Raw genomic sequence first — 144179 nt, forward strand, 5'->3', positions numbered from 1 at the left:
TGCATAGATGTTGGGTGTAATTACTTATATAGCAGAGTATTTCAGGAGCTAACTCACTCCCATTACAGCAGAAGTTAACAGAGTCTCATGGGCAACAGCTTATAAATGATAAACGTGGAGATTCATGTAAGATTAAACTAATCTACTTCATTCAGAACTACATGATTATAGAAAAGACCTTTATCTATCTGCTGGCTATATGGTGGTCAGAGAGAAAGAGAGCTAGAAGCATTCTGTGAAGAAGGAGGAGGAAGAGGAGGAGGAGGAAGTCATCCCCAGGAAGTTCCTGAGTACACTCCATCAAAAGAGGAGTCAAAGAGGCAGAGATCAACAGAAAAGAGGAGACCCTAACTGACTATCTGTACTCCCAATGCCCCTAGTGGTCATTAGAGATACTGGTGCAAAAAAGGTTGATGCCATCTGGAGTTGAATCTCCAACAATAGATTCATGGTAGAGCACACGCTCTACATGCATAAGATCTCTGGGATTTCTAAAAAATAAAAGAGTTGCAGGTAAGTGAGATTGGGAAAGACCTCAGCCAGACAGCTGCTGCCAGTCTGCGTGGAGAGTACCAGTCTGGCTGGACACAGATTGACTCAGTAGAAGGCAATTCCTTCTATCTTCAGTTTCTGACCAGCAGGGCAATACATTTTATCCTGCTGATACTCAGCTGCTCTAATCTCTCTGTGGAACTCTTTCCAATGGGTGTTTATTTCTTCCTGGATTAAAACTGCTGCTCTAATTTACCCTAGGGAACTGACCCAGTACATAACCATTTTATGATTGGGTGGGACAGCAATAAGGACCATTCGGGCGGAGTGTTTTTGCTCTGCTTTTCTGAATAGCTGCAGAAGCTTAAATATGGTGACGTGCAAAGTTATGTGGGGGTAAATCAACTCATTCGCACACTTACCCTGCTCGAGTCCACCCAGGAGAGACTTTCACCTGGATTTAAAGCCCACCAGAAAGCATTTTGCGTCTATGCAATGATAATTAGAGCTGGCACTTCTGCTTGCATCTTTCATTGTAGTGACAGCTGTACAAAATCCCTTTTGGATAGGCAGTTGAGGCTACATTTAGATTTTGTATTGCTGCTTTGTAATATGTTTCTGATACACTAATTCAGAAGTTATCAAACTGTGTTTCAGGGAATTCTGGAGTTCCTTGGAAGTTTATCAGAGGTTCCCCAATGAGAAGAGAAATGATGGTGTACTTCTTAGAAAAACAGCTTTCTCACCATTACAGATCTTCTTTGGCAATATGCAATTTCAGGAGAGTGTTGTTGTGTTCTGCGGGGTACCCAGGGGAATAATGAGGCCCAGCCAGACTCCACAGGAAGGTTTTGTGCAGCCCAGAACATGCTCCAGAATGTTCTATAGTGTTTGAAGATCTTCAGCAGACATTCAGGGATTTTGTGGCAGACAAGCCAATGTAGAAAGGGTTTCCTGAAGGCAAGGACTACTACTATAGTAATTAAACATTTTAAAATTCATTTATTTTTCAGAAAGAGATATACAATTAAAATAACACAAAAAGATCCATTATAAATAAGTTCAGAAATTATCAAATTTTCACATTACAAAAACAATAAGATAAATCTAGATTGTGTGTGTGTGTGTGTGGAGAGAGAGAGAGAGAGTCTAGATTTATCTTACTGTTTTTGTAGCAAATTTGATAATTTCTGAACTTATTTTTAATTGATCTTTTTGTGTTTTTTAAGTGTGTGTGTGTATGTTTATCCCACACACAACTTCATGTATTTTTTCTTTGTCCCATTTGAACCATAGACAAAACCAGATTTTAAACTGTATTAAAAATAGCCCACAGTCTTCCAGGTCTTTTATAGTCAATCCTACTTCTGTCAATAAAAATTAAAAATGGTAGCCATGTTATAGATATGACTCTGATTTATGGTTACCTTGACACATTCTGACAATTTGTACTGTACTAAAAGATCTCATTTCTTTTCAAATCAAATTCTAATAGGAGGATTTTTGTTCTCCAGTTCCTTACTGTAAGACATTTTGTGCCTACTAGTTGCACAATCAAGCATTTTACACTACCAACCAATTCCAAATCATCTAAATAATGGAATAAAATTACCTTTAAATCTAGTTGTAATTGAATATTGGTTATAGATCTCATTTATTGCAAAATACAGATTGTTTTTTTGAATGTACGGTAACATCTCTTTGAGATGTCTGTCAACCAGAAGAGCAATGTGGCAACAATTTTGGCTTTGTTGCCATCTGGCAGTTCAAATGAGACCCATAAACTGAATCTGTTTCACTCCCACTGAACAGTGTGGATTACTCCAGGGGCTATCAGGTCCCCAGATGTTGTTGGATCTGGAGCTGATGTGGAACACTGCCTTCCTTACTGCCTGCTCTAACTCTGTGCTATAAACAGCCCCAGAAGAGTGGCCCAACATCTGGAGGAAGCTTGCTCAAATGGAGGACTCTTCTGTTTGAACCATAAGGTGTTCTCCGCGAGGCACCTTGTGCTGTACTCTAGTGGAATGGATGGCTTATGACAAACTTTTCTGCATGTGTTGTGTAGTGGATGGGGCCGTTCCATTGGATAGGAAAGACAATGAATTGTGGTCCATGTCTCACAATATGGCTTCGGAGGGCAAGAGGGCAGATAGTGGCCACATGCTTTTGGTTGGCACAGCCTGGGGCCCTTACTGGAAGGCAGAGGTGGGAAAGGAAGGGACGCCTAGGGAACCAGGGAAGTTGGTTTGCTGGAAGTTTAAGAATGAATGAATGAATGAATCTTTATTACGGTCAATGACCCATAACAGAAACAGAACAATACAACTTGTTTGACAGAATACAAAAAAAGGGGAAGAAGAAGAAAAAATACTTTTAAACAAAATCATTCTAATACCATTTACTCAAACAATTTAGATCTAATCTTGACTGCTGCTGCACAAAATTTGGCCACATTAAGTGATATACATTCACTACAGTCTGCTAACATGAGTTTAATATTACTGATAAAATTTCTTACTCCCCCTGCGAGTGCAAGCATGAATGTTCCCACTGTGGGAAAGCCCACTCTGCAGTTAATTGCTTCTAGGTGGGTGCGGCATGCAACACACTGCCAAAAGGGGAAGCTTCTCCAATGCTGGTGCAACTGGAGGTGCTGTCTAAATTCCTTATATTTTTGAAAGTTTTAGAGATGGGTTCAGAATCCCTTATGTGCTCCCTAGGCCATTTTGTTTATCCAGAAACCTTAAATCAGTTGAGGGGCTAGAGGATGGGATTCGGGTGAAGATTTTCAACGAAGTCGAAGCCAGTAGAGTGGCTGGGCCTTTCTCGAACCCTCCTCTGTTCAGTCTTAGAATTTCCCCTTTGGGGTTGTTCCAAAGAAAGTACCTGGGGAGTTTCACCTGATTCAGCATTTATCCCACCGATGTGGGGACTTGGAGAATGACTTTATTGGCCCGGACCTTTGCTGAGTCAAGTAAGCTTCCTATGATGCGGCAGTATCCCTTGTGTGCCAGTGCGGGCCGGAGGCACTAATGGCTAAATGTGATATGATATCCACTTTCTGGCTACTACTTGTGCACCCAGAGGATTTTTATTTATTGTAAACCTCCCAGAGACATAAGTTTTGGGCAGTCTATAAATATGTTAATAAAATAAAATAAATAAATTTGCTGGGCGTTAGGTTCAATGGGGCTTATTTCTTTGATAAGGCCCTCCCCATGGGCTGCTCAGTTTCTTGTTCCACCTTCGAAAGTTTCAGCACTTCTCTGCAATGGTGTTTCACTCATGAGTTTTGTACTTTTTGGATGGTTTTCTATTTGTTGGCCCTCCCAACTCTTCAGTTTGTGAGTAAGCACTCTGCAAAGTGCAAAGGAGAGGAGATCTGGTCTTGTGGCAGCAAGCATGACTTGTCCCCTTAGCTAAGCAGGGTCCACCCTGGTTGCATATGGATGGGAGACTTGATTTGTGAGCAATGTAAGATATTCCCCTTCGGGGATGGAGCCGCTCTGGGAAGAGCCGGAGGTTCCAAGTTCCCTCTCTGGCATCTCCAAGATAGGGCTGAGAGAGACTCCTGCCTGCACCCTTGGAGGAGATGCTGCCAGTCTGTGTAGACAATACTGAGCTAGATAGACCAATGGTCTGTCTTGGTATTTGGCAGCTTCCTATGTTCCAATTGGCTCATGGCAGAGCGAGGAGTCCCTTTGGTGCCCAAGAATATGGAAAGGTCCACTTTACAATTTTGGGGGATTGAGCTGGATTCCCATCTTGGCATGTCTCATTTGCAAGAGACTAAAGGTGTTGTTTTGAGGGACCTTGTCTCCAGTTTCCTTTCCAGGAAGAAAGCAACACTTCGAGAATTTCAGGTCCTTGCAAGCCAGCTTAATTTCATTTGTAGAGTAGCGGCCCCAGGCAGAGCATTTTGTTATTGCAATTATCCACCCATGGCACAACTTAAATTGCTGCATCACAGAGCCCGGCTATTACCAGGGGTTTCATGAGGACATGGCCGTATGCTCGGAGTTTCTGGAACAGTATTGCAGAGTTGCATTATGGAGGGGCTCCATCTGTTGGGAGAAGAGCTTTCAAGTGCAAGAGACTCCGCTGGTTCCGCGGGCTTCAGCCTTTACTGGTGAAGACTGTGGTGCTGCTCACTGGCCTTCTGAGTGGGTCTCCTTGGGTGTACCAAGAAACCTGACTTTTTTGGAATTCTTTCCTATATTGATGGTGATATTGATGCAAGTGTTGGCCAAAAAAGCAGTGCTGTTTTTGTATGACAACCTTGTGGTTGTGAACACGTCAATAACCAGTCTTCTAAGTTACCAAGGATCATGCCTTTAGTGAGGAAATGTGTTCTTTTATGCCTGAAACGCAACATCTCTTTTAAGGCTCGTCATATCCCAGCATTGGATAACAACTTTGTGGATGAACATCAGAAGCTGCCATACACACACACACACACACACACACACACACACACACACACACACACATTTTGTTATATCTCACTCTTCCTCCAAGGAGCCCAGAGTGGTGTACTACATACTTAGGTTTCTCCTCACAACAACCCAGTGAAGTAGGTTAGGCTGAGAGAGAAGTGACTGGCCCAGAGTCACTCAGCAAGTATTATGGCTGAATGGGGATTTGAACTCGGATCTCCCCGGTCCTAGTCCAGCACTCTAACCACTATACCATGTTGGTTCTTATACTGAGTCAGACCATTGGTCCATCTAGCTCAGTATTGTCTAAACTGATTGGCAGCGACTTCTCCAAGGCTGCAGGCAGGGGACTCTTTCAGTCCTGTCTTGGAGATGCCAGGGAAGGGACTGGGAACCTTCTGCATGCAAGCATGCAGATGCTCTTCCCAGAGTGGCTCCATCCCGTAAGGGGAATATCTTACAGTGCTCACACATTTAGTCTTCCAGTCAAATGCAAACCAGGGCAGATCCTGTTTAGTTAAGGAGACAATTAATGCTTGCTACCACAAGACCTGTTCTGGTCCCTCTCACATTTTCAGTTTTCCAGATTCAGGGAACTTGCGCCCGAGGCAGATCTAGAACCTTTGCCTCTACCTCTGAGCATCTGATAAGTCAAATGAGTCTTCCCTCATTTTATCCTCACAACAACCCTATGAGGTAAAGTAGGCTGAGATACAAGTCCTTATTCAGACATTATGATATACATGCATACTGGTTTATGTATACACATCCATCTTTTTGTGTCTGGGCTGGTTCACACATCATGTGGAACCACTCTTAAACCTGGTCCCACACAAAATCTCCGAGCCTCAGGAGCAAGCACCCCCCTTCCCCTTCCCCATGGAAGTGCCTCCTTTGGTTTAGATTAGAATAAACCAAGATCTGTTGTTGTGATGTCCTAACCAGCCAAGCTTGGTTTATTCCAATTTACCTACACAAAATAAATAGCAACCCATAACCAAGGTGAGTCAGAAGTTCTCTTCAGGCATTCAAAAAAGAAAAAAAAAACCCACTATATTCATGTACAGTGTCAACCCTGCCCTGGTGCTGACATGCTCAGAAAGCCTCACACACCTCTAGCGCTTTTCATGAGTGAAGAAGCAAATGCTATAAGCATGATGGCAGTGGTTTCCATGATTGGAAGGCTGGGGTATGAATGTTATTTAACAATATTGTTATTAAAAATATGCAGGAGGAACATTCAGTTGTATTTGCAATAAGGAAACAATAACCAAAAAAGATTGATGATTATAATTATAAAAATGAACATTATACTTAGATGAATATTAAATGAAAATGAATATTATAATTGATTTCCAGAATTTGGCATGTTTTCTAACTGATCAGCCTTGCATTACCATTCTAGCCATATCTTCTTTGTTGGGCACACAACTGTCTTTGGAGCAATAATTAGGCATCTGAGAAGCATATCTAATTACAGTTCTCAGTCTTAAGCACTGTGTCCATTCTACGTGTGCAGAGGCAACACCACCATTCAGCTTTGATCTCTTTGCCAGCAACATTCTCTTTGCCTCTTCTGTTGCCATTGTTCATAAGCAGGAGTGTGTCCAAAGCTGATTGCAAGCTTCTTCAAGCAGAAAACTTGTTTTCTGAGTATCAGGGAAATGGGGTGTGCATTTATGGCCTGGCAATTACAACGAAAGAGATGACATAAATGGCATGCATTGGGTAACAACACAGTATAATTAGTTTGTTCAGAGGAGATCAGAGGTGTGATAGGAATTGGACAAAAAAGTGGCTTATATGATGAGGAAAATAATTTAGATCTGAAACCTGAAATCAAAAGCACAACTTAGACCATTCTTAACTTGTACTTTTCATTTCAATGGGACTACTTGGAGCAATTTTCCTCATCATGTCAGCCACTGTCCTTTAAGTCAGTGTCACTGTGGAACATAGACTGGAACAATATTTGTTTTAAGCTGCAATTAAGAATTTCAGTTTCACTCAAGTAAGTGAAATTACTCCAAATTTCATTTATCTATATTTAAATTATGCATGATTTGTTTTACTATTCAAACATATTTATATTTACAGCAATTCATACAAGGCGTGAAAGTGTGTGACATCATTCCCAACCAAATAAACCAGTGAGGTCAGCATTTAAAACGACATAACAATAACATCAATATGGTGATTGTACACACACGTCCTGATACGGCAACAAAGATGCACATCTGGGTCATGCAGAACTTGATACACACAACAGATACCTAGTGCTAGAACCTTCTCCTACTAACTGAGCGAAGAGTCTATGTTATGCTTGTTTTTAGACTGTGAACCTTTCTGGGAGAAAGAACCATCTTGTTTATTATTTATTTACTAGGTAAACCCCTTTGAGAACAATGTTGAAAAGTGGTATATTAATACATGTAGTAGTCATAGGAATAGAGGAAGCTGCCTTATACTGAGTCAGACCATTGGGCCATCTAGCTCAGTATTGTCTACACTGACTGGCAGTGGCAACAGGTCTCTAAGGTTTAAGGCAGGAGTCTCTCCCAGCCCTTCCTGGAGATGCAGCCAGGGACTGAATTTAGGATCTTCTGCATGCAAAGCAGATGCTCTACCATTCAGCCATGACCCCACCCCATTGGGGAGTAGTAGTGGTGGTGGTGGCGATGGCAGCAGCAGCAAGATCAGAGCTCAGATCTTTAATGCTAGAATGTAGGGCTATGCATAGAATTGAACAATAATTGAATCCTATTCAATACAGCCCTTACTGGTAACATTTCTAAGTATCAGTTTAGATGCAAAATTTCTAATACTGGCCCCATCTGACACAATATTTCCTGTATCATATTTGATTCAATTTCCATAATTGAATGGCTGTTTTTGTAATACTTTCCTGGGTTGCTGATGTCACAAAAATGGTCACTGAATCTGGTGATGTGCCATATATGGAAAATGCTGGTGGGAGGAGAGCCATTATGTGATGGACATCCCTGCTTCAAATCAATGCCTCTTTAGACTTGCAGCTACTCAAAGCATACTGCTGTTGGTGCCTCTGTTTTCCAGTCACATTGCTTGTGGGGAGAGACGTACAGGCCATTCATGAAAGCAGCCTAAGCCAGACTACGGCAGCCCAGCCTTGGTTAGGCTTTTCATGTGCCACGTCAGCATTGCTCCTGAGCCTGGTGCTGCCGCGCCGCTTAACCCTAATTTTTGCCCTGGCCTTTAGCCAGGGTTAAGGATGTGAGCACGGCCTTTAGCCAGGGTTAAGGATATAAGTGCGCCCTTAACCCCAGCAATAGGGTTGTGTATATGCTTGGGCTGCACGCAGCCCAAACTTACACAGAGTCAGTTGCCTAGAGCACCTGACTCTAGGGGTGTGCACAAAACTGGCTGGCCCAGATCGGTTCGAGTCCGGACTGGACCTGAACCAGACTGGGCCAGTTCAATTCCCACCCCCCCCATGGCAGTACTTAACCCCTCCGGGAGGCTTCTCTGAGGCCGGGGGGGGGGGTCTGCAGGGGTTCCCCTTCCTTCCACTGGCCTTCCTTATGATGAAAATCACCAGTTTGGCCATTCTTTGGCCCTTTCCAGGCCTTTCCCTCTCGCGCTGGCCATGTTGGAGGCCGCCACACATGTGCAATGGGCCTCTGCATGGCCTGGGTCATGACCCAGCCATGCAGGTGCCCATTATGCATGTGCGGTGGCCTCCAAAATGGCTGCCACAATGGGGAAAAGGCCAGGAATCTGCCGAAGAACACCTGAAGTGGGCAATTTTGGGGAGCAGGGATCCATTTTGTTTATCTTATTTATTTGTTATTTCTCTGTGTGAACCGCCCTGAGCCATTTTTGGAAGGGCAGTATAGAAATTGAATTATTATTATTATTATTATTAATAATAATAATAATAATAATAATAATAATAATAATAATAATAAAGGCCGGTGGGGGGAGGGGAACCTCAGCGGACACCCCCACCCCACCATGACCACAGAGCAGCCCCCTGGAGGGGGTAAGTACTAAAATAATTTGTTTAAACTCAAAATGGCTCAAGAACCCCCCAAACAGCTACGGGGGTGCCCAAACGTTCAAACTCAACCAGTTTGACATTGAACCCATTTGATGTAGAATTGGTTGGCACATCCCTACCTGACTCCTGGAGGATTACCCCAATGCACCATGGTCATCATGTGGTGCATTGTGGGATATCCAGTGGCTGGGGCATTTTGGAGATCTACGCTGCTCCCTCAGTGCAGATCATGTGGGAGCGTGATCCGGGTGTCTCACTAGCAAGGAATGATCATATGGGGGGAAGGTAAATTTGATGCAGCCTTCCCTCCTGACCACCCGTCTGCCTGGCAGTCATGTGCATAACCTTATATAATTGTATATGCTTTGATGCTTCTGTGCCTGTGCCTTTGGAGCAACTGCTTCCCCTAAAAAAAAGCTCTTTCCTACTCCTTTGGACTTGGATGCTTCTGCGCACAATTACTGTTCCATCAAGACCACCCACCTAAAAGGCCCTGCCTGCCTTCTTCAGGCACCCAGGCACATATCAGCTTGCACTTAGGGGGACAAAGCCCTCCCAGGCAGGCTTGTCTCCAAGCATCCAAGTAAAGAAAGAATCTAAGCAAAGCACAGGTGTGAAAGTGGGGGAAGGTTAGCCTGCCTTTGAGAAATCCTGGTCTCTCCTGTGAAACTGGGATGGCATCAAGCCCTAAGAAGGAACCACCATCAACTCTCTTCTGCATCATCATCAACTCCCTTCTGCACTCCCTGCAGAAATCTGTAATTTGAATTCTTTATTGGCATTTAGGAGAGCCCTAAAGACCTACCTGTTCGGCCTGGGCTTCCAAGATTTTAAAATTGTTTTAAAGGGTTTTTAATGTATCGGGTTTTTATAAGGTTTTGAATTGTTCTGTTTTTTAGCTTTATTGTATTTTAAATTTTTTATTCCCAATTATTGGTTGATTTTAACTGTTTTATATTTGTGAACCACCCTGAGCTATTCTGTATGGGCGGTCTAGAAATCGAACAAATAAATAAATAATAATAAATAAACTCTAAGAAAGGTCTACCACACCTGAATGTTTCATCACATTCTGATTTACAATAATATCTTTATAGATATTTCCATGATTTCCCATTATTTTCTACAGGCCATTATATCCTATGGGCTGATGCATTGAACTGATATGGATGTATTGAATGATACTATATGGGTTGGCCCAATTATCATTTCCACTTTCTGCAATTTGATAATTGATTGCATTATATTGGATTTGATCCAATAATTTCATCCATACACAGCCCTAGAAAAGAGTGCCTACTGCCAGACTGCAGCCTAACATCCAAAGGCATATAGGATTCTTCTCTGAGCAAGACTGCAAAGGAATCTCTATTGTCTCCGTGCTAGATATAGTCCCTTGGTTAACAGAGTATAAAAAACAACAGCAGTCATCTATTCCACTGCTTCAGCTAGGGCTACCAGTCTTGACTCCTGTTATTCCTTGATATTTTTTCCTCCATATTTTGTCCAATAGGTTTCACAATATCAAGCTACTAACATCTCCAAGATTGCTTTCAACAGCCACCTGATTGATGCTGATTTCTGGAGATCCCAGACAGTCTTGGAGGGTTTATGTGAAGGAACGAGGCCTAGTCCTCTTGGTTTTTGTAAATAAGCCCTTGTATTATAAATGAATTGTAAATTGCATTATTATTCACAAATCTCATTGTTATAGTAAATAGATGGTGATTGCAAGTCCTTGTATTTGAAAAAAAAAAGGCAGGGTCAAGAGTTCATGGATGCTGTACCTTAGTTTCATTTTGAGAATATCAGTTTGACAGTTTGGTTTTGGAGGGAAAGGAAGTTTTGAAAAATTGAGGGAACTTCAAGTTACAGTGATTGTTTTAAAAAACAGCTAGAGCAAAAATTGTGTATATATAGAAGGGATGTTCAGTGAGACATGTTAGTTGAAGTTGGAGTCTGAGTGAAACAAGAGTTGGAGTCAGCTGGAGTCTGGGAGAGTGAAAAGAGAAGAGTTCAGCCTGAAAACTTGGAGAAAGTTGAAAACTTGGAGAAAGACAGTCTGGAGAGAGACTACAGAACTGAAGAATTGCTGGCACAGAGCTGTTTATTCACTGGCAGAGTGATGGAATCTCTGCAGAGCTGAAATCACTAAGAACTAGAAAGAACAAAACCGTTTTTGACCACATTTTGTTTAGTCCTTTTGGTTGATTGTTTTGTTTTATATATACTAAACTTGTGAAGTAACTTTTAGTTGAACTAATTGCAAAGTGAAATTTCTTGTTTAGCTCTAAAGGAAAATTGTAGCTTTTGTTTCTCCACCCCACGCCTATAGGCCTTACCACTCTACCAAAGGTTGTTTTGTGGCTGAAGTTGAAAGGCTGTTGTAGTAGACTTGGCCTAAAGCACAGAAGTCTACTCGCTGGCCGTGGTTAAACTGGTAATTTTCAGGGAGATCTGTGTCTCATGGTATTATAGTAGGGTGAATCCTCCACAGTTGGCAATCCTGGTTTCAGTGTGGGAGCAGTGAGAAACACAGAGGGATCTCCCCCCACCCCCACCCCGAGGATACAGAAGAGCTGCAGAGATGAACCGTGCTCCCGGAGGACCCTAGTGACTTATCCTGTCCTAAGGGCCCTAGTATTCCAGCCAATAGCCTCTGGGCTCCTATTGCCTCTTTGTCCTGCTTAGAGCTGGTGTTCCTCACTAGCTTCTAATAGCATGTGGACAGAGCAATCCATCATTTATTTATTTATGCCCTACCCCCAGCACACTACCGCTCAGGAAAGCTAACAAAATCAGTAAAACAAATACACTCTTAAAAACAGTATGAAACTAGTAAAATAGAAACGAATTAAAAGCAAGCCTCACTTAAAATCAATTTTAAAATTACAAGTTAAAACGATGGAAGTTAAAACCCACCGGATATAATCTACAGCTAAAATGTTAATACACTTCTCTAAAGAGATCGGTCTTCAACAATTTCTTTAAGACTTAGTCTGGTAAGACTTAGCCTTGCTCCTGATCACTTGCATACTAGCATTGCTCCTGATCCTTTGCCTCTGGTCTCCCTGGCACTTTTAATCCCCCTGTTCCCGCAAACCAAAGTGCCTCCTACAGAAAATTCAAGCTCACCCTCTTCCCTCTGTGTCTACCAAAGGGCTCTAAATCTGTCTGGGCTGTTGCTGCTCACCCACTGATGCCATAACTTACGTATTCCCAGGTTGCTGGTTTCCTTCCTTGCCTTTGCCACTGCTGCTGGGATTTCTTACTTATTTATTAGGGCTATGCACAGCACTCATTATCAGGTTTGGGATTGATTTGGTCTTGGTAATGATCAAATTGTTCATTCATCATTGGTCGGCCCCTGGATTGCATTGAGTCGATATATTGGTCTCACCTCAGTGCGTCGGGGTGGAGGGGCTTACCTTTCTTGAAGACCCTACATTGCCTGAGGAAACCAGAAGGCAGTCACAGCATCGTGCCCCTCCATCTTCTTGTGTTAGAATGCATTAGGGCAGGAAGGAACTTCATAGGAACATAAGAACAGCCCTGCTGGATCAGGCCCAAGGCCCTATCTAGGCCTATTTAGTCCAGCATCCTGTTTCACACAGTGGCCCACCAGATGCCTCTGGGGAGGCCACAGGCAAGAGCTGAGGGCATGCCCTCTCTCCTTCTGTGAGAACATAAGAACAGCCCTGCTGGATTAGGCCCAAAGCCCATCTAGTCCAGCATCCTGTTTCACACAGTGGCCCGCCAGATGCTGCTGGAAGCCTACAGGCAGGAGTTGAGGGCATGCCCTCTCTCCAGCTGTTACTCCCCTGCAACTGGTACTCAGAGGCATCCTGCTCCTTTTGTGTCCTTTTCTTGGGGAAAATATGGTCAGGTGGTGCTATAGTTACAGGGTGTGGCCATCCTTCCCACCCCCACCCCCACCCCCAGTACTGTACCAGGAAAAGGATGCAATATGTGGTTTGAATTGCTGCCACCTTCTGGAGCTTTCCCAAACAGCAGGCTTTACCGCAAGTTTTCTGTGAAGCTTTACTGCGAGTTCGAAGGTTGCCACAAACAACTGATGCAAAAAGTGGATTTTGTTTTACCAGGCTACGCTCTAACATGCAATGAAAAACCCGAATTGCGTGTAGGATGCTCCCTAATAGCTCGCAGGGGCTTTGGGGAAAATCTTGCAGATATGTGAATGCACACCTCCATTCCAGAGAAGATGCAAGCTAAAAACCCTCTGTGAAAAACACCCTGGGCAACAGCTATCTTCAGGGAATGTTGGATCTTCAGGAAAGATAAGCCTTCCTCCCAACCTCCAATTGGTTCAATGCAATGCCAATATGATGTGGCACTGCACTGAATCTATTTTTGATATTGGAAACCTTAGAATTCAAAAGCTTGCTGACTACTTTTGTGGTATCTCATTGATCCCAATAAAAATATTGTCCTACTTTGGGTTTTTCCCCCCTAAGGGAGCAACATGGCTACCTACAGTTTTTGTGTGATTTACTTTTGTAATGGAATATGCCATTCATCTCTCCTGTGGCCTTATCCTCTCTCTGATTATTCACCTTACACTATACAGTTCAAGGTCAACTGAGGCAGAAGGTTGTATGATGGTAGGGATGAGTTGCCAATCTTCTGGAATTTCAAAGGGGACACGCCTCGAGGTTATAAAAACAAACAGCTTAGGTCAGATTTTCATTCCTGGATTATTCTGAGCTAGGCTGTGCCAGAGTTCATAAAGGCAGATAGTTCAGCTCAGACTTTTATTCTTGATTCGGGAATTAGACTTATCTGCGCATGCCATGGACCTGAACATTTTTTGGGGGGAAGTGATAGGTTAAAAGAGTATGGGGCTGAGAATATTGTTTTTATGGGATTCTAACATACAACACACAGTTTCAAAGTGCAGAAATAAATGTTGAATTCCACTAGTAATGAGTGCCTTGCTTTTCAGTTCATTAAGTTCTGTGGATAGGCTTTTTCACCTATTATTTAGCTACGATTTTTTGAAGTGCACTACACAGCAGAAAGCGACAAAGGTTATATCAGACAGGTGTACTTATCAGTGAGCTGAGACTGCCTGCAGCTCCCTGTTGAGTGTATCATCAGTGGCAAACCTAGGCTGGCTGTTGTGCAAGACGTGGAATAGCTCTGAGATCCTACGGCACAGAAGCTCCAGAAAATGGGGTTTCTGCAGCAGTCACTCTTTTGGGTTTTGCCAGCTACAGCAAGCCTGCTAGTTTCCAAACTGCAGTGGAAGGACCAGGAACCATAGGGATTGTCACAGTCTCTGAGGCTGATCCCATGAGCAACCAAGCCTGGGCTTGGCTGCCCATGAAACCCACTGGGATCCACATAGATCCTGGTGGTGCTAAATCCAGTGCTGAAGCCTGGCTCTTAACCGAGGTTAAGGGCACAATCGAGCCCTTAATCCGGCTCCTGGGATTGTGTGTCAGAGTGAGCTGCTTGCAGAGATGGGTGCCTAGAGTGCCTGTCCCTTAGGGGACAGTGTGGGTTGTACGATAACACGGCAGGAGTTGGGGGTAGCAGCTAGGAATGTACATGGACTCCCGTGCACCTCTTCCATGCACTCCCAGGAGGTGTGGTGGTGGTTGCTTTATGGTGTGGGGAGGGTGTCCTTACCTCCCTCACCACTGCCTACTTCATGCACGCACACGCGCGCCAGACACTTCCGGTACTACGCTGACCGGGGAGACAAGAAGGTACTCAGCTGCCCTGCATCAGCAGTTTTGGCATAGCGCTGGCAGGGGAAGTGTAGCGTGGGAGGTAAGGACACCCTTCCTGTGTCTTAAAGCAACCAGCCCCGCCTCTGAATCGGCTCGAACGCCGGCATATCGAACTGGTTCAGTGCTCCACAAAAGGAGCACGGAATCAGTCCCGTGCACATCCCTAGTAGCAGCTGCTACCTTCAATGTATAGCAAATCAGCATTTGTTGCTGCACAGCGCCTCCTTATCCAACCTGCCCTCTACTCTTCCCATTGAGGCTGCTGCCCAGCGCACATGTACCTGAGAGTAAGCCTCACTCAGCACAGTGGGGCTGCCTCCTGAGTGAAGATGCAGGTTGTGGGTGGTGTAAAAATATACTAAATAAATAAATCTGGGCTGTGAATCCATGCAGCTGAGCATTCTTGCCCTCCCACACTCCTTGTATTAGCAGAAAGGCCTTTCAGATGACCGGTGCCATGTTTCACGCTACCTCCGCATTGTCTGCCTCCATCTGTCTCCTGCTGCCACAAGACAAATGGAGATGACAGCTGCCACCAAGTACAGGGCAATGCCAAGAGTGGCAGGCACCCTTGTCTAGGAGCGAGACAGAGTTGCTGTTAACAAGCAGCTGCTGCTTTGCGGGAAGTGAAGGAGGCAGGAGAGGGCAGGGGTGTGTGATGTGTCAGTGCCTATTCATGTGATATATTGATGATGGCCCAAGTCATGTTGCAGCCTGATCAAAGGGCTCTCGCCACTCTGTGGCCATGACATCACATGGAGGGGAAGGGTTACATTAATATAGATGCCCCTGCTTTGATTTGAGAATGGAAATGATTGAGAGGTGCTTCCTTTCGAAAGCCAGGAAAAATCCTTCTGCCATCATCACAAAGACTTGCCTATAAAATGCCTTTGCTTTTCAGCAGGGGCTCTGGGGAGTATGTTCCCACCCCCAGTTGAAATTCTTAACCATGTATGGTCAGAAAGCAGATGGGTAGGCAGAACGATTCTGTCCAAGAATCCTCCCCAGAGTTACCTCTTTCATACAAGTAGAGGGGACCCTAGTTCCATGGCAGAGCGTCTGCTTGGCATCATGGGCGTCGCGCCCATTGGACAAACAGGGACAAATGTCCCTGGGCCCAGAGGATTAGAGGCCTCCCAAGGGTCCCCAAGCAGACCGGTCCGCCCCTGCCCTTGCCCCGCCCCTGCCACCCTTGTCCCGCCACCACTGTCCCTGCTCGTGTCCCACCACGCCTGCCCTTGCCCAGCTGCTGCTTATCTTTGCCCCTGTGCAATGGCGGGTGCTGTGGCTGGGGCAGGCCTCTCCTTTCCAGCTGGGTGGCATCTCTCTCTCTCTCTCTCTCTCTCTCTCTCTCTCTCTCTCTCTCTCTCTCTCTCTCTCACACACACACACACACACACACACACACACACACCAGCTGGCTGAACTGGGGGTGTGTGCAATTCCGACTATGGAAGTCGTATGCCCGTGTTGTCAGGGGCATGCAACATCAATAGTCGGAACTGAGCATGTGCACAGTTTGGCTGGCCAGCGAGAGAGGGAGAGGCATGCCAGCGAACCGGAGAGGAGAGGATCAGTCACAGTGCCTGCTGCCATCATGGGGACAAAGATAAGAAGCAGTGGCAGGGCAAGGGCAGGGGTGGTGGAACAAGGGCAGTGGTGGCGAGATGTTTGTTACCCCGCTCCTTGAGTCTGATGTCAGACACAGGGGGCGTGGCTTGGGGAGTGCATGCGCTTTGAGATAGAGGGGGTGCCCCTATAAAGATTTTGTCCCTGGGCCCCCAGGGGTCTTGCTAAGCCCCTGGTTGGCATGCAGAAGGGCCCGGGTTCATTTCCTGGCATCTTCAGGTGCTTTTTCACAAAGGGCTTTTAGTTCGCATTTTCTCTGGAATGGAGGTTGTGTATTCACATATTGGCCAGATTTACCCCGAACTCCCTGCAAGCTATCGGGGAGCACTTCACACACAATTCGGGTTTTTCATTGTGTGTTAAAGTGTAGCCCGATCTAGATCCAGGGTTAAAAAAAAAATCCACTTTTTGCATCATTTTTGGAGAGCAATTTCGAACTCGCAGTAAAGCCTTGCTGTAAACTCGCGGTAAAGACTGCTGTATGAAAAACACCCAGGTAGGGCTGGGAAAGACTCCTGCCTGAAACCTTAGAGAGCTGCTGCCAGCCAGCAATACAGAGCTTGATGGACCAATGGTCTGACTCAGTATAAGGCAACTTGGGTTAGGGTGGTATAAAAATGCCCTGAGACCTTGGGTTAGGGCGGTATAAAAATGCACTAAATAAATAAATAAATAAATAAATAAATAAATAAATAAACTTCCTATATTGCTAGGCAAGTGCCAAGTTTTATTCCACCTGACACCAATTCACACATTCTTACAAACCTGCCTGTTTTATGATCCACACACCATAGTAGGATTACATGGTTGGTTTCAATTTAACTATTCTGCCTTAACTGATCATTGTATTTAAAACAACAACAACAACAACAACAACAACAACAACAGATTAAAGGCTGTTTGACAGATACAAACAGCCCATAACCTGATTTTTTAAAAAAAATAAAAATAAAAAATTATCATGATCACCAATAGAAAGCTATTTTCACTGCTACATAAACAGTGGCTTTCAACTGATCAAACAATTGTCATCTGGTTACTAATGGACCTTTAACTCAGTTATTCAATTAATCTACCTGAACTATATTTACACATTACAACAACCTCAGTAGAGGTACCTTTTTGAGATATTGAGGGAAGCATAAGGTATGTCACAACTTAGCTAACAAAACAACCTTTTAAAGCAAATTATCCTCCTTTGGAAGAAAAGGCCATCCATAACCATTTCCTTTCTATCCCACGTTATGGTATCACATTGGAAGCAAAAGATTTTGGTAAAATGAATGAGCAAGCCGATAGAGGCTGTTCTCACATGCAGGCAAAACTGGGCTAACGAAGCCAAGTCTGGTCTTGCCTGCATGTAAGAACCGCTGGGATAGGGCACGATCCCAGCAGTGCCTTGGTGGCAAACTCGCCAAGCCACCCACCCGCTTAATGGGGTTATGAGAGTGAGTGCTCTCTTGATCCCATTTTGCTGATCATCTGCCAGCCCTGGCTGCTTGCAGGAGCTCCACATAATTGTGTAGTGCATCATGGGAGTTCCAGGGGCCTCCCAGACCCCAAACATCCTGGCTGCCGGTAGCAGCCAGTGAATGTCTGGATGAGCAATCCACTTCCCCTGCAAGAAGACCAAGATAGTCTGAGGGGGAGGTAAGAGGTTTGAGGCTTCCTCCTCTGCAGTGTGGAGCCCTTTCTCCATGATCATGAGAAAGGGCTCATACACTGCTAAAATTTTCCCCACTGCAACTGAAAACAGTCCCAGAGCGAAAACAGACTGAAAACAGTCATTGTTCTCCGCCAATTAAATCTTTCGATAATCTATCAGTTAAGCCAAGTAATGCTTATAGACCTAATAACACCACATTGCAGAACCTATGAGACAACAACAGGTTGCTTGGTAGATAGGCACACTTGTCTGGGATTACTGACTGTAATCTGTCTGGGATTACTAGTACAGTAGCACCCAAGGTCATATTACAGTGAGAATCCTGTTCCAGCAGAGTCTTATGGGTAAGGGAGTTCCAACACAAAAGGGGAGGAGGTTCCAAGAAGGGCCAAAGAGGTAAACTACGAACTAAAAGCTTGATAAAAGAAAACAAAATGTGAACAAAAATGTAGAAAGAAATAACACCAAAGGCTATAATGCTGAACACACATCATAAGCAGCAATTCCCATGTAACTCAGTGAGACTCATTTCTGAGTAAACATCTTTTGGGTGGCATTGTACATCTCATCAATGCTAATGGTTTGGGAGAATTAAGCATGTGTTTACTTCTCCCACTGAAAACAATGGGACCCACAAGCATTTGAATTTGGCTGAGAATGTGTCCTTTCAGCTTAAATCTCTGACACAGAAGTTATCCCATGTATGCTGACTTGAGCTATTTTGAAAAATGCTGTAATGCACATGTGACAATCAAATATCCAATGGCAGATGAATGGGGGGCTAATGGATGTATTGATATGGTCACAGAGGGTCCCCCCGCTCCCGGCAATGGGATCATAAGCTACGCAGGGATGGGAATCATGGCATACTAAAAGGTTCACAATTTGCTTTTATGCTGTCTTCCTTTCCTATCTGCACTATTTGTTTCCAATCACAATTTTGGAGGAAGTTTTTTTGTGTGTACAAAAGCATTTCTTTGACCTCATCCTAAAATAAAATAGCAATACATTTTATCCAACCTCTTGTTTTCAGGTTTGCAGATGGGCAATGTGCATCAATGTGCTGCACATCAATATACTGCACATCATTGCACATCAATGTGCAACACCAGCATGAACATACATGGAAGATAATGCCATTGAAGAACAATGAGTAGCAGGGAGAGGACTGATCAGCTCCACATGTCGAAGCGTGACACGTACATGTCCATATGCTCAAACATGTGTAGGTAGATCCCAAATTAAATATACAGGACTTCCTAAGGTCCTGGGCTGCGTGTACAGGAGGCTATGTGCATTCATGTGTACACACAGTACACCAGAAAAGTGGATGTGGGGAAGGGCCAGCCAGCACAACCCTACTCAAACTCTGCCATTTGTACTGAAATGAACCCCTAGAGAGGCCTCCTCCAGCCAAGATGAGATGAGTGGTCCCCAGCCCACTCTCCCACACTCTCATTGGTATTTCTCACACTTGATACCATCCTTTTAATAAGGGATGTATGACTGGCTGCAAGATTTCAGTTCAGAGTTTTGCTGAGTGGTGTGATGTATGTATGTATATGTATTTCACATATTTCTATACCGCCCAAAACTTGCATCTCTGGGTGGTTAACAATTAAAATAATGTAAACATTAAAATAATTTTAAACCCAACATTAAAATATCAAAACCATAAATCTGATTAATAATCTGGGTGAATAAATGTGTCTTTAGTGCCTTTTCAAAAGTTGCCAGAGATGAGGAGGCTCTTATTTCAACAGGGAATGAATTCCAAAGTCCAGGGGCAGCAACGGAGAAGGCCTGTTCCTGGATGAGTTGATGGCAACCATAGACAAATCTCTCCAGATGATCTTAACAGGCTGTGGGGGTCATGGCGAAGAAGACCTTCTCTTAAATACCCAGGGCCTAAGCTGTTTCGGGCTTTATAGATAATAACCAGCACCTTGTATTTTGCCCAGAAATGTATTGGCAGCCCGTGTAGTTCTTTCAACACAGGAGTAATATGGCCTCTCCTAGATGACCCAGATACCAACCTGGCTGCCGCATTCTGTACCAATTGCAGTTTCTGGATGACGTACAAAGGCAGCCCCACATAGAGCGCATTGCAGTAATCCAGCCTAGAAGTTACTAGCATATGTACCACAGTTTTGAGGTCATTCATCTCAAGAAATGGACACAGCTGGCATATCAGCTGAAGCTGATTAAAAGCATCTCTGGCCACTGCCTCAACCTGGGACACCAGGGAGAGGTTAGGATCCAGAAGCTCCCCCAGAATGTGTAGCTGTTCCTTCTGGGGAAGTACACAGAACAAGAGGTTCACCCAGGTAATTTTAGAGCTTGGACCTAAAGGCCTTTGGAAGTTCCCCTCCCCTGCAAATCATCATGCTTGGCCGGGCGACCACACCACCCAGGTCAGACTAAAGAGGATTTGGGGGGGCCCAGCGGCTCTGGACACCCTGGACTTTGGCCCAGAAGTCTAGGGGTAAGAGCACCTCTGCACAGAACCAGCAGATCAAAATTGTCTCCTGAGTTCCGACCCCGCACAATAAGTACCTCTGAATTATCTGGATTCAGCCTCAATTTGTTATCCCTCATCCAGCCCATTACTGCCTCCAGGCAGGCATTTAGGGAGGTTATGCCTTCTGATGATGTTGACATGGGGAAATAGATTCGGGTATCATCAGCATTTTGATAATAACCTGCACCAAATCTCCTGATGATCTCTCCTAGTGGTTTCATGCAGACTTTAAACAACATTGGAGACAATATGGAGCCTTGAGGGACACCATACGAAAGTTCAGATTGTGAAGAACAACAGTCTCCAAGAGACACCATCTGGGATCTGCCTGTGAGGTAGGAGCAGAACCACTGCAAAGCAGTGCCTCCCATTCCCAATCCCTTCAGACATTCCAGAAGGATACTATGGTCAATAGTATTGAAAGCCTCCGAGAGATCCAAAAGGACCAACAAAATCACACACCCTCTGTCAATTCCCAATTGGAGATCATCCATTAGGCCGACCAAGGCAGTCTCCACCCCATAGCCCACCCGAAAGCCAGTTTGAACTGGGGCTAGATAATCAGTTTCCTCCAAGACCACCTGGAGCTGGGAGGCCACCACCTTCTCAATCACCTTGCCCTGCCATGGAAGGTTGGAGACAGGCCTGTAGTTGCTTAACTCTGAGGGATCCAAGGCAGGTTTCTTCAGAGGCGGTCTAATGATTGCCTCCTTAAGACAAGGAGGCATCCTGCTCTCCCTCAGAGAAGCATTTATAATCTCTACCAGGCCCTCTACAACAGCCTCCCTGCCAGATAGTATAAGCCATGTCAGTCAAGGATTAAGAGGGCAGGTGGTAGGCCGCACCATTCTGAGTAACCTGTCCACAGCCTCAGGAGTCACAAACTGAAATTGATCCAGGGTCATCACATAAGAGGAGATGTTGGACACCTCCGCATCAGACTCTTAACAATTGTGGAGTTTGAATCTAAGTCAGCCCAAATATGAGAGATTTTGTCCACAAAAAACTCATTAAAAATGTCACAGCAAGTAATTGTTGGTTCCAAGTACTGATTAAAGTGGGGAGGGGTGCACACTAGCCCCTTTACAACCCTGAACAACTCCACCAGACATGAACTTGTGGATGCGATATGGGAGGAAAAGAAATTGCTTCTTTGCTGCACGTATTGCCTGAGCATAGATCTTCAAATGAGCTCTATGCAATAATCTGTTGGATTATTACTAGAGTTATAGTTATTACTATAACTAGAGTCTTTCTTCACTTGCGCTCTAATCATCTACCTCGCTGTTTCAGCCCCTGTAGTTCTTCCATATACCAAGGGGCCAGTTTCGAAGTGGGTTGGAGAGGATGCTTAGGAGTGATTGTGTCCACTGCCCTGCTGAGCTGATTATTCCAATTCTCCACCAGAGTGTCGGAAGAGTCACCAGCAGAGCCAATACTAGATCCCTCCAAGGCTTCTTGGAATCCTATTGGATCCAATAACCTTCATGGGCAGACCATCCTAATGGGCCCCTTGCCCCTGCAGAGATGGGACATGGTTGTGAGTCCAACCTTAACCAGACGGTGGTCTGTCCATGACAATGGGAAAATCACAGGAGTCTCCACCCACGGAGCACCACCCTGTTCAGAGTGAAAGACCAGATCAAGCGTGAAAGACCAGCAATATGCGTTGGTCCCAAGACCACTTGGGATAGGCCCATAGTTGTCACGGCTGCTATGAACTCATGGATTCATGATGTACCAGATTTACTAAAAAATCTGTTAATAATAAATCAATAACTGACAATAAACAATGGCTGACATGATGCACAGTTCTAAGCTCTCCGTTAGAACTTGCAGTGCTGCTGCTGCAGACCGAGAAGCAGCAGCACTGCTGCAGCAAACCAGTGGTAGTACTACTAGCATTATCGCAGTTTCTCCCTACAGTAATGCATTACCATAGCAATCCTGCCAGTTCTCTGCAGTGGTGCTGCTGCTTCTAGGTCTGCAGGAGCAGTGGCACTGCAGGCTATAATGGAGATCTTACACCTGCACACATCATACTCAATAATGATAATAATAGTAAAAAGAGTCATCCTTTGGGGGGGGGGAGGATTGGGGTCACATGCTAGCAGCAGTGCAGCGATTCCTGCCTGGTCTCCCTGCCCTCACCACTGCCAGGCCTGGAGTGCAGCTTCTGCAGCAGCAACTGCACTCTGACGCAGCTAGACCCAGAGAGGGATGCAACCCAGCTGGAGCTGCCACTGCACACAGACAACCAGGGCATGCTGCAGAGGTCCGGCTGGACTGGAGTGCAGCTGTGGAGGCAGAAGCCACACTCCAGGGCGAGACTCCAGGCAGGGATTTCCATGTCACCACTACTTGATTCCCCCAGGGTCCTACTTCTCCGCGGCACCACTTCGCCTTTCTGGGGCCTGCATCTCTGCACGGCTGCTTTGCCTCACCGGGGCCCTGCACCCCACATTTGTCCTGGGCCCCACACCTTCCTAGGGACAACCCTAATACATTAATAATACTAATAATAGTAATAATAATAGTAATGATAATGAAACAGAGCCATCCCAGGTCCTTGGGAAGGGCTCGATGTCTGCATAAAACAAACCAGTCAATAACATCTGTCTGACTGTGTAAACAACAACAACAATAATAATAAGGCATTATTATCCCATATTAATGCTGAAAATCAACAAGGTCCTTGGTTGGCTTATTTGACTTGCTAAGCTCAATATGTCAGAGCTGCAGTCCTACACATGCTTACTTGGGAGTAGTCCCACTGCACTGAATGGGATTTGCTTCTGAGTAAACATGCATAGGGATTGCACAGCACACTTGTGTGCAGTGACTATTATGCTTAACATGACGTTAGACACATTAATTGATACATAGTTTAGTGATAAATCTCTTTATTTAGCAGGGGGAGAGTAACTGGCCCTATCCACCCCCAGCACAGTACTTCCAGTGACTGTTGCTGGTGTGTGTCTTAAGTTTCTTTTTAGAATGTGAGCCCTTTGGGGACAGGGATCCATCTTATTTGTTATTTCTCTTTGTAAACCGCCCTGAGCCATTTTTGGAAGGGCGGTATAGAAATTGTATTATTATTATTATTATTATTATTATTATTATTATTATTATTATTATTATTATAGTTGTCTTTGGGGTTATGCATTTTGTTCTGTCCACATCATATAGCTGAAAGAAAGAAAGAAAGAAAGAAAGAAAGAAAGAAAGAAAGAAAGAAAGAAAGCTCATTCCATTCCCTTGCAGTTCCCAAACGTTTCTGAATAGAGGCAGAAGAGCAACGACGACTGCTAGGACCGTCTGTCTGTTTACAGCCTCGCAAGCTTTTCTAACAATAAGCAGGCAGCCCTGGGGGACCCGACTGCCTCCATCTGGGATTTCCCGGGCGCAGAGAAGAAGACCCGCTGCCAACCCAGCCCTGTCGTCGCTCTCCGCAAGAGAGAGGCAGAACCGGCGAAGCCTTCGAGGGATCTGCCCGTGGCTCCTCCCTCCGCGCCCCCGCCCTCGTGTACCTCTGGCGATAAGTCGCCCCTTTCTCCTCGTCCCCCCGCCTCTCTTTGCCGGACTCCGGGGGTTGGGGGTTGGCCGAGCCCTATAAATGGCCCTGAAGAGTCGCACCATCGAGGCCGCCCTTTCTGGTGCCGAACCCAGCCAGAGAAGCCAAAGCACACACTGTTGCGACTGAGACTATGAGCCATGCACCGTGGGGATATGCCAAGGAAAACGGTGAGTGAGTGGGGGCCTTCCACCCCCCGCGAGGAGCTTTGTGGTATCCCACTGTGCCCGCCGCCGACCCCAGGCCCCCTGCTATGAGCCCCACGAAGCGGGAGGGGATGGAGGCTGGTAGGACACCATCATAGCTCCTCCATCCCATGATCGTCCCCAAGAAGAGCAGCCTTCTATTCTTTGTTAAAGTGAGCAGTCCGTTCTCGTACTGGCAGCTGCCTGCAGGCGGCCGCCTATTTCATAAGCGGCTGCCCAGCGTGCCTGACGCCAGATCCACAAACCTGCATGTTCTCTTCTTGACTGACTTTTCTTTTGTGTTATGTGTTAAAATTGGGTGTGCATTTGATAAGGGAGAGGTTTTGCTGGCATAGCATCCACAAAGGGTATTGTGTTGAAGACTAACATGTTTATGGTGGCATCATTGTTTACATGATATAGCTTGTTTTTCTTCCAAGTTGCCCAGTCACTGCTGTGTATATGGTTCTATATACCCCCACAACAACCCTGTGAGGTAGGTTAGACTGTCCCAGAGTCACCCAGTGAGTTTCATGGCTTAATGGGGATTTGAACTCAGGTCTTCTAGGTCCTAGTTTCACATCCTAACCACTACACCATGCTAACACCATTGCTTTTAGGACTCGGCAAACCTAACCTTTTCCTGGTAGCAACCATATCTTTGGCTTAATTTGGTAGGGATAGTACAGCAGTGAGTTTCTCTTTTTTAACTTTTTATTTATTTATACTTGTTTATATTTTTCTTTCGGTTTCCTATCCAGGAGCTGGATAGACCCGAACCAGTTTGGCTTCAGCAAGGATGCTGCAATTTGTGGCGTCAGACAACAAATACATCACCCTTAACAAAGCTTTCCAGTAGCAGGTGCTGGGAAAAAAACCTTTGCCTGAGTCCCTAGAGAGCCACTGGAAAAGGGCAACCCCAAAATAATCAGAGGGCTGGAACACTTTTCTGAAACGAAAGGCTACAGTTTGGGGGACTTTAGCGGGGGGAGAGGTGATTAAGGGTAGGACATGATAGAGGACTATAAAATTATAAGTGGTGTGCCTAACATTTGTTATTATTATTAAAGATATTCACACGCTGCTGTTCAACTTTGAGAAAAGTTCTCAAAGTGGTTTGTATAGCAAAAGGAACAAAAGGATCCTTTCCCCAAAAGGGTTCGCAACTGAAAAGTGAATAGAGAGATGTTTTTCTCCCATAACATGAGAACCCTGAGTCATTCAAGAAACTGATGGCAGAAAAATCATGACAGACAAAAGGAAGTTCTTCTTTACAAGGAGCATAATTAATCTGTGGAATGCACTACCACAAGATGGTGACAGACACTAGCTTAGATTGGTTTTAAAAGGATTAGACAAATGCAAGTTTATTGAATGGCTTTTCATCGTGATGGCTACATGGCACCTCCAGGTTCCAAGGCAGGAAGCCTCAGAATACCAGTTGCAGGGTAGTAATAACAAGAGAGACCAGTTGCGTTCATGTCCTGCTTCTGGGCTTCCCAGAGGTGCCTAGTTGGCCACTGCGGAAAACAGAATGCTAGACTGGATCAGATTTCGTCTGATCAGCAAGGCTGTTCTTATGTTGTTATGTTCTTATGGGGTATCACTAAAAATAGTTCCCCAGAGCATGTGCAGATGCATGAGCAAGGGGCCATTTATGTCCACTGAAATCTAAGCAACTGGGTTTTCCAATCTGACAAAATGGCTTTAAGGAAAGCTTGAGCTGTGACATCTCTAATTCTAGAAACCGTTGCCTAGAATTTCTGCATGTATGCTATATTAGCAGGGAACAGAATTCATCATATTCTCTGCTATTTACATGAATGGGGGTTGTATAAATAATGCATAATATTAAGGAAGTCCCTAGACCTGATAGCACACCCTTCTATCCAGAAACCAGACTGACTTCTCCCACCTAGAAGTATTAAGCAGCCTAAAAATGATGAACTCTTAAAAATATTTACCCGAAAAAGATTCAAGTAAGTCTTCTGGGGGCAGGAGACAGGTTTTTGTGTGTGTGTGAAGCACTCTTTTCTTTTACACCTAAGGGCACAGTCCATTCAAATACTCCATTGTTTGCTGCTGTCTGACAGCCAGTACTAGGTCAACATGGAAGCAATTTGTCCTGCGATGTTTGGAGATGTTTGGAAACCTTTGCGTCTTTTCAGAACATGACTCCCCTGGGTTCTTTCTCTTAGGGCCTGACCGCTGGCATGAAACCTACCCATTTGCCAAAGGGAGTAATCAGTCACCTATTGCGATCCTTACCAAGGATGTCTACAAAGATCCCATTCTACTGCCTTGGTTTACCGGTTATGATCCAGGTGCATCTAAGCATATCATAAACACTGGGAAAATGTGCCGAATTACGTTTGATGACACTTTTGATCGCTCAGGTAAGTTTGGGTTTAATCAGCCCTTTTTGTTAAGAGTGTTTCGGTTTTGTTGGCTCTGTCAGCGGCCTGAGGGGAATGAGCGGCCATGGTGGTGGCAGCAGCAAGGAAGGGCCCAGTCAACCGCTGCTGCTGCTCCTCTGCGGTAAAGCAGGAGCAGGGCTCGGATGAGGGTGGGGAGGTCTCTGGGGATAGGGGGCTGCAGCTTGGCCAATAGGCACCAGCAACGCTGCAGCTGTGACCAAGAGGGGTGAGGGGGATGGAGTAAAGTGATGGAGGAGTGATCAAGAGGAGTGAGGGGGATGGAAGCAATGGGATGGAGGAGGAGGAGCAGGAGTGTGGCTCAGGTGAGGGTGGGGAGATCTCTGAGGTGAGCTGGGCTGTGGCAGGGGGTGAAGGGAGCAATCAAGTACTAGTGCGCAGATGCTCTGCACGGGTAAAGCTAGTCATCTAATTAAACTATGTGATATTGTTATGAAAATGGTGCCATTCCAAAGCTTTTGGTCCAAAATATCTTTTTAAGGCAGGTAAGAATAGCACACAATGACATGCTGCTCATGCAGCAAAGACAGGATAGACGTATTCCTAGTCAGTGTATGGCCCTGTGTCCTATGCACACTTGCAGATCCTTTGCAGATCCTATGCAGAAGTGTGACTGCCCACTACTCCAAGGCTGCATGGAAATGCAGAGAACAAACGTTAGCCCTAGAAGTCTGACCATGTCTTTGACAATGATATTGTAGGTACATAGGTACTGGTAAGAGTTTTTTGTGTGAGAGAGCATCTAGAGTATCTTGGGCTAAGCTAGGGATGGGCAGACCTGGCCCTCCAGGTGTTCTTGAACTACAACTCCCATCACCCCCAGCCACAATAAATTGGAGGGCCAGGTTTGCCCACCTCTGGGCAATCAATCTTCCTCAGGGAATTTTACTCTTCTCTTCCAACAGACAAAACAAAAAGACTAGAACATAGGAACACAGGAAGCTGCCATATACTGAGTCAGACTATTGGTCCATCTAACTCAATATTGTCTACTGGCAGAGGCTTCTCCAAGGTTGCAGGCAGGAATCTCTCTCAGCCCTATCTTGGAGGGAGGGAACTTGGAACCTTCTGCTCTTCCCAGAGCAACTCCATCCCCTAAGGGGAATTTCTTACAGTGCTCACACTTCTAGTCTCCCTTCATACGCAACCAGGGAGGACCCTGCTTAGCTAAGGGGACAAATCATGCTGTATTTGAAGAAGAATTCAACTTGAAATGTCTTGGATGTTCCCAATGCATTTGTATAAGCAGTTATGGATTTGGGTTGGTGCAGCCTACTCTGCTTTCTGTTTAATGGGCACTGCTTTGAATTCCAGTCCAATAAAACTGTGCTGGAAGCTTTTCCTATATCCTGTTTCTGAGCCAAATTTTGCACATATGCTATTTTCGGATCTGACACAAATATTCAGGCATCTTGAATATTTTGCATTCAGGTCCACATGCCTGAATACAAATGGTTAAAACAGAACTGGCGGCAAGGTACTGTTTCCTCCAACAGGGGTACATTTCAGACACAAGCCTTTGGTATTCAAAACCAGAATGTAAGCTCAAAGGTATGTAGTGCCGATCTAACTTTAGTAAGGCTCCTGTCGGCTGGTGCTTTTTTTTTTTTTTTAAAGAACTACATAATTAGGCCTGTAACATTTCTGCACAATGAAACCTAAAGCCAAAGGGAAATTAAAAATATTTTGAATGATAGTGGTCAGGATTGGTCCCCATGCCAACACAATGGCCAGAGATCTGTGATATTGAGGACATTCACACAATCAAAAACTGTGTTCTACACTTTGGCATCCCAACGTTCAGTTTTCAGGAAACAAGTAGGAGGAAAAACTGGGTAGAAGTGATGGTGTGGGACTGAGGTTTTCCTCCTTCCTTGCTTCCACAAAATCACTTCTACCCAGGCTTTCCTCCTACCTTGCTACCACACAACTGAAAATTGGGAGCACACACAGTTCCTGGTTGCATATGAATGGAAGACTACATGTGTGAACAGTGTAAACATTCCCCTTAGGGGATGGGGCATTTCTGGGAAGAGCACATGCATGCATAATTTTCCAAGTACCCTCCCTAGCATCTCCAAGATAGTGCTGAGAGAGACTCCTGCCTGCAACCTTGGAGAAGCCGCTGCCAGTCTGTGTAGACAATACTGAACAAGATGGACCAATCGTCTGACTCAGTATATGGCAGCTTCCTATGTTCTTAAGTTGGTTTAAATGCATGTGCAACCCATGTATCTAAATCTCAGTTTCTAATATACTGTTGCAAAAGCTTATGGATCTCACCATGGTGAAATCTGAGCATTCTGGAGGTCAACTTGAGATCCATGAGTTCCATGCTCCAAATGCAATATTAGTAAAGCTATGGAGCCAGCACTGTTCAGTCATGCTACTGGGACCAGACCAAGTATTACATTACTAAGTGTTGAACTATATGTCTTGAATTTGCAGACCGCTTCAGGTATGATAACCCTCCTCCATGTATGCTAGTTTAGTGCCAATAACTGAAGCCACAGTCCCGAACACATGGATGTTGAAATATGTCTCATTGATTTCAGTGGAATTTTATTCCAAGATGCCCTTCTCCCTTTGGGGAAAAAGATATGAAGACTCACTATCCTTTTTTCCCATTGGTGGGGAAGCAGATGGGAGGCGAAATTTTAAGCAGACAAATTCTTGAGCAAGGAAAAGACGCTCCTTTCTTCACTCCTAATGGCAGCCCCTAAGGGTGCTTTTCAGTTAAGAAAAATGTTGGGTGATTGATACATAGAGTTCCCATGTAAAGTGTACTTTGGGACCTTAATGTCACAGCCTAGAATGAGTTAAATGGCTTTTATGTGGTGGTTTTTTTTAAAAAAATCATACCTGTTAAGTTACTCAAGGGATGCTTTGGGTAATTGCTTTCAGTGGGATGAAAGCAATTCAGATGTTTAAAGATTAGAACCTTGCATGTTCGCAACAACAGATCTCTTTGCAATGTTTTTGTGATGTTGCTGCAGCGCTGATGTAACATTCACGTTGTGGGATGTTCTCTCACTGTAGCTACTGTTGTGCCCTATCTTTGGCACATGTGTTGGAGTAGCAAGCCCTAGGATTTGGCTGTTTAAAATACAACGTTCATCCTTGCGGGGATTCTTCTGTTCCAGTATGGAAGCCAGGATTGTGTCTTTTGTCTCACTGGATCTTTGTGTCCTCATTTGTCATATGGTCATGACAGCACTGATCCATCCTTCATATAGCTCGCTCAGACCTTTACATAACTGCATTTTGTTGATGGTGATTTATTTTTGTATTGGTGCATCTGCACACCAATCAGAATGAGAAGAATTGCACAGCTGAAATGGAGGGACGGGAAGGCATCCCTGTGCCAACTAAAGAAAGGAGAGTCAACGCTAAGCCTTCCGCCCCGTGCTTAACACATCTTTTATCCTTGGGTATTCCAGCACATACAATATCAATCACTGACAAGAGACCAGCAGTCCTTTGGCACAAATGGATTTAAGATCTGTGTTAGCATTAACTTTGAAATTCCATGCTGTTGCTGGAGCTCACAGGCCTTGAGTGTTATTCAAACAAAGGTCCTCCGGGATTGCCATGGTACATGGGGTTATCAGCTTTCTACCTCTGGAGACATGGGCTCTTTTCCTTTTTTAGGCTGCAAATAAAGACGAGGTTGGTATCCCAAGAGGCCTAGGGTTAGAACAGTGGGGCAGGGCATTATAAGTCAGGAATGAAGTCTGCTTGCACAATGCCGTATCAGAATGTTAACCCAGCACCTGGGCCCTCTTTGCAGATGACATCAACCCCTTCTCTGTATGCAGGAAGAGCCTTCTATCCACCAGCAGTTGTTTTCACATATGAAAAGTAGCATTGCATTCAAGGGAAAATGTCCTCCTTGAAAAAGCAAGCCATAGAGGCTGTTCTCACGTGCAGCCTAACTGGGTTAGGTTGTGCGTGAGAACTGCTGAAGTCGGGCCTAGCATTGCCTAGCTCGGCTTCTTAGCCCGGCTGCTAGCTGAGGTTTAGGGAGCGAGTACTTATTTGGGGGGAAGGTAAGCTTAACCAGCCTTCCTGCCCGCCACCCCGCCTGCGAGTCATGTGAACAACCTCATATAATTACACATTGTCAAAACCACATAGCTGACCTTATTGACCATAATGACAAAGAATGTGCCAAAACAGTCTGCTGAATTAATGCTTATTTATTTCTGGACCCATTAAAGGTAAAGTGTGCCGTCAAGTCAGTGTCGACTCCTGGCAACCACAAAGCCCTGTGGTTGTCTTTGGTAGGAGGGGTTTTTCCATTGCCATCTCCCACGCAGTATGAGATGATGCCTTTCAGTATCTTTCCTATATCGCTGCTGCCCGATATAGGTGTTTCCCATAGTCTGGGAAACATACCAGCGGGGATTCGAACCGGCAGCCTCTGGCTTGTTAATAAAGTCATTTCCCCACTGCGCCATTAGGTAGCTACTTCTGGACCCATTAATACATTATTATTGACATGTACTATACTGTATCATAAAACATTGCAAAGCTATCATTTTGTTTCTTGTGGAGGAGTGGGTCTCACTACTCTCTCTCTCTCTCTCTCTCTCTCTCTCTCTCTCTCTCTCTCTCTCTCTCTCCCCTATCTATCTATCTATCTATCTATCTATCTATCTATCTATCTATCATATTTATATACCCCAGCTTCACATATACACTGATGTGGTCTGAGCTGTCAGTGACTAACCAGGAGAGAGATCTTGAGGTCATGCTGGACAGCTCATTGAAAGCATTGACTCAGTGTGCGGCAGCTGAGAAAAAGGCCAATTCCATGCTAGAGCTCATTAGGAAGGGGACTGAAAATAAAAATGCTAATATTATAGTGCCCTTATACAAATTGATGGTGCAGCCACATCTGGAGTTTTGGCTACCTGTGGCCTCAGAGGCACTATGCCTTCGATACTAGTTGCAGGGGAACAGTGGCAGGAGAGGGGGCCTGCCCTCGTCTCTGGCTTGAGGGCTTCCCAGAGGCATCTGGTGGGCCACTGTGTGAATCAGGATGCTGGACTAGATAGGTCTTTGGTCTGATCCAGCAGAGCTGTTCTTATGTTCTTATACTGGCTGATATCTCTTTCTCTAGGTGATGTACATAATCCTCTGGATTATCACCTGTCATTATAAGTCTCTCAACAGGTGAGGCTTTTCAGACTTACTGGCTTCTGCTTTGGCTCCTCTAAACCCTTCCAGTTCTCCCCCCAGCAATGCGGGCCACCAACAGCTTGCGTTGTTGTGTGGGAGGGGAGTGCTGGAAGGGTTTAGAGGAGTCGAAGCAGAAGCCAATAAGGTGTCCTCTCGCCACCACCCCAGCTGTCCTTAGAAGTCTTTTAAAGGCAGGATTCTGCTTTGCTTGTAAAGGGGAATCCTCACTGGATTCCTCTTCACAAGACTAGCCCTTGAACTGGGTTGAAACGATTCGACTGAACTGATTGGACCGGCAGCCGGTTCAACTGAACCGGCTCGTGGACTGGTGGCTTGGTTTGAATTAGAACTGAATCGCCAAACCTGGTTCTGTGCACTCCCCAATTGCCTGAGGTGACACTTCACCTCACCTCATGGAAAGGCCACCCCTGCTACAGCTGGTATGATAGAGAAGCATTGCTCTAAAGCAGCTGGGGCAGGTTCTGCTGGGAGTGGAGAGAACTGTGCTCCCTCCCTCCCTGTTCCCTGTGCTCTTCCTTGCAGCTGCTAATTGTCCCACAGGGCAAACATACAGATACCATAAGACGGAAACAGCAACTTTGGGTGGAGGGATTTTCAGGGGGAAAATAGTTAATCAGGGTGTAAGGTAAAGTGTGCCATCACTTTTGACTCCCTGTGGTTTTCTTTGGTAGAATACAGGAGGGGTTTACCATTGCCTCCTCCCACACAGTATGAGATGATGCCCACACAGTATGGATGATGACATCCATCTTATTTATTTATTATTTCTGCATGTAAACCGCCCTGAGCCATTTTTTGAAGGGCAGTATAGAAATTTAATTATTATTATTATCTTGTTTACACAGTCAGACAGGTGTTATTGACTGGTTTGTTTTATCCAGACATCGAGTCCTTCCCAAGGACCTGGGATGCCAGAATTTTATTGTCAATTGTTATAGATATCGTCGCAGAATATAGGCTGTTCCCAGTAATGTTGCTTTTTGTAATTGGCTGATGGTGATTTCTGTGGCCCCTATCGTGTTGAGGTGCTCTTCAAGGTCTTTTGGAACTGCACCCAGGGCGCCAATGACCATTGGGATTATTTTGGTCTTTTCCTGCCACAGCCTTTCAATTTCAATTTGTAGATCTTTGTATTTGGTGATTTTTTCTATTTCTTTTTCTTCTATTCTGCTATCCCCTGGTATTGCTATGTCGATTATTTTCACTTGTTTTTCTTCTCCTGGTGTATTGTGTGGCAGATGTTTGTCTGTTTGTAGTCGGAAGTCCCATAATATTTTTAAATCTTCATTTTCTACAACTTTTTCAATTTTATGGTCCCACCAATTCTTGGCTACAGGTAGCTTGTATTTTTTGCAGATGTTCCAGTGTATAATCCCTGCTACTTTGTCATGCCTTTGTTTGTAGTCAGTCTGTGCGATCTTTTGACAACAGCTGATTAGGTGGTCCACGGTTTCATCTGCTTCTTTACAAAGGCGGCACTTGCTGTTTGTGGTGGATTTTTCGACTTTTGCTCTTATTGCATTTGTTCTTAGTGCCTGTTCTTGTGCAGCCAGTATTAAACCGTCTGTTTCTTTCTTCAAGTTGCCATTCTTAAGCCATTGCCAGGTCTTGGTGATGTCTGATTTTCCACTTATATTGTGCAAATATTGACCATGTAGTGGGTTCTTTTTCCATTTTTCTGCTCGGTTCTTGACTTGTTCTTTCTTGTAGGCCTGCTTTGTTTCATTGGTGTTGAATAGTTTCGCGTTATTGACCATTTGAAGTGCATCTTCTTCGCTGTCCTTGATATATTCTTCAAGGCCTCTTTTCTCCTCCTCTACTGTTTGATGGACTTGCAGCATTCCTCTTCCACCTGAGCTGCGAGGGAGGTAGAGCCTATCTACATCACTGCGGGGGTGCAGAGCATGACTGATGGTCATTATTTTCCTGGTCTTACGATCTAGTGTCTCTATTATTACTATTATTATTATTTTAGCATCTTCCGATATCGCTGCTGCCTGATATAGTACCAGTGGGGATTTGAACCGGCAACCTTCTGCTTGTTAGTCAAGCATTTCTCCACTGCGCCACTTAAGGTGACTTGTAGCAAGCGTGAAATGGGCCCTGGGGCAGGAAGTGAAGATGGGCCTCTGGGCCCCCTACCTTCTTCTCTATCGCCCCCATCTTTGATGCAGAAGAACTAAATGGACATAGTGAAAAATAACATTGTCAGTATGCTTTCTATTTTGCTATGCAAATATGGTTGCCACGGCACGGGGGGAGTGAAAAGCAGGCGTTTTCCCAGCCAGTGGGCCCCGTCCCCATATCCCCCCCCCGTTCAATTATAGCTGCTGCACCCCTGGGTTTAATCCTGCCCCCTATTCAACACCACAGTCCTCGGTGCATTTGGGCTTCCTGAAGGTTGTTATTAAAACAACCTGTGAGAGATCTGCTAATGAATTTCCCAGCATTGCATCTAGTAGTGTCCTGAGTGTAATTAGGGAGAACTGAAATGTTAATTTTATAGGTTTGTTGGACTGTTCTATGAGCTGTTATATATCAAGATGGGAATCTAACTAGTCCATTTTATTAACAAAGAAACTACACAATGTGGAAGAGCAAAATGTTGTTCCACACACCACATGACCCCATACTCTATGGTCCTCTAACAAAAACTTTCTTGTCACAAAAACACTAGTATACTTGTTCCCTTTCTCCCTCACTATCTGCTGGTCCTGCTATGCATACAGCTGAGTGAAGTGAATCACATCAGGTAGTGAATTTGGAGGAGCAGTAGTTTAGAGCCATCACCCCTACTTACTTACCTCTGCTGTGGCTGGCAGCACCACAGAGCTAGAGGTGGTACCAATCCAGCCCAACTCTATGAACAGCACCATTCTAACCCAACTCTATGATCAGAAATCCCTCCTTATCTCTCTGCTTCCTCTCCCATCTTCTCCTCTCTTTAAACAGTTGGTTCAGAATGCGGCAGCCAGGTTGGTCTCTGGGTCATCTCGGAGAGACCACATTACTCCTTTGCTGATGGAGTTACACTGGCTGCCGATAGGTTTCTGGGCAAAGTACAAAGTGCTAGTTATAACTTATAAAGCCCTAAAAGGCTTAGGTCTTTAAGAGAGCGTCTTCTTTGCTACGAATCCCACTGCCCATTGAGGTCATCTGAGGAGGTCCGTCTCCAGTTACCGCCAGCTCGTTTGGTGGTCTGTTTGGCCTATGGCTGCAATAAAAGAACTAACTAACTTTGGTGGTCACACAGAGACAGGCCTTCTCGGCTGCTGCCCCAAGATGGTGGAATGCGCTCCCTGCTGAGTTACGATCCTTCCCATCTCTGGCTATTTTTAAAAAACATTTGAAAACCCCTTTTTTTACCCAAGCTTTCTCAGGTTTTTAATTATAAATACTGTTTGTTTCATTTTATGCCTTTTAAATTATTGTATTGTTTTAACTTTTATATGTGTTGTTATATGTTGAACTGTTTTAACTTTTATATGTGTTTTAATTGTTGTTAGCCGCCCAGAGATGTAGGTTTGGGCGGGGTATAAATAAATAAAATAAAAATAAATAAACAAATAAATAAAAAACGGAGCAAAGGAGAAGAGGTACTGCAGCCACTGAGCCCTTCGCCTGAGCCAAATGCTGCTGCTGTCACCACAGCTGGGTGGCTGCAAGGCTGCCTGTTGCTGCTGCAGCTACTAAGCAGTACTCTGTCTTGCAGCCTGTGCGGCACACAGGAACAGCAGCCAGGTAAGGGCAGGGGACGAATGTGCTTGGGGAGCCATGGGAGGCAGCATTTGGTATGATTTGCAGAAAAAGTAGCCGCTCCCTACTTTCAGAAAAAGTAGCTTAAAACCAGCATTTTAAAAACCTGGACATATGCCGAGATAAACTAGAATTCGCAAGGCAAAGCCCGACTTGCATGTGGAGTGGGTCCAAGGATCTTGAAGAGACTTTGGGGTAGGTTTGGCTGGTGTGTGAACACACACACACTCTCCCGAAGGAGATTCGGGGTAGAAGCCCTGTCTGTAAAGCCTCCAGGACCAGGAGGCATTAAACCACATGGAGAGGAGATTGGAAGTTTTTGGAATGTCAGGCTGCACCAGAGGTTTTCTTACCCCTGGAATTCCAGGGCCTCCGTACCCCCTGCCCCCCCGACCTCTTTAGTTACTGTGCTGGGTGGCCGAGCGTGACTGCAACCTGCACCGGGCGGCCGAACATGACCTCAGCTTTAGAGACGGGGGGTGAGGGTGGGGAAAGAAACATGTGGGATGGGAATATGTTAATTTGCATGTTAAAATGTTTCTGCGAATGCATATTTGCACAAATAGCTATATAATTAATTCCCGTAGACATGCCGCTTGGGATGCGTGGAGATGCGTGCCGGAACTCTCGTGAGAGTGGCAGCACCACTCGTGAGAGTTCCAGGCTGGGATGGAGCCCGGGCACAGAGGAGGCAGCTGGCCAGCGGGCAAAGCCACGCTGGCCTGAGGAGGCGGCCGGTGGGACGAGGTGGTGGAGAACTAGGGGTGCAGATGCTCTGTGCCCGGTCAGCTAGTATCTTTTTAATATTCTCACATTCTTGTGAGTTTAGTTGCTGTTTGCACCCTCAAGAAGCCATGTGTTAAAAATACTGTGCGTGTCACTGTGTGTGTAGGGAACGGCGCTTTACTTGCAGTGGGGAGTGTGTGTGTGTGTGTGTGTCTCCAAAGGCTTTTAGACCCAGGCTCCAAGATTACCTCGGTGCACCTCTTGTCTGCACTAATAACTTTCTCTCTCTCCCTGGACTTTTGGGAGGAAAATGATGTATGAATATGTTCAGGCTGTGGTCCTGTAGCACAACGAGAGGCAGCGAAATATGGTCGTTCGTTACTAGGGTTGTGTGAATGAGGCATGCTGCGGATCTGAGGCTGTCAGTGTTTCACTTGGTCAATTCGACCGGTCAGTTTGAATCAGAATGGCCACTCAAATGCACAACCCTGTCTGTATTTACTGAGTGTCCTGGAGACAGGGGAGACCATTGCTGCCACCACTGGAAAGGCTAACATTGCCAAGAAACCCTGTGCCATTTCCAGGCCTGCAGGAAGAAGAAAATAACTCTCTTCCCAGAGTCCTTTTGACCAGGGAAGCCACTGAAGCCACTACATCTTTGTCAACAGTAGCAGCTGAAAGATGAAAAAACGAATGCCCCCCCCCCCCCCCACGTATGTGTGTTCTATGGGAGGGAATCTGAACCGAATCAGACTCGGGTGGTGGCTCCGTTTGGGTTAAACCTACTTCAGTTTGGCCCTGATTCAGTCCCTGAAGTTTTTCACAGCCTTAGTAGTTACTATTCATGAGATCTGATGATGATGTAAAATAAATATGTGAATGAGTAGTATACACTGAGAGAAGCTCTGGCCCATTTGAGATGGGAGGGGATGTTCAGCTTCCTAACTGTGTGGGCTGCTATTTGCATAAAACAGCTCCCCCTTGTGGCTCCGGTGATTTCTCACCACTCAGATTTTGGGTTTCACTGGTGTGGTTGAAATTGTTTCAGCAACAGAGGGAATCCTTCACGCAAATAGCTTACTACTTACGGTTTATCCCATACCTCATCACATACATTCTCTTTGTGTTTGAGACATAAGATATTTCAGCAATTAGGAGTGTTAGGGAGGAGGGAAAACATGCGCACACACTTGCAGTTTTCGATTTCTCTGGGTCATGAGAATAGCTTTAATATGGAGCTAAGATGGACCATACTGTCTCAATAAATTAGATTTTTATGTAATTAAAAGTGTGTAGAGAAAGGAGTTGTCGTCTGATTAGAGAAAGGAGTAATAGTGTTTAACTATACTGTTATGATGTTGGTGTAAGTTATGAGACCATAATTATTAATTATTTATCTCTTTAAAAAGAAGAAACTTCAAAAGTCTTTCTTATGATGTGAAAGGTCTGTTTATGCACCACAGTTGCCTTTCTTGCCATTATCGTTCATTATTTGTTTTAGTCCAAAGACAGGGTTGTGTGTGCATTTTTGGCCAAGGCCCAGCAGTACTTGATGCTAACAAATGACAGGTAACTAACTCGCAAGTAACAAGTGTGAGTTACTACAGTTCTCAAGCAAGACTGCCTGCCTGTTCCTGGTTGTAATCTACAGTACTTTGGTCTCAAGCCTCATATTCAGTGAGTCCTAAAACTGGCAAAATACAGTGACCAAGCATTTCTGGTTATGGGTGTTTGAGAGCCAGCCTGAAGGCGTTATATATAAATTAATAAAAATGCATAGTATAAGCCCTTGGACTGTATCACTTCACAATGCAGATGGGCATTCCCATGGGAAAGCTGACCTGTCAGGGAGAAGGTCACCAGCATCCTAGCCAAGTCCAGCCTCAGGGTGGGCAACAGAGAGCAGGCCAAAGGCCCATGGTCCTCACAAGGGCCCACACACTGCTGATCCCTGAAGCCTCCTCTGTGCCCAGAGCCCTCATGGAGTAGCGATGGAGCCACTCTCAAGAGGTCCACAAAGGCAGATGGGGAGGTCCATGTAAGATATTTTGCTGAGGGCCCCATGAAAACCTGCAGTTGTCTCTAAACCTAGGTTAGCCTTCCCCTGAATGTTCTAGTTTTCCATGTGCAAGATTTTTTGTACAGTATATGGGGAAACAGTCCTGACTGTATTTTTCAGTGGCATAGTCTGAGAAAACTATAACTTTACCTGTGCACATGGGATCCAGCTAGGGAAAGGAGGGAGATGCCATGATTCCCTTGCAACCTCATTCCCAATCTTCCTTGATGTGTTTTATTAAAATGTCCTTTTTGTTGACGTTTTTCAGATTAATAAAACCAAGCCATAACCTGTTGCTTTCCATCACAGGTTACAGTGGCAGAAAGTCAAATTAGTCAAAAATTACAATCCCAGAGCAAAAAAGAAAATTTCTTCCTCATGTATACAGCCCCTCTGAGTCACTTTAAAACAGGCTGTGTTTAATGTATTTTTATGTATTTTATGTCTGTATTAATGTATTTTTAAATGTATTAATACATTTAATTTTATGTATTTTTAGAACTTCAAAAAGCATTTAAAACACCATGGCAAATGGCCAGGGCAATAAAAACATAACACACTGAAAGCTGAAAGTATTGCAGTCCTTTCCATATCCAGTGGTGCAGACCCTGTTGAAAATCAGAGTGAACATTTGTCCCACCAGATGGTACCAATCACCCCTGCTGGCCCATGCACTATCTGTGTTTAGGAATAGTAGTGCTGTTACTGTACTCAGTTCCTTTAGAAAGGCAAGTGGCCATCCTGGATCGTTAGATGCCCTCTCTGAAATTATCTGTATTTCCAAGGTATCCTTGGCACCCTTAAATAAAAGGTTCAGACTACAGACAAGTTTGTCCCTTGTTTTGGCATAGAAAAGCTTTCTGTTAACACAGGCTATTCCTTGCAGTTCTAAGGGGCGGACCACTTCAGGGAATCTACAGGCTGCGCCAGCTTAACATTCACTGTGGTTCTACAGATGACAAAGGCTCAGAGCATGTTGTGGACGCACAAAGGTATGCAGGAGAGGTGAGTATTTGTACTGGAGATGGTGTGAAATGTTCCCTTACTTCTCTTCTTCCCAAAGCAGAAATCCAGGCTCAGTTTCCAGGGAAATACTGTCCTTAAATTCATTTCTACTTTCCCTCTCAGTTTTGAACCACTCTAAGGACACCATGAACTAGCAGTATTAATAAGCAGGTGGTATAATGAGGATATCTACAAAATAACATCCCAGCACGCTACTTCTTGGGAATTTAGCTTCATGGTGGCTTTGTATCCTCTACTCAGTGTAAAAGGGGGATTTTTTAATACTAGATTTTATCCAGTGCACAGAAACACTTGCCTTAGACCCCAGTGCTGTAGTAGTTTCTCATTCCTTCAACACCTGTAGCATTCAGCTGTGTCTGCAGTGCTCTCTGTCCTTATGGGACAAGGAGATGCAAATCACCCCTCCATGTTGTAATATCTTCCACACCTCTGCATATTATTGTGCTGTTCGCTGCATATTGGTAGCCCACAGGCAGATAAAAACAGCACAGTAGTAACTTGCAAGTCGCCATGTCAGGCTGGCAGCTTGTAGGGGCAGTGGCTTACATAAAGTGTAGCGCCCCACCAAAATCCAAGCGCCGGGTGTATGTGTGAACGTGTTCCATGCCCTTCCAAACCACGTCCCTGCTTCTACTGAGTTCCGAGAGGCTACATTGCTAGGAAGGATTGCATCATTGCTGTTTCAACGTGCCTCTCATTATTCTCTTGTTGCTGCAGTAATGACACAATCGTTAGTAGCAATGGAACCTCTCCGAGCTCAGTAGAAGCGAGGATGCAGTTTGGAGAGACACAGTAGAAGCACATGCCCCCCGCTCTTGGATAGGTGGGGCTCTGCACTATAGGTAAGCCAGTGTTCATTCTAATGGCCATTATAGGCTTGTTCTCATGACTGGGAGTAGGGTAAGAGAAGCTTCTGAACCTGTTTTGGGAACCGGGATTGGCCATGGTGAGAATTCTACAAGCAAGGTAGGAGAAGGGGAGACTGATCATCTGTGAACTGGGTATGGAGGTGGGAGGTGTGGGGAGAGCTATCCCCCCCCCCACTCTGGAACTGGGTACAAGTTCTGGGCTCACCACTGACTCTTGCCTCCCTACCCAGCTCCGAGATGCATATTTTCCCCTCCTCTGAACTTGCTTGTAGAATTGTCATGATGGCCAATCAGGAGCAAACCCAGCTCCTGAATCAGGGTCGGAAGTTTCTCTTACCCTATTCCTGGTCACAAGAACAAACCTTATAAGTAATGAGGAACATTCCAGGGAAGGGAAGTCAGCATCTAACTTGGGTGATAAAGTTGTACCAGTTCCTTGCTGATCATCATTTCCCCCCAGTATTTTATCTATCGGGAGCCTTTGATTTTGCATTTTAAATAGCAAAGAGACTTCACCTTCAGTGAAGTTCTTTTGGCTCATTTTGTGAGTCATAAAGGCTATTCCAGTGCAGTCAGTGTCTTTGTGGATGAACAGATACAGTACTTCCTTTGGGTGAAGATGTTTAAATAAGGATTTGAAACGAGCCAAAAACTTTGGAGGTTTGCAGAAAATACTTTTTAAGAAATGTCCCTTTTGGAATACCTAGGTGTTCGACCTTATATTTGGCTTCTTAGAACTAATAACTATACCGGGCAACTCCATCCACAGAAAATAGCCAGCAGAGGAACAGGCTTATCAACCTTGACCACAAAGAGGTCTTGTAGTTTCCATTCTTGTAGTTTCCATTCTTAAAGCCCCATCAAGGTCAAGATGAGAGAGTGCCTTTCTCTACAAGATCCCCACTGCTCATTAATAACATAAGGAGGGCTCCATCTTTGGGTACCACAGGTTTATCTGGTGGCAACCTAGATCATACCTTCTCAGTTGTCACTCCTAGATTGTGGAACGTGTCCCCCATGGACATGAGAGGGTTATATTCCTTGGAGGTCTTCAGGAAAGCCTTAATGACCCATCTTTTTAGCCTGGCTTTCAATGATGTCTAGTTTTTAATTTTAATCTGGGTAAATGTTTTTTATTTTAATTGTTTTATTATGTCTTTTTTATTTAAATGTAAACTGCCCAGAGCCACTTTAGGGAAAGGTGGTACAGGCAAATCTCACTAATCACGGACTTGGCAAACGTGGTTCCGCGTATCTGTGGTTGGGTAATTACCACTCAACCTCTGTATATGCGATAAAATTCAGCAATTAAAGGGTTAAAACCCACATTTCCACTGGTCGGGGATGGGTGGAAATGACCTCCGAGGTTATTTCTACCTGCCATTTTGAGGACAGAAGCCATTTGTGGCTCATTTTTGTGGAAAGAAAGGGGGGGAAATCCTGTGATTTTGGACTTTTCAGGAGCCTTGCTGGACTGCTGGGAATACAAAGAGCACAGTAGGACACACACACCCCTACACACACATTTCCTCCACTTTCCATCCTTTTTGTCCCATTTTTCGCTGTCTCCGGATGGAAAATAAACCCACAATTCCCATTGCCCTAATGCTCTGTTATCTGCAGTTTCACTATCTGCCCCCCACCCTGCGGAATAGAACCTCCATGGGTAACAGGGTTCTCCTGTATATAAATCGAATGAATGGATGAATGAGATGAAGATCACTTGTTAATAGTACACAAGGATGCAGGACAGACTTTGGAAAATCTAAATGCGGGGGGTTGTGGGTTGTGTGGGTAGCCCCTTTAAACTTTCTGAAGGTGGCCCAGCCCCTTAGAGACCTTGAGGAGTGGGAGAGTGGAAGGGCATGGAGATCGAGAAGTCTGCCTAGTACTATGTTTTTGTGGCAGATTGCTGCCTCCCCATGTGTCCAATCTTTTTCATCCTACAAAGTTCTGGAAGAAGGATGAGCAAAAGACTTGTACCAATCTCCAGGGCTAGCATGCATGTCTATGTAATGGGTGCATGAATGTAATTAATTAGTTAATAATTAGAAACCACTGTTAGGATTATTCTTTCTTCATATTTGCATTTATGCTGAAAATACAGTTAAGATTTATGCATTTTGAGTGTATTTTATATGAATCAACAAGGTATATTATGTTATCTCTTCTAGACCATATCACTCCTGTCTTAAAAGATCTACACTGGTTGCCGATAAGTTTCCGGGCAAAATACAGGGTTTTGGTTATAACCTATAAAGCCCTAAAAAGCTTGGGCCCTGGGTATTTAAGAGAATGCCTTCTTCACTATGAACCACACCGCCCATTGAGATCATCAGGAGAAGCTCGTCTGCAGTTGCCACCGGCTTGTCTGGTGGCTACTCAGGGACGGGCCTTCTCCGTTGCTGCCCCGAGGCTTTGGAACACACTTCCTACTGAAATAAAAGCCTCCCCATCTCTTACAACTTTTAAAAAGGCAGTCAAGACGCATTTGTTCACCCAGGCTTTTAATTCGATATTGTTTTAATTGTGTTTTAAATAGTTTTAACATTTTAAATTTTAATTGTTGTGATGTTTTAATCTTTTTATTTGTTGTTTTTATTGTTTTGTTGTAAACTGCCCGGAGACTTGCGTTTTGGGTGGTATACAAATGTGTTAAATAAAATAAATTCAAGTACATTGGTCACTGTTCCTATGAGAGAGAGATTCCTGCCTGCAACCTTTGAGAAGGTGTCGCCACTTGGTGTAGTCATTACTGAGCTAGATGGTCTGACTCGGTAGAAGGCAGCTTCCTATGTTCCTCTGGTTATGGATTGATGCACTACTGTCAGAGTATCACATGATGGTACCTAAAATGTTTTCTTTGTTTTCAGATTCATTTGGTGCACTGGTATTCAAAGTATAGTAATTTTGGTGATGCTTTGAGGAAAACTGATGGTGTGGCTATTTTGGCCATTCTCTTACAAGTAAGCTTTGATCTATTATATCTGAGGCATCTTCTTTGTCTTCTGCCTAATCCTGAAAAAATAGTCCCTGTTGCATTACTCCTGCTTTCCCTGCATTGCATTAACATGTTCAAGTATGATGATTGCTTGAATTGAATAGTTTGGATTGCTTCGCTTATTATGCCAACACAACTCATTTAAAGTGCACGTATAGATACAGAACTGTCCAATTCCAGAAATCCTACCCAGTTGCCATAAGCGTTGAAAAACCTCCAGCTTCAAAAATGACATTACTGGAAGTAATTGTATTAGTTTACTACATGCGCTACTAAGCAGTAAGTACTTGGCAGGATCCAGACAAAGTTAGTCGGAAACTAGGTGCTATTGAAATATATTTATTTTTATTTATTTAGGATATTTATATACCACCCAGAATGACTGGGTCTTGTTAGTCATGATTAATTTAGTCAGTGGTGCTTAGTCATGACACTAACTTCATCTGGATCTGCCTACTGTAAGAAAAATATACAGATGTGATTCATTCATTCAGGGTAGGGTCTAGGTTATGAAAAGTGTCAGAAATGTGCTTTTGTTGGGGCCCCCATCTTCATCTTGTCCTCCCCAGATAGGCCATCCCATTAAAAAACTATTCCGAGCATTTTTCTCCCATGGGAGAAGCTCTGAGCAGTACTACCATCCCCAGATGCCCATGCATCCTCCCAGCAGCCATGTAGGCTTCGCAGGGTGCCCTGTGTCTGTTAGAGGTTGTTGATTTTTACCCACAATAGGTAAAACAGCAGAGCACTAAGGAATGAGCACACACTCCAGTTACAGGGTAGGTAGCAGAGGCTGGTTTGGATATTGCAGCTATTTAGAGAAAAGACATGGAGATCCTTGTGTGACTAAACACTAAACATTTATTGGTTAAATACACTTAGACAGGAAAGACCTATCTCTAATCTAAAGGACTACATAGTGGATAGGTAAGGAGAAAGAGAGATGTTTCCATCTGCTCTCTAGGAGGAAAGGAAGGATTGTGACTCAGCACAGGAAGTGCTGCAGAGTCAGTTCAGGGGTCATAGAGTAGGGACAGATAGGGAGACCCTGACTCACTGTCTCTACTCCCAATGCCCCTAGTGGTCATTAGGCCAGTTGGTGCAAAAGGTCGATGCACTGGAAGTTCATCTCCAACAGTGTCACTTCCTGACTCACTGAGAATCACTGCGCCACCCAGCTGCCCCCACACCAGTGCTGGGTGGCAATGGCGGCCCACTGGGGGCGACCGCGGCGGGAGGCACCTTTAAGGGTTAATGAATTCTGTGCTTACCTCCGCAGCCGCTGCACCTGAATACTGTTCAGAGAAGTGGCATGCCACCCAGCAGCCCCTGCGGCGGGGAATCACCGCCGCCACTCACCTGGCCGCTGGTGGCAGCTCAGCTCCATGTCAGCAAGGTGAGTGGCGGCGGCGATTCTCCGCCGCAGGAGCTGCTGGGCGGCACGCCACTTCTCTGAACAGCGTTCAGGTGCGGCGGCTGTGGAGGTAAGCACAGTATTCATATACCCTTAAAGGTGCCTCTCGCTGCCCCCCCCCCAGCGGTGCATTCACGGGCTGCCACTGCGGAGTGGTCAATTAAAGGAAACCCTCCACCTCACTACCCAGGGCACTTGCCCTGGATTCTGCTACCTCCTGTTGATGGGGGCAGGGACTTCAGACATCAGAAATCCAACTTTAACGAAGTGCATAGTCCTGAGACACCTGAAGTGCATTCTAGTCTCAGACAAATGCCAAGTCCTCTCCTCTCCTTAAATCACTGTTGCTTTCAGGCAGCAATCCTAAGTATGCTTACTTGAATGTAAACCTTACTGGGTACACTGTGGGTCATCCGAGTAAGCATGCATAGGATGGCGTTGTAAGGCAGTTTCCAGAGAGGATGGCCCCTGCTCAGAGCAGAGGGAACTGACCCAACGAGTAACCCTCTTCCTTTCTGGAATGCCCTCTACCTGTGCCTACCTGATGCTGTTGCTGCCGCTGCTCCATCCATCGCTGCCACTTGCATCTGATGTGGTTTCAGGCGCCCAACTGCATTGAGCCACGGCTGCTCATCAGTGGGACAAGCCAAGGATCTTCATGGCTCCTGCTGGTGTTGAAGGATATTCCTACCTGGGGGTCAGCAAAAGAGCCCTCATGGGCCAGATGTGGCCCCCAGGTCTTCTGTTGTGCAGGCCTGGATTACTGCAATGTGCTTTATGTGGGGCTGCCTTTGTATGTAGTCCGGAAACTGTAGTTGGTCCATAATGTGGCAGCCAGGTTGGTCTCTGGGTCATCTCGGAGAGACCATATCACTCCTATCTTAAAAGAGCTATACTAGTTGCCAAAAGGTTTCCGGGCAAAATACAAGGTTTGGTTATAACCTATAAAGCCCTAAACAGCTTGGGCCCTGGATATTTAAGAGTTGCAGTTGCCATTGGCTCGTCTGGTGGCTACTCAGGGACAGGCCTTCTCCATTGCTGCCCCGAGGCTTTGGAACACACTTCCTGCTGAAATAAGAGCCTCCCCATCTCTTACAACTTTTTAAAAGGCAGTCATATTTTCAAATTTGTTCACCCAGGTTTTTAATTCGATATTGTTTTAATTGTGTTTTTAATAGTTTTAACATTTAACATTTTAATTGTTGTAATGTTTTAATCTTTGTATTTGTTGTTTTTATTGTTTTGTTGTAAACCGCCCAGAGACTTGCATTTTGGGCGGTATACAAATGTGTTAAACAAACAAACAAACAATGATCCAGTGGTTTGTATGCGCACAATGGGGGCTTCCTGTGACTGCTTTTTCAGTAGCTCCATCTATGGACTTCCAAAATGCTTTTAGAATTCCAGGACACTCAACGAAATCAGAACTCCAGAACACTCAAAGAAATCAGATTTGTCATAATTAAATTATAGCAAACAAAATAAAACAAACAATCAAGCAAAAGCTAGGTTCTAAATGTTCTTCTCTGTCCTTTTTTAAAAAACCCAACAGGCATTGTTTGTGTTGTTTTTAATTGTACAAGATGTTCTTAGAATGTTGCTAATTGCATTGACAGATGGGGTAGTAGTTAAAGATCAATTTTGCATGTTGTGATTTATAACTTGGAGGGAAAAAATGTCTTCTACAGTTACTCATGTTGTGCTTTTATATTCCAGATAGGTAAAAATGCCAAGCCAGAGATGAAAAGAATTATTGAAGAATTCCCAGCTATTAGAACAAAGGTAACTAGACGAATGTTGTGTTGGATTAGTTAAGGCTAATGTAACCCTGGTTAAGGCAGAGGGTGGGAAGGAGTGCCTTGGAGCTGCACATGCTCAGGGCAAATTTAGATTATTGTAAATGGTACAAGTGGAGCCTGAGTGCCTGTATTTTCAAATGCAAATAACAGCAGCATTTGTGACAAAGGGGTAGGGGGACTTTAGCTCTGCTTTCCTGAGGCAATTGTTGGAACTGCTGGAACAAGTCCACAGCTTGGGCGTACTGCTGGACCCGGCTCTGCTCTTGGATGTTCAGGTGAAGGCGGTGGCCAGAGGTGCTTTTGCACAGCTTTGGCTAGTGCACCAGCTGCGTCCCTTTCTTAAGAAGGCAGACCTGGCCACAGTTACCCATGCCTTAGTCTCGTCACAGCTGGGTTACTGTAATGTGCTCTACGTGGGGCTGCCTTTGAAGAATATTCAGAAACTGTAGGTGGTGCAAAGTGCGGCAGCTAGGATTGTATCCTGAGCTGCCTGCTGGGATCATATTACACCCATTTTGAAAGAGCTACACTAGCTACCAATTTGTTTCCAGGTCCAATTCAAGGTGTTGGTTTTGACCTCTAAAGCCCTTAACAGTTTGGGCCCTGGAGGACCACTTGCTCCCAAGGGGTTCTGCCTGCCTGACAAGATTATTGAGGGGGCCCTGCTCTACGTGCCAACAGTGAGAGAGGCCCGGCTGTTGAACACACAGGACAGGGCCTTCTCAGTCATTGCCCCCAGGCTTTGGAATGCTCTCCTGGCTGGCATCTGCTCCTCAGCCTCCATTACAGTTTTTTTTAGAAACCAAGTACAAACATGGCTCTTCATCCAGCCTTTTATATGAGAGTACAGTTATTACTGCTGCAGCCTTGTTTTGTGTGTTACTGTTTTATTTAGGTTTTAACATTTCTAAATAGATATATATCATATTTATATTTAATATCTGTACTTTTTGTATTTTACTTGTGCATTGTTTTAATTATATTGTAAACTGCTTTGGGATTATTTTAATGAAAAGCGGTATAGAAATGGAACAAAAAATAAAATAAATAAAACTTTGGAAAAGATTGCTAGGAAGAGATTGAGATTTTAGTATTTCAAGAACAGCTGCATTCTGTATTTCTGCTCTTGAAGGAGACATTATACTTCAAAGAGTTTCTGCAATTAGTGCTTATTCATCTTCATATGAATTACTTGTTAGAAAAATTGTCTCTGAATCTAATACAAATTTACAGCACATGGGAGAGTGTCCTAGACGACTCTGATGTAATTTTTTTTTTTTGGTCAGTCTGTCATGTTGTTTCAAGATGGCTGCCACTCAAACTATAGATAACACCACTATGTAGTGCATGTGCTGATAGTTTGATATAAACCAAATTCACAGGATATGGGAGGGGGCCCTAAGGGCCCCCAATGGAGAATATGGGAAGATGGTCCAATGAAAATGTGGCACAATTAAGATTGCTTTAGCTAATTTAGGGTATATGGTTAGCTTTGTACCTTTCACCACCATCTTATAGAAACTATGGCCACCAAAAGTAAGTGTGTGCGTGTGCGTATGTGTGTGTGTGAAGTGTCTGATTTTAAATGACTGCCAGAGATGATAGTGGTTTGATTTGACCTATTGGTTACTTCACCTAGATCTTCTGTCTTCTGTCTTCAACTGGCTCTAACAGTGATGTGTCTATGTTTTCTTTTTAAGGGAAAAGAGGCTCCTTTCCAAAACTTTGATCCATCAATTCTTTTCCCTCAAAATCGAGGCTACTGGACCTATCAAGGGTCCTTCACTACACCTCCTTGTGAAGAATGTGTTACCTGGATTCTTCTGAAAGAGCCCATGATTGTCAGTGAAGGCCAGGTAAAATTTAGAAATTAACCCATCCATCATGGCAATCTTTCTTATATATCTATTTCATACGCACGATCAACATAGATGCTGAAGGCCTTGCTTTTGTTAAACAGAAACTGCATGGATGATTCAGTGCTGATGAAATCTGGGGCATGTTTAAAGCAAAAGAAACAGTAACCTCAAGTTAAAATTCAGTTACTGCTTTTAATCATTAACCAAAGAATCAAGTTCGGTTTTTGTATAAATAATGGTATATAATAATGTTCATAAGCAGATAATGGATTCAAAGTAGAAATGAGGTTTAATGTGAACTGGTTGATTTCAGTGGAAATTACTTCCAAGTAAGTGAACCTCTGCGTACAATCCAGAGAAACTGTTAAGCAAAGATACAGGAGCACAGAACCTGTCATCTGCCAAATCAGTCCAGTCCAGAGAAGCACAACATCTCTTTGAGACCTTTTTTGGTTGAAAAAGCAGTATATAAATATGAGAAACATAACTATTGTGCAAGAGCGCTCTCGCACAAACATAAACATTGCACAAATGCAGCTGTGTGATAATATAGTCATTAGACCTGTGCCAAATTGGATCAGTAAAATTGGACATGGCCTGATTTTATCGAAATCAGAGGAGTTCGGAGAGAGTCTGAACATGAACTTATCCAGCCCAGTTTGGATCAGACTTGTCCTACCTCCTTCATAAAAAAATTGGAGCTTTCCAGAGCTCCAAATGACATCGAGAGTCTGCTTTCTTTTTTGTGATTGTGGCTGCCCCCGCCCCCATCTTCTGCCCTATCTGCCTGTTGGCCCGTGCATAAATCTCATATTTTAAAAAGTTTTAAAGCCGGCTTCTCACTCAAAGGCAGCCAATTTCCAGGTTTCTCCTGCAATTCTCTAGGTTACATCATTTCCCCTTAGATTCTTTGATATTGCATCACTTCCCCTGTGACTCTCTGGTGTTAAGTAACATTTCTTCTGGGTTCACAGTGAGTATCCACGGTTACTTAAAAAAAACTTTTTAAGGGTTTGTCCGATACCAATCCTGACCTTGATCCCAACCCCAACATGCAGAAGGCTCCAAAGGACCCAGAACTAACATTTGCAGAGTCGGATTAGATCAGGTTGGACCCGATCCCAACTTTTGCTTTTGTGCACAGGCCTAATAGCCGTTATTCCCAATGGTGGTATTTCCAACAGTAGTATTGCACAACTGTATTTGCACAATGTTTGCATTTGTGCAAAATTGCTCTTGCGCAACTGCGCACACATCCCGTTACAACACACAACAACAACAAATGAATGAATGGATGGATGGATGGATGGATGGATGGATAAATAAATAAAAATTATAAAAATTGCAAAAATTGCTGCACAGGGAAGTATGAAATGAGGAGTTTTAGCCAAGATGCTAGCTGGACCAGTAGGTGCTCTGTGAGCAGCTCTGACCCACTGTGTTCCAAACATACAGATAAGAGCTGACCTTCAGATTACATTAATCAGTAGTACTACTTAGGAGTTACTCTAAAGGACTACTTGATTTCAAAAGGACTTTCACTGAACAATTTAGTCAGATATCAGCATCTCTATGAATTTCAATAATATTTTTAAGTTATGTAAATTAAATAAGTAGCAATTGAGGATCAGTCTTAGCAGCTGAGGGTGACTGATCAATATTGTCTTTTAGATCAGTGAAAGATGGGAGGTGTGTAGCAGAGGATTTTTTTTAGCTATCTAGCATGGAAATGGTCAAATATACCTGCTTACATCTGTGCAGCACACACAGAAAGCTGGGTTGTGCACATGCTTTATTTAGAACTATGCTAAAGCTGTTGATGTTAGCAAGCTAAAATGGAAATGTTTCAGCTGACAAATCCCCCCATTTTCCTCACTCTCTAATGTGTTTATAATGGCAAGAAAGTAATTTGGGATGCAGCAGCTAAGTGCAAGCTCATGTTTTCAGTTTCAGTCATCACACATCTGTTCACATGTTGTTTCCATTCTTCTGCCCCCGCCCATTAGTAGACTTTGGCAAGGGCATTAATAGTTCATCGAGTACCCGGGAGCAATGCAAAGCACGGCAGTCTTCTGAAGCACAGTGTGAAAAATCCATCAGAAAAGCACCACATTTATCAAATCAACATTAGGATGCTGTTTCCAATTTACAAATGTAAGGAGTGCAGCGAATAACCTTCATATGAGGATATTTTTCCAAACAGAAAAATTAGTTATTGCTACTGGTGACGCAGCAGGGAAATGACTTGCCTAGCGAGCAAGAGGTTGCTGGTTCGAATCCTCGCTGGTATGTATAGGAAACACCTATATCGGGCAGCAGCAATATAGGAAGGTACTGAAAGGCATCATCTCACACTGTGCAGGAGGAGGCAATGGTAAACCCCTCCTGTATTCTACCAAAGAAAACCACAGGGCCCCATGGTCGCCAGGAGTTGACACCGACTCGAGGGCACAACTTTACTTTACTGGTCTGATTACAAACATATGATCAAATCCTAAACACATTTGCTTTGGAACACAGTGGCTGATACAGTTGCACAAGAGCCGTTAGACTCCCGATTGCCCCCCATGCTCCGGAAGGTCTTTGCAGAAGCAGAAACGCAATAAGGCTGTTCTCACGAGCAGCCAAGCCTGGACTGCCAGGATTCTGGTGCTGCCATACCACCAAACCTGGCTCCATAGCCTGGCTGTTAGCCAGCATTAAGGACGCAAGTGCCATGGTCATGTGACCACTCGGGCTGCCTCCCGGGACAGTCTCTTGTGCCGCACAGCTGGTGGGAAGGGCATGGAGATCGTCTGTGGGGAAGGTAAGTTTTGCACAGCCACCTCGCCTTCCCCCTGCCTTTGGTATGTGAATACCCTTAACAAGTTTTCAGCAACATCTTTCCATTTTTGCAAGCCCTTCCGGAGCATGGGGAACCCTGCAGAGTCTAAAGGCTCTTGGGCAACTGTGATTGTGCAGGGAAACAAGGGGAGTTGCTCATGGGTTCCTGTCTGTCTTATTTATTTGATTGATTGATTGATTGATTGATTGATTGATTGATTGATTTCTATACTGCCCTTCCAAAAATGGCTCAGGGTGGTTTACACAGAGAAATAATAAATAAATAAGATGGATCCCTGTCCCCAAAGGGCTCACAATCTAAAAAGAAACCATAGGATAGACACCAGCAACAGTCACTGGAGGTACTGTGCTGGGGAGTGGCTAGGGCCAGTTACTCTCCCCTTGCTAAATAAAAGAGACTCGCCACGTTAAAATGTTCCTCTTTGCCAAGTTAGCAGGGGATCATTCCCCTGCAACCCTTCGAAGTGTGAGCTTTTCATTAGTTAAGATGTCAGCCACTGGATATATTCTGATAGTTAGATGTATTGTTAATGCAGCCAAGGTTCATTCTGATTCAGATATCTAACCAGGCACTGGGTTGGTCCTTATTGATGTGTTTCTTGTATTTCTCTATAGATTTTAAAGTTGCGTAGCCTTTCTAGCAACACTGCAGATGAACCCCATTGTCCCTTGGTGGACAACTGGCGGCCTCTTCAGCCTCTCAATACCAGGATGGTGAGAACTCAATGTCAATAGAATCTTTGCAGAAGTCTACGATCTTCAGCTGTGAAGATTTCCTACTCATACTGTGTACTATCTATTGTTCTTCATTTGGATCTATGCTGATGAGCCAGAAATCCTGAGCGATGAAACAGGACAGGTCACTAAATGAATTTAATTTCTAGAGGAGAAAAATCACTCTGGCAAATTTTTATTAAAACATGGGATCTCTGTGCATAGGTTAACCTTAGCATTTGTAGGAATAATTGTATGGAGGAATAAGGTCACCCTTCATTTATTCAAATATCAAGAATCAATCTTTCTTTCTTTCTTTCTTTCTCTCTCTCTCTTTCTTTTTTTCTTTCTTTCTTCTCTCTCTCTTTTTTTCTTTCTTTCTTTCTTTCTTTCTTTCTTTCTTTCTTTCTTTCTTTCTTTCTTTCTTCTCTCTCTCTCTCTCTCTCTCTCTCTCTCTCTCTCTCTCACACACACACACACACACACACACACACTCACACTCACACCAGTTAGTTGTTTTCAGTTTAAAACAGCCAGATTGTGGTGTCTTTTATACCCTTGTAAATGAGGGACATTCAAGGAGAACAGCAGGCTGGATGTGTTTCTTTAAAATATTCATATATAAACATGTCATCTGTAGACATAATTGAAATGTACCATTCAATAATCAAGTTGAGATTTTTTAAAAAAAAAAAATTAGCCTCACAGACTAACACTGCATCTGTTTTATTGTCAAAACTGAAAAAGACAATCATTTAAACACAATTCTGTAAATTGTACAATGGTTCTTCGACTTTCAGACTTCATTTCATGTTGTATTATTTGAATTACAAATCTTTTGATTTGTAATTTGAATATTTTGAATATTCAAGATTTTGTTCAATATACTGCACAGGTATACTGGTGAATCCAGAGCAAATGGCTATCTGTTGGGGAGGGGTGGGAATGCATGGAGCAGCCCCCCTCCACTGCAGCTCTGGAGAGCCTTGCAGCAGTGCAGGTGTCTCTACAATAAAAATATTGGGTTTAAAAAAACCACCCAAAACATAAAAACCCTGGCCAAAGGTTCTGTTAACTCCCCTTCACAACAGAAAGGGGGCAATGCTGGTTTGCTTTTTAAAGAATTATCCTGATATTTGTCATGCATTTTATTCTCATGACATTTGCTCCTTCACTGAGTATGCTGGGATCTGCTTAGCATTTAAATAATAGTTCTGCAATTGTAGTTTTAAAATATCAATTCTATTTCAAAAGCATTTTCAGAACTTTTAATGAAAATAACATAATTGGTATTTTTAGCGCCTTAAGTTGTTAATATCTACAAAGTATTTTCTGGGGCCTGTTTTTCTTGGCTTACGCTTTGTAGTAAGAGCAAGCGAAATAGGATTGTATGATGGCAACTTATCTGCTTTTGTAAAAGGACAAACATTAATAAATCTATTTATCTCAGAAGCAATGTTTTTCGAACTATTTCTAATCCAGAGTGATAATGTTAGGTGACTGTAAAAAGATAAAACAGAAGATCATTCTGTATGTGAATCATTTTTAAATGGGAAAAGTATTGAAATGTTAATCATAAATTACAGAGGGGTAGCCAACTTGGGTAATTGTATTAAAAACAAAAAGAGTTCTGTAGCACCTTTAAGATTAACAAATATATTGTCACACATGCACATGCCATCGGCTCATTTCCTCAGAGACATGAAGTGGTCCTCCTAAGTAAGTCCGTTCATATATACACATGTACAGAGAGAGGAAAAGAATGTTTACAAATATTTACAAAGAGCAAAAAGCCAAAGAATGCAAGAGATAGCAGGATATATGCTGGTTTTTAATCACCATCAGTACCAATTTTCGTTTTGTTGTGATAGCATCTCAGATATTTCATTCCAAGTATTACAAGGAACTCTGGCCAAGGGTTCTGTTCACTCCCTTTCACCACACAAAGGGGGCAATGGTGGTTTGCTTTTAAAGAATTATCCTCATATTTGTCATTCAGTTTATTCTCATGACATTCTCTCCTTCACTGATGATGCTGGACCTTAATTACAGCTAGGGTTGCCAGAACACAATTAGGCCTGGTTGATGGGAAGATGGAGGGGGAGTGTTTTTCTTTCAAACCAGTTGCCAGAAAACCAACCCCCCTCAGCCATTTAAGAAGGTTGTACACCATTGAGGAATAAAGTTTTTGCACTGGGTTCTGCTCCAAACTACAGAAGTCCTTCCCTGGACTTACCAAATAGTACTGCCCTATGGTTCCACTCTCGAGTCAACTCTGTTCCAAAGCCCCATTCAGACACCAAAATTTTGATTTCAAGAGTCAGTGGTCTTAATGACAGCACTTGCAAGGCTGGATTTCAGTCAGAGAGAACCAGGGCACAAAACTTCAGGAAAACTTCTGAAAAACCAGGGCTTAACTTCGGGGGGGGGGGGGAGTCCTCCAGAACTTGGATTCAGCCAAATACAGTGAATTTTAAAGGGTCTTTGAACATGAGAAGAACACATTATTCACAACTGCACAACTATGGCCTCCCACAGAAGAATGGATACTGAAGGGCAAGGCTTTCAAGCTAGAGATAAGTTTGGATTATCTTGAGCTTCTGGGATGTCTCTTCAACCTTCCAGGAAAAGATGCACCCCAAAACTGGAGGATCCTTTAATCCAGGGATCCTCAACGTTGGGCCCCCAGATGTTAGTGGACTTCAACTCCCATAATCCCAAACCCCAGTGGCCTTTGGTTGGGGATTATGGGAGTTGAAGTCCAATAACATCTGGGGGCCCAACGTTGAGGATCCCTGCTTTAATCCATGGAATTAAAAAAATAAATAAATCAGAACATTGCAAACATACACGCAGCCATTTTAATAAAATGTCAATAGTCTTTACTTAAAAAATCACTTGGAGGCAGTTATCAGCATTAGCTCATGGCCAAACGGACATTAACTACGTTATATAAATAACAAATAAATTTAAAAGAATCTGAACAAACAATTGTGTTAGTTCCATCTGGATCAGGACTGTGGCAATAGGGATGAGGGTTAACTTTATTGCCACCGTGGTCCTTATCCAGCTCCATTCCCATGCTGTTATTTTCCCCAATGAGAGAAGCTTGTCATGGTTGCAAATAGCAGCTTTCTTCCTGGGGCAAATAACAGTATGAACAATAGCTTTGCAGGAGATTTGAGTGCCTTTTCTGAATATGATCTTTGAATATAATCTAAATTCATTTCCCCTGATTAAAAGCTTTGTGCTTGAAATGCATCAGGATACATAAGGATATATTTTCTTTTCATTAAATCTTCTGCCTCTTATAAGTCTTCATTTTTTGCTTTCTAATAATATTCAGTCATCATGTATGTGTGGGTTCATATGCTACCTTTGTCGCTTTCTCTATGGCCACCCCAGGGCTTTGGAACATGCTCCCTGTCAGAATAAGAGCTTCATAAGAACAGCCCTGCTGGATCAGGCCCAAGGCCTATCTAGTCCAGTATCCTGTCTCACACAGTGGCCCAACAAATCCTTCTACATATCTGACTGCCTTTAAGAAAGCAATTAAGACCCACCTGTTTCTTCAGGCTCTTAGTAACTTTTTTGTATAATGTTTTAATTGGTTTTTTTAAAAAAAACAACACACACACTTTTAATGGCTTCTAATTTTTGGTAGTTTTTAAATGTCTGAATTTTATGTAAACAGCTGGAGATTTTTCATATCAATTTATAATAGCAATTTATAAATCAAATAAGTAAGTAAATAAGTAATATCCACAGTAAAGCAAAAGTAAAACTCCAAACCACTTTATTCACATTCCAGCCAGGGGTTTCCAGACAGAGAAATACTCCATTTGAAAATTGAAATTCTTACCACTTCTCCTTGTTGGCCATCACAGAATGGTCAACTACACCATCTGAACATTCCATGGATAAGCAGTAAGAACTTCTGCTTTCAAATGGAGTATTTCTCCTGGAAACCCCCCAGGACTAAGGAAAGGAAGTACACACACACACACACAGTTTATACCAACCCCCTTTAAAAAACCCCTCACTTCCTCTAGCCTACACCCCCACTAGCAGGCACCATTCTGCTTCACTTTAAATACTGCAATTTACTTATTCACATAGACATACATTACCAAACTTCCAACATATTTCTCTTTAGAAATTAAGCATTAAGCACATGCCAATTAACACTGGCTCTCACAAAATATGCCATTCTAGATTAGCATTTGTTACATTAATAGCATGGGGCTCTGTTATTTATGCATGAGTTTTCTTCTTTCAACCCCCACCCACAATCTAGCTAATTTCTACTGATATTCTGAATCATGTCTAGGTTGGAAAACCTTAGTAGCAAACCTGGACTCGTTCTTTTACTTCCTGTTACCAGCTATCTCCTTTTCATTATCATTTCCCTTTTGCTTTGGGCTGGTTCTCATGATCAGATCCATGCCCAGTAAATGAAAACCTGCGATCCTGGTGGCATGCATCCTCCTGTGAAGCATGTCATGTGAACTTGGAAAAAAAACATGGCTGTGTGCCAAGACAAGCCAGCATTCACCCAGGATCAACAGCCAGAGCTCAAATCTAAGATTACAGATCCTGGGTGAATGCTGGCTTGCATTTCCCCCTGATTTCACATGATATGCTCTGGGAGGACATGCACAGCATCAGGATCTCAGGTTTCTGCTTACTGGCCATGGGTCCAATCACGGGAATCGGCCTTATGTAAATCACTTTGAGAACTTAGTTGAAAATAATAATAAAATGTGCAAGCATTTTAATTAAGTAATTAGCATCATTTTTCACGATTTACAGAATTATATCAGACTGAAAAGTCTTTTTAGCTGGAAATTCATTCCTACTATGTATTCCTAGGAAGCCAGGAACACAGGTATATAGCTTGTTTCTCAAAAGCTAAACCAGGTTGATCAATGTTGATCAAAGATGCAATCCATCTCATGCTGAAATCAATGGCAAAACTCCACAAACTGTAATAGGTTGCGATTACATGTCAACAGCCTGATCCTAGCTGTGCCTCCCTGGCAATATATCACATTGATTTCAGTGGGATTTACCTTCAAGTAACTATGGAGGCTTACAGCTTTTAATCTCAAAGATTTAGTGCTGCAAATGAAGAACTTTGGCATCCATAATAAAAACAAACTAGCCTACCGGGCACAGAGCATCTGCGTCCCTAGTTCCCCCTGGCTTCTCCCTGACTCTTCCCCCACTCCTGCCCACCTGGCAGCCACCTCCAGCCTGCCTGCCAACACCTCCTCCCACTGTCCACCTCCTCAGGCCGACGCGGCTTTGCCTGCTGGCCGGCCACCATCTCAGACTAGCGCAGCTTTGCCTGCTGGCCGGCCACCTCCTGATGCCAGCGTGGCTTCGCCTACCAGCTGGCCGCTTCCTCACACCTCCTCTGCGCCCGGCCCAGCAAAGTCTGGCATCGCTGCTTTACCCCGCCCATCCAAACTGCTGCCTGCCTGCAGTGGAACTCTTGCAAGAATTCTGCCACACATGTGAATTCTGCCACGCATTTCGAGAATTAAGTATATAGCTAATGGATCAGATCAATATGATGTATTTCACACAGCTGGGCTGCTGTAAAGGCTTCTTGAATGTATTGCGCGCTAGAAGCAAATTTTAATCATTGTTTTGGGAAAACAACATAATGAGCCCTTTCTCACGATCATGAGAAAGGGCTCCGACGAATGAGGGGAGGAACCCTCTTAAAGCTCACCTTCCCCCACAGATGAGCCATTCCTCCTTGCTGGGTGTACAGATTGCGCACCCAGACGATCCTCTGCCGCTGCTGGCAGCAGAGAGGTTTGGGGGCCAGGAAGCCCTCAGAATTCCCATCATGCACCGCACAAGTGCATTATGGGAGTGTGCAGTGCATTATGGGTATCCCCCAGCACCGTCAGGGAGCCCTGCAGTCTGCCAGCCTGGCTGCAAGCAGCCAGGGCTGGCAGACAATTAAAAAAATTAGGTTAAGGGAGCGCTTGCTCCCTCCACCTCATTTTGAAGATGGGCTCGAGAGCTGGGTTTGCCACTGTACTGCTACCAGGAGTCGTGGGGCTCCCGGTGGTTCTCACACGCCGACAAAACCTTAGCCCGGTTTTGCCTGCGCGTGAGAATAGCCCCAATATTTGCTCCCAAATAGTTTAGCAATTTACACAATAATGCAAATGTGTCATTTTGTTGACTACACTTCAGCTTAGACTGAGCCATAAATCCCGAGTACAACTTCAGTTATTCCACTGTAAATATTACAGCAGTTCTGTGCGGCAAAGCGAAAGAGGCAACTTCATCCAGTCTGAACTTTGGGGTTCTAAACCTTTGACAGTAGTCTGTCTGCACCAACAGAAAGTTTTCTGGATTTGTGGGGTGCTGGTGGTATCAATTATTCTGGCCTGAACAGTGCAAAACACAATCACATTTGTGTAACACTCTTAGAGACAAGTGGAACGTTGGGACAGTCATGTCTGGTAAAACAAGCACGCCATTTGCAGAGGTTCCTACACAAACAAAGTGAAGAATGAAGCAAAGCCCATTCCAGAATTCATGTAATGGTGGCTCACATAATGAGTATTTGCTTGAAATTTACTTTTCTTTCACACTGACACAGATTGGAAAGACAATCGAACAGGGGCATAGGAAAGTTGGGGTGACTGCACTGGCCAGTCTACAGCCTGTACTGAGGCCTTTCTCCACATGCTCACATGATTTTTAAAGGTAAAAGGGGGAACCTCCCCCCAACACACAGACTGCAGCCCTTTACTTGTAAAGTGGAATCCTTGCCAGATGCCCCTTTACAAGTATGGCCCTTGAGCCAGCTTACGAGTAGGGGGCTTGGCTTGGCCCACCACTGGACCAAGCCGCTCACCCAGTTTGGCTCAGGGGTGAGCCTTCGAGCCCAACTGGCTTGAGGGTGAACTGGCTCAAGGGCAAGCCGGTTCACACATCCCTACTGGCTGGGTGAGTGCCCTGTGGGGTGGGGTGAGGGGGTCCCCTGGGGGAACAGGGTCCCCTGCTTCCCAACGGCCCAAGGACACTTGTCCCCCACAACTCTACAGTGGCTATGCCACTGCAATTTAAGATCTAGATAACATTGGAAGTTAAAACAAGATTCTAAAACTCCTTGCTGTATTCTCTCCGTTTTAGTTCTTCAGCTTGCTATTAAAAAGGTTACATTTGACACCTGTGTCAAATGTGTTTATTTCAGTAATTACAGAGATATTTATTTTAACAGACTCATCAGCGTTCCAGTCGCTCATCTACTGATGGTTTTTAACAGTATGTTTTTAATTGAAGGAGTTTCCCCCTGGAATTTAACTTGCAAACCTGTGGGGTTTCTGTTTCTCCCTAGATACCTAATTGGGAAATGCAGGGTGCTGGTAAGTCCAGCACTGCTTCTGTATACGGTGGTGTGGAGAACGGGAATTGATGTATAGATATGGCCTAAAATCAGTAGAAAAGCTGAACGAGGCACCAAGAAAAAGTGATGAAATGCCCAATGTTAAGGCGACACACTTGCGTCTTGTTTCACAGCCTGTAGATGGCAGCAAAACTACAAGTAGCTGAAGTTAAATGAGTTAAATGAATAGCAAAGGAGCCCTCTGACGTCAATGACAGATAATTGCGGCAACACTATGTGCATGAGATAAAGCCCTACGTGGTACAAGTTATGTATTTTGTATGCTTTTCATTACCATAATGCTTTATTTAAAACTGCCATTCCATTTGTCTCCATAAAAAGATATGAGTGGTATTTCATTCGAATGGATGGGAAGGAATTTCTCATAGACTCAGTCTAGCAGTAGGCTGTCCAAGCAGCTGCTTAGGGCAAAACTCTCTGGGGAGCAGCAGAAGATGGAAGCAAGCCAAAAAGAGTAGGAATCACAGCACAAGAGGGAGAAAGGTGATGAAGGGGAGGAGAGCCATTTGGTAGGAGCACAAAGAATGAGGGAGGCTGACATGGCCAAGTACCCCTTTAAAGATGGAAGTGGCTATGAACAACGGCCATGGGGCTGGGGTTACAGGGAACATGACAGCAAGCCAAGAAGCTGTGTAAGGTGGCACCGGGGGAGTCATTAGGGGATGGCCCATGGGGCACAGGGCTCCAATGAATGGCTCAGAGCCCCGAATTGCATCAGCCACCTCCCTCCTCCATGACCTGTTCCAGAAAGGAAGGGCAGCAGTGGAGGCACCTGCAGAGAGCAGGGGAGAATGTTCCTGGCCGCACCTAGCTCTCTGCAACTTCCCACTTCATATTAGAATATTAGAGGCTTTCAAAATTCTTGATTCTTGGGGGGTATGATTGAGTTTAATTAATTATCAAAAGCGGGGCTGTGGGCCCAGATCTTTTAAGGGTCTAGCATTGATCCTGGGTGGCACAGAGCTAAAGCAGGATGGATTTCAAATGATGCTATTGAGGACCAATTGCATAATTGTTTTATGAAAAGGAATTGAATGGAAACAGCTGAAGCTAACTCCATCACCCATTTATGGGGACGCACTTAAACATGCGTCTCCTGCCTTTCCGTGTTTCAGTGCTCACGGCAGCTTAGATAAAATCATAAAAACATCTGTCAATACAAAGAGATACACCCAAATATTGGTTTGAAACTAAGTCAGGGAGCTTGGCAGCCATCATGGAAAATCCTGTAGGGGCAAAAATATGTTTTAAGTTGCTGTCTAAAACAAGTAATGCTTTCTCTGACAAGGAATTCCAGAGGCAGGGTGCTATGACTCACAAGCCTCCTGCCACTGCCCACCTCACCTCTGAAGCAAAACCTCAACTGATTATCTCAACAGATAGGCTAAACAATACATGGACCAAGCCAAGCATCTAACTTCAGTAGAAGGCTGTTACCCATGTAAGAAGATCCAGCAGAGCCTGTCTATGTGTTTGTCTGTTCCCCTGTGCTGTCACTGGATACTTGTAAATAAACAACTCTTATCAAAATTTCCATGATACAAATTCACCGAGTATTTATATACTGCTTTTCAACCAAAGTTCCCAAAGCGGTTTACATACAGAAATTAATTAATTAATTAAATGGCTGCCTGTCCCCAAAGGGCTCACAGTCTAAGAAACATAAGAAAGACACCAACAACAGCCACTGGAGGGATGCTGTGCTGGGGATGGATAGGGCCAGTTGCTCCCCCCCTGCTAAATAAAGAGAAACACCACTTTTTGCTCAGTTAGCAGGGGGTTAGCAGAAGCCTCTAGTACTGTTCTCAAGGAAGTGGAGGAGCTTGCAACCACAGAGGAAGCTTCTCAGAGGAAGCTTGCAACCACAGAGTGCCAGAGTAAAAGGTTAAAACACAAAGCCCAGAGTTGACATTAGTTGAACTAACTTTTTTAAAAACTTTTTTTAAATGACTATATGATAAATACATCTGGGCCCAGAGTACCAAAAGCAATTTTTTGCATACATGCAATGGAAATAGTTCTTGACATACAGGTACTGTCAAGTTGATTGTGATACATCATAGTGACATCAAATCATAGCCTCAAGGTGAGAGAACAAATGTGTAGTTTGTTTCTGAGCTTATTCCTACTGAGGTTTATTTATTCAAGAATTAGGAGTAAATTGCCTCTTGCCTTCTTGCATTTGCCTCTTGATTTGGTACTGCTTGCTTCTTAATTAGAATATTGAAAGTAAATGTCATTTTTTTCATTACTGTTCTTGTGCTTATCTGATGCTGATACCTAATGGCAACAGATAGACACGAACCTCCCTTTCCCCTTCAAACAGAGGACACTGGATGATACTGAGTCAGACCACTGGTCCATATAGCTCAGCTTTGTCTACAACAGGGCTGCTCAATCTCGGCCCTCCAGCTGTTTTTGGACTACAATTCCCATGATTCCCAGCCACAGTGGCTAATAGCCAGGGATTATGGGAATTGTTGGCAAACATCTGCAGCAAAGCCGCAGTTGAGCAGGCCTGGACTAGACTGATTGGTGACAGCTCATCAAGATTTCAGACAGGGATCTTTCCCAGCCCTACCTGGAGGTATCGGGGTCAAACCTGGGACCTTCTGCATGCAAGGCCTGCGTGCTACTGCTGAGCGACGGCCCCCTCTCCTTTGTCAAATGACTAATTCGACTGAGCCATTTTTGGAAGGGCAGTATAGAAATCAAATAAAGGAAGGAAGGAAGGAAGATGTTGGTTTTCAAAAGCAAATGCAATCTTGGGATGCATTAACAGAGGCATATGGTCCTGAACATTCAAGTTAATGTGACAGTAGTTCCAATCTATTCTGTGGTCAGACCTAATCTGGAATATAGACCTAATCTGGAATATTAGCCTAATCTGGCTAATATACTATGCAGTGTTCTGCACACAGTAGAATGTAATGTTTATGCAGTTGCACAATAGCACCATTGTGCAAATGCCAACATTGTGCAAATGGAGTTGTGTGGCAGTGCAGTCGTTATACAGAATACAATCTATTCTGCACACCACATTTTAATGACCCTGATGAACTGGAATAGGTTCAGAGGATGCCCACAAAGATGGAGAAGAATTTAGAAACCAAGTCCTATGAAGAACAGTTGATCGCTGTCGTCAGATATCTGAAGGTCTGTCCAGAAGGAGTGGATTTGTTCTCTGTTGCGCCAGAGAGCAATCAATGGATTGAAATGGCAATCGAGATTTAGGACAGATATGAGGGGTTTTCCTAACCTACATGAGCCACTTCACACTGGAACAGTCACAAAGTGGTGAGCAAAACATTTTCAAATAGAAGCTTAACAGCCAGCTGCCAGGCATGTAGTAGCAGATCTCTACATTGACCCGGGAGCTGAATTAGACCTCCGTGGTCCCTCCCAGCTCTAAAATTCTATGCTCTAAAATTCTATGGGCAACATCCAGACCAGGTAAGTCATGACTAAGTACCATTGAAATCAATGAGACAGATTAGTCACGACTAACTTAAGCCCCATTAATTTTAATGGGACCTAGTCATGATTAACTTAGTGCTACCCAAGGACTCTACTATTCCAGTAACTGCTCAACTATATTTTCTTATCCCTGTAGAAGTGGTTCACGTGGCAGCTCCTCTTGGCTGGATTCTGAGTAGGCTCTTGTATGGGTGTATTGCTTTCGGGCCCATGCCCAGCTAGAGCCACCCGAGGTGCCGTCCATGTATAAGCGATTTCAGGCAAAGTGTCAGGCAACTCCTGAACGAACTGTGTCTGTATAGCCGGGGCATCCCCGGGTTTCTTGAGTGGGAGGCACCTTGAGTGGGAGCCCTTCCTCAGTAGGCCTACCTTCTCCCTACTGGCCTATCAATGGCTACTAGTCTGATGGCTAAAGCCAGTTCTGGAAGGGCGGTATAAAAATTGAATGAATGAATGAATGAATGAATGAATGAATAGCTACCACCTCCAGCCTCAGAGGCAAGATGCCAGTCGTTCTTATGTATGGGTATTGTGGTTGGCTGCTGCTCATGTTCCTCTTCACTGCCCTTGTCTGCTCACTTGCCAGGGACAGAGTTGATAGGTAAGCAAGTGAGCCACCAGGTGGCAGCACCTCCTCCTCCTCCTCTTCCTGCTGCTCCTCCTCCTCCTCTCTGCTGTCATCCACTGACTCTCCTCCCCCGGTCAACAGGGCAGGCAAGCAACCAGGTGGCAGTGGTGGCCAGCGGAGGCAGGCGGCCTTCGGTGGTGAAGCCTCTGCTGGGGTGGGCATGGCAACACCCGCCCCCGCCCCATGCTGTCTCTGCATAAAGGAGCTGTGCTAGTACAAGGAGTAATACCTACCATCTGCAAGGCTGTAGACATGCAAGACAAACACGGTGTGGCTGTATTTGGGAGCCGACAAAGACTTTACCCCTGTGTATATCAGACTGTCAGGGTGTGCATTGTCTGGGCATCTCAAGGCATGTCCCAAATGGATGTATTTTGTGGGTGGTGGCCAAACATAATGTAAAAGCTAGGCAGGAGAGAAGGCAGAAGGTAACTGCTCATTTTCAAGAGGGGAAAGTTAAAGGAAACCATCACTGGCCCCAGTCCAGAGAATATACTATTATTCTCTGTTAGCAGTCCTTAATCCATGGATCAACAGGACTTAAGTTGGTGATGACTAACTTGAAAGCATGACTAACGTTCTCTGGATCATGGCCTGTCTCTTTTGACAACCCCCTCTCTTTCATTATGCCTGGGAACTTGCTTTTAATTAGAGAGCCATTTGTACTCTGGGGAAAGAACGGTTTCCCCCTTGTTAAAAATATGGCAAGTTCTGTGGCAGGAATCTGCACTGAGAAAATTTCAGTTAGAAACCGTGAAATGGCAAGGAAAATCAAGACCTGAGATTTAAAAAACTGGATTAAATTAAGAACTGAGCAAATCCTGTGCTTTGATACTAAAATGTAATATTACTGCCCCATCTGGTCCTCTTTCTTCAACTCCAGCCAAGGTACAGCCACTAGACATTTTCCGGATACAGGAGAGAACAAATATATTAAGTACCAGTGCTTTGCATATTTTATCCTCAGGCAAGCCAACATTATCCCATTCCTTCAAGAATATTACCCCAACAAATGCTATGAGCCCTTTCTCATGAGCAGGGAGAAAGGGCAAGAGGGCTAGCGGGGAGAAAGCCTTAAAAAGCTTACCTCCCCGCAGATGACCGAGGGCTTCTTCTTCGGTGGGTGGATCACCCACCCAGACGATTACAGGCTGGTGCCGGTAGTTCGGAGGGTTGGGCTGCTGGGACACGTCATCCCGCCCTCCAGAGCTCCCACAATGCACCGCACGAGTGTGAGGTGTATTATGGGGATCCAAGCAGCCATGGCTGGCAGGGATCACAAAAGTGCTCGCTCTCCTAACATCATTTTAGAGTGTGGCTACGGAGGTGGGTTTGCCGCTGAGGCACCGCCAGGATCGGGCACAATCCCAGCAGTACACACACACAGGCAAAACCGGGCTCAGCTTCATAGGAACAATAGGAACATAGGAAACTGCCATATACTGAGTCAGATCATAGGTCCATCTAGCTCAGTATTGTCTTCACAGACTGGCAGTGGCTTCTCCAAGGTTGCAGGCAGGAATCTCTCTCAGCCCTATCTTGGAGAAGCCAGGGAGGGAACTTGAAACCTTCTGCTCTTCCCAGAGCAGCTCCATCCCCTGAGGGGAATATCTTGCAGTGCTCACACATCAAGTCTCCCATTCATATGCAACCAGGGCAGACCCTGCTTAGCTATGGGGACAAGTCAAGCTTGCTACCACAAGACCAGCTCTCCTCTTCCTTAGCCCAGTTTGGCCTGCGCGTGTTGAATAGCTTCTATCTCTCTACAAAGATATTTGACATTTAATAGGAAGATATAAATATGCATTTCCTACTTGAAGTGGCTTTGTTTACACAGTATACCGATCTGGATCTATCATTGTATGGAATCTTTGCTCCTTCAAAAGAAAATATCAAGCTTATTATGACATAAATATACATTATTATGATAAGCATGCTCATATAGTACAATCTAGTTATACCAGCTTTATGATGTTAGTACTTCCTTGACTGCTTGTGGTAAGAATTGCCTATAGTCAACCAATGAAGGAAGCTCTTATAAATGACTTTGAATGTGTGGTTTGGCAAGCTAGACTTTTCTCTGTGTGCATGTGTTTTGTTAATAACTCCCTCAATGAGTTTATTTGGAAGTCTCATTGACCAAACAAGTGCATTTAGGAATGAAACCCTTATTGTGTCTTGTATAAGCAGAGCTTCATTTGAGTGACAAATCACTGTTGCTTAATTCTGGAAATCTATGGGTCAGAACAGACATGATGCAGAAGATCTGCTCTCACCAGTTTTTTTTTTTTTAAACAAACAAAACAAAACCTCGAAAGCAGCTACAAGGGCACTTTGATTTCGCTCAGAGTAGCAATAGCAGTGCTGGTGGAAGGGGTGTTTAACCCACCACTGTTTCCCTGATTGAAATCACTCCCCTGAAGCTAGTGGTGATGGTGGGGGAAGCAGTTACTTGTGTTGTGCCTATCTTTTCTTCTTCTTCAGCTCGATGAATAACAGTTGGGGATTTTAATTAAGGAAATGGCATGGGCAGTTGTGGGGAGCACCACTGGTCTGTAGAGATATTCGTGAGCGTGGTAGAGATGTCCGTGAGCTGTAAGCAGGAACACTGCCGCCCAGCGGGCCTGCTTTTCTGGAGAGCACCAGTGGTGGGAAAGGGGCGGGGCGGGGCCTGACAGGCAGGCAGTGCCTTCCATGTCATTTAAAGCAAACACACACACTCCTCCCGGGAGTGCACGGACTGGTTCCATGCACATCCCTACTGGTCTGATCAAAACTAGATCTCCCCTCATGGCTGCTTTTAAATTAAAAAAAAAAAAACACCATTGAGAGATAGTCACAGATTTCTTGTGCAGAGGCCGGCCCTTTCATGAGGCAAGGTGAGGCAGTTGCCTCAGGTGGCAGATTACTGGGATGCCAGTAGGGCTGCGGGATGCTCCCACTGCATCCATCCATAGGAGCTCTTTGGGACCTCTTTGGCCCTTGCAAAATAGGCAAGGAGAGCTTCTCCTCAGACACCTTGCAAAGCATGCAAGAAGCACGAGGAGAGAAAAGGAGGCTACTGGTAACCTTCCTTCTCCTCTGCCCCCCATGCCACTTTCAAAGCTTGCAAGGGTCAGTTTTAAAAGGTAGCTGGCCTGCACCAGGGTCATGGGTCAAGGCAGCATTTGGTACTTACCTCAGGCGCCGCAATATCTTGGACCATCCCTGTTCCTGTGCCACACGTGTTTAGGCCATCCAGTAAGAAGCCCCACTTGTTTCCAAGGTTTGAGCTCAGCCTTGCCAAGTCAAGATAGAAGAGTGCCTCTGAAGCCTGTTCTTGCTCCCTCAACTGTGTTTCTAACAGTCCCCTCTCACACAGTTAGTGATAGGGTCAGGGCTTCTTGCTCACAGGTGGCCTCTAGCAGACTTACAAACAATGTCCCTCTCCCTTTGGAAATGATCAACTCAAGGTAAGAGGTGGATGGTTCAGAGGAATGTCAATGAAGCCTATAGCTGCCCGTAAGCTTTTGTTTGCGTATCATCAACCAACACTGGCAAAATGTAACAGAAATAAAATAGTAAAAATGGTAACCATGCAAATAATTTTAAAATTCAACATGTAAGTAAAATATTAAGATGCACCCAGATAAAAACCCTAAGAAGCATTGTACACAGGGGCATAACTATAATAGGGCAAGGGGAGACAGTTGTCTGGGGGCCCACTGGCTTGCCCCCCCCGAGGCAAGTCACATGACTGACTCCGCCAGCTGCTCACCCGCCTGAGCTTCCTTCAGTTGTATTCATCCTCCAAAGATGATTTTGTATTCATCCTCCAAAATTGATGTGAGTGTTGTTTACAAAACCTTTTAAAAATAATTTAGGATGATGTTCTATTGTGGCACATGGGTTTTGTGTGCGTGTGTGTGTGTGTGTGTGTGTGTCTATCTATCTATCTATCTATCTATCTATCTATCTATCTATCTGTCTATCTATCTATCTAATTTTGCTATGCTTTTTGTTACCACTATTTATCCTCATTTAAGATTTCTTATTTCATGAGCTGAGCTTCAGTGAGGTGGGGGCCTATTTTAAAATCTTGTCTCTGGGCCCACTACAACCTTGTTACACCTGATTGTACAGCTTAGCTTTCACAATCCCCCAAACAAGATACACCATTTCCCCCTGAAATTTGCTTCTGACCTTAATCACAGCACATAAAAATCAAGCCAGGTTAATGGTAACTGACGAATCACGACATCCAAGGCTGAGCTCCTCATCTGCTTTTGTAGTGTTCATCACACATATATTTCCCTCTCCCTTTCATACAATAGCCATTGAAGCTATTCACATGCATGTGCAAAACTTCCTTAGCCTGGTATGTACACGTGTATGTACCACCGATTCGGGCCCGATTCCAGCGGCACTGTGGCGGCCAACCTGCCTAAGGAGCCACCCTCCAAAACAAGGTTAGGAGAGCGAGCACTCTCTTAAACCCATTTTATTGATCGCCTGCCAGCCGTGGCTAGCAGACTGAGACGTAATTGGGGAGGGGGGGTCCCCATAATGCACTGCACACTTGCGTGTTGAATTATTGGCGCTCTGGGGTACGGGGGGACATGTCCTAACAACCCAGCTCTCCAAGCTACCGGCAGGAGCCAGTTGTTGTCTGGGCAGGCAATCCGCCGGCCGAAGGAAAGCTCGACACACATCAGCGGGGAGGTAAGCTCTTTAGGGCTTCCTCCCCGCTAAAGCCCTCTAGCCCTTTCTCACTGTTTGTGAGAAAGGGCTCATTGTGTAACAACGTAACCGCAGCATAAGAGCACCCACCAGAGCTGTCACACCTGTGAAAAGTGCCTCTGTGTCACTGATGCTGCACTGTTGTGTTGAGACTGCACTACCAGGCCCAAGTAGATAGGGAGCTACTAGCACAACCCTGCTCTGGTTGGTCAAGATGGAGGTGAGATTGCCCGCCATGTAGGTCAAAACCAAATGGCCCCACTTACCAGTTACAGAACCTTGATCCAGCTGTGGCAACACAAGCCACTTTTTGTAGCACAATTGCTGTTGAACAGACTCAGCCTACCAGTCATTGCCAACTGATTACCAGTATTTGTCTCCCCTCAGCATAAGCAGCTCTCTGTGTTGAACTTGTATTTAAGCACTCATTGAGTGCCCATTGCTGTGCAAGGCAGAATAATTCATCACGGACTTTCGCAGCACTGTTTCAATAGCAGCCTAAATGTGGCTTTGATATGTTTTGATTGTACACGAAGCTGTCACAAGCAGATAATTCCTAAAGATGCTGTGTAGAATTGGCTTCTTTAAACCTTTACCCACAATGCTGCTCTCCCAGTTCAGCAAGATCCTTCACATCATATGCCTGCTTCCATATGGTTCCTCATATAATTGAAGTAAGGCATATGCAGAAGTGTTTATTGAAGCAAAGCATTCTCTGTGGTTTTCCCTATCCCAGCCTCAGACCGCCTCAAGCATTTCTCATTGTGTGTGAGAGCACCCACCCTTCCAACTTCCCCATGACTCTGATTCCTGTCTCAAGAGGTCTTTTCCATTTTTCGCTTGCAATGTCCCATCTGTTGGAGATACAGTTCCAGATGGCATCAACTCTGAGCAACAGCAACCCTATTGACCACTAGGGACAGTAGGGGTAGAGCTAATGTGCAAGGGAATTCCGACTACACTCTGAGGTCATTCACACAATCAAAAGTTGTGTTCTATACCTAGGTGGTTGTGTGGAAGCAAGGTAGGAGGAAAACTTGGGTAGAAGTGATTGAGGAGATTCTCATGATTGGCAAAAAGCAGGCTAAGGGAGCCTAGCCTGCTTTTTGCCGATCGTCTGCTGCCACGGGGGCTGTGTGGCTCCCGGCAGCAAACCTCCCAAAGTACTCCTCCCCTTAGCTGAGGGGTACTTCTTTCTGATCATGTATTGCCACAGCATGGCTCTACACTGAGGAGACCCCAGGGCTGGGAGGCTGAAACAAGCCTCCTGGCCCTGGGGGGTCTCTCCAGGATGCCCCATGCGCTCGCCATGAATAGCCATGAGAAAATTTTCAGCTAGTGCTTAGGCAGGCAACAGCCACAACAGGAAATTCTGAAACCAGATGATGGCAGTGGTTCTTATTATTAGTGAGAACAGTCATAGCAGTAACAATAATGATTCAGAAGGCCCCATTTTATAGATAGATGCTCTAAAACTATATGATAAGAACCCATTATCACAAGGTCTATAGTGCTGATGTCTAGTTTTGTGTTCCACAATGGTGGAACAATATAAGATTAGGGTTTCTAGATTGGGAATAGCTACCACTGTCATATTTAGTGTCATGCAAAATTGTGACATGTCCTTTGCGAAGTCCCAATTCTAGTGTTCATGGCAGTGTTCCAAGTCTTCATTTTTTTCACTCTGATTTAAAGTTTTGCATGCTAGTAATAGGAATGTGTGAGTCAATTCGAATTTGAATCAATCCGACTCAAAACTAGCTGATTCAAACATCCCAAATCCAAATCCAATCACTCTTTAAAAAGGTGACTTGATTCAAATTTGAACCGAAGTGGACAGATTCAAATCCATATCCATTTGAATCTATTCAATTACAGTTTAGGGACATTTTGGCACACTGGTTTGAAAAATATTCAGGTGCCTTGATTGGTCAAAAAATGTGCTAAATTAGGTCAACTTGAATTCAAATCAATTTGAATCCAAATAAAATCAAAACCAAATAAAAGGTTTCAGATCCATTTAATTCAAATCGACCAGCTTTGAATTGAATTCAAATCAAATCTGAAAATCTGAGTCGTGCACATCCCTAGCCAGTAAAACATTTTTACATAGAAGCGCTCTTTCTCTAATTAAACTATTGTTGTATGTAAACAATGGTTTTTTAAAAGCTTAATAAGCTTAATTTTAAATAAATTAAAGTGCAGATCTTACCAGTTTAGTGTGATCCAGTGTAATTCACTGGTATGTTTCAATTGTCTCTCTTTTTTTCCATATGTAGTGGGAGTTTGCAATTTTAAAATAAACCACCAGCCTAAGTTTGTTCCTGGACAAGCAATTTTTTTTGAGGAATTCCCACTACTAATGTCCATCCCTGGATATAAATGTGGAGAAATTTCAAGATCCCTTTCTGGACATGGGGGAAAAGATGATCTATCACATAAGAACTGGCTTGAGCTAAATTCAATGGTGCAGAGGCAGTCTCCTCTCAGAAGGCAGTATGCCTGCCACTCAAAATCCTTTTGTGTACAGCTTTTGGCCTCTGTGCCAGAGGTTGCTTACCCCTAATATACTGAATCAGACTTCACAGTATCCTTCCTTAGGGAGAGAGAGCCATGCAAGGTATAGGATCAGATGATTGAATCATGCACTGCTTTAAAGGTGTTGGGGGCATACCAGAGCAACACACGCTGCCATAAATGTACGTAACAAACATTTGGTGGTGGTATATTAGAATGGAATTGCGACTGAAGTGCAGTGAAACAGAACAGGCTGATCCAATGTGTCTTGCACAACACATCACAAACAAAATAGAGAAAATGCTGCAGTATAAAGTGTGTGGGCACTGTAAACATATGTGGCTTAAAACACAAGCTTTTGTATGTGTAAGTCACCTAATATAATGCTGTCTCTAGATGAATAATAATAATTTATCTGGGAAAAGAAAAATCCATCAGGTGGGAACACTGACAAAGATAAACGAGTCCCTCAAGACTGAGGATTGCAGTATTATTGTTGAGTTGTGTTGATACGATTCTGCTCATGATGCAGAGCTCTTGAATGATTTTGTCTAGCAGCCAAAGGAAAGATTGCAGTAAAGTGAATCTCAGCGTACTACAGGCCAACTGTGTTGATGTGTAGGTGGATAAACAGTCAGATAATTAAGTATGTAATTTTTTTTTAAAAAAAATGACTGGACTGGGGTGTTTCAAGGGAATGAATTAACTGGAGATGGCCATATGACCAGCCAATGTGGAGACTTAGGTAGTGCCAAGTAAAGTGTTTATAACTCAAACATGACAGTGCTCATGAAATTTGCAAATGGAAGAAAGTCTAGCTCATGGCACTGTGCTCTTACTAAAAACTATACACAATGCATGATGGGCCCTCTGGCTGTATTTGTGTTCATGAATATTTATGAAGATAACTCAAAGATACTATCAAACCCAAGGATGCTTATTGGCAAAAGCAAAGCATTTAGATCTGGTATGCAAACAGAGTTTGTGTCTGGGAAAGACAGACACAAAGCAAACTCTTGTAGTTACTTTTGCTCCTAAAACCTTGTTTGCATGAAACCATTTCCCGAGGGCAACTATTTCCTGCCCTCAGGTAACTGCCAGGTTGCAATGTACTTTATTCAGAGGAACAGTATTTCCATTTCCATTGTGAGGGCACAAAGTTCAATCAACAAACTATAAGACACCAGTCATGTCAATGAGATTGGATTGGATTATGAGGATCTTTGGGACAAGGAATAGTCTTTTTATTCATTTTGCTACGTAAACTACTTTGAATGCTTTTTGACTGAAAAGCAACATATAAATATTAATGACAACAGCAACAGCGATTAAAATCTCCAAACTTTATTTTTATTGAAGTTTATCAAAGTTCATCTACTAGATTACAATTCTCTGTTGTCCCCCTAGAAGGAATAAGTATATTGACAGTCACTACTATACACATGTGTGCCTCTCTCCCTGTGTCCCAGAAAAAGCACACGTGAGACCATTTGTATTTGTAAGGTATTATTACACGTGTATCCTACCCTTCTTCCAAAGTGTTCATCATGAGAACCACAGGGTTACTGCATCTTCTCTCACAACAACCAAGGTAGTAATTCTGTTACGAATAAACAAAGCACTTTTTTACTCACTTATTCTCACAACATGCCTGTGAGGTAAGTGAGGCAGCAGGCTGTGGTTTGCTCAAGAACATCCAGTGAGCATCATGATTACACAGTGACTTGTACCCCAGGTCTTCATGATCCAAGTCCAATACTTTCTGCACTACACACTGCTCCCCAGTACTGGACCTGTTTACGGTTGGCAGTGATGAGCATGAGTGACCATTTGAAGTGGATTTTTGACCAATCAGTGTGCAGCTGTATGCCACATAATATGCATCAGGAAGCTTCAAAGTTAGCTTCCAGTATGCATATTTGTGTTGTTCCGTCTTCCCATTTGTGCATTAAAATCACAACCACAATCTGAATGGAATCAAGCAAGTGTGAAAGAACACTGTAACTTGGTTAATCAGTAATAATCTTTGAAGCATTTTCTGATAATCCCCAAAGAGTCCTGAGAACCGTCTTTCTTTCTTCCAAGTAATTTTCAGTTGGCTCATTTTTTGCTATTAGGAACGATAAATAGATTATATAATCACACTTTCCTTTACACAGATAAAGGCCTAATGGGCCTTTATTCCACTTTGCAGGGGGAGTATAAACTAGGAAGCCATGCCAATGTTCTTCTTCCAGTTTTACAATTATGTAACACAGTTGGGCCCTATACCAAGACTAGCACGTGTATTTCGTCTATACTTTGCATGTAAAAGGATAACACTGTTTGCTGTACAAGTACTCGTTCAGACACAAAGCAGTCTAATCTGACTACTTTTTAAAATGCTGATGAACCAGACATGAAAAACCACATGCCGATGAGTTTTTTTAATTGGTCACAATTTGCACTACTCCCATTGAGTTGATTCCCTTCCATAAGAGTTGGCAGAACCTGTTATTCATTTATCTTTATTATTTACAGCAATGATGCACAAAGGTGAAGAGTGTTACTCATATGCCTATATTCCTTTGTTCTACTAGCATTATATACTCATCTTTCCATTGGACTTCTTAGCACTGCAAGGTCTGCAGCTTATCTGCTTAGGATGAAGTAGCAGCTCTAATGAGGGAGGAACAAGCCTTTAACTGAAAAGCAGAATCAGGATAAGATTTGTGTGTGTGTTTCGGGGGGGGGGGGTGCCCTGTCAATCCCCTGTTCAAGTATGCCCTCCCAAAACTACTCTTTGAGGGAAAATATATGGCAGTTGGGACTTCCTTAGATTTAGTTAGCTGCCTGACTTTGTTGGGGTCTATTTCTCTGCTTTTCTAAAGAACATTAACACAGGTCCTTCTGGATCAGGCCCAAGGGCTAACCAGTCCAGTGGCCCATCAGATGCCCTCTGGGCACAAGCAGGAGTTTTAAAAGGCGCCTTTTAATGTGGTGATTCTCTTTTATTTAGCAGGGGGAGAGTAACCGGCCCTATTCACCCCCAGCACAGTACCTCCAGTGACTGTTGCTGGTGTCTGTCTTATGTTTCTTTTTAGATTGTGAGCCCTTTGGGGACAGGGATCCATCTTATTTATGTATTGTTTCTCTGTGTAAACTGCCTTGAGCCATTTTTGGAAGGGCAGTATAGAAATCAAATAAATAACTAATAACAATACCCTCCCTCTCCTCCCATTGCTTCCCTGCAACTGATATCCGGAAGAAGAGTACCTCTGAATCTGGAGGCAGCTTATAGTCATCAAGACTAGTAGCCATGCTCTGTCAATTAGAAAGGTGGCTATTGACATATGCATATCAGTTTATGCCTATTTCTGTTATTTAGCAAAGTGCCTACTTGGATGTACATACAAAAACTGAGAATAAAGTAATAATGATATAAATAAAAATAACAATACTTCTGGGCCAAAAATGCATTTTAAACTGTAGCTTTCCTCTCCTCCCCACCCCCAGGATGGATGTATATATTCACCTCTGCAGAAGCACAAACTAAATTAATGTTTAGTGCCAATGAGTTGGTTAGAGCACAGACATGACAAAAGTCTCTGCCCAGAGTGTATTATCCACCTTAGGCTCAGTCTACACATTATCTTTGTCTCCCTGCACCCCAGCTGTAACGTTTACCTCCGGAGTGGTTTTTATGCTGGCACTCAAGTTCCTAGTGGCGCAGCGGGGAAATGCGTGACTAACAAGCAGAAGGTTGCCGGTTCAAATCCCTGCTGGTACTATATTGGGCGGCAGCAATATAGGAAGATGCTGAAAACCATCATCTCATACTGTGCTGGAGGAGGCAATGGTAAACCCCTCCTGTATACTACCAAAGAAAACCACAGGGCTCTATGGGTGCCAGGGGTCGAAATAGATTTGAGGGCACACTTTACCTTTACCAAGTTCCTAAACACATCTGTCACTGGCAATTGCACTACAGCTTGGGGGTGGAGTGTTGCCCAACAGAAGTTGCCTCCTATAGGGATGACCTGCCATGACCAACCCTTAGGCAATACAAGGATGGGGAAGGAAGTCCGGGAAGATACCCAAAGTGTTTCCTCCAACATGCACTGCTGCAACACTGGCTTATCTCAGATATTCCAACTGCCCTGCCTCTTTTTGCCTGCCTTCAAACAAAATCACACATTGTAAGGCAAGCTGCATGTGACATTCGCCCAAGAGGCTTAAAGTGTCCTCAGGGAGAGGCAAACAATACCACGGGAGAGGGGGGGGGGACGGACCAGGGGATACTGGCTTCTCTTTCAGCCAGAAAAATTCCTGTTTTAATAAAAAAGCTCTCGTGCTTTAAATGGAAAAATGTAACACATCTCGCTTTATTTCTTTTTTTAAAAAAGATCTTCGGTGGGGCAAATCAGTGCTCCAGGTGAGCCCTGATCCCCTCCCCCTTAGATATTTACCTTCACGGCCACCAAGAGCGAAGCAGGCGAAAGGAGCCCATGCACCCTGATGGAGGGCCCGAGGGGGTCGCTGAAGGGCACGGGCGGCTGACCAGCTTGTACTCCTATGCCCTAGTCCGAGGCCACTCCAGGGCGCGGGGCTTTCCAGTGTCCCTGACTGATCTCTGGCGATGGTGCTGAGGACGGGGCGGGGGGCACCCGGTAGCCGCGACCCGGGCTGTCTCGTTCCCGGCCTCCCCCCACCGCAGAGCAGCAGCAACCCCGCAAGCCGCCCCATCGGCCCCCAGCCCCCCACCGCCGCGTGCGGGCACGTTCCAAGGTCACTCCCGCGAGGGCTTTTCCCGCCTTCCGGAGGAATGAGGCTCCAGCGCGTGGGACTGGGGCTGGCTGCGTGGCGCGCGACTTCTTCCCGGCAGCCAGAGCCGGCGCGGCTGCCAAGAGCCAGGCGGAAGGCCCCGAAGAAGCAGCGGCGGCAGCTCCGTAGCTCGCGCTCTAAGCCTCCCGCTCCGCCGCATCCCCAGCGAGTTCCTTCTCCTGACTGCTCCGTCCTCCTCTCGGCGGGCGGGCCTGAACCCTCCACCCCAGCCCCCTCCTGAAGCAGCAGCCGCCGCAACCTGCGCCTGGCTCTCGCGCTTGCCTGTGCCAGGCTCCGGCTCCGAGTGACGCCGCGCGGTGGTGGCTGTTGCCGCTTACGGTGACGGAATAGGGGCCCCAGCAACAGAAGCGGCGGCTCCCGGGAGCGCACAAGAGGACCGCGCGCTGCCTGCCTGCGCCCTGCCTGCTCGCCCGCCCCCGTCTCCCCGCCCCCCGGCCGGCTCGGAGTGCGGCGCGGCTCCGCTGGGAGCCTCCGCCTCCTCCTCCTCCTCCTCCTCCTGCCCCCACCCTCGCCTCGGCGATGTCCGCGAGGGGCATGGAGTTGGCCGAAGCCTATAAAAGCCCCTGACAAGCACCCGGGCTGCGCCGCCACCTCCGGGCAAGCAAGCACGAACCGAGCAAGAGACCGGCACAGCGCCAGCCACAGCCGCGGAGCCCAGGCACAGCTGAACCATCACCACCATGTCCCATCAGTGGGGCTACGGCCAGGACAACGGTGAGTCCCTCCCGCGGACGGAGGGTCGTCTGCCCACCCCGACCCACAGGCGGGTCTCCTCGGACGTGACCCCGCCGGGCTGCTGCCTGCTTGACAGCTCCGCAGAGGCGCCCTGCGAGCGGAGGCACTGGCGAGCCCCGGGGAGGCACCTGCTGCTGCAATCCCGCAGAGGATCGCGCTCTGCCCGCCGCCGCCGCTCAGGCTGCCGGAGCTGGCGGCGCTGCTGCTGCTCTTTGGCTCCCTGCTGCGCTCAGATCGGAGGAGCTGCGGTAACTTCGAGGCGGGCTGCTAGAAGCTGCTGCGCTTGAGCGGGGTTGCAGCCCCGGAGCAGGGAACGACCCCGTTCCCTGCGCATTAACTCCTGCGAGTTAACTGCGCATTAACTTGTGCGGAGTAGAGGAGGCTGTATTTGGTCCTGCTTTTTTTGAGCCGGACTGGGAACGGCTAAGGAGCGCTCTCAGGTGGGAACCATCCTAGCAGCGGGAAACCTCTGGGGGGCGAAGAGAGACACGGGGAGCAGAGACTCCACATCCCTGATCCGGAGGTCTGAGATACTAGTGGTGGGGAGCTGTGCAGATTCCTCTCACCTGGACTTCCACTGTGCCCTGCTGGCTCTCCCCACTAGGCTCTCCATCTGGTCTTTCACTGTAAACTGCCCGACTGAGTCTTTTAGGGTGCCTTGCAGATTCTGTTGGTGTTAACATGGAGTCCTTTCTTCTCTAGCCCCCATCAGCATACTGGGGTGCCTGTGACTGGAGCGTGCTATGTCTCCACCAAGTGTGGCATTTCTTGGCACCCTTGGGGGGGGGATCCTAGGGGCAAGTTCCAGTATATGTTGGAGCTGTCTGCAGCTGTGAAATCCATGGAAAATGGTGGGAGACTGCCAGCTTTTGATCCAGTTCAGTGCTCTTCAAGGTGGATGCTGCTGCTGGTCAAACCTGTGGAGGTGTGTGCATGTGTGAGCCCTCCTTGCCAATGTAGTATTATCAGACTCCCTTTCTTGAGACATCTAATTCACCTGAGAGGAACTCCCTGATCCAACAACATGCAATCCTCCTTGCACATCCTTTGCATCAAGCCTGAGATCTCTAGGAGTTTCTTAATTGACCTTCCCCATGGCCACCGTGGAGAGAGGCAAATAGGCTGGCATGTTCCTTTCTGATACCATTCTGTGGATGGAATCTCTAGACCTGTAGCTCAGTGGCAGAACATCTGCTTAGCATGCAGAAGATCCTAGGTCCTATCCCCAGAAGCATTTCCAGGTAGGGCTGAGAAAAATTCCTGCCTGAAGCCTTGGAGAGCCACTAGCAGGCAGAGTAGACAATCCTGAGCTATATGGACCAGTGGTCTGACTCAGTAGGGAGCTTTCTATGTTCCTAAACCTGTGCAGTCCTGGATCCAAGCATATACTGCCCGTTCCTTGGGTGACCCGTCCCTTTTCGGTAGCTAAAGCTTCTAATTCCCGCTGGCCAAGATCACTTCATCCTTGCATCCAATATTGATGAGGCAAATGTTACAGCCTCCCAGCTGCACTTAAGACATTAAGGCCTCCACTGCGTTTGATATCAGCCACTCACCTGCCATCTGTGCTGGTGTTTCACTTGTGCTGACTTCTCTTTCTAGGACCTGCACACTGGCATAAGGATTGCCCCATCGCCAATGGAGAACGGCAGTCACCAATTGACATCCAGCACACTTTGGCCAAGTATGACTCCTCACTGAAACCCCTGGACATCACTTATGACCCATCTGCAGCCAAAAGCATTGTCAACAATGGGCACTCCTTCAATGTAGAGTTTGATGACTCTGCTGATAAATGCGGTTAGTATTCAGGGTACTTGCTCATTTGGGGGCTCCTTCTTTAAACTTGAGCATTTGAAGAGAGGTGGGGAACTAAAGAGGACAGGAGAGGTATTGTAGCAGAGGTTAGTTGTAATTTTCCAATTAGGTATTTCACTAAGTGTCATTTGACCATAATATAAGGAAATGTGAGCCCATCTATATTTATTTGGGTGTTTTCCCTTTCCTATATTGAAGACTCTGAGTAAATTATCACTTATGGAATATAAGTTAATTTCCCAAATAGCAATCTAAAATATCAGGATGAAAACTCACATAATTTTTTTTAAAAGGTAAAACACTCTCCCCCACCCCGCTGTCCCTTTCAATGCCTACAGTGTGAATAGAATTATCCTTCAAACACTTTTGTTGTTTTTAGCTTTTCCTTTCTCTCCCTTTAGCCAAACATGAGTTAATTTGCCAGACATGATTTCAGGAAGTGCAATTTAGATGATGCAGACTAATTTATGTTTGAGTAACTGAGGATCTTGCCATTATGCTGTGTGGTTTGAGTGTGTAAGCTTCATATCATTCCTAGCTCTACATTTCTATATTTTTCCTCTTGTAAAATATGCAGAGTTATCTGGTAAGTACTGATATCAGTAGAATGCATCTGGCTGAGAGTCGGCGACAGAACAGAGAAAGGCAAAAAGGGGCCAGAGACGATCAGTGTCCAAATGCAGAATTCAGTGTTCTATTGTGGAGCTCCGGGTATTTTTTATTTTTTTAAAGTTCTTTCCCAGAGTTAGAGCACCTGCCTGTTGGAGTTCTGAGGAATGTTGATGTGTGAAATATATGCTGCATGTATAGTGTCCTTTGGAGCTGGAGGAGGGGAAGACAGTTCTTTAAGACAAGAGGCACCTGATATTCAAGAAGATGTGGCATGCCTAGGTTATCCCAGGGGAGTGGGGCTATGCGTAGGCATCAGGTTGCAGTTCTCTCCTTTTAGCAACCTTTGAGTTTTTCAGTAAAGGCAGCAGTACTTTCATTCTGCATCCCCACACAGTTCACCGAGGGCTAGTTAGTCATCCTTTTCAGCAGCGTGTTCTGCACACAGTAATGCCAAATTAAAAACCTCAAATTGTGAGCCCCTATTCCTATGAGGATTGTGTGATCACACAATGCTAATGTTCAAGGCTACTCTTGTGAGCAGGAGTTTGAAGAAGGCTTGCTTTATAATCACTGCAATTTGTCAGTCAGCTGCCTGTGCAGCAATTCTCGCCCAGCTACAGTGAATGTGGATCAGCTTTTAGATGTATCATGTAGGAAATGTGCCACTGTAAAAACAGAAGCTGCTGTTTTCTCTAGACACTGCCTGATTTGACTTGCTTGAGCAAGTGTCCTCTATTTGTCCATGTTGGCAATGTCATTGAAGGGACACATTCAAAGAGCCTGCCTAGAATACCTTTGTCTTGTGAGCTTCCCAAATAGTATTGCAGACAACCATGTCAAAGGCTGAAATCCAAAGCCTACTTCTTTAGACTTTTAATAGGGCTACTCTGGGGGTGAAATGCTTGGTGGACTGCAGCCAAAGTGTACTTAAGCTGCAATACCCCTTTCCACTGTCTGTGCTCACTAGAAAAATAAAACCATATTAAATGTAGAGCTAAATGCAGAGAATTTTTTTAAAAGCTGGGATAGCTTTAAAAACTGCTTCCTTAGTTTTTGATTGCCTGCAGTACCTAGAGGCTGAAGCCAAAATAAATTAAATGCATGCAGCACTATGTACTAAGGTCCTTTTTCGTGAAGCTGAACAAGAAGATATACCAGCGATGAAATACACTTTGCACTGTTCCAAAGACAAACTTCAAAATGATCTATTTAATGCGTAAAAGATATTAAGATAACTTACAGATTTCCCCCACAAAACATGTAAGCTAAAACAAAACAGAGCAAATGTTTTAGTCCTCAGTGCTCCATTTAGCATGCCAGCTGAAGGCACTTAAATACAGAGGTATCAGCCAAAATGTTTGCTCAGTTTTGTTTTAGCTTACGTGTTTTGTGTCAAAATCTTAAGTTATTTTAATATCTTTTATGCATTAAAGAGGTCATTTTGAAGTTTGTCTTTGAAGCTGAACAGTATAAATAAGACAATGAAAACTAGATGCAAAACATCAATAGCAGAGACAGATTCTGTATGCAGAGTAGAATTTGCATGTTGCATTCCCTCAGTCTTTAGACTTATCCTGTTCTGTGTTTGTGCAGGCATACTCACATGGGTAGGATTTTTCACTAACATTCTGTACCCCGAATTATTTGATTGGAATGAATTGTTCAAACTGCATATATATTTATTATTATTATTATTATACTTTGATTGCAAAATTATAGGTTATTCAAAATAGCTAAAACCTTTAGTAGAAAGTCCCTTCCTCCTCATCATGTGGACTGGAAATTTGCTCTTAAGTAAAGCAGATGCTGTTCAGAATTCTGTAGGCACTAACCAATTCTGCACCAATAAGCATACTCTACAATTTATAGTGGGGCTGTGACCATACAACAAAGTTCCCTTGATCCATGCCCCTTAGTTTGCAATACTGAGCCTCTCTCTCTCTTCAGCTAGATTAAGTCAGTGGGGGCTGTGAGTATATAATACCTCTAAAAATCTGATTAACATATCTAGCTGTTAAAAGGTTGTTGCCCAACTTTGTCTATACACAATCCCTCTGAAAAAGCAAGCTGAATGGACATGATAGTTATCAGACATGTCCTTTGGAAAAGTGGCTCAGTCAGAAAAGTGGCTCAGTCAACCACATATAACACAGGCATTGAACATTTTGATTCTGCAGTAGTGAGCCAGTCTCAGGCAGCTACAACTTGTGGAGAGAGGGAGGACAGGGCTGGAGAGGAAGTGCTTGGAGCCGCTCAGTAATTCATCTGTTGAGTTACTGAGCTGCTCCAAGCACTTCATCTCCAGCCCTGTCCTCCCACTCTCCCCAAGCTGCAGAGGGGAGGGGGCCTTAAGCCATAGAGATGTAGATATAGATTCCCAGCTGCTGCTGCCTTTATTTTTTGTGAGGCATTTTACCACCACAATGCAGAAAATTTACCTGCATGCACACATGAGTATATCAAGGGGAAAATCTAAAGCCCAATTAAAGAATATATATAGCCCAGCAGGATAATATATGCTTTGAATGGTTTCTGGTTCAGTCCCTAACATCTCCAGTTGAAAGAACTCATGGTGTAGTTACTGCAGTTAACTTGGATAGTTATTGCTAGTTGAAGAAGAAGAAGACCATCTTGGGCTAAAAGTACCAGTGGCTTACTCACTGTAAATCAGATTCATATCTAGTTGTGAAATTAGTTGGCTATTGTTTATATATATCACAAATCATCAGCTGCCTCCATTGCATTTCTTGGACTACTATAAACAGTCTTCCAGTGCTGCATGACACATTTTATTTGCTTAGTAAAGTTTAGTAGAAGATGAGGTTTTTAAAAGTATAGTTGCATCCTTGGTTAAGGATGTATGCTATCCAGTTTAACTTGTTTACATTTTCATAGGGTAGAGAAAACCCTATGAAACGCCTGCCTGTGGCTTCCAGCGGCATCTGGTGGGGCACTGTGTGAAACAGGATGCTGAACTAGATGGGCCTTGGGCCTGATCCAGCAGGGCTGTTCTTATGTTCTTAAACCTAAGGAATCAATACACCAAAAATGACTGACATTATATCTAGTGTTTCATATATATATAATATGCATGATATTGCCTTATAAAATGCTAAACTACAAGTTGTTAACCTTGTTTCTTAGGATATAATAATCAAAGAGGAATCCTGCTTATCCGAAAAAGGTGCTACACACACACACACACACACTCTACCTAACAATATATATTTACACACGTGTGTGTGTGTGTATAGTCTGGGAAACATACCAGTGGGGATTCAAACCAGCAACCTCTTGTTCCCTTGGGCAAGTTACTTCCCTGCTGCGCCATTAGGCGGCCAGTTTACCTGCTTCTAAATTCAACTCACCTCTCCCCAGGCTTTTCTCCTCAATCACCTGGAAATTGATATCTAACTCTAGATCTCTAAATGGACAAGTGTCTATAATCCATATACCAGTTCCTTTCGAATCTCACAAAAAGGCCATTCATGTTGTCTGCTGGACTACTCCAGAGGTGTGTTCCAAAGTGTGTGGCTTGTAGAGTGCACTCAGAACTGTTTATTAATAGAGCATTGTGTTTGGTACTAGTCAATAGATTCAGTCTTTCACTCTTCTTAATACAAATGTTTGTACCTATTTAAATTTAAGAGTTTAAAAGCCTTATATGATAAAATTCCCATTCTACCACAATTACAAAGACACAGCAGGGAATAGTGAGCACAACTCCATAGGAGAAGGAGAGGACGTTTAAAAACAATAATTTAAAGGGAGCATTTATAACTTGTTTGGAGCCCTGCTGGCTAATATGTACTCCCTAGTAAAAATGTGCAAAATTATTCTCATAGCACCTGCTTCTGGAAACAAAACATCAGTTACCTGTGAATTTGTTTTATGATGGTTGCATAAACTGATCTAGAGTTTAGCTGTAGATGCCATGGCATTTTATAAACCAGTTAAAAGCTTTTATCATAAAGTAAATATAAAATCTTTCCTTTTAGCACACCTTTATGTTAAATGTCCTTTTTAGAAAGATAGTGTTTTAGAAGCAGAAAAAATGTTGAAAGCCATGGTCTACAGTTTCATAGATATGAGTAATCTTTCACGGAGGGTCAATAATAAAATATGAATTATACCACCACCTCTTTGAAATTGGCACGCCTATAATATATACATTATAATATAATAATGTATATATAATAATATATATAATAATATAATATAATAATGTGAAGATGAATTATAATGCTATTCTAAAATATTATTTATTATTGTATACTATATTATTGTTGTTGTTATTAATAATAATAATAATAATAATAATAATAATAATAATAATAATTCAATTTCTATACCACCCTTCCAAAAATGCCTCAGGGCGGTTTACACAGAGAAATAATAAATAAATAAGATGGGGACAGGGATCCTTCTTATTTATTTATTATTTCTCTGTGTAAACCGCCCTGAGCCATTTTTGGAAGGGCGGTAAGGAAATTGAATTATTATTATTATTATTATTAACAACAACAACAACAACAACAACAACAACAATATAGTATAATATAATAAATAATATTTGAGAATAGCATTATAATTCATCTTCACAGCAAGTCTGCAAATTGGGAACTTTAAAATTTCATGTATTTTTCAACTGAAAGTTATCAGTGTATGAAAACAAAACCGATCATTTGCTGCAACATGGAATGAGGTGGGTGGGTGGGAGTCAAAGCTGAACTTATTGGTCGCTGCAATCTATGCAGTATATTGGGTGGGGGAATGTTCCACCCCGCAAACTGTAAGTTATAGTATCAGCTGCCTTGAGGGCAAAAATGGTCCAGTGAGCAGTCTACTTGCATGACCCACATACTATGGTAGTCACAAACTCACACAAGCTCACAGCAACCCTTCTGAGAAAAGGACAATTGCTAGTCACATTTGCAGTTTTACTTTTCATGGAAAGGAAGCCAGAATCCCTTGAGATTTTGAAGCTGCCACATTAAATTGCTCACACAAGTAGACGGGGTCACATGAGAAGTTTTTAAAGGGCAAGCCAGCTGCTGATGTATCATCAGAACTCTGTGTCTGAAGTTACAATCTGTTGTCCTATAGTACTTAACCGGGGTTCTTGAAAACTGTACTTGTTCTTACATGTACAGCTGCATCTTCGGTTCCATTTCTTAGTCATGCTGTATGTAATTAAAAACAAATCTTATCAGAAATTGCTATGATGGTACATTGTTACATCTGACAGCTGACCTAGTTATGGGGATAATGTTAAGACAAATATGGTGTCAGTCCATAATATATGGGAGTAACACTACTGAAATCAGTCTACCGAAAATATCAATAATTTCCTGCAGTAGATCAGTGGAACTGTCCAGGAGTGTATGAATTGCAGATTATATACAGAAAAAATGCATTTACTTTATTTTGAAAAGCCGGAGAAGGCTTAGAGACCACTTAGATCTTATGTAGATGGATTATGCAGGCCTACCCAGTAGTTGTATGGATTAATTAATTTATGTTTTATTAATTTTTGCATTGGTTGAATTCCTTTCAGAGTAAAAGAACAGTTTCCGAAGCATTTTTCTCCTAATATTAATGTACTTCGCTCACAATTTTATTAATATCCCATCGGGCTATTTATTAATATTCAACATTATACTTATTATTAATGCACAGTATTTAAGGGGTTAAAGCATGCCAAAAATATTAACTCTCATTTCCAGACACCTCTTCTTGTTCTGAAGCAGTCAGCTGGAAACCTTGATAAGCAGGAGATATGTTTTGGAGTGATAACGCAGAAATTATAAAACAACTCCCCAAGTATCCTATACTGACCACACACAGTGCCTATTTGCCAACAGTTAAGCCCCACCCTGACTGTACTGAACCTTATGATGCAACCTGTCAGGGTCAACTGAGGAGAGCCCACTCTTCTTTGGGGCATTTTTTTCAGCATGTTCTTGAAAATTTTCCACATTTTTAATAGTGTGAGCCTGCATGTATTAGGCTTCTGTGAATATAAACAGGTGCTTTGCCTGGGGTGGAGGGAATGATGGGACACACAGGGAGATACAGCCTTACCTTTTAAAGGTAAGAATTGCCCAGAATGTTTCATCAGTTGACTAGTCTCAATTTTCCTTTCCATTTGTATTTTTTATTAGTTGAATTTTTTGAATTCTGAATGCTTGTATTTAAAAAAAAAATCATTTGGCTGAACTTTTTTTTCTTATGTAAGAAACATTGAATACTAAAATATTTTCCACTGAGAGTATAATTCCAAGCCTACTTACTTGAAGTAAGTCTGACTACAATCAATGGGACTTACTTCTGAATAAATACAGCTAGGGCGGGAGGTATGATAACTATATAACCCTTGAATTACTGAGAACGTTATTAGTGTTGCTTTACATGTCATAGTTTTCTACACAGCTGTCACTTTTGTGTAAGCAAGTGACATGTTGACTACATCTGTACCATCACATATGATGTACATCTGTTATGTGTTTCTACAAACATCTGATTGTGCAGTCACAAGGGGAAGCCATGGCTAACTGTGACTTTCCCATGAAGAAATGCTTAAGCATTAAGCACTTCACCATGATAGCATACATACAGGATTTGTTTGTGGTGTACATGATACAAACATAGAAAACTGATGCATATGAAGTGGCCCTAAGTCACTTGTGTCATGTAAGGGCTTGGGATACCCAGGAAACTTTGTGTGTCCTTAAACAGGAATGGGCTTTCCTCACTTATTCAGGCAGCTTTCAAGAGTTCATTCAGGACAAGTCATAATCACTGGCAAACTACAGCATTGTGTGTAAATAAGGGACGTGTGGGAAAAATTGATGAGGCTTCCTTCCCCTCCCCTTATCTCTTAAGTTACACCTTAAGTTACACCTTTTAGCCCTTATCGGTGTCCCCAACCAACTTCTCCCAGGGCGGCAAACTGCTGCTTATCTGGGGTGGGGGGTGGGGGATGGACTGCCAACATGTTTTTTAGAGTCAAAGATATTGCAGAAGCTGCTAACCTGTTCTATATTTTCTGAACCAGGGAGCTTGCATAACCATTCAGAATCTGAGGTTCTCTCTGTAATCATTCAAAACCAAATGTTTATCTGAATCTTGAAAGCATGGTTGTGGGAGACAACACGTTTCTTTAAAACACTCTCCCAAAATATGACATTCTGGCCCATAATATAGTCTGTGATTGGAACTCACCCTGAGTGAACTCGTCAATAATGGCCTGTGGGTTAGTCCAGGACAACATAACCTAATCCTTTGCAATCCTTATTAGTTTGTCTCATCTCAGTAGAAGCATGAGATATTTTTGGAAAATTCTGTTTTTTCCCTATCCTCTTACAATTCTAATTTCTAGCCATACACATATGCATGTGTGCAAATGAACTACATGCGTATTTTATACAGTAAGCCATTGTATGTAATATTTGAATCAATATTCATGGCAAGGTCATTTTATCAATAAAAACTTCAACAGAAGTATTTTCCTTTTCTTTACTCTTGGTAGACAGTATGTCGAATGGGTATGTCAATATGTCATTCCCGTGTTTGAACTGTACCTCAGGGCAATCTTATAATTCAGTCACCAGTGTGAATTTTCATATTTATTTATTTATTTATTTTGCTGCAAGGAAAGCTTTCCCTTTTATAAGATTTTGGAGTGTATCATTTTATAGTGAGAACACCCAGAGGAAATAATAAGGCAGTCACAGATGTCTCAATCCAGCAAACTTCAGATGGACTAGGTGTGCAACAGAATCCTGAGCAGGGAAAACAAGGTTGCATCCTGCATTGGCAAACTTAAGTGTATCTTCATCCATTGCATTATTTGGATCCCTGTGTGGGTACCCTGTTGTGAATGCTTACAAGTGCAATAGTGTTGTACATACACTTTTTGTACTTGGTATTCTGTAGATATAGGCAGTCTCTGGCATTCCTAGTAGGGTTTATAATAAAGGTAACAGATTTTGTTCTCAGTGGCATGGAATCTTACATGATGTATTTTGGTCTAATGTGGCTACTGTTTGGATGATCAAAAGATGATTTCAGTACTGGCTAGTTCTTATAAAAACTGAGTGTCATGAGCTGAGTAGCCAGAAGACATGCACTGCTTTGAAAGTCTTCATTGCTTGGCCAACGGTCCAGTGTTCTTGTTTATCTCATCTCAATGGAAAATACAAATCTTGGTTGTACAGATCAAATCCTGGTTGCACAGTTCACCCAGAGAATGCCACTGCATTAACTGGATTGACTGGATTAACTGATTAATCTGCATTAATTAATTAATTAATTAATTATCTGGATTAATTGACTTATTAACTGAATTCATACAACCAGAAGGATAAGGATGTAAACAGTAAATAAGCTTTCACATGAACTGATGCAAAAAGGTGTGTTCTCAGTTACTGAAAAACTTGAGTTCTTACCTTGAAGCACACCTGGAGTATCAAAACAATTCATGCATGAGAATACTCCTTATACTTTTATCAAATAGAAAAAGAAAAGAAAAATATGGTAGTTATCTCTGAAGAGTTTGAATTCCATTTGTTTACTTGCATATTAAAATATATGAATACATTCTTTTTAAGCAATGGCACAAGCAATTTTAAAAAAGCAGTACACAGTGCAATGTGGCTTCTACTGTAGTTCTTAAGATGTGAAAGAACACCTTTTAAAGGTGAAGAAATGAATTGCCAACAGATTTGTTTCTCAGGTCAGATTTAGTCTAAACCTCGTTCTTTGGCACTACAGTACTGAGATGTGGTAACATGTGTTAGTAGCTGCTTAATATAAAATAGCCAGACATGGCTGTTGAGTAACTAAGCCTGCTGAATTGGTGTTCATCCGTACTAATCTAATTGCTTTTTTTTTTAATGCAGTAGCAAGCATCAAATACGCTCATACTGGATTTCAGAATCTCAGAACATTTTTGTAAAGATTACACAGAACATTGTAATCTTTACAAAATCCTCACAAAATTCCTTCAAGGAACAAAACTGTAAATGGATTTGCGAAGGCAGCCTGACTATGCTTCTCTGCTGATTGGTTGAGACAATTCTGTATGTCACAGCAAGATCAGACAATGAGTTGTTTGTTTTATTACAGTCTTGAAGCAAATGAAGTCAGTTGGGCAATTTGTCATTGACTTCAATAGGATTAGGACTATATCTACTCCAGCAACTTAAGATCATTAATAAATTCATATTCTGGTAAGCACAAAAAGAAAACATGGTTCTGGGACACTTTAGAGTCCTTGAACATGGAACATATTCTTCTTCCATAAAATGGTGAATGGAAGGGTATAGAAATCGCTGCTTCCCCACTGCATCGGTTCAGTTAGTTGGAAAGTTCTGTTCAGCTGTGCTCTTGCTGCAAGTCTTACTCTGCAAGTCAGCCACTGAGATTAAGTCATAATGACTAACTTGATCTAGATGCTGTCCAGTGTCTTCAGGGTTGTTGTTTTTTTAATGCAACTGTTTTTCTTCCCATTCTTTGCTAGCCTAGTAGTGAAATTTTGAACACATCCCCAAATTAGGTTGTATTTAAAAAGAACCTGCAGGTTAAGAAGTCAGCATATGGAGCAACAAATAATGTTAGTGATTTCTAGTTTGAAAGCCTGAGTTCTCTCTTAATATTGGGGTTCAGGAACTAATATGACTGTTTTGACTTTCAGTGCTGGAAGGTGGCCCACTTGAGGGAACATACAAACTGATTCAGTTCCACATTCATTGGGGATCTTGTGAAGGCCAAGGATCTGAACACACTGTGGATGGTGTGAAATATGATGCTGAGGTAATACCTGTTTTTCATCTTCTAAGGCATGTTTATCTTAGCTGCTCGGGAAGATTCTTTACAATACTGGGCTTAAAAACAGATGGTAGGGATGGACACAAGCAAAACTATTTAATACTTGGTAGCAGAGGCAGAATTATTGATAGATTAAATATTTCTCCATCATATGAGCTTCCACTGATTAGTATGAGCCTTCTGGCACATTAGGATCATCCAGGGTGCTTTCCAGACTAGCTGCTCAACAGCAGCAAAATGCCTCTGTTGAGGCAAGTCCCATTCAAAATGTAAACAGCAGGGGGAGCAGTCTTGTGGAAACTAACAGCCAAAAACCCCAGCAACTTTCTTATGCTGGATATATGATGTCCTAGCTCTATATTGCAACGATTAAATTTGAAACAAGGCATTGGAAATGTGAATGGCACCCTGCTGTCTGCATAGGGACTGTGGTGTCACCACACAGGAAATGTGGAAGCTTCCAAGATATGACATGACCCCGTTGCAGGGTCTAATCTGGAAAGCGCCCAGGATGGTCCTGCTCCATATGCTAACTCTCCCCCATAAAATAAGATGATTTGAGGCAAGGAGCAGGACCTTTAAATAGTGACTCCAGTTTTTCCCTTCCCAAGGAAACTCACCATTGCTTGTTCTTGATTGCCCTTTGGACACAGGCTAAACAGTTTCATTTAAGCAAGTCCTTTGTTATAAGAGTTGAGTATAATCTGGCCCATTTTAATTGTGATATTTTACATATACATATTCTGTCTCTGTGTGTGTACATGCATATTTATTTATTTAAATATTTAGATATTATTTGTATAATCTTGAAAAATGTTCCGTTGCAGTATCACAATTATATCATCTAAATTCAGTATTTATATTTCATTATAAAAACCACAATGTTCCATCCAAGAGGGAAAGGTTTAAAAAAAAGAAAAACCCTGATGCATTAAATCAGTGAAAACAAGTGGTATCTATTTGTCAGAGTTCATACTACAAACAGGAACCAGTCATATTGAAATCTTTATATTATGGGCAGCATCCTCACTTGTACTTATACAAGTAGAAGATGTTCTACTCATGCAAGGGAGGAAAGGAACATCCTGCAATTCCTCCTTCCCTCTGCAGCCACCTGCACTCCCCAAAACATATGTGCTTAAGGGTCCCTCAGCCTTCAGGGGCACATTTTCAGTAGGCAATGGGGGCTGCAGAGAAAGGGGGGAATCAGCCAAAATTTCCCTTTGCATAAGTGGAACATCTTTGTCAGGATGTTACTCAATATGTGTAGATTGCTTCTGTCTAGCAACATAAGTTATACTACAATACTGTATGTGTATTATTTTAATGGTTGGAAGCTGCCAACAGTGGTGGGAGATAGATCTTTTAAACAAATTTGTTAAGAGTAAATCCTTGGAAGATAACTGAGTACAGTAGCTGCTCTTTCTGTAGCAGTTAGTTCCTTTTCCCCTTTTCCCAACATGAACTCAAGCCTTCTGGACTGAAGACATACATAATATATCAAGATCAACTCTAATTTGGTCAAATCCTAGTGTGCTAACAGCCACAGGAATTTATTGCAATATACACTGTTAGATTTGCCAGAATATATGGATTTAGGCTCCTGTTTGATCAACTGTGTAAGCCAGTGTGAGAGCACAGCATAAATAACTATATTTGCATTTCTCATTGCATGGAAAAGCAAATCAGTGGTCAAACAAGTTCTTAGCAGTTCTTTCTTTTAAAATCTTTTCAGTTGTTAATGTTTAATATATGACCTAGTCAATGCCTGAGAGCAGGCCTTTTAAACAAAGCATTTTTTTCTGCACCTCTTATTTCCAGCTTCATTTAGTTCACTGGAACACTAAGTATGAGAGTTTTGGTGAAGCTGTGAAGCATCCTGATGGCTTGGCAGTCGTGGGTGTATTTTTGAAGGTAAGTATCTTTATTCTGTCACTGCTGACTTTGCACAACATTTTGTCCAAGATGATTTACCCTTACACTATCAGGTGAATTAAAATCCACAGCTGTTCAAGGTGGCTTCATGGTAGTGTATTAGTGGTGTGCACGGAACCACGGAGGCGCGGTCCGGCACTGGGGGGGGTTCTTGCTTTAAGGGCGGGGGGTAGTACTTACCCCTCCCGCTGCTCTTCCCCCTCCGGCGCTGCAGTTAAAAGTGAAGTTTTGGGGGCAGCAGCATTCCTCCCTGCCGTCCCTGCCCCCGTCGTTGCCTGGAAGTAAAATACCAGCATGCATGCACCCGTCGCAGCATGCGCGCGCCCATCGCCGCTGTGCGCTCGCGCGTGCGCCACAACAAGCACCTGCATGCTGGTACTTTATTCTACTTCCAGGCAACGACGGGGACAGGGGCGGCAGGGAGGAACACTGCCACCCCCCAAACTTCACTTTTAACTGCAGCGCCGGAGGGGGAAGAGTGGCAGGAGGGGTAAGTACTACTCCCCCGCCATTAAAGCTAGACCCCGCCCCCCAGTGCCGAACCGCCGGACTGGCCAGGTTCTGAACCGGTTAGGAGGCCTCTAACATGGCCTCCGGACCGGTTCGTGCACACCACTATAGTGTATTTCCTTCATGTAAGTTCTGAACTATCAGCCTTCATATATGCACATTATTGAGATTCTGGTCTTAAGCATACTTAGAGCAGCTTCTTACACAATGGCTTGTCTGTACATTTTATACTCATGCATACATACATACATACATACATACATGAGTATAAAATGTGCACACACTGCATCATTAGGTTGCATAATGGTTTGATTTACTGCTTTCCCCTTTTAAAATACACAAAAGTGACAGCCATGAAAGCTTCCACCTGTTAAGGAGACATACCTCTATCCTTCAGAATGAGGTGGCATGTATTTGAGTATCTGAATATCTGCCCTTCCTTGGAGCTGCGTTCCATTGAAATAAATTAGATTTACCCCCATTCATGTGTATTTAAAACTAGATGGTAGGTTGCAAAATATTCAGCTTTAAAAACCCATGCTGACTAATTACTTGCCAAATTAAAGGAAAAGTCTAAATAAAAAGGATTTGGTGTTTTAAAAATGTTTCTTCAACCAGTAAATGTAAACGTAAATATGTACGCGCGCACACAGCTTAACTCTTCATAATATAATTACAGGTAGGAAGTGCCTGTCCTGGAATACAGAAAGTTGTTGATGCACTTGACTCCATTCAACACAAGGTAAAGCTTCTGTATCTATAGCAGCTAAGAATTATAGCACTGTAGGTGCTCTTGATCTCAGTGTACAAAATTGCAAGGAAAATGCTTTTCGTTTATTGGCTAGTTCTCACGATCAGTGTAATGCTAGTTTGATGGGAATAGAACATTCTCACCATGTGTGCACTCCCACAGAGGATGTCATGAGAACTCGGATTTCTGGTGGAGGGTGGTGGAACTGGCGCTGTGCCAACCTGACACTAAACTAACATGAAGCCAAGATCCGTAATCAAGAACTGAAGTTAGCTTCACTAGGGTGGTGTGGTGCCACCCTCAGATTCCTGAAAAAGTCTCAGTTCTCATGACATTCTTGTGGAAGCGAGTGGGGCGGGAATCTGATTCCCGTCAAACAAATGGCTTTCTTGTCAAACATTAGATTGATCATGAGAACCGGCCCTATATATGTTAGCTAGGCAATGACACCTTAATCCTCTTTACTGCTTAAGAGAGCTATAGTTAAACAAACTTGTAACTATGCTTTCACTTGTACTTCTGTTTCTCAGGTGTCTTGAGGGTTATTGTTCATTTGGGTTCCATGGGGGGGGGGGGAAACCAACATCTGTCTTGTTCACTGGCTTTGCATAGTTCCGCACACCATACCCTCTGACATTTCACAGATGAAAAGAGGGATGTGCTCAATTAAGGATTATACTGTCTGAGCCAACCACCTCCTCACACACATGCATTGCATATGAGAGGGGCTCTGCTCTGTATGGAGTGTGTGTGTGCGTGTGTTTTACTGTGCAGTTTATCTGCTGATTTAGAACCCAAGGGGATATGCAAAGGATGTATTTGAAAAACATCAACAGCGTACAAGATATGATTCCAAAAGGTTCAAAGTACACGTCTCTGCAGCTACAGGGTGTGAAATGCCATGCTGCACATGACATAGTGCCTTAGTGTTCATGTGTGCACATGTAGATGCATGTGTACAAGAAACAAGATACATCTTTTTCACATCACCGGATTAGCTTCTAGAATAGGGGGAGGGCATGGAAACATGGAGAACGATAGCTCTAGCAAGTCACAGTATTTTCAGCAGGCATTCCCCAAAAGGAAAGAATTAAGGACAAAAGAAGAATGACTTTCCAGGGATAGGGAGTAGAAAATAGGGTCTGTCCCTATGAAATAGGGACGTTTGGAGCCTATGACATACTCGCCATGTTCTGAAGAAGTATTTTCTCTCATTAGATGGTCCTTTTTAATGGTTACTGTCCCAGTGAGAGATCAGGTTAAGATGCAGCCAAATATCCACGACTGGGAAGGTTTCCACAACTTGGAGAACTGATGGCTTGGTTGAATCACCAGTTTCTGGTGCAACCTCCAGGAGTACTACTTCCAGTGTCGGGAAGGAAATGCTGACATTGGCCATGTCCAAACCCACCTATGTTGGCATATTCTACCCTACTTGCGGTTCCAAACCCGATATCAGTAACCTACTTCAAATCTAGGTTATAGATGGGCTCGGAACTGCAAGTAGGAAACAATGTCCCAACGTTGGTGGGTTCATATGGCATGCCCAATATTGGCATCTCCTTCCCAACACTGGGAATTAGGCTTCTGTCCATTCCAGGAACCAGCGGTTTAAGCCAAGCCACGGTTTTCCATGACATGTGAAGCTAGCCACTGCCTGTGATCTCAAGAGGCATATGTGAGCTTGAGGCTTGGTGAGAATCTGCACTCACCACTCCTCATGACTATGCAACTTTTGAATGCACAAGAGCTTGTTTCAGGCACTGGCAGCCCTTTCCCTCCCTGACCGCCGCCCATTCCAACAACTAGGCGCATTATTTTTGGCAAGAAATAAGGGACCTCCCTCAAAAATGAGATCAGTGTTATGTGTTACAAGATTGTGTTCATAACTACATACCCTCTAATCATACAGTAGATGAATTGTTTTATCAAACTGTTTAATCTGTTGTAGGGCAAACGGGCTGCCTTCACAAACTTTGATCCCATGGGCCTGCTTCCTGCATCCCGCCACTTCTGGACCTATCTAGGATCTCTGACCACTCCCCCTTTGCTTGAATGTGTCACCTGGATTGTTCTGAAGGACATTGTGCATGTCAGCAAGGAACAGGTGGGTTTTTTTGCAGCAACAGTTGTATTTGTCAGAAAACACAGTTTTTTGTTGGTTTGTTTCAACAGTAGTAAGATGTCTACGCTGAAATTGCAGCTTACTATAAGAAAAATAGTTACAGTGGGATGTTTTGGACTGTGGCAAATAAGGCCAAACCAGACTTGATGGAGAGACCCAGTTTGCTAATTAGCCGCACCATGGGGGTGGTTTCAAGATCAAGTGGTATAACCCTTCATTCCTATGTCCTTTCCCAAATGCAACCCCCCTCCTCAAATCTACTATTCGCTCTGCAGGAGAAAAGGACAGGGACAGCATTTGTACTTGTCTTCCCCACCCCTTAGCGCTAATATTCTGAAATAAAATGTCTTAAATCAAAATTGATCAAAAATCCAGAATGAAATTATTTGCACTGTGACCCTAAGATAAGCTAAAAACAGGTAGCTGAGATTTCAAACAACCCTTTGAAATCCGCAGAAAAGGCAAAAAGAGCACATATTTGGAAATTGCTCCCTACCCCTTCGTCAATTGTTATACAGACATGAGCTAATAAGCTATAGTCATGGGTTGCAATTCAGAGACTTCTGTTAGAAGCAGATCGATATTGATGCTCTCCTCTCTCTTCTCTCTCTTCCAGATGGACAAAATACGCTCCCTTTGCTTCAATGATGAGAATGAGCCCCAGTGCGCCATGGTTGACAACTGGCGTCCATGCCAGCCACTGAAGAGCAGGGAAGTTAGAGCCTCATTCATAAGCTGAGCCCATTAAATGTTGCTGTGTTCATGAGAGTTGAGTTCTTTCCGCTAAGCACAAATCAAACTACTGCCATACATGCACTGGCAACATCTCTTTTTTCCTAATGCTCTCTTTTTCATCCTATCAGCTTGTGAAGTTCTTACTAACAAAATGTGAATGGCCATAGACCAAGAGAAAAGCATTTATAAGCAGTGTGGGTGTGTGCGCAGTGTGTTTGCAGAGTAATGGGGAGGGGAGCAGAATCATGGTATGACGCCTGATGAGAATTGCTGTGATTGGTGCTGGTGTTATTAATAGGATTTCTTCCTTTGGCTAGTTGTCAAAGGGTAGGATGATAAGCAGCAGAAAAATAAGCCATTTTTAAAAAGTAACCTCATAGAACATATGATATTACCTTGCACTCAATAACTTGAATCTTTCATGGAAGCACAGGAATGCAGTCTAACAGCACAGTCCTATGTATGTTTACTCAGAAGTTAGTCCCATTGTATTCAGTGGCGTCTACTCCCAGGTAAATATGCTTAGGATTGCAGGCTAATATGGACATTTAAAATCTGATTTAGGATATTATCTTGTATCAGCATAGGCATTAAAATGCAAAATTATTATTGAGGATTACATGTCTTAGCTTTTAAAAAGTTTGAAGTGTAAATATTTTAATTGTTTTACAATTTTAGCCATAAATCTGAATCATGTCTTAATGCTAGTGTATTTTTTTAATTATACAATGTCTGTTAACTTAAATTAAGAACTGTTATTATGTGTAAAAATTGATACCATAGATATAATGCAGAGTATTATTCCATTTAAAGATGTCATAATTTAAATAAATTAATATTGTATTTTAGATACATTCTCTAATAAAAAAATATATATTTATGTTTATGTTTCTAGCTTCTTATTGCAATGGAAGGGGAAATAAATTATACATTCATGTGTGTACAATTTATTGCAATACAAAAATAAAATTCTTGAAATTTCTTTCAGACTGTGAAATAATTACAAAATTTGATTTAAAAATATGGGCCCATTCTGTACATTCTATTGGTTGAAATCAGTAGGGCTTACATGTCTGTAACAGTATATAATTGTAGAATGTGGCCCTAATCCTTGCTTATAACAGGAAGTTGTACGCAAGATTCCCCCCCCAGCTAAAAGGACACTGGTATCACTTGCTTTTGGGAATCTGATGCTAAATGAAGCTGTTGGAATCTTCTTTCTGAACCTGGAAACAAATGATTAATGTAGTCCAATTGGGTTCAGTATGAGAGTGTTATGTTTCACTGTGCAGCACATTTTGAATGTGAAGGATCTCATCTGAAACAATGATCTTTTCACAAAGGCCATTTGTTTTGGGAGGTTTTGCATCCATTAATCGCCATTGCCGAACTGGAATGATTGATTGTGATCAAGCAGAAGGTTTTTAAAATGTGTGTGCAGTTGCCTTTCCTGCTGAATCACCAAACCACTTTTAAAAACTCTGTGTTCTAAAAAGCAGTCTGGTATGGTGACTGTCAAACTGGTAACTGAAAAATAAAACCAGAACACTTACAATCACATAGATCAAAGAAGTTGACTTCACTGGTTTAAGTGATGGATGTTATTTTAAACATTGGTGGACAAAATGCATAAGTCACATCAGCCTTTTAATGTTATGTTTTTGCAGTTGCACCAGAGCAAATTTGTGAAAACAGGAAAATTGTGCACAGAAGTTGTGCAAGAGTACTCCCATGGGGGGGAGGGGAGGATTTACTCTTGAGTAGCTCCTGTTGTACACTTCTTGAGTTTTTGCAAATTGTGTTCTAGTGCAGCTGCAAAAGCAAAACATTACAAGACTGACATAACATTGTGCAGTATGTCTGCCAGTATCTCTAAACACATTCTAAATGAGCATAGCTAATTTAGTGGGTTGCATGCAATTCCTGCCTTTTGCAAGTGCAAGTCTACTGCTCACATGGTCTGGTTCTCACACAAGGGGAGACACAATTTTTGCCAATGTCCCCATTTCGCTTCACTCCGCTATACTCCCCTGAAAATCAGCTCCTCTGAGCATTGAGAGACCATCAGAAGCAGATTTTCAGAGCTGTAGGGGGCTGGAAAGTGAAGAGGGAATCAGCAAAGTTGGACTCTGCCCATGCACAAACACTAGATAATACAACTGGAAGGTGGGGTTTGGGTACAACCCAGTGGAAATTAAATAATTTAAATATCCACACACACACTCCAAATTGCTGCAATGGACACAGGCTTGGAATGGGCCAAAGACCACCCAAACCAGGTTATTTGGACATAAATGGAGGCTGGTGGGAGGGAGGGAGAGGGAACTTCTACAGACAACCCCCCGCCCCATGGCCGAATCTAAGCCCCCAGACTGGGTGCCAGTAAGTAAATTTAAATTTTAAAAACCACATTTTTATTTTTAAATTGTGATCCCTCCCAAACGGGGGTGTGTGTGTCGGTCCGATAGCAAACCGAACTGGGGGGCGGGGTGTCGGTTCGATATTGAGCCATAGAACTGACACGGTTTGATGCTGAATGACATCAAACCTGTTCGCACATCCCTAGTCTCTCCCAGCCCTATCTTGGAGATGCCAGGGAGGGAATGGAAACTTCTGCATGCAAGCATGCAGATACTCTTCCCAGAACAGCCTCGTCCCCTAAGGGGAGTATTTTACAGTACTCACATGCAGTCTCCCATTCAAATGCAAACCAGGGCATAGCCTGCTTAGCAAAGGGGACTATTCATGCTTGCTAGCACAAGACCAGCTCTCCTCCCCATTCCCTTTAAGAAGAGCTTTTGCCCCAATTCTGTTGCAATTGTGACTTGATGACCATAAACAGTGGTCATCGCTACTTCATATTATCTGTCTCTCTTTGTTCTTGTTTCCCCCTCAACAAAATACAGGGAGGGAGGAAAGGGGGATAAGCTATTAGCAAAGACATTGTTGTTGTTTTTATTTATTTATTTTATGTACTGCCTGACTCCAAAGGCTCTAGGTGGTTGCCATTAGACCCATCAGGACAGTGTATATGTGGTTAAGATGTTTTTCTCTTTGAATAGGCTCAACAGTGTGTAGTTCAGATAACCACCAGTGTGGTTAGAGACAAGGAAGCTGAAAAAAGGGCAAGAACTTGCTATAATAAAATAGAGGCCAAGGCCAAATGAACAGAAGCACCCACAAAACAAATGCAAGTTGATGAAAGGCAAGTGAAAAAAGATTTTTAGAAGCATGTTGCTAAGCAGGAAACTAGCCAGGGATGTGGATGAACCATATAAGTCCTGGATCACCAATTTCTTGGAGTTCCTTGAAAGAGTCAGCAATCATATAGATAGGATCATATGGATAAAATATATGATGTTTGGTAGACATGTTTTAGCTTCTAAAAAATAGTCATGGGATAAGAGGACACATGACTCTTATGGATCAATAACGCTGATGAAAATGGACAGTTCTCAATGGATGAAATCAAGGAATGAGGGACTCCCCGCCAAGAATCTGTATTGGGCTCAGTGCTACTTAACTTTTTTTAAAGTTTAAGTTGGGGTGAATAGTGAGACAGCCAACAAATCATTCAGGATAGTGAAAACCCAAGCAGATTGTTAAGCTCCAAATGGATCTCTCCAAACTGCATGACTGGACAACAAAATGGTAAATTAAGTTCATTGCAAGTGTAAACTGGTGCATACTGGGGCAAAACATTCTAACTGCATATACACCGATGGGGTCTGAACAGGTGATGACTAACCAGGAAAAATATCATTTCCAATGGGCTTCCTCTTGTGTAACATCATTTGCACAGTTTTGCTTCTATCCCAAAAACCTCACTCACTAATGGATTGGAACAATGTACCCCTTTGCCAAACAGATAGTTGGCAGTATGAGGGAGAAATGGGACAAAAACCAGCTTCCCGTCCCTCAGACAGGTTATTGGTGCTGTCGCATCCAACAAGCACTATTCACCTGTTCATCAAGGTGGAGCATAGGCAGGGCAGAGACAAGTTGCATGCCGTTCCAGGTGATATGACCTTTCCCCTACACATCAGGTTTTGGTGCATATGGAAGTATATCCAGAAGAGTGTTCAGAAATCTAATTCTGCATGTAATCAACCTCTTTGGAGTGGGGTGGTGTTCACAAGGCTTCTTAAGTGTTGATCATCTAGCAGGTCTGTTGATTTTTATGGAAGATTATTAGTTTTCCATGTTCAGTAGTTAGATATCTGGATTACATAGCAATGGGCTAACTGAAAACCATTCCTTTCATTCTGGTACGAAAAGGCTGGGCTCCTTGGAACACTGCTCTGGGCTCCTTAGAGGAAGAGCGGGATATAAATGTAAAAATAAAAAATAAAGAACATGATGCATATATAATGTGCCAGTGTAATAATGTTTAATAATATCCCCAACACAGTATAAGCAATTAAGCACTAAGGTAACCTTGACAGTGTGAAAATTGGGAAGGAGTAACTAGTCCATAAATGGAAGCCACTGGTTATGTAGAATACAATGGACAACCAGGTCAGGAGAACGTGTACTGAATGTGCATCCTTGAATTATGCAATGAAGAAAGGATGCTGCAAAGCCTGTTTTAATTTAATGCCCTATATGCTTATTAAAAGCAGATTATGGGGAGAGGCATTCTCTTAGAGGTAACATTAAACATTTAAAAATCAGAACTCTTGAGCGTGTGTATCCTTAGCCAGCCTCAACACAATATAAGCAATTAAGCACTAAGGTGACCTTGACAGTGTGAAAATGGGGAAGGAGTAACTAGTCCATAAAAGAAAGCCATTGGTTATGTAGAATTACAATGGTTATGTAGAATACAACCAGGTCAGAGAACTTGCACTGAATGTGCATCCTTGAATTATGCAATGAAGAAAGGATGCTGCAAAGCCTGTTTTAATCTAATGCCCTATATGCTTATTAAAAACAGATTATAGGGAGAGGCATTCTCTAGGAGGTAACATTAATCATTTAAAAATCAGAACACTTGAGTGTATGCATCCTTATCCAGCCTCAACAGAACGAAGCCTACATTCCTGGAAACCAGTTGTCTGCTCTAGTAGCTAGCCTGACTCATCCTTTTCTAATTTGTAGGGAGTGGAGAATTTTTTCTTTAAAAACTCAACATAATAAGCAGCAGACAAATGTTTGGTTCTCTCCACTAGTAGGCCTAGATCTAAGAGTGGGCAAGAAAATGATGATAGTGTTCATAATATCCTTACGAAAATGTGGTGACGGTCTGCCCTGTAGCATTACCTCTGATAAGATGACAGCCTTTGCTCCCTGATTTTTCTTGCCTTCCTAAAACTAGTTTTAAGACAGTGCAGTATTTTCCCCCAACTGATTGTGCAGCACCCAAGTCTGAAGTTGAGAGAAACCCAGTGGGAAAGGGGCACCATTCTAACTACCTTCTGCATATTAATAACTTATCTTTCATTGCCAATGTTGTCCAAAAGGAATGTGATCGGAAGGAACTGCAGGGGTCTTCTTCCTGGACTATTTTCTCTCTCTCTGTTTATTTATTCTGAGAGGTCTCAATTGTGTCTTGTGTTTATTTCACTGCAAAGCATAGAACAACACCTCCATGTAGCATCACAGCATGGCAGCTTTTGGGTGGGACAAAGGCTTTGAAGTGCACAATAGATGCAAACAAACTCAGGCTCCTTTTCCTGACAGCACAAAATCTAGCATTTCATCATGTGTTGCAAAAACTATGGCACATTAATTGCTAAACTGGCAAAAAGTGACTAGATCTATTCCAATCGTGTGTGAGTTTAATCACACTTCAGCTCAGTTTGATTAATATATAGACATAGGCCATGTAATCCTAAACATACTAGAGAGTAAGCCAAATTAGACACAGTGGGGCTTACTTCTGAGTAAACATACATAGGATTTCACTGTAATGATTTTTGGATGGTCAAACAGATATTCTAATTCACCATTCTAATCTGCTAGTTCGGTTTTAAAATATTATAGCAAAAATGGCAAAAAGTCACATTTGAATGTTCATCGCAAACAAGTGGGAGGATTTCTCAAAAGTCATTTTCACAAAAATGACATTTAAACAGCTGTATCCTTGATATATAGATGATGCAGACTGCATCAGCTAAAATGTACATTCAGTTCTGAAATTACTTTATCGTCCTATTCCACATTTCCACACTTTTCAAAAGGCATGCAAGAGGCAAACAGGCTTTTAGTATCATGCATGAACATGTACATAGGTTTTTATATGAAGGGAAAGAGTGCTGAACATCCTCCCCCCAACAGGGTAAAGGAAAGGTATTCAATTTATCACCATGCATGAGCTGATAAATGAATCATCTTTCCTCATCTCCCAGTTATTCTCTTTCCGGGAACTGAAAGTCTTCCATAATCAGAATCATGTTCCAGTTGTGTTTTAATAGTTTTAACTATTTAATTTTAATTGTTGAGTTTCAATTTTTTTATTGGCTGTTTTTATTGTTTTGTTAACTGCCCAGAGAACTCGCATTTTGGGCAGTATAAAAATGTATAAAATAAAATAAATAAATACATCTGCAAAGATCTCTGTAATCAACCCAATCTAGAGGCTGACACTGTTCCTTGATGCTGTGGAGGTGGAGGGAGAGGGATATTTGCATCAAGTTCACTGCCTCAAGGTCACACAAATGGTCCATGCTGACAGCTGCTACCAGAGGAGGGTTACTAGATGCTTCCTTCCCATGGAAGAAGGGTAGGGATGAGCCCAGACCGGTCCAGAGGCCATTCTGAAGGCCTCGGGATCGGTCCGGACATGAGGGCGGTTTGGCAGTCCTGCATAGGTGTGTGTGGGCTCTTTAAGGGTGGGGGAGGGTGTACTTACACCCCCTGCCATGTTTCCCCCGCTGGCGCGTTTGTTTTGAAAAGCTTTTGGGGCGGCAGGATACCTCCCTGCCGCCCCTTCCCCCAGTCGTCGGCAAATGGCTTCAAAAAGCCTTTTGTGCGTGTGCACGTTGCGCGCGCACGTCACGTCTCCGTGTCATGTGTGTGTGCGCGCCACAGAGACGTCACGTCTTGAAGCCTTTTGCCAATGGGGGGGGGAAGTACACCCTCCCCCACCCTTAAGGGCCCCCCCCACCTGTGCCGGACCGCAGCTCCGCGGTTCCGTGCACATCCCTAAAGAAGGGGAGTAAGTTCTGGTTGCACTTATGAGTGCTCTCCATGTGTAGATGTTGGGATTTAGAATCATGTCATTTGTTTGTTTGTTTGTTTATTGTTAAATTTATATACTGACTTTCATTAAAACAATCCCAAGGTGGTTTACAGCAAAATTTAAAAACAAGATTGTAAAAAAGACACAATTAAAATATTAAGCTAAAAATATTAAACAAATCTGATTTAAAAAAATTAAAAGCATAAAAGCAATACAGAGTACAAAGAGCAGCAGCAGAGACAATCAAATAAAAGCCTGGGTAAAAAGCCACGATTTAACATGCTTTCAAAAAGCTGTGATGGAGACCGAGGAGTGAATAGCCACCGGGAGAGCATTCCAGAGTCTGGGGGCAGCAACAGAGAAGGCCCTGTCCCGCATGCACGACAACTGAGCCTCACTCATTGTCGGCACCCGGAGGAGCGCCTCCTCAGATGACCTTGTCAAGCGGGCACCAACCCTTGGGAGCAGGCGGTCCCTCAGGTATCCCGGGCCCAAACCATTAAATGATTTGTCTTCGTTAGAACCTAATGCAGAGTTTATCCAAGTATGGTGATATATAAAGCTTTTTAAAAGGCTGTTTGTTCACATTTGTTCATTCAGGCTTTTATTTAGACATATAATTTAACATTGTTTTTAGAATTGTTTAGAATAGAATTTAGTATTTAAATTGTTTTAATGTTGTAATGTTTTAATCTTGTTTTAATTTGTGTTGTTTTATTGTAATCTTCCCAGAGACATGAGTTTGAGGTGGTATATAAATATGTTTGTGTAAGTAAGTAAGTAAGTAAGTAAGGAAGGAAGGAAGGAAGGAAGGAAGGAAGGATACGTTGTTGACAGTGAACACTGAATCAGAAACAGCATTTAACTCACTCAGCGCATCATAGCAGATAAATAGGAAGGCACTTTCATTAACTAACAAACAGCCCAGAAACCTCTTCCCATTTCAGATGGAAATTTGCCTACCAGAGAAAACAATGTTCCAAAGATACAAAAAGTGCTCCACACGAATAGTGGCTCCATCACGGAGCAGGTAGGGGCTGCGGGGATTGAGGGCTGCTCAGCCCCCGGAAGTCACGGGATGCCCCACGCAAGTGCACCGAGGCATTCTGGGGGGACCCCCATGCCCGGAAGGCTGATTGTAGCCTCTTGTTCAGGGGTCTACTTGTGTGTCACCATATGCCGTGGTGGAACACGAGCAATAAAATGAGGTTAACAGACCGCTTGCTCTGTTAACTTCATTTAAGGGGAGGGTGAATTAGGTTGGCTAGCCACCTGGGAACCACTGGGCTCGCATGCGAGCCTGGTGGTTTCCACGATCAGCAGAAAATGGGCTAGGCAGGAGGGAGCCAGATGATCAGACCCCTCCAGCAGCAACTACAACTTCCCTCAGATCTTCCTCTTGCCTTATGGGAGTTCTGGGGATTGGGATGAAGCATCCCAGCCCTTGACCCTCCACGCTGCCGGCAGATGCTGGCAATCGTGTGGATGGGCGATCTGCCTATCCAGGGAAAGCAGAGGGATCGTCTGTAGGGAAGTAAGTACCAGCAGCCTTCCTCCCCGCTCTCCCTCGAGCCCCTTCTCACCAATCGTGAGAAAGGTCTCACTGTCATATGTAGTAGTGCAATAGTTAGAGTGTTGGACTTAGACCTGAGATAACCCAGGTTCAACTCTTGGCTTCCCCTTATCTAAACTGCAAAGTTAATTGGGTGAGATTGGTATTCTCTTTTAGTCTAACCTACCTCTAGGGTCGTTGTGGGGATGTATGAGGGACAGGAGACAGAATGTGTACTGCCTGACCTTCTGCTACCTGAAGGCATCTGTCTAAGTGGTGGTTCTCTTGTATTTAGCGTGGGAGAGCAACAGTTCCTATCCAACCTCAGCACAGCATCCCTCTAGTGACTGTTGCCGGTGTCTACCTTGTGGGGGTTTGGAGAGTGGTTGAACCTAGCCCATTTTGTGGATGCTGTGGTTTTTAAAGACTGTACCCTCTAAATTGGGGGTGGGGGTGGGGAGCAATGGTAACCTCCATGAAGGACCCACTGGGCCTTCTCTCCAAGGCAGCTCCTGCAATAGTCTCTGAAATTGGGGGTGGGGGCAAAGGTAACCCCCCACAAAGTACCCACTAACCCAGTGGGTACCTTTGCCCCCTACCACTGATTTCAGGGGTGTGTGCTGCTTAAAAAAAAAAAAAACCCTGGGAGCCAGCTTGGAGAGAAAATCTCTCCAAGCCAGCTCCTGATGTGGATTTTAAGGACTGCACTCCCTAAATCAGAGATGGGGAGCAAAAGTAACCCCAGGCAGGGGATCCACTGAGGCAGTACCTAAAATTTCATGTCAAACTGATCACGTTGGCATCCAGTCCTAAGGTGCTGCTTCAGCGGCAGCAGTATGCTGAAGCTAGCAGGCTGATTATGCAGGTTCCTCTGAATTCCTTCCTTTAGAGTAGATTGTGTTGGGCTGAAGCCAAATTATTTTCAACACATCTGTGATGCTGCTGTCGAACAAGTGCAAGCACCTATGGCAGGGGTGCAAGCGATTAGGGGTTTGCACAAAACCAGCTGGCACGGTTTGGTCCAGCACCCCCTCAAACCCCGCCCCCAGTTTGGTTCAGTTTGAGTGGTTCACGGACCCCCCCCCCCATTTTTTTATTTTTATTTTTAACCTTGTACTCCCCTCAGAGGAATTCCTGGAGGCTGGGGGGGTGTCCATGGAGGTCCCCCTCCCCCCACTGGCCTTCTAAATAACCCCCTCGCCCTGTTTGGGTGCTCTTTGGCTGCAGTTCAGCCTTCACCTGGCAGCCCGGAGGCCATATTGGGGGCTGTGCACCTGTGCACATGGCCTCTGTGGGTCCGGACTGAACAGGGGGGTTGGTTCAGGGGTCAAACTATCGAACCCCGAAACTGCGAAGCCCCGAACCTGTTTGCACATCCCTACAAGAGATTCCTTCTTCAATTTACATGTCTTTTGCACTTCTGCATTTGGTCAATCAATCAGCCAGCCACTCTTTATTACGGTCTTTGACCAGCAAAAAGTAGAGTACATAGAACTACAGTTAAAGTGAGTAAAATTAATGTAAAATGTATAAAAATCTATATAAAAGCTTTACGTGGTTATAATCTATTCAGTCTGTGAAGGCTGTAAGGAAAACTATAAAATTATAACATACTATGGAGTTAAAACTAAGACAGTAAAATGTGCTATAAAAAGATAAACTGTATAAATATGCGCTGTGTCAAGCCTGCTTAATTCTTGCTGTCAGTCAGGACCTGACAAATTTTACACACTGCCATGAAAAATTTGGCAATGTTATATGTTATGATGGGGTTAGAGTCAGAGATCAAGAGAGACATAGGCTTGGCCTGAGCAACCTGGGGTCTCAACTAATAATGGAAGGATGAGGATGATACGAATGTATCTGTAGAATGTGTGCAGTGGAGAAGGCCATGCTCTGTTGTTTCAACTTGCCCAGAATCACAGGGGCACAGGCATTCTGAGTCTTCCTGTATCTGCCTTCTAGCACAGCCAGAGGAAGGGCTGGGTGAAGGTCCTTCTGGGTTTGGGGGCTTTCAGCTGTGTGAGGTATACAACAGAAATTGCTTTGTATCTTAATCTCTCATTGATGAAGAACTTCGGGACCCTGCCTAAATCGGTTTGGTGCTCTATATCAATTTATGCATTGCTTGATTGTTTTTGCCTGTTTGTAGCCCATAGAAAGTGTGTGTGGGAGGTGGGGGTAGGGAGGAGATATGACATTTTTTGTCAGCAGTGTTCATTTCCAGGTAGATTGATAATTGTCCTGTAGTGTTAGGGGAGCTAGGCCCATTGGGAGGACAGATAGTCTTAACCAGTAGTTGAGAATGGACATCAAAACTCTGACCTCCATTTTCACCAGACCTGCCTCTAGACATAGGCTAACATTAGAGACACACCATGGTATTTGGAGAACTGCTCTTAGGAATTTGTACTGGACACGCTGTTGATAGCACTGCTATTCTGCAGGCTCCCAGAAGCCTCTTTGCTTAGGCTTGGGACCACAGGCTTGTGGTTCTCTCTCTTGACATGGTCAGGAATCTCATGGGATTGTGGGCTCCCTGTTGGCATATTGGGGACACGTCATTTAGCAAACAGTGGGACAGTAGCCTCCAGATTCACCAGCTACAAAGCAAATTGAAAGGGGATTAGCCTTGTGTCTTCCCTTATGTTTGGGAATATCTAAGTAGACTCCGGAGTTAACTTTTAAGTTAGTCTCTTCAAGGTCTTTCTGTCCTAAGACTGACCCTTTACTTTCCCCTCCTCTGCAGTTGCCTCAAACAATAATTAATAATTAATAGCAATAGCAGTAGCAATAGCACTTACATTTATATACCGCTCTATAGCTGGAAGCTCTCTAAGCAGTTTACAATGATTTAGCATAATTAAGAATTAATCAAACAATAATTCAGCAGGGAAGTCAGAGAAAGCACAGTGAATGTAACTCCCTTTCCGTCACAAATGGTTGCGTGAGCCATAGGAACTCAGGGAGAGGTGCTCATTAAAAATAACGGGAGGTGAGTCTCACAATTGGTGAGACCCGCATTCAGAGGGTTTGCGGGGAGAGCAGGCTTAGCCAGCTCTTCCCGCAGACGATCCCCAGGCAGCCCAGGGCAGCTGAATCGGCCATCCACACAACTGCCGGCTCAGTCACAGAGCTGGCAGGGGCTGTGGGGATCAGGGGCCACGCGGCCCCGGAAGTTCCAGGATGCCCTGTGCAGGGCATGCTGGAGAGACCCCCAAGCTGGGAGGCTGCTTTTAAGCCTCCCAGTCGGGGGTCTACTCGTGAGTTGCCACAGCATGGAGAGTTGCCGCAGCACAGCAACACATGAGCATAAAGCCCAGGTTAGCGGAGCACTTGCTCCACTAACCTGGGCTTAAGGGAGGGGTACTTAAGCGGGTCACCCGCTTGAGAGCAACCGGGCTCGCCTGTGAGCCTGGTGGTTCTCATGGTAGCCAGAAGTGGGCTAGGCTCCCTTAGCCCACTTTTTGGCGATCGTGAGAATCGCCTCAAAGCCCGAATGCATTTAGGGCTAACCCCGGAGTTGCTCCATTAACAAGGCTCCAATGGGACAAAGTTGGAGAAGGGGCCCAACTGGGCACCATAGAGGAGGTGTGCCAGCAACTTGGCTTCAAACAGTTTAGGGGCTGCAGGAATAAAGTGGCCTCCTCTTGTTAGTAAGAATTTTAGGATGGCAGCGGTGCTCCTCTGGGTGTTTTGGGCAGCATGAGAGCCATGACCTTTCCTGTAGCCAGAGCCATGGAAGACCACCCCCAGGTATTTAAAGCATAAAACTTGCTCGATGTTGTGCCTTGGGAGGTTTTTGTTAGGTTTTTTGCACTTTACTACTTGCAGAGCTATACATCCCCAATAAACAGTTTATGAGTCAATGAGGTTGTTCTCACGACCAAAATCCCTGGTGGCTAGGAAGGGTGGAAAGCAGAAATATACCTGCCTGCTCCCCCCTCTGCTCCCCACCCCGCCATGAGCATATGGTCTCTAGTGCTCCACTGCACCATGAGCCCACATGATTAGCACAGTGCAGCGCAACTTACTGCATTGGGATCTGGAGGAGGAAGTCCTCCAGTATCCCACAATGCATTGTGCAGGCAGCAGAGTGGTGCAGCTCCTGGCTTCCTGGCCACTCTTTAAGTGGCACTGTGTGGTTTTAAGGAAGCCGCCAGGCTGCCAGAACAGAAGCTGCAGCACACAGTCCCGATTGCACACACGATTACGGCTGCCAAGGTAAGATGGGGCTTTGCCCCTTTAACCTAAGTAAAAGGTTAGGTTAAATAACAGGGTAGCTGTGCTCTGGAGCAACAGGGCAGGATCGGGTCCCAAGGCTCCACACGAATCTCTCTGCCCAGGTTTTTCCAGTCTTATACTGCTGCAGCTGCTCCTGTGAGTGATCTTAATGACTCTAGGTGCATAGGGCTTATAGTATCAGTCTCTTTAGCTTCTTGGCTATGACAAAGTGAAACTTAATGAAGCAACTAGAATCAAAAGGAAGCTGCAGCGAGGTACCAAATTAGCAAAGCTGGACAGAATTAAGTGTCCAGTTGTATTTCTTTTCTAAACCCTTAATTCTGAGACTTTTTAATTCCCACAGAGTATTTCCTTCCTTCTGTGTGTATGCAAATATATAAAGGAAGGAGGAATAGCATGGAACTCCTGGAAAGTTTCAAGTTCTATCTTAGGCCACAGCACTTCTCAGCTTAGTGGACCTTAGTGGTATTTGTAGGAATGGTGTCATTGGGGCCCTGGTGTGCTCTAAGCACACTGTTCAGTCTTCTAGAGGCTCTCTGGGCTGGTACTTATTTCTCTTTGATAATGTATAAAAATGAACAAAGAAGCAATGAACACTTTCTTCTTTGTTCATGATTATACATTATCAAAGAGAAATAAGTACCAGCCCAGAGAACCTCTAGAAGATTAAACAGTGCTCTTAGAGAGCACATGAGGACCTCCATGGCACTGTTGCTACAAATACCTCTGTACAAGAGCAAACATTTGCACATACAGCAGGTCCACTAAGCTGAGAAGTGCTATGGCCTAAGAGAGAACTTGAAACTTTCCAAGAGTTCCATGTTATTCCTCCTTCCTTTATATATTTGCATCTATATTAAAATCACCATTCATAAGGTCAACATGAGTATTTATTTATTTATTTATTTATCTGTCAAATTTGTACTCCGCCCCAAACATTCATCTCTGGTCAGTTAACAATAACATAAAACAAGTTAAAACATACACAAAAACTTAAAATAATTTAGACAATTAAAAATCAAAAACAGATTAAAACCTAAAAATTTAAAAAGCTGAAAAGGTTTGGTTGAAGAGGTGGGTTTTCAAATGCTTTTAAAAAATGGTCAGAGATAGGGAGGATCATATTTCAGTAGAGACATATATGCACACTAGCCAGTTAAAATGAACTCATGTTCAGTCTAACTAAAGTTTAAATGCCACAACCACACAAGCTTAAAAGCACTCATAAGAAGTAAATCCAACTAAAACAAGTTTGTGCAGCTTCTTAAAAATGCTCAGGGGAAATTCATGCATATATATTTATCGCACCAAAACTGCTATAGCAAGATTTGCGAAACATCCATTCGAGACCAGCCATCACAGACAGAATGTTCACATCACAGCACACCACAAACACATCACACTTTTCAATGCAGGCTTTTCACATTTCAGCTGCAAAACGGAGTGGCAGGTTTTGAGTGATGAGATATCAAGTGTTCTGCATGGAGTGATGAGATATAACATGTGTGACTCAGCCCTCAAATGCACAGTCCTGAAAGACCAAGGGATGCAAATTCGACAGCTGAAGTTCAGCCATCAATAATGTGTGATCCTGATACCCTAATTTGGTGCACCAATCAAATGGCAAATGCAAGAGGACTCAGTTGACTGATCTTAAAAATAATGAAGCAACCCAGGTGGTCCTCTAGAAGAGGAGTTCCAAAAGGGGGTACTAGTACCCCTAGGGGTACTTGAAAGGCTCCCAGCGGGCCTGCCACCCCACCCCCAAGCTCCAGACACTGTTTGTTCCCCATCTGATCATCAGCTTAAAGCTGACACATCTTCAGCAATGTATCCACTGCAGAAGGGGAGGAAGGAGGGTGAAGAATCTCCTCCTCTGCTCCTGATTGGCTGGCTATGTGCTGAAGCTCAGGGTACCTCTCCCATCAGCCTGACTGACAGGCTTCAGAAAATGAGCGCTGAATACTCCCATTCAAATTTACAGGAGTAAACATGCCCCCATTCATTTCAGTGGGACTACTCATAAGTAACTTATGTTGGATGTAAGCAGTGAGTAGCCTTTCTCATAACTGCAACCTGTGTACATGTACGTGTGTGTGTGTACAAAAGCTCTATGGGGTACCTGAGCTGAAGGTTTGCAACAGAAGAGGCACATTTGTTTAAAAATGGAACCCCTAATCTAGAATGCAACTCCTAATCTAAGCCATTTGAAAATGTGTAACCTACCAAACGTATTTTTGATGCTGGGAGTAGGGATGTGCCTGAAGTTGCTTCGGCACCGGCGAGGGTAGTTCTTTAAGGGTGGGGGAGGGTGCGCTCACCCCTCTTGCCGCATTTCCCCCGCCGGCGCGCTGTTATTTTTAAGCCTCTCGGGGCAGCAGCGTTCCTCCCTGCCGCCCCGTTGTCTTCATCGGCTGGAAGTGGCTGGAAATAGCAAGCGTGTGTGCACCTGACTGTATGCACGCGTGCGCCCGTCTGCCATGCACGTGCACGCACGCGACGGGCACATGTGCGCTTGATACTTCTGGCCACTTCTGGCCAATAAAGACTACCGGGCGGCAGGGAGGAATGCTGCCACCCAGAGGGGCTTAAAAATAATGGTGCGCCGGTGGGGGAAATGCAACGGGAGGGGTGAGTGCACCCTCCCTCGCCCTTAAAGAACTACCTACGCCAGTGCCGAAGCACCGAAATGGCCCCTGGAGCCGAAATGTTTTGGAGGCCTTTATAATGGCCTCCGAAATGTTTCGGGCAAAAGCCTAGCTGAGAGTTCTGGGTTCTCCCAGCGGTACAGGAGCAATATGAATGTACTCTTTGTGCCAATGTTCTTGGGTGCTAGGTGGCCTGGAATGCTGCTGGTATAGTGCTGAAAAAGTGGAAACAAGTAGTACTTCTAACTCATAAGAACATAAGAAAAGCCCTGCTGGATCAGGCCCATCAGACCATTTAGTCTAGCATCCTGTTTCACACAGTGGCCCACCAGATGCTACAAGGAGCCTACAGGCAGGAGTTGAGGGCACGCCCTTTCTCCTGCTGTTACTCCCCTGCAACTGGTATTCAGAGGCATTTTGCCTCTGGGGCTGGAGATGGCCTATAGCCATCCAACTAGTAGCCGTTGATAGACCTCTCCTCCATGAAGTGATCCACAAGTTGATTATGTGTGGTGTGAAAAACTACCTCCATCTGTTGGTCCCAGATTTCCTGGCAATTTCATGGGTTCTAGTGTTATGTGAGAGGGAGAAGAATTTCTCTCTATCCACTTTCTCCATACCATGCATGATTTTATAGACCTCTATCATGTCTCTCTGCAGTCGTCTTTTTTTCTAAACTAAAAAGCCTCAGGTGCTGCAGCCTTGCCTCATAAGGAAAGGTGCTCTAGGCCCCTGATCATCTTGGTTGCCCTCTTCTGCATCTTTTCCAGTTCTACAATGTCCTTCTTTAGATGTGAGGAACTCCAAAAAGATCTCTCCAAACTGGGGAACTGAGCGACAAAATGGCAAATGCGGTTCAATGTAAGCAAGTGTAAAGTGATGCACAATGGGCCAAAAAACACCAGCTTCACATATACGTTGATGGGATCTGAGCTGTTGGTGACTGACCAGGAGAGAGATCTTGCGGTTGTGGTGGACAGCTCATTGAAAGTGTTGTCTCAGTGTGCAGCAGTGTGAAAAAAGCTAATTCCATGCTAGGAATCATTAGGAGGGGCATTGAAAATAAAAATGCTAATATTATAATGCCCTTATACAAATCTATCATGCGGCCACATCTGGAGTACTGCATACAGCTTTGGTCACCGTATCTTAAGGATATTGTAGAACTAGAAAAGGTGCAGAACAGGGCAACCTAAATGATCAGTGGCCTGGAGCACCTTCCTTATGAGGGTAGACGACAGCATCTGGGGCTCTTTACCTTGGAAAAGAGGTGACTAAGGGGAGACATGATTGAAGTGTATAAAATTATGCATGGAGTGGAGAGGGTAGACAGAGAGCAAGTTTTCTCCCTCTCTCACAACACTAGAACCAGGGGTCACCCCATGAAACTGAATGTTGGGAAAATTAGGCCTGAAATCAGAAGTACTTTTTCACACTACGCATAATTAATCTATGGAATTCCTTGCCATGGGATGTGTTGATGGCCACCAGCTTGGATGGCTTTAAAAGGGGCTTAGACAGATTCATGGAGGACAGGTCTATCAATGGCTCCTAGTCTGATGGCTGTGGACCATCTCCAGCCTCAGAGGCACGATGCCTCTCAATACCAGTTGCAGGGGAGAAACAGCAGGAGAGAAGGCATGCACATACCTCTTGCCTGTGGGCTTCCCAGAGGCATCTGGTGGGCCACTGTGTGAAACAGGATGCTGGACTAGATGGGCTTTGTGCCTGATCCAGCAGGGCTGTTCTTATGTGGTGACCAGAATTGTATGCAGTACTCCAAGTGTGGCCACACCATAGTTTTTTATAAGGGGCATTATAATATTAGCCGTTTATTTTCAGTCCCCTTCCTAATGATCCCCTTTTTCACAGCTGCTGCACATTGAGTCCACACTTCCAACGAGCTGTCCACCACGACCCCAAGATCCCTCTCTTGGTCAGTCACTGAAAGCTCAGATCCCATTCAGTGTATACTTGAAGTTGGGGTTTTTCATCCCAATGTGCATCACTTTACATTTGGCAACATTGAACCACATTTGCCATTGTGTCGCCCACTCATCTAGTTTGGAGAGATCCTTTTGGAGCTCCTCACAATCTTTTTTGGATTTCACTACCCGAAAGAGTTTGGTATCATCTGTAAATTTGGCCACCTCGCTGCTTACCTCAACTTCTAGATCATTTATGAATAAATTAAAAAGCACTGGTCCCAGTACAGATCCCTGAGGGATACCACTTCTTACTTCCCTCCATTGTGAAAACTCTCTGTTTATACCAACCCTCTTTTTCCTGCCCTTCAACCAATTAGCAATCCACATATGTACTTGGCTTCTCCCAAGACTGCTAAGTTTCCTCAAGAGCCTTTGATGAGGAAGGAACTGTCGAAACATTGTTGATTAACCCCTGCTAACATGGCAAAGAAGCACCTTTTAATGTGGTGATCCTCTTTATTTAGCAGGAGGAGAGTAACTGGCCCTATCCACCCCCAGCACAGTACCTCTAGTGACTGTTGGTATCTATCTTATGTTTCTTTTCAGACTGTGAGCCCTTCGGGGACAGGGATCCATCTTATTTATTTGTTATTTCTCTGTGTAAACCACCCTGAGCCATTTTTGGAAGGGTGGTATAGAAATCAAATCAAATAAAATGAATAAATAAATAAATAAAAGCTTTTTGAAAGTCCAAGTATACTATGTCAACTGGATCAGCTTGATCCAAACACTTGTTGACACTCTCAAAGAACTCCAAAAGGTTTGTGAGGCAAGATTTACGTTTGCAGAAGCCATTCTGGTTCTCCCCCAGCAGAGTCTGTTCTTCTATGTGCTTTACAATTTTATCCTTGAGAATGCTTTCCATCAGTTTGCCTGGAACCAGACATTAAGCTAACCAGCCTGTAATTTCCCAGATCGCCCCGGATCCCTTTTTGAAAATAGGTGTTACATTTGCTATTTTCCAGTCCTCTGGTACAGAGCCTGATTATAGGGATAAGTTATATATTTTAGCAAGGAGGCTGGCATTTTCACATTTGAGTTCTTTAAGGACTCTTCGATGGATGTCGTCTGGCCCTGACTATTTGCTAATCTTCAATTTTTCCAGACAGTTTAGAACATCAACTCTTGTCACTTCTATCTGACTGAGTTCTTTAGCCTCTGTCCCTGAAAAGCCTGGTTCAAGAACAGGTATATGCTCAGTATCCTCTGCCATGAAGACAGATACAAAGAACTCATTTAGCTTCTCTGCAACCTCCATATCCTCCTTAATAATCCCTTTCACTCCCCCATTGTATAACGGTCCAACTGCCTCCAGGGCAGGTTTCCTGCTTCTGATATATTTAAAGAAGTTTTTGTTATTCCCATTGATACTTTTAGCTAAATATTCCTCAAACTTTCTTTTCGCCTCCCTTATTGTCACCTTACATTTCTTTTGCCAGAGTTTGTGTTCCTTTCTGTTCTCCTCATTTGGGCAGGCCTTCCAATTTTGGAAGGAGGTCTTCTTCACCTTTATGGCTTTCTTGACTTTACCTGTTAGTCATGCTGGCATCCTCCTGGACTTAGTGATACCTTTCCTCCTTTTGGGTATACAGTCTAACTGGGCTTCTAGTATTGTGGTTTTGAGTAAACTCCATGCAATCTGGAGCGAAGTACTCTCCTGATTTTCCCTTTCAGCTTTCTTTTCACCGTACTCCTCATTTTGGAGAAGTTTCCTCTTCTGAAATTCAAAGTGTCTGTGTTAGACTTCCTTGGTGATTCTCTCCCTGAATGTATGCTGAAATTGATTGCACTATGGTCACTGTTCCCTAAGAGGTCCATGACACTGACATCACACACCAGGTCCTGGGTGCCACTCAGGATTAAGTCCAAGGTCGCCTTCTCTCTGGTTGGTTCCAGGACCAACTGTTCTAGGGCACAGTCATACAGTGTATTTAGAAATTTGACATCTTCGTTATTACCTGACTGTGAATTTACCCAATCTGTGTCTTATCAATGGGACACTCCAGTCCCATCAATGGACTACACCGACATTTCTTGATCTAGCCACCAAAAAACTGACTACAAAGAAACATATTGAATATATAAAGACAAACATAAAAAGAGCCTTGCTGGATCAGGTCCAAGGCCCATCTATTCTAGCATCCTGCTTCACACATGGTCCACCAGATGCCTCCGAGAAGCTCACAGGCAAGAGCTGAGGGCATGCTCCCTGTCCTGCTGTTGCTCCCCTCCAACTGTTATTTAGTGACATCTTGCCTCTGAGGCTAGAGGTGGCCTATAGCCTTCAGAGTAGTAGCCATTTATAGGCCTCTCCTCCATGAATTTATCTAAACCCTTCTTAAAGCCATCCAGGCTGTTGGCTGTCACCACATCTTGTGGCAGAGAATTCCATCCATTGTCAGTCCTAAATTTCTTGTCAATCAGTTTCATGGGGTGACCCCTGGTCCTAGTGCTATGCAAGAGGGAGAAAAACTTCTCTCTATCCACTGTCTCCACACCATGCATGATTTTATAGACTTCTATCATGTCTCGCCTCAGTCATCTTTTTTCTAAACTAAAAAACCCCAGGTGTTGTAGCCTTGCCTTGTAATGAAAGTGCTCTAGGCCTCTGATCATATCACAAACAGATGATAGACAGACATATCAATGAAGGCTCATAGGCCCAAATGATAGGAGACCAAAGTGTGCACTATTTTGACAGTTTATAAGAAAAGGCTTTGCCTTTAACTATTTTTCATTGAGTAGTAAAGATGAAGGCTAAGGTCCCATCTAGCAAACACAGGATTCATTTACACAAGCTTACTGGGAAAGGGTGGCATCCAGGAATTCAAAGGAATTCAAGGTCTTCTCCAGCTATCAGTTTGGAAATGCTCTCCATCTTCCTCAGCTGACACTGCAACATACAAAACAGACGTCAGCGTTAAGTGCTGAGTGCTAACAAAATATACAATTTGTTATTTTAAGCAACCACTATTCCGAAGCATGGAGGCCTGCCAGAACTGAGTGTCACCGCTTATTTTTATTTAGGTCTGCAGAGAGGACTGTAACAGGCCTGTGAAGACAGTGAATGGAATTATTTGCCACCTGATTACATTTTCATATCTCAGAGGAGATCCAATAAAATCCAATAAAAGAAAACACAGCCTGATTTACATCACAGGGGGAACATGGTTTAGCCTGACTGAAGCCTGTATGATGCTTTGCCCAATCAAATTAACTGGCTTTGGTCATGATGACACAAACTTTGCGTTGCGATGGCAAAAGCAGAATCCGAGGTCTCACAAGAAAGGCAGAGATAAAGCCAGCATTCTTTCTTGGCTGTAGGGGATCAAAGTCTTCTTTCCCTATGGTATGGATGCTACCATACCAAGAGAACATTATTACCATACCCAGAGAACATCATTTTCCGACGTCAAAAATCAATGGCTGACATGAGGAAAATCACTCAAAGTAGTCTTATTGAAATCAGAAGACCAGTTAGGCCTAACTGGCTGTTTTAATTCCAATGGGACTACTCTGAGTAATTTTCCTCATTCTGTCAGCCACTGTACAACCTTGACATAGATCTGTCCCAGCTGGAGCACTCTGTGTATGCTCGTCTTACCCTGGTTCTCATTATATATCCAGGGGACACACAAAACAGAGTCTAAGACATATGGAACTGCCATACACTGAGCCCTTTCTCATGATCAGTGAGAAAGGGCTTGAGGGTGCATGGGAGAGGAGGCTTGAAAAGCTAAACTCCTTGCAGACAACCCTTGCTCTGTCTGGGTGCGGAGATTGCACGCCCAGACATGCAGCTGCCTCCTCTGGCAGTACGGAGCGTCAGAGGCCAAGATGCGTCACCCTGGCCCCTGGAAATCCCATAATGCCTTGTGCAAGTGCATGGTGCATTGCGGGTATCCCCCCCTGGTGCTGGCTAGGAGCTCCGCAGTCTCCCAGCCCCGGCTGCAAGCAGCCAGAGTTGGTTTAAAAATGGGGCTAAGGGAGCGTTTGCACTCTTAACACTGTTTAAGAGGCTGGCCTCTTTGGCAGGTTTGCCACCTCTGGGAGCTGTGAGGCTCTCAAAGGTTCCTACAACCAGCCAAGACCATGCCTGGCTTTCTTAGCCCAGTTTTGGCTGATTGTAAGAACAGCCTCATTGAGTCAGACCACTGGGCCATTTAGCTCAGCACTGTCTATTCTGACTGGCAGAGATTTCTTGACCAGGGTCCTTCTGAGCCCTGTAACCCCAGTTCCTTTAACGGGAGATGCCAGAGAATGAACCTGGAAGCTTCTGTATAAAAGGCATGTGCTTTAGCACTCAGCTATGGCACCTGCTCTTTGGTGCCTCCTCCTCAGAAGCTTTTGCTGAAAGATGACAAGGGAATGTTTCATATGAAAATAAATGCATATTTTTAGACTGGGAATGAAGTGTAAGCAAGAGAGCATTTTTATATTTTCCCTCTACAGTTTTGGTTGATGTAAATGTCTTTGGCCATGCTAGATGTCATAACCTTTTGAATGACACCTATTGGCTTAGATCAGCTGAGCAGTTTCAGAGCCTTTCAGTGCAGTGGGCGACATGACCCTTGCTGCTTGCATTTGCAGGTTTGCCTGATGCACATGATGTACTCAGTGTACAGAACTGACATTTCCTTGTTGCACAAATTGGTTTTTTGCAGGGTTTTTTGGCCCAATGTACACATAGTAATGAGCCCCCTCAATGACATTTGAAGGGTTTTACTTTAATCTAATGCATGACTGCATCGGAACAAATGAGTTTGTTTTTTTCCTCCAAAGGACTGAGTGAGAAAGAGTTTCAAATATACCTGAATAGCTTTTGTAATTTCCCAGAGAAAACTAGTACTTACAGTATTGAAGAAGCTTGGGTGGCAAAACTGACAAATTAAGAGACGTCTACATTCCCATTATTTGAGTGTCTCTCAGAAATTGTCAATGCAGTTCATCTGAGAGTTGGTACATAACACAAAGCCTACTCTGTCTGCTATTTCTTAATATATAATTACAAGCACTAAGGAAATCCGTACCTATTATGCAGTCCTGGAAAATGAAGCAATGTGGAATAAAACACTATCGCTTTCCATCTGGGGGTGGGAAATGGTAGGTAAGAGGGCTGTGCAAAGAATTGGCTTGGAAGCATTGGAGCCAAATTATCTGCACATTGTCCCTGGCCCTGTGGGAAGGGATGGGGCTATAGCTCAATGGTAGAGTGTCTACTTTGCATGCAGAAGGTTCCAGATTCAATCCCTGGCATCTCTAGGTAGGGGTAGGAAAGACTTCTGCCTGAAACCTTGGAGAAGCTGCTGCCAGGTAGTGTAGACCAGGGATTCTCAATGCTGGGTCCCCAGATCTTATTGGACTTCAACTTCCATAAGCCCCAGCCCCAGTGGCCTATGGTTGGGGATTATGAGAGCTGAAGTCCAATAACATCCATGGGCCAATGTTGAGAATCCCTGGTGTAGACAATTCTGAGCTATACAGACCAATGGTCTGACTTGGTATAAGGCAGCTTCTCCTGTTCCTGTGCTTACTTCTGTGCAGAACAGTCCTGTGCACAGCTCCCGAGATTTTTACACAGCCCTTGTAGGACTGCTGGTCCTGGTAGAGCTGGTCTAGAGGAGAAGAGCTGGTCTTGTGGTAGCAAGCATGAATTGCTACCTTTGCTAAACAGGGTCCACCCTGGTTGCATATGAATGGGAGACTACGTGTGTGAGAACTGTAAAAGATTCCCCTCCGGATGGAGCCGCTTTAGGAAGAGCACCTCCATGCTTGCATGCAGAAGGTTTTCAAGTTTCCTCCCTGTCATCTCCAAGATAGGGCTGAGAGAGACTCCTGCCTGCAACCTTGGAGAAGCCACTGCCAGTCTGTGTAGACAATTCTGAGCTAGATGGACCAATGGTCTGACTTGGTATAGGGCAGCTTCCATATATTATTTGTTCTGTGAGAAAATGATCAATGTAATTCATAGAATGCAAAAGCAGAAAGTGATAGTTTCATAAACATATGGGGGTGAGGAGAGGAACCTGTCCTAAACACTGTTTGCAAGGGTTTGCAATCCACCCCTCATGGATTTCCTTCCCCTTCTTCCTGATTGTTACGGCTGTCATAACCCAAACAGGAGCCTGTACCTGCTACTGTACTGCTCTATAAGGCCCCAGAGCAGATTTGGGGATATGGGTGCCACTCTGGCTGTTTTCAGGATGATGATGGACACCAAGCAGTTGTTGAAATGGACACCTATTTGTTTCTAAAAACTACTGAAGTGCCTTGTCCTTTCCATGAGCAGTGGAGAGGACAAGGGTAACAAGTAAAGGGTGACTCTTTAAACTCAACATTCTCCCATAGTCTTAGCAAGATTCAGTGGTTGAGGACAACATGGCTGAGCCAATTGTGCGGTCATTTATTATCACATTAGCATAATCCAAACAAAGAGAAACTTGGAAACATTTCTGTAAAGGAAATACCACAGGGAATATTTTTCTCTCCCATGAGTTAAATTTCATTATAAACTATGTATCTCAAACTGCCTGAATGAGAATATTGATACTGCATTAAACTGTGTCAAGCTTACGCTAAGGTGGGCATTAGAATTCAAGGCACGGATGCCATTTTCTTGATGCGTTGGCTGGTTCTGGGACGCCCTAGATATAGGAGGCAAAGAAACGTTTTCCCCGTTTCTTAATGATCCGAAGCTTCCTTTGTATCTTTTTATTACCGCCTACAGAACAGTACATAATAGAGATGTTAATGTCAGATTGACCTTGAATACTTGCAGAGATGTGCAATAATGACACCACAAATGGTTCAACGCAGAATGGTTCAAAGATAATAAGCCTTTCGTTCAGGAAATGCAGCACTGGAATAGAAAGCAAAAAGTGTGAATGAAAAGGTGCAGATAAAAGACTAGCAGCCCTCATGAAACAACTGTGAAAGGAAGAAAAAACTAGTATTTGTTGGCCTACATTCCTTTAGAATTCCTGTGATAGTGTAGGTCTGTTTTGGAATGTAACTTCAACTGGGCAATATCCTCACATGCTGTTGAAATTCCTCATGAAGACCAAAGTGTCAGCCAAAATAAATGGATCAGGGATGAATCTTTGCAGTACATCTTTGTGTATCTTTTGTGGTTATTTATATCTATGGAAAGCAGCAATAATACACTTCAGAAGGACCCCTTATATCCATTTCATTTTTGAGGTGCCTGTCTCTTATCTGGACTTTTTTGTTTCTCCACAGAATTGCTTTACTTAGGAATACAAGTCTAGTCTTCTAGCTAACAGGGAGATCAGACTCATAACAGCATTGCAACCATACTTCAGAGGTTGCATTCATTCTGCAATCATGAAGAACATACATTTTAGTATTTTTCAATCTTTTTCACATCTACTTTACATCTTATTTCACTGTGTCCCTTATATGATCCACCCCTATCAACAGCAGTAGAAAACAATGCTGAGTTCAAATCTTAGTGGATTTTGTAGCTTTGAGCCCCCAGTCTAGAATGTTAAAAGTTTACCCTTCATATAACCACTTCAGTCAAACGATGAAGACATATAAAGTGCTGGAATAATCTGTAAAATAAAGCTTTAAATACATATTTATATTCTCCTTAAAGAAATAACATAACATTTATTTAACTTAATATCTAAAACATATAAATACTTTAACAGACTAATTGCCAAATAGGAAAGAAGAAATGGCCAAGTTAACTTATATTCATAGGTCCTCAAGGAGTTAAATAAAGCTGCTGTCCTCCTCTTAGCAATATGGACTCCAGAGGAGGTGGAGGGAAATGCCCAGGTATTTATAATCCAGTGAATGACAGAAGAGTCACTAAAGGCACCAAAGACCAGTTTCTCAGCTGAGAAGGCAAACCCCTTCAAATTAAACATGAAACTGACTATGCTCCTATGAATGGACTAAAAATCTCTACTCTTCAGAAATTAGTTTGCTGTTTCTCTGTCTCAGAAAGGCCTCCTCATATCTGTTGGAAGTGAAGGACTTTGCACTCCCTCATGCCTCAATGACAGAGGGGAACAGACTAGTGAGTCAGACGGCTAGAGGGATCAAGACGTTGGTCATTCCTCCTCTCTACTGCTCTGACACTGTCCCTTTGATATACAGATTGCTACTCTCAGGGACTTCCTTCCTGCCTGCCTCTCTTCCTTTTTTCCTTCTTCTTCTCCCTTTCACACACGGTCGCCTCTCTCTCTGCACCATGTGTGCAGAGATGCAGACAGCATCTCTCTGCATCCAGCTAGATATATAGATTAGAGATTCTATCTCTCCACTTTCCTATCTAGAATGGAGTTCTCCAATAAAGACTCCTCATATTGATTTGAAACTATGAACTGGCTCCAAGTTTCTTTTGGCTCTTAGCAGACACACATGCCTGGGCAGACTCCACTGTGTTTTGCCTCTGTGCACTCTGCTGAAATAGAAGGGTATCTCTTACCAAAGATAATTCCCAACAATATCCACCACCTTCTTTCTTTGCTCAGCCACCGACTCTCCAACTTTACTCAACATGCCATTCATAGGGTTGCCAACATTCCCTTGCCTGAATAAGGGACATGGGTGGGGGAAGTATGTGGGAGCCAGAGTGCTCTATGTGTTTTTACCACTTTCAACTTAAATGATAACTTTCAACTTAGATTGCTTCTCCTTTGCTTATTGATAGCCAAACTGGGTTTGGTTATGGATAGCCAAACATGGTTAGCCAAACTTGGTGTGATGGGATTTTGTTTTCTAGAGAGAGAAGTGTTGTTAGCCAGTAATGATAGGTTTCCTACTTGAGCACTATCTAGTAGTTATCACTTGCATGATTTTTCATGATCCTAATACCAGGAGAATGTCATTATTTATTTATTTAATTTATATACCACCTGACATAGCCAATCATTGATGGCTCTTGATGCTTTTGTTAGGGTTGGCAACCTTAAGCCAGCAGGCCACCAAAACCACAGAGTACTCTGGTTGGTGGGGGAGGAGGGAAAGGAGTTGGATGTTGAAGCTCACGATCATGACCTTTATTTCGTTATTAGTTAAAATAACTGGTTTGATAAGGGACGTCCCTGCTAATAAGGGACTGTTGTTAACCCTACCATTCTCTCAACTTCTCCCATTGCGTGGAAAGCAGGCTGTTTCACCTATACCTTGCACAGGCACAACTTTGTTGTGTGGGCCAGTATTATTCCTAAGGGATAGCACAAAATGAGGGACCACAGCTTCAGCTTGCATAAGTAGCTAATCAGTTCCTCCCAGGCATGGCCTTATAATGAGGTAAAATGAGGTGGTCACCACAGCACTTCAGGCAATGGAATTCTTTTCCCCATGCTAATTCTGTTAAGTCTGATCTGCTTATCAGTGGGAGGTTCTGTCTTTAGTTGAAAGAATTCCACATGCACTACACTGAACAGAGTTGGACTGGCTCTGCAGGAAGACTACCGTGCCTGATGCATTTTTAATGTTTTGCATATCATAGAGTTTCATTTAAAAAGCACATATAATTTCCCTGCAGAGAAATGTGTTACTTAGAAACCAGTGGAGTTTCTGGGAGTGGAAAAATAAATCCCCCACTTGTACGACTAATGGATTTTTGTTGTAAAATTGGTGATATGAAGGAAAACTTCATCTTTCGCATGTACATTTTCCCTCCGATCCAACCACATTTTCTAATTGCCTTTTCCTGTTGTGATGATTTACAGTAAAGACTGCTGTTGTTATCCCCGCCTCCACTTCAAGACTGGAATACAAGTAACTAAAGCCCCATTCAAAAGCTGGCCTGGATCAAGGTATGGATTAACCAAAAACACCACATAAGCATGACTACCCCCATTTCCGTGATGAGGAGACTGGGGCACCCCCAGCCTCCTGATCACGGAAATGGGACAGTCACTCTAACAGCATCTGTCTCTTCAGACAAATGCTGCTATAATGTGAACAGTGGAGTCAGGAGGCTGAGTGATAGACAGGGGGTGGGACTTTTTAACTTCTTGCCCCAGTGTAAGTGTGTACAACAGGAGTTCAGTGAACGCCCGAACAGGGCTATAGCCTTCTTGCTCCACACAACTGCTATCACATTTAAGCTGGACCTTGGACCCCAGATACAGACTGAATCAGCAACTGTATAGTGCTGCTGTGTGCTATACACGTTACCCAACCTTAATATTCTTTTAAAAGTGACTTATTTAAACAAGATTAGCAAAAGAAAGGTTAACTCCTATTGTGAAAATCAGATGTTTTCAGCAAAACTCACAGATATTGATTTAGTTGATTTGCATCCTAGATTACAATCCTCTGTGATCCTATAGGCTCCATTTTGTATGTGACAGGTCTAGCCAAAAAACTTGGAGGAAGAATGACCTCCACAAAATGCACTGTAATTAAATTCTCGTTGGCTGGTACAGTCAGATGGTCAGGATAAACAATCCCATGAAGATTGTGGCCTCTCCCAGGAACAAAAGAAAAGTAAGTGCTGACTTGCACACAGAGGTTTATTGAAATATATCTCAAATGAAAAGTGCATATCAGCTAACATTGAGGTCAAATGAAATACAGTTATAGGGAAGCAAACAGTAACACTTATCAGCTTTTAGAATTTGCTAGCAATTCTAAATTCCAAATAGAAAGAAAGAAAGAAAGAAAGAAAGAAAGAAAGAAAGAAAGAAAGAAAGAAAGAAAGCCTCTTAAGAAGGAGTGTGTCAACACAGAGTTATAAATTTAAGCACATGTATTTTTAAAAAGGACCACACAGATTGTGACCCATTAAGCCAAACATAACCCACCAAACATTTAGTATGTCTTGCCAGGTGGTTGCCATCCACTATGGCCAGAGGTGCACCTAGGTAATTTTAGAGCCTGGACCTAGAGGCCTTTGGAGGCCCCCCCACCCCTACAAATTAAGCATCATCATGCTTTAGGGATGTGCACGGAATCGGCTGGCTTGGTTCGGTTCGAGGACTAGTTTGGTCCGGCACCCCTTAGAACCCCCCTGGTTTGGTCCGGCCCGGGGGTGTGTGTGGATGGGTTCATGAAGTTTTTTTTTTTTTAAGTTTTAAATTTTTTTTAACCTCTAGCCCCTTTGGGGGGCTTTCTCTAGGCCGCGGGTGTGTGTGTGTCCACGAAGGTTCCCTCTCCCCCTGCTGGCCTAGTTTATCACCGCCGTGTCCCGTTTTAAGCCCCTTTTTGGCCCATTTGGGCCTTGGTAAGCTGGTGCGGCTGCCATGTTGCCCATCACGCATGCGCAAATGGCCTCTGTGAGGTATGGCATGGCCCAGGGCCTCGCAGAGGCCATTTGCGCATGCATGGTGGCGGGCAACATGGCTGCCATGCCAGCTTACCAAGGCCCAAATGGGCTGAAAAGGGGCTTAAAACGGGACATGGTGGTGATAAACAAGGCTGTCGGGGGAAGATGAACCTTTGCAGACTCCAGTGGCTTAGAGAATGCCTGCCGAAGGGACTAGAGGTAATTTTTTTAAAAAACTTCTCGAACCCCCCCGAACCATCGGGGGGGTTCGGTCTGAGATAAGACAGAATGTGTCTGTGTGTGTGTGTGTGTGTGTGTGTGTGTGTGTGTGTGTGTACCTTTGTGGACCCCGCGGCTTACAGGAAGCTCCCTGAAGGGGCTAGAGGTAAACAATTTTTTTAAAAAAACCCAAATTTCTCGAACCTCCCGAACCATTGGGGGGGGGGAGTTCAGTCCAAGGTCAGACCGAACGAGGTGTGTGTGTTTTGGTTATACTGTGGAACCATGGAACCAAACCGGTTTGATGTAGAACCCGAACCCCCAGCTGGTTCCATGCACATCCCTATCATGCTTGGCTGGGTGACCACACCACCCAGGACAGACTAAAGAGGATTTGGGGGCCCTCAGGGGCTGTGGCGGCCATGGACTTCGGCCCCGAAGTCCAGGGGTAAGAGTGCCTCTGACCATGGGTAATGGGCTCCATTTGGCTTGGCCCAGAAAATAGTTCTTGCTAGGCTGTGTTTTCTATTTTGTATTTTATTTTCTAATCTATGATCTATTTTGTCAGATCATGTTCCTTCACATTCATGTAGATCGAGCAAGAGGAAATAGCAATTAAAGAAATCTGTTTACTTACCTGCAGTATTGGCACAGATTGTGAAAGAATCACAGGCAACCATCCATCTGCCTCTTCCCTAATTTGGATATACAGTACAGGAAAGCCAGTTTACAATCTGGTTGAACAAAAAGAGAAGTGGGGAACCACATAATTCCTGCTTAGAGTGATGTCTCCTTTAAGCATACTTAGTAATTGCCTTTGACCTGATCTTTGAATCAACAGCATGTTATGATCATGTCTTTTTAGGTACCCCAAACAAAAGAAATATAGTAGAAAGAGATGGAGCATGTCATCGTCATGTCTCCAACAAGGAAGACAGGAGAACAGGAAGCAATTATTTAAATTTACAAAAGGACAGATTTAGGTTGCATGAGTCAAATAATATTTTTATTTGCATGCAAGAAGGAATAATTACATTTCTTCTTTTATTATAAACTAGGAAAGTGTTTATAACAAAAGATGTTAATACCTAAAAGATACATAAAACATTTATCATATATCCACTCAATTACCTAACAAATACAGGTGAAACTCGGAAAATTAGAATATTGTGCAAAAGTCCATTAATTTCAGTAATGCAAATTAAAAGGTGAAACTGATATATGAGACAGACGCATTACATGCAAAGCGAGATCAGTCAAGCCTTAATTTGTTATAATTGTGATGATCATGGCGTACAGCTCATGAAAACCCCAAATCCACAATCTCAGAAAATTAGAATATTACATGGAACCAATAAGACAAGGATTGAAGAATAGAACAATATTGGACCTCTGAAAAGTATACAGTGTACTGTGCTTGATTGGCCAGCAAACTCGCCTGACCTGACCCCATAGAGAATCTATGGGGCATTGCCAAGAGAAGGATGAGAGACACGAGACCAAACAATGCAGAATTGCTGAAGGCCGCTAATGAAGCATCCTGGTCTTCCATAATACCTCATCAGTGCCACAGGCTGATAGCATCCATGCCACGCCGCATTGAGGCAGTAATTGCTGCAAAAGGGGCCCAAACCAAGTACTGAATACATATGCATGCTTATACTTTTCAGAGGTCCGATATTGTTCTATTCTTCAATCCTTGTCTTCTTGGTTCCATGTAATATTCTAATTTTCTGGGATTGTGGATTTGGGGTTTTCATGAGCTGTACGCCATGATCATCACAATTATAACAAATTAAGGCTTGACTTATCTCGCTTTGCATGTAATGCGTCTGTCTCATATATCAGTTTCACCTTTTAATTTGCATTACTGAAATTAATGGACTTTTGCACGATATTCTAATTTTCCGAGTTTCACCTGTATTACATTGATCTCGTATCCTTGAATGATCTCATATCATTGAAAATAAATTATAATATACACAATACTGAATGAATAAGATTAGTTTTTACACAGATTTATCCATAGCCTCATTTGAATTATTGTATTATAATGTCAGTTTTGCCATAAAAACCATTCTCCAAATACAATGAGTCTACTTTGGAAGAAGGCTTCAGTATAGAAGAAATAATATTCTAAATAAAAGAGCTGATCAGCAATGAACAAGGTTTAATGCAGGCTGCTGAACTGTCTTCCTTCAGTGCCATTTCACACATTATTATCACTGACTGTCGTTAGCACAGAATGGTGACTTACATGTGTGAATGAGTCATCACACATTAATACTCACAGACAGAAGTTTCATCCCATTTAATGACAACTCAAAACCTAATACTTTTTGAAGAGTGGCAGAACATACATACATTTAACTGAGAATCCTCAAATATGGAGCAGCAATCTTAGGATGAGATCTCAAGCAACCTGTAAACCAGTCCCATAGATCCTTCAAAGCACAGTTGTAAGAACTAACTTCCTCTATTTACATACATACACAATACATATTACGGTGTGTGTTTGAATGAATGTGGTAATCCACCCATCCTTAGGGATTTGTTTTACATCTGGGGCTAATTTCAAAATTGATAAATGGCTGTAAGCATTCAGAATCAAGAGTATGCTTTAAATTGAACTCCACTAAATGAATGTATTCTCCCCCCACCCACACTGGAGTGCTGTTAATCATTCTGAGATCTGTTTGCTGACAGCATTTGGATGTTGCCTTTGTTGTTTTGAGGGAACAGTGGGCCATAGTGCGATCAAATTCAGCATATATGCGGGGAGAGAACACACACCCCAGGGAACTGTGTAAGTAACATTTTAAGCATGCAGGCCTTACTTAATGTGTAAAGAAGTTTATTCAACTAGTATTTGCAGACACATCAACATCAGACTCAGATCTTACTCTAGTGTGAACTTGTTTTGTAATATGTTTGGCCAATGATGGAAAATGTGGTTTGGGAGTTACACTTAATTTTTCCTTAAGCACCAATTTCAAGACTTTTCATGGTTTTGAAAAAATACAGCGTGTACAGAAATTATATATCATTTTTACAAGGTCATCCTCACCCCTGTGCACTTAAGGGAAGGTCTAGGAGACTCAACTGGTCACTATTCCTGTGTTATGCATAGAAGCCACAATTATCTTTTTGTCCGTAAAAGATAAAAAGTTCAGTCAACTCACTTCAAAAGTAGATTGAATGGCTAATGAAGACCAACGAATTGGATGGGACTTTGCAGATTCCGCTTGCAACTTAATCAATGCACTGAGTAGTGTTGTGGTGCCATTTTTCTTTAAGCAAACATCCAAGACAGATTATAACATAAAGGCCGCATTCAAATGTAATGTGGAACCGTGGGTCCAATGGACCCACGGATCCACTCCTCACCCCATCCCGTTTGAATTTGGTCATAACAGAGAGCACCCTCTCTGCAGTCAGGAGTGGGGTGACTCCTCCTGACTGCAGAGATGAGGGGGAACTGGCTGTGTGGGCTTCCTTCTTGCATGAAGGACAGCCTGCACAGCCAATCAAGGCTGGAGTTGAGGGAGGAGTTTTCTCCCTCAACTCCAGTTGAAGGGGATGCAGTCTGCGGTTCCGAATTTGGATGCAATGCAGGCTGCATCTAGCTTTGGGTTGCGGTGACAAAGCTCACTACAACCTGAAGGTTCAGATTGGAGTCAGAAAAATGAAACCTCAGGTGTGTCACTGTGTGGAACTGCAGTTGCACACATTCACGCATGATGCTTGAGGAACCTCTCGCCCATTCAATTCCAGTCACACATTACGTGCAAATGCGCCCAAAATTTCAGCTGAATTGAGCTGAAAACCAACAGGCTGCAAGCCACTGTTCTGCATGGTTCACTCAAACCCACCCACCCCATTTCAAAATGCCTATTTAGTCACATGAGTTAGCTCTGGGGTGGAGAAGACCCAGTTCATGACTACAATCAAGCCATCTACTTCCCAGAATTCAGAGCTGTAGGATATGCATTATCTCTGTTTTTACTGAATGTTTTAAAGTATGTTTGATTATTATTATTTATTATTATTATTTACATTTATATCCCGCTCTTCCTCCAAGGAGCCCAGAGTGGTGTGCTACATACTTCTGTTTCTCCTCACAACAGCCCTGTGATGTAGGTTAGGCTGAGAGAGACGTGACTGGCCCAGAGTCACCCAGCAAGTATCATGGCTGAATGGGGATTTGAACTCAGGTCTCCCCGGTCCTAGTCCAGCACTCTAACCACTACACCACGCTGGCTCCAAATGTTAGTTGATTATATTGTAGATCTCGATATTGTTGATGCTGGACTAGATAAGCCTTGGGCCTGATCCAGCAGGGCTATTCTTATGTTTTTATGATACTTGACACATTGTAAAGGCCCCTCTGCTATACAATAAAGATTGATTGCAGTATCCTCATATCAAGGAATCATATGTGGGGGTGTGTTCCCGCAAGACTAGCTGGCAGGGACCCCACAGGTGAGGTTCCATATCTTGCTCATGGGGTCTGGAGGCAGCATCTGCCCCTCTCGGGGATGGAGAAGCCAGAGGGAGCTGGATACCTGTTGCAGCAGGAGAATGGCCAATGAGAGGGATCTACAAATTTAGACTAAGCTCACTAGCCAGCCACACTTTGTGGTGGCCACCAATCCACTTTCTTCCCTCAGATCCTTTTCTTGCACACAGATGGAGGGCTATGGAGAGAAGCAGGTCTTCTCTCATTTGCAGTGGCAGATAGAGACGGTAAGAAACCATGGGAGCCCTCTGCTACTGCTCAGAAACATTCCTGCCGTGTCCTACCTTCTCAAAAATAGAAGTGGAAATGAAACCCCTGGGGAGGAGATCTGTGTGGTGCTGGGTATTCTGCGCACCCGAGTGCTGGGGGCACTTGACACGGGCAAGCTGGCAAATTGATTGGTAGATGCCTGCCCACTGACTCTGAAATGGCTGAGCCAACCACATCCCAATTCCAGAGGATGAGTGCTGGCAATTCCTCTACAATGCAGGTCCTAGTGGGGTTGCACCTAGAGGAGCTGTAAAGGAATGAGCCTTAAGACAAGGTGTGGACAGCTGTTGGGAATGTGCTATGAACCGCTTCCTGGACTTTTGTACATGCCCCATAACCCAAACAACTTGCTTCAAAACAAGGATCCTGAGCCATCCCGAGGTCCATTTGATGTGGAGCTGTCTCCATGGGGTGAGGAGGCCCAGAGTGCAATACTCCTGTGTGTGTCAGCAAATTAAGCGGAGGTGATGGAAGAGAAATACGCCTGTGGAACCTCCAGGAGAAATCTGCCTGGAAAAAATTGCACTACGAAACACAGTCATAAGGGCCAAACTACACATTAATTTAAACACAGATTGTTTAATCGGTTGTTTACACAACCTTTGCCTGGGCCAGGGAGGGCACAGGGGAGGAAAGCAGGATAGCACCTACCTTTCCCCAGACAATCCAGGGACGATCCAAGCTGTGCGGCTTGTGTGGCCACATGACGGGCGCTGCTGCGAGCTGTGCAGTGTTCTGGAGGCCAGGAAAATGCATCCTGGCCTCCAGATATCCCACAATGCACTGCATGATGAGCACAATGCACTGAGGGATTTCCCCTCAAGCCAGGTGCTCTAGGCACCCAGCTCTGTGTCTGCTTAGGCTGCTTAAAAGGGCACTCTCAAGCCCTTTTACCCAGGTAAAAAGTCAGGTAAAAATCCTGGGCTACCCGGAGAGGCAGCACCAGGATCAGCCTCGATCCTGGTGCTTCACACAAGCGGTCCTACCCACGTAGGGCTGCCCAAGCTCAGGTAGGGCTGCTCATGTGAACAGTCTCAAACAGGGGCGTAGCTATAATTGGGCAAATGGGTTCAAAGAACCCGAGCCGTGCCCAATCAGGAGCCGCCATTCGTGGCCCTGACACGCCCCCCGCATCTGACCTCAGACGCGGGGGCGGTAGTTTAGCTCCCAAGCGGGGGCCACGCGGCCCCTTCGGGAGCTAAGACTGGTGCTGCGTTCGCAATGCAGCCCAGAAGTGGCTCTTCCCTTAAGCAGTTAAGCTGCTTCTCCCAAATGGAGCCTCAAGGCTCCGTTCGGGAGCCAGACCACGCCCCCCGCATCTGATGTCAGGCGCGGGGGCGTGGCTATCCCCTGTGTCTGACAACAGGCACAGGGGGCGGGGCTATCGGGGCGCCCACCGCGGCCGCACACGGGTCGCCGGCGGGCTAGCTACGCTCCTGACACACACACCTTTTTTGTCTACTATATGTCTTCAACAGCAATCTAACTCAGCAAAATTCAGGCTTTTCTTGGCATGGAGGTAGGCGAGGAAAAAGATTCTTCTGCTACATTCCTGCATGTTACATCCCTAGTCAGGCAAAGCCTGTAAAGTAAGCTGCAGAGAAGCATACAAGAGCAAAGGGTGATCGTGGAATAGTCTTATTAAAGAACAAGAGATCAAATGTAAGTTCTGATTATAAACAAAATACAGAATAGAACACAGCAACATTTATTATACCAAACTGTTAGGCTGAGAAGCTGACACTTATTTAAACATACAAGAATCCACAGCTGGAGTGAAGCTGCTATTTAAATTTACTGCTTGTTATGCTTTGAAGGAAAACTATTACAAAATGATGTATAGATGGTATTTAATGCCTAAAAAATTGGCACTGATGTATAAAAACGTTTCAAACAAATGTTGGAAGTGTGGGCATGTTGAAGGTACTTTTTTTCATATGTGGTGGACCTGTGGGAGGGCTAAGGCCTATTGGGACATGATATACAATGAACTGAAGAAGATACTTAAACTGACATTTCCTAAGAAGCCAGAATCCTTCCTGCTAGGAATAACACAAGGAGCAATTTCTACAAATAATTTAACTTTTTTTTATGTATGCTTCTACGGCGGCCAGAATATTATATGCACAGAAATGGAAGACTAATGAACTGCCTTCAAAAGAAGATTGGCTGATAAAAACTTTAGAATATGCGGAAATGGCAAAACTTACAACACTGATTAGACACCAAAGTTTAGAACGTTTCAAGGAAGACTGGAAACCCTTTTTGGTTTATTTAAAGAATTATTTCCCTACTATGGATCTTACAGCAGAATTTGAAATCTGAAATGCAGGTTGGGCTGATTAATGGTGGTGGAAGGTTTAAATTTGTATTTGTGTTTAATTAATATTACTATAAGGGTAAAATTTATAGTTAGTATCACGAAAAGAGGTGCGCGGGAAGTCAATTTGTGTTCATTATGATTGTGATGATTGTTATGGTTATTATTATTGTTAAAACTCAATAAAATTTGAACTTAAAAAAAAGGAATGAAGCTGCTATTCCAACTCTCTCTCCACATCAATCCCATGGATCTGACATCTTAGGGCGCTCTGAGTGAAGGTCCAGTAAGCAATGCGCGCCGCTCATGCGCCTTGTGCACACCACTCACAAAATTAAACATTAGAATAGAATAAAATAGGGGGGTGGGTCATAATCTGAGGAAAAGGAAGCAATTTTTCTTGGGTTGAAACAGTGATCCTCACTATTTTTCAAGTGGGGGCCACTTTTGCAAAAAGCCTTCAATGTGAGGGCCATTTCCCACGAGGCTGCCCTCCACACAATACTGCACCTTTCTCAGCCCTTTAACAGAGAGAAACCTCTCTTAAGAGCTCTAGGAGGAAAGCCCTGGGAAGAGCTACACTTCCCAACACTCTATGAGGCTATTCACACGTGTGGAGGAAACTGGGCTAAGGAAGCCCAGCCTGGTTTCCCCCGCACGTGTGAACTGCCTGGAGCTGTGTGGCTCCTGGCGGTTAGCCCACTTAATTAAACCCCAGCTAACTTGGCAAAGAGGTACCTTTTTAATGTGGTGATTCTCTTTATTGAACAGGGGGAGAGTAACTGGCCCTATCCACCCCCAACACAGTACCTCCAGTATCTTATGTTTCTTTTAGATTGTGAGCCCTTTGGGGAAAGGGAGCCATCTTATTTATTTATTATTTCTCTGTGTAAACTGCCCTGAGCCATTTTAGGAAGGGCGGTACAGAAATTGAATTAATTAAGTATTAATAATAATAATAATAATAATAATAATAATAATAATAATAATAATAATAGCCCCCGCTAAAAGAGGTTAGTGGAGCGAGTGCTCCACTAACCCCATTTAGTTGATCGTGAGTTGCCACAGCGCAGCTCCATGCCATGGTGACTCATGAGTAGACCCCCGACTGGGAGAAAACAGCAAGCCTCCCGGCCTCGGGGGTCTCCCCAGAATTCCCCGCACACTTGCATGGGGCATCCTGGGCCTTTGGGGGGCCAGGTGGACTGCGATCTCTGCCGCCCCTACCAGCTCCGTGCTGGAGCCGGTGGGTGGCCAATCTGGCCACTCAGTGCTGGCCTGAGGATCGTCTGTGGGGAGAACGGGCTTGAACTGCTCTCCCTGCAGAACCCTATTAGGCTCTACACACTGAGTGTGTGTAGAGCCTCTGTGTGTTTCAAGATTGTGCAGGGCCTCAAGAAGGCTCAGATTCCCTTAAAGATGTGCCCTGGGTCGCATGGTGCCAGAGAAACTGTGCAGAGTACTCAGCTTTGGCCAAAGCTTCACATGGGCCCAATAAGTAATTAGCCAGGGGGGCTGACACTTAAGGTTGATGGGGGCCACCATTGTCCCCCATCACTGAGCCCTATAATGAAGAACACTTGTTTAAAACATGAGTATATGCGCATGTGCACACACAGACAGCAGTGCAATCAGAGAGGCATTCCATTGTAGAAATCCCCCCCCCCCACCAATTAAAGTCAACTTTAAAACAGTTTACAACATGGCATTCTGTTCATGACTCTTGTGCAACCACATACCATACTGCAGTTCCAATTGTCCTAGCAGGGAAAGAGGCGTGGAAGAGAGAAGAAATGCATTTCCTGAGATTATGTTGTGATCTCAGTGTGGGGAAATTGTTGCATGCCTGCAATAGAAACACTACTTCCTGGAGGAAAGATAGATGTACTCCTTCCCACACCCACACACAACAAACACTTTACTGGCAATGGCACATTTTACAACACCAAACACCACTAAGCTGGAATTTAGTTTACTAGGACACAACAGTGATGAGAAACAGGCAAACAAATGGGCAAAATTTGAATCAGGTTAATATCAAGGTGGCTCCAGGGACAATTTGAAGCATCTTGAGAGATATACCTGTGCACACACTACCATTGTCCTGAAGAGCTAAACCTTGCATATGCCTTTGTTCCTCATGTAAGTCTCACAAGACTTATATGGGGCCTGATCCAGCCTTTCTGGATCAGGCCCAAGGCCTATCCCGTCCAGCATCCTGTTTCATACAGTGGCCCACCAGATGCCTCTGGGAAGCCAACAGGAAAGTGGTGAGGGCATGCCCTCTCTCTTGCCATTGCTCCACTGCAACTGGTATTGAGAGGCATTGTGCCTCTGAGGCTGTAGATGGCTCACAGCCACCAGACTAGCAATAGCAATAGCAATAGCACTCACATTTATATACCGCTCTATAGCTGGAAGCTCTCTACGCGGTTTACAATGATTTAGCATATTGCCCCCCAACATTCTGGGTACTCATTTTACCGACCTTGGAAGGATGGAAGGCTGAGTCAACCTTGAGCCCCTGGTCAGGATCGAACTTGTAACCTTCTGGTTACAGGGCGGCAGTTTTACCACTGCGCCACCAGGGGCTCATTAGTACTCAGTACTCAGACTAGTAGCCATTGATAGGCCTGTCTTCCATGAATTTGTCTAAGCCCCTTTTAAAGCCATCTAAGCTACTGGCCATCACCACAACCCATGGCAGAGAATTCCATAGATTAATTAAGTGATATGTGAAAAGATACTTCCTTTTGTTGGTCCTAAATTTCCTGGCCTTTCGTTTAATGAAATTTAAACTGAAGCAATTATTATATTAATTATATTATATTATATTATATTATATTATATTATATTATATTATATATTTCAATTTCTATACCGCCCTTCCAAAAATGGCTTGGGGTGGTTTACACAGAGAAATAATAAATAAATAAGATGGGTCCCTGTCCCCAAAGGGCTCACAATCTAAAAAGAATCATAAGATAGACACCAGCAACAGTCCCTGAAGGTACTGTGCTGGGGGTTGATAGGGCCAGTTACTCTTTCCCTGCTAAATAAAGAGAATCCCCATATTAAAAGGTGCCTCTTTCCCAAGTTAGCAAGGGTTTATTGCTTTAACAAGCAATTAGCACAATTACAGTTACCCAGTTCCAGAGGGTAAGTGATTGTCCTGTTTAGTCCTAAGGGGACCTATTATGGTCAGTCTCCTGAGATCTATCTATGTTGGTGTCTGCTTTATGAGAATAACTGCAAAAAGGCAATGCCAGGCCTGATCTACAAGGACAGCACAATGAAGTGGTGGAGTGAACGATATCACAACTGCTTGTGGGAATCATATTTTTGAATGCTTTCCTATGTAAATGGCTCCCTAGAAGTAGAAAGTTAGCACAGCAGGAAGAGGCTTGGGCTAGAAATTGTCTCCCTGATGTGTTAGATTTTCTTGTTATTTTGATTGTGTGCAAGCAGCTGCAGCTGACACACTCTGGGTGGGGGAGAGAGGGGAGGGGGGACCCCAGGAAGGCACTGCACACTCGTGTGGTGCCTTCCTGGGGTTCTGGGGGCTGGGGTGCTGCACAGCAGTGCTCCCCTTCCACCAAACCCCGGAGCTTCCCAGCGAACCGCAGCTGGGTGCAAGAGCGCCCAACTGAAGCTGGTGCTCAACTGGGCGGCCGATCCAGACACCCAGCAGCAAGCAACTGCTTGTGTATGGGGAGGGCGGTCTAAGCCCATTCTCCTCACATAACCCTACACCTTGATCATGTGTAGAGCCTCACTGAGTCAAACTATGGGTCCATCTAGCTCAATATTGTCTACACTGACTGGCAGCAGCTCTCCAAAGTTTCAGGCAGCAGTCTCTCCCAGATGCCAGGGAGTGAACCTGGGACCTCCTGTATGCAAAAGAGATGCTCTGCTATAGCCCCATTGGGATTATCTTACAGTGCTCACATGTAGATACCCTTCCAACACATGTAAACACCCAGGGCAGATGCTGCTTAGCAAAGAGGACAATTCATACTCATTACCACAAGACCAGCTCTCCTCCCTTGAAAATCAACTGTAATTCTGCTGCATAGGGGAAAAAATGATCACAAGTAAAGGCAACTGTAGTTACTATAGTTGGAGGAAAGGGGGCTTTATTGGATGCATATATTAAAAACAATGACTCTACAGATGGGATGTGTCGACAAACATTTTAAAAATAATTATGAAATCATCTCTGTGTACAGAACAATAGTGATCCATAATATTAAGCAACACATTTGCCAACAATATCTGTTATTTTGCTTATAAGTAGCTACTGTTTACGAGCAATATCATATATCAGACCTGAACAACAATGCTGTAATTGAGAATAACAATGCTGTAATCTCTGTAATAGTAAAACAGATTTTTTTAAAAATATACATAGAATTGTGCATGTTTGGAATTATCAATAAGAAATAGTAACATTTATGAAATAAATACTTATCAAGATGGTTGCGGGGATTTTGGGAGTCCTCTTGGAGTGGTATATGTTTATCATTGTTGCCGGTTATTTTATTGTAAGCAGTTCAGTTGAGACAGTTGTATATAGTTGTGTGAAAAACATATTTTAATTACATGCATATAAGAATAAGTACCTAATAACTACCCAAGACTGGAAGAAAGAAAAAGAAGAAAAAATTGTTTTGAAAGAAACTGGGACATTTTTTTAAAAGGAGGTTATGAATATTTGTTAAGTTTAGAAATATAAGCTTACTGCAATTGTCAGGCTTGAGGCCTAATGAACCATGACCCAAATAAAGCCCTAGAACAAGCCCACAAAATAAAGGACAAGAGGTAGGTGCTTCCTAAACAGTGGTGTGGCCATCTCCCTACCACAAGACCATCCTACTCCCCCAACACCAGTCTTTGAAGCTATTCACATGCGTAGTCACACCAGGGTAAGGAAGACCAGCCCGATTTTGCTTGCATTTGTGTACCTCTGGGCTTGGGCCCAATCCCAGCGGCACCTCGGTGGCAAACCCACCTCTGGAGCCGGCCTCTAAAATGAGGTTAGGAGAGCGAGCGCTCTCCTAACCCCGTTTCTGTGATCATCTGCCAGCCGTGGCTGTGGGAATCCTGGCCATCTCTGGGGAGGGGAGGGGGAATCCCTATAATGCCCTGCACACTTGCCCCAGTGCATTGTGGGAGCTCTGGGGGGGCACCATGGGGTGACGTGTCCCAGCACTCCAACCCTCCAAACTACTGGCAGCAGCCAGTAATTATCTAGGTGGGCAGCCCTCGGTTGTCTGCAGGGAGGTAAGCATTTAGAGGCTTCCACCCCGCCAAACTTCTTGCCTTTTCTCACTGCTTGTGAGAACGGGCTCTTTAATGTTCATACCGGAAATCACATGATTATATCTGTGAGGAATAACAACATAAAGAGAACACTCTGTGATCAGGAAATGTCAGTGATCATCTGGCTATGCTCTTAATCTGCACCACCTACAAGCATACCCCTAAGGTTTTGCTATATTTATCAGCTCTTATTTTAAGCTAGGACAACAAAATAAATTCTGACTGCAGATGTGGAGTTCCTTAATTTAGATAAAGCTTCTGAAAAGGCTAGGAATATTGGTTGCTTTTGAATGGTTTCTCAAGAGAGTCACTAGTTGTCTGACTGCCAAGCTGACTGTAAGTAATGCAAGTGATTCAACTTGCAGCACAGAATAAGTGACATACCCAGAAAGGAAAATTAAGTAAATGCCCTCGTGACAAATACTGTATTCATGGCGAGTGGGGGACAGGCTTATGTAATGTGTCAAGACCCACCCAATTTCCAGTCCAGAGGAGACTCCTTGGAGGAGGAGGAGAAGCCTGCCTCAGCAAAGACCCCTGGCCCTGATGCAAGCCTCTTGGGTCAAACAGATCTTGAGCTTCTTTGTGAAGCCACCCCCTCAGAGGAGCCCTTGAGCTTTAGGGACCCACTGTCCCACAGCAGTGATTCTGTTCTGTCCATAGAATCCCCTTAATACACCCCCAGACCTCAGGAGCAGAGGAGGCACATGTCAGGGCCAAACTCCAGGACCAGAGGCAAAGTGCTTGCCTGGCCATTCAGGACTTCCTTCCCAGTGGGCCTACTCCAGAGGAGGATGAGGATGATAATGACTGAGGCACCTGCTTTGTATCAGGAATGGCCTGAACTCCAGAAGGGGTGGGCCTCCATGTTCCTTCATAACCCCTCCGTTTGCTATTGGCCTTAGCTGGTTCAACAGCTAGGGACATTGGAAGCTGGCTTATGCTGAGTCAGACCATTGGTCCATCTAGCTCAGTATTGGCTACACCAGGGTTTCCCAACCTGTGGTACTCCATAAATTGTAGCTGGAGATGATATAGTTCTGCGACATCTGGGGTACAACAGTTGGGAAACCCTGGCAACTACGACTGGAAGAGGCTCTCCAAGGTTTCAGGTCTCTGCAAGCTCCACCTGGAGATGCCAGGAAGTGAACTTGGGACTATATGAATATTTTACAGCAGACCGTGCTCACATGTAGCCATCCATTCAGTTGCAAACCAGAGCAGTCTATGCTTCACAAAGGAGACAATTTGCTGCTGCAAAACCAGGAGGCATTTCACACAATCAGTGTGAAGCACCAGGAGGATTAGTGCCAGGAGGGTTTAGAGAGGAGGGCTTAGCCTGCTCCCCCCGCACATGAGCAGAGTGCGCCGCTCACACGACTATCTATCGGCTCCGTCACAGAGCCTGTAGGGGCGGTGGGGATCAAGGGGCTGCCTGGCCCCCAAGGCCGACAGACTTGTTTTAGCTTCCCGGAGGGGGTCTCCTCATGAGTCGCCACAATGCAGAGACATGCCGTGGCATCTCACGACCCCAGAACCCGGGCTAGTGGAGCACTCGCTCTGCTAACCTGGGTTAAGTGGAGGGGTTTTTAGGCTGGCTAGCCACCAGAGAACGACTGGGCTGAATTAACCTGCCCATGTGAATAGCTTCCAGGTCTCCTCCTTCAATGAGCTCTTGGCTTCAGCTTGCTCCCTGGTCAGGTACAGACAGTATGGGAGTGGAGCCTGCTGACTAGAATTTGTAACAGTGTTCTGTGTGTACATTGTACATTGTTAAAGGACAACTGAAGAGGGCTCCAATCACAGTTGCAGGCAGCAGTCAAGTGTGGAATATTATGAAGTGATTAAAAAGTATTCCCAGTTAATGAGTAACAACTATGTTACTCAATACGTATGCTTAACCTACTGGATAAGGTTTTCTGGAAGTCTAACCACAAGCAGATGTCATAAATGACCGTTTTAAACACTGATTACGCTACAATCCTATGCACACTTTTCTGGAAGTATGCCCCAGTGAATACAGTAAGACTTACCTGTGAATAAACACACATTGGATTGGATCGTAATATGGTCACTCAATCAATCAATTAATCAGATTTGTACTCCACCCCAAACTTTCATCTCTGGTTGGCTTACATAAAAATAAAACAAATTAAAATAGGAATTAAAACCTTAAAACAATTTAAAACCACAAGTCTAGTTAAAAGCTTGGGTGCATAAATGTGTCTTTAGCAACTTTTAAAAGGTTGTAAGAAATGGGGAGGCTCTTATTTCAGCAGGGAGTGCATTCTAGGGTCTCGTTGTGGCAACAGAGAACACACATCCTTGTATAGCCACCAGGGACTTTTACACACAGCAGGCTTTACTGAGAATTTACTGGGAGGCTTTACTGAGAACTCAGTTGTCCCCCAAAACTGAGGTAAATAGTGGATCTTTTTTAACCCCGGATATAAATCGGGCTACACTCTAACGCACAGTGAAAAGCCCAAATTGTGTGTGAACAGCTCCCCGATAACTCTCAGGGACTTCGGGGTAAATCTGGCTGATATGTGAATTTACCCCCTCCATTCCAAATGAGATGCAAACGAAAGGGCTAGGCTTTAAAAGCCTCGTGTGAAAAACTTCCAGATGAGCTGGTGGCAACTGCAGACTAACCTCTCCGGATTATCTCAATGGGTGATGGGGCTCATAGTGAAGAAGACGTTCTCTTAAATACCCCGGGCCTCAGCTGTTTAGGGCTTTATAGATTATAACCAGCACATTGTATTTTGCTCAGAAACCTATTGGTAGCCAGTGTAGTTCTTTTAATATAGGAGTAATATGATTTCTTCAAGATGACCCAGAGACCTACGTGGCTGCCGCATTCTGTATCAAATACAGTCTCCAGACTATGTACGAAGGCAGCCCCATATACAACGCATTGCAGCAGTCAAATCTGGAGGATACCAGCATATGTACCACTGTTCTGAGGTTGTTCATCTCATGAAACGGACGCAACTGGCATATCGGCTGAAGCTGACAGAAAGCACCTCTGGCCCAGGGTGAGGTTTAGATCCAGAAGCACTCCCAGACTGTGTACCTGTTCCTTCTGAGGAAGTGTGTCCCCATTCAGAATGGGCAGATCAAAATTGTCTCCTGAGTTCCAACTCCACTCAATAAGTACCTCCATCTTTATTTGGATTCAGTCTCAGTTTGTTATCTCTCATTCAACCCATCACTGCCTCCAAGCAGGAATTTAGGGAGGCTATGCCTTCTTCTTCTGATGTTGACATGGAGAAATAGATTTGGGTGTCATCAGCATACTGATAACACCCTGCACAAAATCTCCTGATTATCTCTCCCTTTAAAGTAATTTAACTTTATGGATTGTTTCCTGGAAGTCGAGAGGCTTGTTACACAGGTGTGTTTGTCATACTACTCACTCCAGAGCAATATTGACTTTGGGATTTATTTTAGCATCCCAGAGGAGGTTCAAAATGCTTATTGGGAATTTATCCCAGAGATGAAGCAGTGGGAAAATTCTTTGTACAGGAAGGCAGTTCAAGGAGTCTCTCCATACCCATGAAATTGTAAACAAGACCTTTATACACCAAGATGTGTTACTAGCAAAAATCCAGCTGGTTACAAATCCACTTGCATGCACACTACTGAAGAAAACCACACACAGCAGACAATGCAGAACCTTCATGCATCCCTATCCAGGCCTGCTCAACTTAGACCCCCCCAGCTGTTTTGGAACTACAACTCCCATAATCCCCAAGCATAGTAGCCAATAGCCAGGGATTATGGGAGCTGTAGGCCAACATCTGCTGGGGGGTCTAAGTTGAGCAGCCCTGCAAACAGATCATATGAGGATAAACACAAAGTTGTGGACTAACAATTCTATCCTTTACTCAGGCCAGTGCCCACTCTGTGCTGGCCTAACATAGTAGAGCCTATGCCAGTCTAGCACAAGGTAGAAGAAATAAAGAGGAAGTGGTGGGGGGAGACTCAGCATAATACTGCCAACTCTCTCAGCACACATGGCAACATCACAAGCACCCACCAATTGTGGATCAGCATATAGACATCACTCCCATTGACCAAACATGCATGGAGGAAACATACACAGCAACGGGGATCCCCCCACTCTGACATCAGCACACCCCACACCACCACACACCCAGAACACACAACCCACCTAACGCAAGGGTGCCACAGTGCCTGCCAGTGCATGATCCACAAAGATGCAAATAGCAAGAGACTTACTACTCTATTTACTACTATTATTTATCTACTGCTTTTCAATGAAAACATTCTCAAAGCAGTTTACATAGGGGGAAAAAACATAAGAAGATGGTTCCCTGTGGCTGTCCCACCAAGAGTTCACAGTCTAAAAAGGAACACACACTAGCAACAGCCACTGGGGATACTGTGCTGGGGTTGAATACAGCCAGTTGCTTTCTGCCTGCTAAATATAAGAGAATTACCTCTTTGAAAGGTGCCCAGTTAAACTGCAAACAGCCGCTGGTGTGGGAGGAGGGGGCAGCTGAATACCCTAACTTCACGCACAGCTTGCCTCCGCTAGCCCGATTTCGTCCCACCGTGTGAACTGCCAGGCTCGGCTGCGAGCCTGGCGATTCCTGAGTGGGTAACCCGCTCAAGTAGCCCGCCCCTTAAACCGGGTTTGCGGAGTGAGCGCTCGGCAAACCTGGTTTTTGGGATCGTGAGTAGCCACGCCGTGGCTCTGCACCACGGCTACTCATGAGGAGACCCCTGACCGGGAGGCTTAAAAGCAGCCTCCTGGCTTGGGGGGTCTCTCCAGTATGCCCTACACATTCACACAAGACATACTGGAGCTTCCCGGGGGCTGCACGGCCCCCGAACTCCCCAGCCCCCGCCAGCTCTGTCACGGAGCTGACAGTTGTGTGGGCGACTGATCCGGCCACCCAGGCAGGGCTTCCCGATCATCTGCGGGGAGAGCGGGCTTAGCCTGCTCTCCCTGCAAACCCAGACAAGCGGGTCTCACTGATCGTGAGACCCGCCTCATGGTCTTTGAACCTGACTGCAGAGTTGATATTAATGAGTGGGTGACTGAGTGGTGTTCTCAGAGTGGCACAGCAGAATCATATTTTGGGTTTTGCTGACAATAAGGGCCTTATATCAGATCCTATGCTGCTCAAACCAGTTTTTTAAAAGAATGGTAGGATTGTACCTGGAGCTATGTTTATCACCTCTTATTGCTGAGATAATGAGGCGAGTCTCACTATGTGTGAGACCCGCTCTGGTCAGGTTTGCGGGGAGAGTGGGCTAAGCCCGCTCTCCCCGTAGACGAGCTGGGCAAGAGCCCTGGGTGGCCGGATTGGCCGCCCACACGATTGCCAGCTCCGTGATGGAGCTGGCGGGGGCTGGGGAGTTCGGGGGCTGCGCGGCCCCCGGAAGCTCCAGTATGCCCTGCATGAGCACGCAGGGCATACTGGAGAGACCCCCGGAGCTGGGAGGTGGCTTTTCGCTTCCTCTCCGGGGGTCTACTCGTGAATAGCCTTGGCATGGCTATTCATGATTTTAAATACCCGGGTTTGTGGCGCGCTCGCTCCGCAAACCCAGTTTAAGGGGAGGGGTACTTAGGCGGGTTAACCGCCTGGGAGCCACAGGGCTCACCTGCGAGCCCAGGAGCTCACACGGTCAGCCGAAATCGGGCTAGGCTCCCCTAGCCCAATTTTGGCTGATCGTCAGAATAGCCTCAATGCTTAACGTAGTTGGTGTCTTCTGGTGAAGTGATATGGGATTTACAAAACAGATTAACAGAGCAATGTACCTAATCACTTCTAAACAAAAACTTTGCATGAATACCTTACAAGCCTGCCAAAAGTTGGTCAAGGAATACTAGCTAATTTCTGAGCTATGTCAAAACTTTGGTGTTAAGCAGGCTATAAATAGCCCAGAGTTCTGGCAAAATGTCAAAAACTGAAGAAAAGTTATCCTTTGGCACGGCCGCACACACTGAAAAATCCACGCAAGAATTTCACTATTTGAACAATGTGGTGAAATTACTATAGTAATGTTTTGTTCGTTCTTGTGCAGTGCTAGACTTTATTTGTAATATGTGATCAATAATTGACATTATCAACAAACGTTGAGTTTATACTCTATCCTCTTAAAAAGCTTAGTGGTTTACATAATTAGAAACAGAGCCCCACTAAGAGCATAGTAATTAAATAAAAACCCTATAATCTCACCAACATAGGAAGCTGCCTTATATTGAGTCAAGACCATTGGTCCATCTAGTTCAGTTTTGTCTACACAGACTGGCAGTGGCTGCTCCAAAGCTGCAGGCAGGAGTCTCTGTCAGGCCTATCTTGGAGATGCCAGGGAAGGAGCTTGGAACCTAGATGCTCTTCCCAGAGCAGCCTCATCTCCTAAGGGGAATATTTTACAGTGGTCAGACCTGTAGTCTCCCATTCACATGCAAACCAGGGCAGACATTGCTTACCAAAGGAGATGATTCATGCTTGCCACCACTAGACTAGCTCTCTTCCTCTCTATTAACTAAATACTTGAAGCCAAGTTAACTGACTTTTCCACACTAAGATGGCACTGAAACAAAATCAGTACGAAATCGTAAGGCACAATCCAGCCAAAGCTGAGCCCATAAAAAGGTTCTATTAGTTTTAATAGGAGACCTAAGCATATGCTTAACCTTTTATCCATTTAATTCAGTGGGGTTTAAAGGACTTAACTGTGGTTGGATTGTGCCTAAAGATGTTTCCTAAAAACATTCTGAAAAGGGAAGATATTTAGTGCTTCCAAAAGTATTGTAAACTTCAGGAGAGATTGTATTCTTTGAAAACAACATATTCCATAATTTATTAATGGAACTGACAAGCTTCTGTTGCTTGCCAGTTTTTGGAAGTTCTGAGAAACAATAGCAGTCCCTACTCAGATGGAAATCTTGAAGAGATGAATTTATACTTCAGTCCACCTTAAGAATGCATGAAGGCTCCAGTTCTATTCAGAGGAAGAGCACCCATCAAAATCTCCAAGGCACTGAAAGGAGAATGGCTATTATACTAAGCAAACACAAAGCATGCTAGGAAAATATCAGTTAGCTTACAGTATACATTTTAGAAGAGAGAGAAAGAGAATGCATATCATTAACAAAAAGGAAAGAGGGAGGTAGAAAATTATGGTGACTATTTTGCGGAAGAACCAAGCTATTGCCCTCCTGCCTCCATGCAGCTTCCCTGGCCCCACCAGATCTGGCATGGACAGGTGCAGGGGGCTACAAATCAGAAAGTCCCGGGTCCAGAAGCCACTGTTGCCACAGACTCAATAGGCACTCAGTCTTAACCCCATCTGCAGTATGGGGATAATCTCTCTCTCTCTCTGTAATTCTCTCTCTCTGTGTAATTTGTGTAAACAACACGGGCATACCCATGGCTAATCCCGTGCGTGGCAGCTCTCGTGAGATTTTCTGGCAGGACAGAGCAGAGCAGAGCACAGCAGGGGGAGCTTCTCTCCAAGCCAGCCTACTGAGGAGGGAGGGAGGTCAAGGAGGAGGCGGCGGCGCCACTGCGAGTCAGTGGGAGAGCACACATTGGCTCCAGCAGGTGGCAGCATGGGCAGTGAAACCGGGGCTGAAGGGATGGGGGCAAGAACAAACTGGCCAAAGGGATATGGGAAGGGGAGAGCGAACTGGCTGAAGGGGGATGAGAACGAACTGGATGAAGGAATGGAGACAAAATGAAGAGGGGGCAGGGAGCTGGATTGGTTGTGGGCATTGGGGAGTCAGGGAGAACTAGGGGCGCAGATGTTCTGCACTGGGTCAGCTGGTTAATTATTATTTTACTTATAGGGCTGTTGTAAGGTGTAGTGATTAGAGTGTTGGTCTAGTAGTAGGGATACCTGGGTTCAAATCTCCATTCAGCCATTAAATTCAACAGGTGACTAGGCCAATCCCTTCTCTCTCATTCTAACCTACTTCACAGGGTTGTTGTGAGGGGAAACCTCACCAGGTACA

The 144179-nt window shown here is 44.0% G+C and overlaps 2 protein-coding genes and 1 long non-coding RNA gene across 3 annotated transcripts; all 3 read left to right on the plus strand.

Moving 5' to 3' along the window:
- Window positions 1-24005: 24005 nt before the first annotated feature.
- Window positions 24006-53460, plus strand: LOC128325136 (carbonic anhydrase 3-like). Its single transcript, XM_053250620.1, has 7 exons — window positions 24006-24286; window positions 26500-26697; window positions 39369-39487; window positions 43251-43343; window positions 46509-46574; window positions 48292-48447; window positions 51910-53460. Exons 1-7 carry the CDS (start codon window positions 24250-24252, stop codon window positions 52027-52029), a joined length of 789 nt encoding a protein of 262 aa, XP_053106595.1. The 5' UTR covers window positions 24006-24249; the 3' UTR covers window positions 52030-53460.
- Window positions 53461-75616: 22156 nt separating this feature from the next.
- On the plus strand, window positions 75617-95645 carry CA2 (carbonic anhydrase 2). The gene is made up of 7 exons (XM_053248594.1): window positions 75617-76325; window positions 77949-78146; window positions 88474-88592; window positions 90429-90521; window positions 91732-91794; window positions 93755-93910; window positions 94545-95645. Exons 1-7 carry the CDS (start codon window positions 76292-76294, stop codon window positions 94665-94667), a joined length of 786 nt encoding a protein of 261 aa, XP_053104569.1. The 5' UTR covers window positions 75617-76291; the 3' UTR covers window positions 94668-95645.
- Window positions 95646-107503: 11858 nt separating this feature from the next.
- LOC128324648 (uncharacterized) lies at window positions 107504-123460 on the plus strand. The gene is made up of 3 exons (XR_008307003.1): window positions 107504-107622; window positions 121990-122076; window positions 122617-123460. It is a non-coding gene; the product is annotated as an uncharacterized LOC128324648 (long non-coding RNA).
- The last annotated feature ends 20719 nt before the right edge of the window (window positions 123461-144179 follow it).

The sequence above is a fragment of the Hemicordylus capensis genome, chromosome 4, assembly GCF_027244095.1.
Source record: "Hemicordylus capensis ecotype Gifberg chromosome 4, rHemCap1.1.pri, whole genome shotgun sequence".
In the NCBI taxonomy this organism is placed as follows: Eukaryota; Metazoa; Chordata; class Lepidosauria; order Squamata; family Cordylidae; genus Hemicordylus; species Hemicordylus capensis.

What these genes read in the sequence shown, in the direction of transcription:
- LOC128325136 (XM_053250620.1), top strand. Translation starts at nt 24,250, where the DNA reads ATGAGCCATGCACCGTGGGGATATGCCAAGGAAAACG. An exon ending in GGGATATGCCAAGGAAAACG is followed by an intron (nt 24,287 to 26,499) that starts GTGAGTGAGTGG and finishes TCTTTCTCTTAG; the next exon opens with GGCCTGACCGCTGGCATGAA. An exon ending in CACAAAGGTATGCAGGAGAG is followed by an intron (nt 39,488 to 43,250) that starts GTGAGTATTTGT and finishes CTTTGTTTTCAG; the next exon opens with ATTCATTTGGTGCACTGGTA.
- CA2 (XM_053248594.1), top strand. Translation starts at nt 76,292, where the DNA reads ATGTCCCATCAGTGGGGCTACGGCCAGGACAACG. An exon ending in TTGACTCCATTCAACACAAG is followed by an intron (nt 91,795 to 93,754) that starts GTAAAGCTTCTG and finishes AATCTGTTGTAG; the next exon opens with GGCAAACGGGCTGCCTTCAC. An exon ending in TGCATGTCAGCAAGGAACAG is followed by an intron (nt 93,911 to 94,544) that starts GTGGGTTTTTTT and finishes TCTCTCTTCCAG; the next exon opens with ATGGACAAAATACGCTCCCT.